This window comes from Episyrphus balteatus, chromosome 3 (assembly GCF_945859705.1).
Source record: "Episyrphus balteatus chromosome 3, idEpiBalt1.1, whole genome shotgun sequence".
NCBI lineage: Eukaryota > Metazoa > Arthropoda > Insecta > Diptera > Syrphidae > Episyrphus > Episyrphus balteatus.
This window is the reverse complement of record NC_079136.1, coordinates 114,066,121-114,210,299: the sequence shown is the minus strand read 5'-3', so window position 1 is coordinate 114,210,299 and position 144,179 is coordinate 114,066,121. Positions and strand designations below refer to the sequence as shown.

Genomic DNA, 144,179 nt, shown 5'->3' with positions numbered 1-144,179 from the left:
GATTGTGTAACTTGTAGAGCTTGTACACTTAATTGTGATATATCAAATGAAAGGTTATGTTATCAGAATGCGTATTAAAGTTAAATCAAATTTGTATGTGTACTAGATCAAAAGATATAACGTGTGTAGAAAAAGAACATCTTTTTACGGTTATCTCAGAATTTTGAATATGAAATTAATTGTACATTTATAGTTTATTGAATAAACCTATCTACAGTACAAAATTCATTTATCTATCTATTAAAACAAAAAAGTTATAACAAGTTGAATGTTCGTGTCGCATTTTCGTTTCATCTTGTTTCAAATCACTACGATACTAAAGAAGTTTTCTCTTCAAAATATATTTGAAGTTAGTACATGGACTCAGATCTCTGGCGACATATTCCATCACACTAACCATTGCTCCACGGGTGAACTAGTGACTTCGACGTCAAAAGTTCCAAAAAAATCGCATTCTTGACTTTTGAATATTCAAGCATTAATTTCAAAAACGTGACGATCGAAATCAGCGAAAGAAAATTAAGGTTTCAGACCAGTGTTACAGTAGTAATAACTTTATACTTTTTTCGTTATCTTAAAAAAAAGACTTCTTGCCATAGTGTAGCTTTTTGTAGACACTTATTCATTTTAGCCTTGCACAGAGTATGGCTTGGTTCACTTGGCTTGGTTGACTTGAGCCCTTCATATTTATATGTAAAGTATTTCTATCGCAATTCGCGCAAGTAAAAATTATTTAATTTTTAATTTAAGCTTTTGTAAAATTTTCTTTTTAATATCTTACAGTGAAATTGCTGGTGTCGATATCCATGGGGTATTATTATTTTATATGTCCCATTTTGTACCATGTTCCAGTAAAACAACCCCATGCTCAACCAAAAAGTTAGATCTGTGTTGCTCCCTAAAACTGATGTTTCATACAATGATTTCTACACCAATGTGTCACAAATAGGTCTCATTTTAAATATCAAAAATCGTTATATGGTACATTGAAGGTGTACAAAATAAATATACATACAAAAATAACACTGGTTTACAAGGGTTTTGTTGCCGAAACAAAAATATACTTTTGTGAAGGTTTTCGGTGTGCTGAACTCGAATTCGAAGTCAGAAACAACTAATCAGCTCCCGTTTTTAAGATATTACCTTTAGAATATGCAATAAAACGTTTTTTTTTTTAATTTTTCGGACCTTATTCTTTTGTATAAGGAAAATTGTTTGAGCATATTTAGTTACGGTTTCTATAAGAACTGTTTTTCATCTTTCAATATCTTTTGTATTGCCCAAAATATCCTAAAATTAAGTAAGTGGGTTTGGCTTCATATATCATAAAGGAGATAATGACGTTATTAAATTTATAAAAATACCAAAAAACTGAGGATGTCTCGGGCAGTAAAAAAGATATCGGAAGGATTTAAACAGATTTAAAAAGGTGGAAAATAGTTCTTTAAAAAGCGTTACTAAATATGCTCAAACAATTTTTAATATATAAAAAAATAAGGTCAGAAGTACTGCATTTTTTAACGGTAATATTTCAATTTCAATGATTTTTTTGACTCCGAATTCGAGTTCATCACACCGAAAACCTTCAGAAAAGTATATTTTTGTTTCGGCAACAAAAAAAAGTTTAATTTTGTTAACCAGTGTAATTGGTTATTTTTAAAAGAAAGATTTTCATTCTGAAATACCTACATCTATATATGAACTCATTTTTCTGCTCCGTAATAAATAAGTTTCATCATCACTAACTGGAACGAACCAGTTTTCTTCGACACAAATGATAAATAAAAATTTTTAATAGTAGTTTATATCTGCTAATATATATAATTTAAAATGTCACACATTTTTTTTAAGTTCTATAACTATTTATAAATCTAACAAAGGCTAAGTTTTATATTTTAATTAACACGCCATTATATTCAGTGTGATCACAATTCGATCACAACATTAAAATTAGTAACTTGCTTACTACTTCGTATTTTGATTAAGTTGAAACAATGTGACAACCTTTTCACACTAACTTCCTAATAGATATAGTGTCATAAAATTTGACAGATCTTCAATAAATTTTTGGAAAACATTTCAATTAGATAGTGAAACCTGCTTTCAAAATAAAAATTTTCATTTGGAATTTCCATTAATTTTTCATTTCGTTTTTCTTTTTTTTTATTTTAAAAGTAAACCGAGATCCAAATTTATGAAAACTGAAATTTTTTTTTATTTTTAATTAATATTTATTATATAAATAATTCTTAATTTTTTGTTGCATTAAATTTATGTTTTTCTTATAAACTAAAATACAATTACTGAGATATTCAAATTACATTGTTTGATAAGATCACAAATGTCATCACGTGGGTTTTTTTTTTAGAAATATTTACAAGAATTTGACAGAGTAGCTTCTTGATAAACTCTAACATTGAAAGGGTATGTGTTGCATAACCATTGCTTGTTGCATCATTCGAGTTGGGGGTAAAGGTGGAGTTATAGATGGTGATAGCTGAGTTGAGGGGACGGGATACTGGGCCGGCTTAAACTGACACTTTTTCGCATGAGTTCGCATATTGCTTGACTGTGTAAAGGCTTGATTGCAGTTTGGATGTGGGCAAACGTAAGGCTTGCAACCTGTGTGGTAGTTGAGATGGGTTTTCAAATGGTGCTTTTTCGTGAAAGCCTTTGGACAAATAGGACAGTTGAAGGGTTTGATACCTATCGTAGTTAAGAAATAGTATAATAAATATGATTTGTATAAACAATAAATATTTATCATTCTTACCCGAATGTAATCGATGATGAAGTGTCATATTACTGCGATCGGCAAAAGATTTTCCACAAACTGAACATTGATAAGGTTTTTCACCACTATGCGTTCTCATATGTTGTTTGAGTAGCATTTTCCTCGAGAAACGTTTGCCACATTCTGTACATTTGTGTGGTTTAACTCCTGTATGGATACGAACGTGCATATTGAAGGCAACTCTTTGGTTGAACGATTTCGGGCAATAAGGACACTCATATTCTTTTTTATTTCTGTAAAAAAGTAAAATTAGATACTTTTAATTTTTTTTTTCACAATGATAGAATGTTAAAAAGTCAATAAAAATATTTTTGTAAGGTTTACCTATGAATTTTCATATGACTGCTAAGATATCCTTTATCATTGAAAGTTTTCCCACATTCAGGACACTCAGCTGCGAATTCCTTTGTTCCTCGGTGAACCGATAAATGGTATTTATAATTTCGCAATTGGGAGAAGCCTTTACCACAGTCAAGGCATTCATAACGTGGTGATTTGTGAGTTTTTTCATGAGACTAAAATTAATTTAAAAAAAATGATGTAGTAAATAGAATATTTTAATATTTATGCAAAATTATTATTATTTAGTTAAATTGTGAATTAGTAAAAATACATTATGTATGTGCTGTGAAAAATTTTTACCACAATGCGGTGGTTTTGTGGTTGTTTGACCATAGTCTGCTATTTACTAAGGGATAACTATTTTTGAAACAAAGTAAAATCACGTTTTTTGAATTTATGGTGGGGTAAAAAAAAACATTGCTATGATTTTTTGGGCTAATTATTATAGATTACATTAAAAAAAAGCATATGAAAACGCGTATGGCCCTTAAAACCTTTTAAAATAATCTCCGTTCTCCGACAATTGCCAAATGACAATAATATTTGAGGATACATTTTTTACACAACGAAAAGTGATACATACTATGAAAAGTGTTTTATTCTTGACCAACTTTTTGTATGGAGAATTCTTAGATTTTTAGAAGACATGCAGATTTTACTACATTTTGATTTTTAGGAAAATTTTGAGACAGGGCTTGAAAGTTAGAGTGTGAATTTTAGAGGGTCGGGAATTGGCATATGGCCAGGTCGTGAAGATAAACGAAGACTATGAAGATTGCCATTCCATTGTGGCTTTGAATAGAGTAGCAAATATCTTCCGTCTAAAGGCATCCTGACTGTGTGCAAAACCTACGGTCTAATCGAACCATGTTCATCAAACAAAACCGACACCTTGTCACTTACAGTAGTAAAGGAATCTAATTGTACATTTATAATTTATATTTTGTATAAGGCAAATCTTTTATTTTGAATATGCTAAATTACTTGTTTAACAACACCAATAAACTTTGAAATGAAGAGAGTACAGTACATAATAAGTAAAATTTCTTATAGAAAATTTGCATTGAAAAAGCCAAAACACAATCAGAGGTTTCAAATGGACTCAACGAACAAGGAACAACAATGGGGATGGAATAATGAAGCTAAAGCAGTTTTAAGTTTTAAGAAAATGAAATTCAAACCATTTCTCTTAAAATAGAAAATGACATTTGAAAATGGAATTGCTACCTATATTCAAAGGAGACTCTGAAATCCCTATCAAAAAGGAAATATCATACAACGCAACGTTCCAATGGAAGAGGAAGGTAAGCCTGTAAAAATTTCATAAATTAACTTAAATATAATGGATCATGTTTTCTGAACTCAAATCATGATGAAGGTCTGTGAATGTTTAATTTAATCACAATAAGAAATGTTCAAATGGAATGAATCCTTTCGATGTCGAAAGATAAAAAAAATATCAAAACACAAGCAGCAAAAATGATCTGTAAAACTCGTTAAAATTACACGAGTTGACTTGGTTTCTTAAAATTGTGTAATCTTATCTTACCCACTATCTGAATTTTACAAAAATCTCAAATTCTAACCGAGAACCGAGGAGAACTCTTACTAAAAACAGTATTAGAAATACAAAATAATTGATTTCAACGAAACTGGCAAAATTTGAAAAGCAACATCTTGAAATATCTTACCCCACATAGACTCCAATTAGTTGGGTTCGATATTTTGCTTTTTATATTCCCATTTTTAAAATCAAGCTATTAAAATTCCGTTTCTTATAATCCTGCTTTTTTATAATCTCGATTTTTGTTATCCCGTTTCTTATAATCCCGTTTTTTATTATCCTGATTTTTTAATGAAAACTAGTTGTTTTATTTAAAAAAAATCACGCGATAAAAAAAAACAACAATGTAGCTAGTTTTGATTGCAAAATCGAAATCATAAAAAAACTAAAACAAATTGAAAAATAAGAGATTTTTCTAAATATATTTATATTGTTAAAGATTAACCGATATAACATAGCAAAAAAAATATTACGTAAGCTTGTATTTTTTTTTAACAAAACAAAAAATAAACTAAAATCAATTAACAAAGTAATACTGTTTTCATAATTTATTTAGTTCAACTGTATACGGTAGGCTATCCGACGCAAAAAACAGTTAATCATTTTTTGTCAATAATTTCTCATGATTTTTTTTAAGCTCGTAATATTAACGTAATTTAATTTTACGGGTTTTTTGGGGTTTAACGGTATTTCAAAAAGCGCGATTATAATTGATCAGCGGGATTTTAGTAGTCGGGATTTTAAAAATCGATATTTTAGAACACAGGATTTAAAAACGTTTTTTCCATGATTTTTGTAAAACAGGATTTTAAATCGGGATTCAGACACGCTCCCTATTTTGTAATCAAAAAGATGAAATAAAATTAATTTTTAATTGTATATATTATTTAAATTTGAAAATAGGAAAATAAGCCTTTTAGCTAGTACCTATATAAACAAAAGAGCTGAGCAGCGAACTTTATTTTGTTTTTAATTCTTTTAAGTTCACTCTATTCTTCGCATCCAAATATCTTCATTTCGAGATTCTCTAATCCGTTTAGTCAATATATTTATCTAACAAACATTTCGATATCTCTAGGTGAACAACATCAATGTACCAAAGTTGATATACAAATTGATTGCTAATTGTAACTGATTAATACAAAAAAAACTGTCCCCATAATTTTTTATCGGCAAAAAAAAAAACCAACAAAGTTTTTCAATCATGAGAATAAAATATCATAAATCCTCATTTTACATGCCTGACTTTGAATCATTCCATAAAAAGGAGTAATACACAGAAAATAAAAAAGTTTATTTTTCCGTCGGGTTTAATTAAAATAAGAAATAAGAATCTCTTCTTATTAAAACTTACCTGCAACGTTTCCGCACAACCAAAAACTTTTTCACAGATCGTACATTTAAAACTCATTTCATCTTCAACATCCTTGCCACATCCTTGATTGTCCATCCCTTTCACTGATGACAATATTCCCACAACATTATTTGCAGCATTAACAATCCCCACTTGACTTTTCACACTGACCGAATTAACTAACAAATTTTCAACAAAGTCTTGGGAATTCACAAACTGAGCTGCCGCAGCAGCTCCAAACCAAACATTTGCCATTGATCTATCCTTTGGATACAAAGGATGATATTTTGGGGAATTCAAATTCTTATAAAACATATCACAATCATTACAATTTTGTACACTACTTGTCGTTGTCGTTGTTGCACTGAAGTATTTACAAACACGCGGACGAATAACTTCACCACTGCAGCAGCCAGGATGAGGGCGAGAATGAGACGTTGCAAAATTCAATGCATGATTCACATAAGGATTTATCATGTTGTTTGGAAAATATGAAATTCTTTCGAAGCCATTGGGTGGGAATTTTATAAAATCCTGCGAACTACCGGTTTTTGAAAGATCCAAAATATCCATCGATGATGATGTTGTGATATCCTTTTTGATGGAGCCCTTTGATTCACCTTCACCCAAAATTCGACTAATGCTAAAATCTGTTATTCGTTTATATTCCGTGGGCGTATCCAAATTTTGCACCCTCTGCAAAATGACATGTTTCAAACCCATTCTCACGTCTGTCATATTGATCGATCTCGTGCACAACCGAAATTTCCAACCGAGCTCCGAGAGTTTTTCACTAAAGAAGGCGGTGTAGCGTGGTGATCTCTAATCCACCTGTCTCGATGGAAGTCAGAATCTTAAATGATTGCTGTTGACATGGACACCAGCGAGTAGTGTCGTCGGTGGTTGGTTTGGTCGCCCATCACAGCCACACTCAACAGATCATTCTCACCGTTCGGACTGTCATAAAAAAAAAGAAAACCTTTGCTCCCGGCGTCCGTCTTTCTCTTCATCTCAGCCAGTGGTCCAAGACTACCGTATTATGTGGAAGCTGTGTGCTCAGTGTGATTCGATCTTGTCAACAGAATACTACAGCAGCTCTACACTGATTCGGATGCTGGTACAAGTATCGTGGTGGTTGATAGGTAGGTTCACAAGACGTCAACGACATTGGAGGATGGAGGAAGAAGGTTTTATTGCTCTGTTATCACGGATACCTCACACAGGTGCGGTAAATGGACGGACATAAGCAATGGTCAGTTAAGACTCAAGAGTGACCAGGTTTGAGTGTATTATCTGAGCGACCGACGACAACACGATGAGGTGCGTATAACTGCGAATGTGCGAGAGCATATACACACCAACACATTCTCATTTCTCATTCCAAGTTGCATTAGTGGCTTTAGCTTTATTTCTTATAGGTTGGTGGCTGGAAATTCTGTTTTGTGGATTAACGAAGTAAGAACTAAAAGATTGAATTCTGGTAGTCCAAGGGGAGGGCTGCGGTAATTAATGAGGGCAATAAAAATCTCTCGTCGTTTAAAATAAACAAAATCATTATTTGTACTTGGGAGTTTTGCTTTGATGCAGTTAAATGAATAAAAATGTAGGGATGCATTTTTAAAAGGATTTAACATGTTAGATTTATATCCTTTTTTTATGAGATTGTGGTTGATAGTTGGTATGGGTTATGGGATAGTGTGAGTTTTGTGGGAAATGTAATTATGAAATATTATAGTTTATGTGACAACATTTATTTAATTACATAGGTAGTTATCTTGCTTTTTCCGTCTCGGGATTTTTTTTTGGTTGATAAGATAGATAACAATTATGATTTTGGATTTAAAGAAAACTAGTCAAGAATATACATTTTTTATCAAGTTCTCAGCCATAAAGAATTTTAAAGACTTCCGTACTCTTTTATTTTTTTGTGATGTTGTTCGGGAGAAGTACCAAATATTGGTAATTTATAATTACTTTTCTGTGTTTAATTTTTCGAAAAAGAAGAAAATTGTAAACAAAATTCTCAAAAAAGGTCACAGTCTGTGAAATGTTGAATGGGAGTGTACGTACTCCCCATTTTAAAATAGACCTAAATTCTTTAACCTTTGAAAACATTAAACAACTAACAATTTATTAAGGTCTGTAAGAAATCCAAGCACTTGTGAATTCCTAAATATTCTCAATGAGTCTAGGATGTTTAAAACCTAGCTTTGTATTTTTCGGCACTTGGAAAGAAACAGTGATGACATATTGTCACTTGTTATCCAGTTTATCATATTGAAGAAGCAATAGCTATTTTCTTGAATTATAAAAATGATGTTCTTGAAGTTCACAAACAAAGACTTTAAATATATTCATATTGAACAGATTTGCTATTTTATGTACAAAATTCTACTTGCATCAGCAGGATATGAAAATGGTTATGGAGAGGACAGTAAGGCAATGTTGTTTATTTTTGATAGTCTAAGTTTAGGTCTAAGAATTAGGTCAGCATGCAAGGTGTGCTTGATTACTTATTTTTCCCAATATTTACATCAATAGTAATGGAAGATGAGAAAATATTAATTAACACTAAGAGTGTATTTTTGAGATTTCTGGTCACACCCACCCACCCAAACCAGAAATACATCTTTTCAAATTCCGAACACCATATGTTTCGGGTTCTTAAGGTCGTGTTTTGAGTTGTTCAGAACCCAAAACACGACGTTTAGAACCCCAAACCCGAAGTTCAGAATCCGAAACATATGGTGTTCGGAACCCGAAAAGATGCATTTCTGGTTTGGGTGGGTCCAGAACTCTCAAAAATACACTACTACCACTTAAAAACAAAAGTTAAGAAAAACATTTTTTTAAATTCAAAAATGTTTTTTTTTTTTCTTAACTTTCTATAATTTTACCTAAATTACTTAAATGTTTCTGTACAAAAAATTTCGCTGAAATCAGCTATATCGTTTAGAAGAAATTCAGAAAAAAAAAAGAATATTTGGTAGGTACCGTTAATAACGGCCCAAAAATATATTTTTATTGCAAATATACTACCTAATTTGCTACATTACACATAAAATTTTAATCAAAATCTTTTAATCAGTGGAACTGTTTTTGAAAAAATAAACTTTTTTACTCCCGTTATACATATGACAGGTATCGTTAGATTCATCCAAGATCCAAAATTGTTAACTAAAAAAATTTGAAGAAAATCGATTCAGGGAATTCGGCTTTAGATCGATGTACATTGTCTGTATGACAGATAGACAGAATTGCGTGATCCATTTCTTTTTGGTATTCGTTATCATCTTAATGTCATATTTGATTGTTATCTCGAGTTCGATTATACGAACGATTATAGCCGCTTCCTAATCTCGCTAAAAGCAAATGGACATTTAAAATCTGTGCCCAAATGAAAAACCTGGCAATATGATTTTTGTAAGCATTTTTGGGAAGAACAACTTGTTTCAAATTACTCTTGGGAAGTGCCAATAATATTGTATAGAAATAAAAATACCAATCCTTCCTTACCTTAAAGGCTTGCCACGCCTAATTCTTAACCTTTTTGACAAAATAATTTTTGTGTGTTCTTTTTTAATAACGATAAAGAATCTTCGAAAAAGGATCCAAATCTGTGTATTCTAATAAGATTTAATTTCCCTAATGACAAACAAAAGAGTTTATGTACAAACTTTGGTTATTAAAACTTGAGTTAATTAAGCTGAAAACAATCAAGCATTTTGTCAGTAAGCTTTATTTATTAAGCTATAATTGTTTATAAAATTTCTGCTAATTTGAAGGGTGCCTTTCCATAAGAACAAGATTGATCTAGAAGTAAAAAGAGCAGGAAGCAGGGGATTTTTCGGATGGATCTTAGAGATATCCATGCTTTTTAAATTAAAACTAAAAACAGTTTTCTTATTTCGTTTGGTTTTATGTGTGTCGAAGATATATGTATATAAAAAAATTGAAGAAGATTTTATAAGAAAAATCATGCATTCGAAAACTACGAAATTGCTCTTCATCTAAAACACTTAGGTAAATACTGTTAAATTTTTTTTTTTGTATAAACGCATTCAATATTTATCAGGACATGTTTTAGTTTATATTTCTCAAAACTAAGGAATAAACTTCAGCTCTAACTTGTACAATCCTTAACTTAAGAATCAGTTTGCAATCACAATCGCATAGCATCGGTAGCAGTCTCAAATAACGAGACCAATAAATAATCCATAACCACTGGACATATTCTGGTGGTAACCAACATTTGCGCGGATTTGTCGCAGTTGTCCACCATCAGCGCTCACAATTTTTCCTTATGAGTCCATCTGAGTTGACAATTTATAACCAAAAATACCTGAAGACAGCATCATACGGTGTTCCGTGGTGAGTGGTGATGCTGCGCAAACGCATAGACCGCCCGCTTTGGTTCACAAAAACGATCTGTTTGACTCGAAGTGAAACATGCCTCGCCACATATAAAAAATACCCCAAACACACAAAAAGAGTGTGGTGCATTTTAGAGGAAGCCTCTCAAATTTAAAGAGGCACAAGATTAACCTTTGATTTGGATTTTAATTGCTTTATAAACTGCCAGCAATTAATATTCTCCTCCTAAGTTATCTGGAAAATTTAATCATTTTACTGATGGGCCTCTGTGAGCTCTAACTTATAATATGAAGTCAGTCGCGCATCTTTGGTTTTTGGTTTATGTGTAGATGCTATGCAGAGATATTGGCAGGCTATAAGTTTGGTAGGCTTTTTGGTAGGTTTTTTTTTCGTTCTTCATTTATGTTAAATGTGTGTTGTAGATGTAATTCGCGGAACACTCTTTCCATAGAAATCCACTGGTTTAATCATGTGAATAATGATTATTGGTGCGTTAATGGTTTGTTTTACATATTCTTCACAGATGCCGCTAAAGCTTCCAGCAGAGCAAGGCAGAGAAAACGCCATTTAGTTTGTGTACCAAACAAAAGAGGCGATTTTAAAATCAATTCCATTTCTAGAGTTTTTCGGTCTTTCGATGGCTACCATGCCAGAGCCCATCAAAGAGTTGATGATTCTAATCTGCCATTCGTATTTTATTTCACACTCTTAATTGCATGGCTAGGGTGGCCGGAATCAATCATTTTCAGAGGCTGAGCTGTATTAGGGGGCATACAAGGAGGTAACCAGTCTTATCGTTTAATCGCAAAAGTTTAACTTCATTTTATTTCTGGTTGATTTTTCTTCAACTTTTTGTTGTTTTTCTGAATAGAAGTTGAATTTTAGTGAACAAGATACAAAAATACGAGTGTATCTGGGGAATACCTATTAAAATTAACACACAAAGTTAAAAGTTTTCTTTTTTTGATTTTTTAGTGCGGTTTTCTGTGTGTTTAATTCGAGATTTTATGCAAATTTTCATGATTTACACAGATCAGAAAAGAGCGGGTGCGGGACCTTGTGGCAGAATTTAATTACTTTTTTTCTGGCATAAAGTAGATATGGGTATATATGAGCGGCCAAACAAAGGGAGTCAATATTCATTTGTTTTTGAAGCTACCGATTTTGAATGTCTGCTTTGGAATGCTATCCATCAGCATGAGAGGTGAATGGTATATTAGATCGTGTTTCAGTTTTATTTGATTTTATTTTGTTTTAATGATGTTGCAGGAGGTTTGTTTTTTTTTTAGGTAATCATAAAATGGCGACTGAAATTGATTTTTTATGCTCTTGACATGCAAATTTTTTTGTTTTAATGTATACACTTTTCTAAGAAGCAAAAAAGCTTTTAAAAAGTAACTGCGTTTAAGTAGTTAAAAATTTTGACACAAATGGCACATGAATAATGTACAAATTGAAGATAATTACTTTAAAGAATAAAAACTTGAAGACATTTATAAGAATTTTCGCTAAAGATGTTTTCATGAAAAAATTATCTGATCCATTTATTCAACTTTGAACTATTCTTAACTAAAATTAAATATATAAGAAGTTCTTTTTGGATTGAAATTTGTTTTATAGAATATAATGTGAATTAAATGGCATTATTTTCTACAGCCAAAAATACATTTTGCAAATTATTTAAAATTTTAATTATAATTTTTAATTTTATTTTGCTAGTGAGCAAAAGAAAAGAAATTGTTATGAATTTTTGTCATTTTTGCACTGATGGGTTAAAAAAAATACCCAAATAATTTCTCTCCATCTATTTTTTAGATTTATTTAACGTTTCCTGCTCCAATGAAAAAGAACCATTATCGTTTAAGACGAAAATAAAAAAGAATTTTAAACTGGCATTTTTCTGAATAACTGGCATTATGTTGTAAAACATTTAATTTTGTTCGATAGGAGGTCTGTTTTTAGCATTCCACGTTTACCCACCTCATTCATATACTGAGCAGAAATCCTGAGCGGCAACTTCTAGAGTCCTACAAATGCAAAATTTCCATGAGTATGCCACTTAAACACTGGGGAACTAGGTTCGATTCCTATCCTGCCCATAATCTCGTAAAGGTCCTAACTACAAAATTTTTGATTTTTTTTTTTACATATTTGGAGTTAGGGCATTGTCTCTGATTTATTCTCATTCATGTTTTTAGCCTAGGTCTTTACATAAGTCCGAAAATTCGAAATATTAAAAAAAAAAAATTTCATTTTTATATGCAAATTGCAGTATTGGATTTAGTGTTTCCCTCCATAACTCAGAAGTATGAAAAATGTAGTTAGGGCCTTTACGAGATCATGGGCAGTATCGGTGGCAATTTTTTTTTTTTTTTAATTCCCAATAAAATAAAGTTGGTATTCTATTTTGTAGTAAATATAAATCAACACCTAAGGCGAAATTTTCAAAAAAGTGCAATGATCGTTTTCGAAAATTGTTTTTTAATTTTTTTTTTCAAAAATTTCCTGTCAACAAATTGCACTTCATTTTTTGTATCAAACTCAATGAAACAAAATCTTCACATATAAACTTTACAAATAAAAAGATAAACAATATTCCAATATTCATTAATAATCAAGCTGTACCTTACGCCAATACGGCCAAATACCTTGGAATGACTTTGGATGCAAAGCTAAAGTGGAAAGAGCACATCAAAAAGAAAAGAGAAGAACTAAACTTGAAATATAGAAAAATGTACTGGTTACTTGGTAACAACTCTGATTTATCAACCCAAAACAAAATAATGCTGTATAATCAAGTACTAAAGCCTGTTTGGACCTATGGTATCCAATTATGGGGCTGTACAAAGAAAACAAATACCGAAATCATCCAAAAATTCCAAAACAAAGTCCTTCGTGGAATAGTTAATGCACCTTGGTACATAAGAAATAGCGATCTACATCGTGACCTACAAATAGAAACGGTTACAGAAGTTGTGAAAAAATACGCTGTATCGCATAATCAGAGACTGCAAAGTCGTACCAATTCTGAAATGGTGTCCGTCTTGAATACAAGAAACCATGTTCGGAGATTAAGAAGAACCAAGCCTCATGAGCTTATGGTCTAAAAAAAACATGGGAAAGTATTAAAAGTTTAAACTTCCCCCAAAGTGATTTTACAAAGTTAAGAAAGAAAAATCTGATGTCGATCTCTCAAGATTGGTCCTGATAAAGAGGTGGTTTTAGTGGTTAAGAGTCCCACACTACTTGGTGTCGAATACTGCCAAGTGTCTTTTGAAGATTTCCTCCCGTCAAAAAAAAAAAAAAAAAAAAAAAAAAAAAAAATTTTTGTATGTTGAATTTTCTTGATACTCTCTGCTTCAATACTTCTGAAGGTCTGAAAGGGTACAAAACTTAAATAATATGGAAAAATTACCTAATAAAAAAGTCGGATTTCTCAATTGAACACACCAACTTTTAAGGTAACTTGCCGAAACATCGTAGTGTTTTTTTTTTACACTACGATGTAAAATTTTTTAGTACCTACTTAGTTAGGCAAAAAAGTAATATTTGTTTTAAAACTGATGCAGCTGAGTTCAAATTTGTGAGTGCATTTGGAAGCAGTGTTATTCAAGGTTCCGTTCCGTAAAAATGAGAAAAATTAAGATTTATAGTCACGGCACATGAAAAACCGTCACAGGGTGACCATTTTTTTGATTTTTTTTCGAATCCCATAACTCACAAAATATATGGCTGCGATTTTTGTTATTATTTTTCTGATAACTGTCACCACTTACTCTACCTACCGTTTTCGTTTCGACGTTGATTTTTGGGACACGCTGTATATTACAAGTCAAACAGTGGAAAAAGATAAAATAAAAATTAAAATATGTACAAACACTAGCTTTTTTGAAAACTCAATTTTAAAGTTAAAAAGAAAAAATAGAATGCACGACTGGGGTCGCACGTACTTGCTCTTATGCTTAAAGTAACTCTATTATTAAAGCTTTTATTCAAGAAAATTAGGAAAAATTTTAAATTTGGTATTTTCAGAAAATTTCATAAGTAGTGCAAAAAAATAAAATCTGTTTTTATAATTAGGTAATGAAATACCTTTTTAAATGATCTTTTACAAAAAACCAAAGTATGCCATTTTATTACTTGTATAAAAAGGTATTTTTAGAAAAAATTTTCGAAAATCGTTAGAGCCGTTTTTTTTAAGTAATTTTTTATATATCAAACATTTCTAACATAAAAAAAAAACCTGGTATGCCATTTTGAAGAATTGATTAATTTACACATAAAAACGAAATTTAAAAATTTTTCACCAACCCGTTTTCAAAAAATTGATTTAAAAAAAAAAAAAATTGAAATAATTTTTAAAAATCCAAAAATGCGGTTTTTGAAAATTTTCTAAAATTGTAAAATTACTTTTACCTAAACACTTTTGTATAAAAATTTTACTTGAAATCCGGTTAATTTTGTAAGAGATATTCAGAAACCAAAAAAAAAAAACGTTCTATGACAGGTACCGTTAATAACGGTACAAAAAATATTTTTTTTATTTCAAAAGTTGGCTCTTATGTGTAATACTACACACAAAAATTTTAATCAAAATCTTTAGAGCTGTTTTCGAGTTATTTAGTATAAATTAAAAAAAATTGTATGGGAGGTACACTTTCTAAGCAAGATATAAAAAAAAAACAAAAAAAAACCAACTTTCAAAATTCTATAAAAATCATCTGTGCCAACTTTGAAGAAAATCTATCACCCGTTTAGGCTGTGGAAATGTGTAAAGATGGACGTACAGACGCACAGACGCACGGACGGAATTGCGAGACCCACTTTTTTGGAATTCTCCATCATCGTAATGTTGGTTTTGATTAAAACCTAAATTTTTTTTTCGACACGAAACCAATACTTGCCCTATAGTCTATAGAGCAAGTAAAAAAACGATCATAGTATAAGTCTAAGAAGAATCATAAAATTATATTATTATTATATTATATTATTTTTAAACATGAAAAAAATTACTGACTTTATCAAAGCAAATCTCTCTAGCTCAGTTCAATGCAAAATTATGCAATTGAGTTTTTCGATTTGTGTTAAGAAATAAGGCTTTTCAATCTTTTGAGTTTGTTTTGTTCTTTAAACCTTTTGTTTTTTTCATACAATTTGAAGTCAAAGAAGTGGTGTTTCAAAAAGCATTAAACTAAACAATTAAAAATTAAATATTTTATTTTTTTTTTTTGTTTTAATTTTCGATCCAAATAATTACAAAGCATATCTGTGTAATCTGTTGATTTAATAAATTCAATTTTTTATCTTGAGAGAGGTATTTGAAAATATCGTCATTTGATCTGAACTGTTGTTTGCCAGTAACGGTCAGTTAATAATTATTAACTGACCGTTACTGGCGTTTGAGTCGAATAAATAGCAATATAAACTAGAAAAATGACTTTAAACCGGGCAAAATGCTTAAAATTATTGAAAAAAATTCCGAACAAAATTTTGTTCGAAGTCGTACCGATAAATCGAAAAACTAATGATGCCAATCGATTTCTCAGGTCCGCAATAGGGGGGAACATCAGTCAACAGCGCACTTGTCTCAAAATTTTTTTTGAAAAAACTTGCACAGTGTAATTAGATTCTATTGAATTAAGATCGTTAAATTTTATTCTATTAAAAAAAGTAAAGTTCGCTGGTTTCTTAGAACTTTTTACTCAAGAAGTTAAAAAAAAAAAAATTGAAACAAAACCAAAGATTTATCTATCATCCTGCAACTTTCGAATTTGCATTAAAACCTTTAAATTAAAAATCAATTTGTAGAAATAAGATAAATTGAAAATTATATTATATAAATCCATTAGGCAAATTAACCATAGTATCTTCAATCTCTGCAAAATTTGCACAAAGTAATAAATAGAAATATAAGTCTTCCGGGTAGTCAATATAATATATATGAAATCTTACTAATAAATCAAATAATTCGAAGATGATATTAACCAAGGACATCTTTGCATTCATACCATGCATTTGAATTCACTTTTAATTAAACAACATCATTCAAGGTTATCAGACCATTAAGGAGTGCAAAAGTATATCTATACGTGGCTACATCAAGCCTTATGTCAAGGTTTAAAAAAATTAAATTAATTAATTACCATCTTTTACTCTAACAAACCTGATAAATATCGACTCTGACAACTACTAACAAAAACTCAACACCAGAAGCTCAAAGTGATTTTTATGACTTTTGCCTACCCCCAAGTGAATACTCTGATTTCCGGTTTCAAATGAACCATCCACCATGTTCCATTATGATATTTATACATGTATCCATATTATCTGCTAATGCGTTCTTCCAAGACAGTAGCAGATTGTTCAATTAAAAGCATTCATTAATTTCAACTTCCACATAGCCTTTCGATAATAATCAGTAACAACATTCCTATATTTGTCCTTTATTCCAACCTGAAGAAACTTTGACATTTAACAAAACTCCCCATCATCATCTAAATAATCCCTCATGGCACAGACCAGAACTTGGTCATCACTTTGAGTGATTAATCTCCTGTTATGATGTTCGTTCCTTTGACATATAAACGAGCAAAAGATATCCTCAGATGCTTTTCAACCTTATAAAGCTCAAATCCTTTGTTGCTTAGTTTTAATTGGCTATTTAAATGGACATCATTAAGTTAAAACAGGATAGATAGTCTTTTCAAGATGCTGACGAGAGAATCATAAACGCCATTATTTAGTTGACAATTTAAAATGTCAAAATATCCAACAAAATCACTTGTCAGGTTGGTCATTGTGCCTGATGTTGTCACTGTTGTTATGGCTATTTATTATGTTTTCTTTTTGCTGTAGTCTTGTTGCCTAACCAACGACTGGACAACGCAGGTGAATAAACATTTTAAATGACTTTTTAACGTGTCGTGTGTTTTGTGAAATTTTCACCTCTCGAACTGAGCAAAGTAGATATGACACAGCAGCATCATTTGAGAAATGAGAGAATGAAATCTTCAAATTAACAAACGAGGTTAACTAACTTTGGTGGTAGATGGTTGGTTGTAACAAATTGGGCTTCTATGGAGAGCAAAATGTGTTGCGACCTTAAACAATAGTGTAACGCGGGGATAGTTCTGTTTTGGAGTTCGCCTTGTATAATGTGTAAGTGTAGAAACTTTTTATTCGCTGAAATTGAGATTTTGTAAGATTTGTTCTGCTGGGTTAATTGTTTTTTCTTTTTTTTTTTGCGAAAACGTTACCTTAGAGATTTATTTGGATACTGTAATTTTTAGAAGTCTCGGTGGAAATAAATGGCATCTGTTATTTTTGACTTGGCAGTGTGTTCACAGTTTCCGGTGAAATGAGGAATAATATTTCATTTTATCAACTGGAATTTTATAGATAACCTTAATGTTTTATGGAGAAATTTTGTATCTTTATTCTTTATTTAATGAATATAAAATAATTAACATTCTTCGTACGGTATTTTCCTGCGATGAAGTTTCAAATTTTAAAAATTCAGCTTTGAAGAGTTATCGATTTTTTTTAAGTAACTGTATATTGAAATGCAGTATCGGCACAACACATGAAACTGATCATAAAATTACACGGTGTAACACTCAAAATATACGCGGGCGGAGACCTATCAGGTTTTGTAGAGCTAGTCGCACTGAATACGAAACGGTATTTGAAAATCCCCTAACACCCCCAAAATCTGGAGTTACGGGCAAAAAACGGTTTTTTGGACCTTCACCCATTGAAAAAATTCTAGCTTCGACAATTTTTTACCCATTTTCGATTTTTTTACAGTTTCTGATAGAAGATAAATATACCTTTTTAACAATGTATAAAACATGTAACTCGGTTAAACCACTTAGAATTTATAAGATGTCAAAGTTCAAAAATTCAATTTTTTTTGTCATTTGCCCAACTTCGGCATCAATTTAAAGTATATGTTTTCAAGACAACATGCTATTTAAAAAATATATTCTAAAACTATATCTATTTCCCAATTGATCGAGGTATTTTTTATGAAAATCACTTCAAAATTGGCTTAGAAAAAAAAATTTTTCGATTTCAACCCAGATACAGAAATTGGAACTTTTAGGTATAGAACAAAAATGTTGTTTCGGCACGTAGTAGGATAAGTTGTGCGCCAGGATTTGATGAAGGTTTTTTGTAGAAGAGCTCAATACAAACATTTTTTTTCTTTGGAAGGGGGGTCTATCTCCCCCTGTTTAGGTGGGAGGGGCATTTTTCTAAAAAAAAATTATCAAAATAAAAAAAAATTATTAAAAAACAACGGCAACACTTACAGTAATAAATGATACCATTTCCAAAAGGCAAAATTGTGCATTTGATTCTAATTTTTAAATCAATATAATATTCCCAATAGTTTTTGAAATAAGAGATTTCAAAGTTAAAAATAGGGGAAAATTTTTTTTTTTTAAACTCATTTTATATTATTTTTGTCCAGACTGTGAATTTTAGTAAATAAATTACTTAAACAGAAAACTGCCTCAATTGATTCCTTATCGAACCGTGAAAACTATATGTTTCTATGTCTTCTAGTTTTTGAGAAAATTGAAAAATAAAAACAAATAAAAACAAAAAATATTTTGAAAAAAGAAAAATCTGATAAAATAATTTTTCAATTTTCTCAAAAACTAGAAGACATAGAAACATATAGTTTTCACGGTTCGATAAGGAATTAATTGAGGCAGTTTTCTGTTTAAGTAATTTATTAACTAAAATTCACAGTCTGGACAAAAATAGTATAAAATGAGTTTTAAAAAAAATATTTTCCCCTATTTTTAACTTTGAAATCTCTTATTTCAAAAACTATTGGGAATATTATATTGATTTAAAAATTAGAATCAAATGCACAATTTTGCCTTTTGGAAATGGTATCATTTATTACTGTAAGTGTTGCCGTTGTTTTTTAATAATTTTTTTTTATTTTGATAATTTTTTTTTAGAAAAATGCCCCTCCCACCTAAACGGGGGGAGATAGACCCCCCTCTTAAAGAAAAAAAATGTTTGTATTGAGCTCCTCTACAAAAACCCTTCATCAAATCCTGGCGCCCAACTTATCCTACTACGTGCCGAAACAACATTTTTGTTCTATACCTAAAAGTTCCAATTTCTGTATCTGGGTTGAAATCGAAAAATTTTTTTTTCTAAGCCAATTTTGAAGTGATTTTCATAAAAAATACCTCGATCAATTGGGAAATAGATATAGTTTTAGAATATATTTTTTAAATAGCATGTTGTCTTGAAAACATATACTTTAAATTGATGCCGAAGTTGGGCAAATGACAAAAAAAATTGAATTTTTGAACTTTGACATCTTATAAATTCTAAGTGGTTTAACCGAGTTACATGTTTTATACATTGTTAAAAAGGTATATTTATCTTTTATCAGAAACTGTAAAAAAATCGAAAATGGGTAAAAAATTGTCGAAGCTAGAATTTTTTCAATGGGTGAAGGTCCAAAAAACCGTTTTTTGCCCGTAACTCCAGATTTTGGGGGTGTTAGGGGATTTTCAAATACCGTTTCGTATTCAGTGCGACTAGCTCTACAAAACCTGATAGGTCTCCGCCCGCGTATATTTTAAAACCTCATTTTTGTAACACCGTGTTATAGAAAACAAAAATCAGAGTACATTAAGTTATTGACCTAAATGTTTTTCAAAAATTAATTAAGTTTCTAAAAATGAACTTCTCAAAGTCATATAGTAATGCACAAATTTCAAATGGATTTATACCATTTTATTATTCTGAAAGCCTCATAACTTGGTACGAGTTATCGAATATTGCCTTGATCACAAAGAATACACTTTTGTCAATTTCCTTGATTTCCAAGGCGCATTAACAATAACTTCAGTAACTCTGCAATCACAACCGTGGGGTGTGAAACTTGATTTCATGTTAGGTAATTTATATCAACTGCTTTAGAAAGTTCCATTAACTGTTATTAGAAAGCTGCAAACATTCGTAAATAAATGTCCTCGGAACATCTTCAGGGTTTTCGTATATCCAACGAGGAGATAGTGTCAGAAAACTTTTGAATCTATTATAAGAAGACGTTAGTGGCAGTGAATTGGACATGGACACACGTTTCAGGCAATACAGTTCACTAAAGAAGGCAGAAGAACCGGAAAAAGTGGCAGAACAACATGGTTAGAGTTGGAGAGAGATGAAGTACATAATACATCAGAAAAGCATCTACAAACTATATTAATTGAGCTCATGCAAACAGCACAAATAGGCAGATAAAAGTAAACTGGGCGAAAACCCCCACAAAACTAAATTTTTTCTCTTTAAAAAAGTATAGAAACTTCTACAAATATAAAACTTCCTATCTTCAACGGTGTTGCATTTTAATTTCAACATTTGACGGAGCTAAATATTTGGGTCTAAATTTAGATACAAATCTGAGTTTGGAACCAAATATAAAAGAAAGAGTTAGCAAGGCCATTTAACTTTAACTCACCAGCAATAGACAAGCAATAACCCCACAAGTGACATAGCAAAAGCTAGTTTCGAGAAAATTTCACACCAAACCCGTCTTAAGATCCTGGTGTCCGTCCATACATGAAGTTTAATCAACCATCTAATGGATTCTGCCGCCCAACTTGGTACCTATTGTTGTCACTGAATGTACCCATAAACAGAGAAAAATAGTGGGTTGGATACCAGTTAAAAACTAACAGATTGCCTTATTGAACTGTTTTATAAAGAAAAATTATTAAAATCAACAATTAATAAGGTTTTTCCATAGAGATTTCTTATAATTTTCATGGAGAAAATCTTCTTAAAATTTTAGCAAAAATTTTATATTTTTCCAATTTGGCACGAGAACAAAAATTGTGACCAATATTTCTATAGTCAGTTGGTTCAGGTGGTAAGGTCAAGGTCTGCGACTAGCGAGTTGAAGTCTTAAGTTGGATCCCCGGCATGCTTTTTTTTTCGTTGCAAAATTCTACAAGTGTACAAGAGAAAACAATAAGGAAAATCCGATTGTTTTAATAAGATACCATAACCATAGAGAAATCTTATTGCTTTTGTTCTATTTTATGTGTTCAATTTTTCTCTGTGTAGGTACCTACTGCGAGTGATACAGTTGCCTGATCATGTCAGAACCACAGTACACATAATAAGGTAATATATTCCGAACGTTGTCAAAATTTGTTTGTCAAAAATGGGCACCAATCTGTCAGATCAGCCTTTAATTTTTATATTTCAATCGCAGTAAACAGGAAATTTGTTTTTGTTTTAGTTTATAAAATGTCATTTAAAAATATTATAAATTGAAAAATAACAAATTTTCTTCGTGTTTCATCGCGGAAAATGGTAAATAATTGTTTAAAAATTAGTGGTATGCGTGGTTTATCTGTTTTTGTGCGTTTTTCGTCGGTATTTTAAACAATTAAGAATTCGGTAGCTGACATTGGTCGCCAAAGTGTCATGTTTTGACAATCTGGTGACCACTGTCAGTTCGGAATATATTACCTTTTTATTGTCGTTTTCGATTGGCCGTCCGGAAGCGTCCGGAACCATTCAGAAGCCTTCTGAATGTGTTTTATTCGCACAAAAATGACAGACAGAAGGCTTCTCAGAAGAGAAATTCTCTTCTCGATTTAAAATCAGAAGCACTAATACATGAACACAAAAATGTCAACAAAAAAAGACTCAATCATTCTTTTTTTGTTGTCTTTCAAAAATTTATTATTTAATGAAATTAAAATTAATTAGAAAATTAAAATGGGTACCTTATTGCAATGGAATATTTTTTTAACCATTTTCTTCTTCATCGTCGTCTTTAGATTTATAATTTTCCATAATTTTTTTGGTTGGAAGAAAAAAAAATTTATTTGACATTTTTGAAATTTCACAAACACAAGCAACAAAAACAGAATTGAGTGGAAGCGATTCAAACTGTTTTATTGGATTTCAGAATGAGTGAATTCTTGAGTGAAACCAATCGAAAACGACATATGTGTACTGTGTGTCAGAACAGTAGCTATATGTTACTCAAATCAACTAATAACTTCTGTAGTAAAATTTGGCAATACATATATTTTATTTGTTATACGAAAAAAAAAGGATTAAGAAAATCTTTTTTTATTTTTCACGTGAGAAGGTATTTTTTCAAGTTATATTGGAAAATGTGTAGTACCGAAACACGCTGTGAATAAATCCAATACTTGTGAAATTCCATGTAACAGTTGGTAGGATAACCAAGCGCCAAAAGATTTTATTAATTTTTAAATCTTTTCTTCTACAAAAACTGTATTGGGTATGAACTTCTCATAACCGACTTAGTTTTCGAGTAATGCCGATAAGATGGAAAAGTAACCAGTGGTGTGACCAAGCGAAGCAATGTCACACCCAAAGTCCCCAAAAACTTTTCTGTATCCTTTCTTAAATTACCTTCTATCCAAAACTTTTTAAAAGGCATTCTCATCTCAACCTCATCCATATCAATACATGGACTACGTTTAACGTTTAATTGTGAAATAACATTTCCATAGAATATTAATAAAAAATTAGACAGCCATTAAAAAAAAAAAAAACTGTCAACTGTCAGCAATTTCCACGAAACAACTAGCAGTCTTATATATTAATTACAATAATTTCCTCGCACAAGTCCACCGCAGTGCACTAAAGTGTGGTGTCCATCCATATAATTGTGCCTGTAATTACCTCTGTGACGGTGCATTTTTGAAACTCCCATTCCAATGGGTCCAACAAACTGGTCATAGCACCACAGCCTCTCTACATTATATCGGTTTCTTACGAATTGTACATCATAACAATGTCCTCTCTGTCTAACTCTTGAAATTATTATTTCATATTCCTTTTAACAAAAACAATAAAACAAACACGACAGAAGTTGCAGTTCGGGTATGTCATTGGAGATTTAATTATCACCCCATTACGAGGACTATTAGTTGGATCAAGAAACCTTTTTTTTTGTTGTTTTAATGCCCTTCTCCTTCAACTGGTCTCTCTTATGGTTGTTTGGTCGGTTAGTTGGTTGTAGACTAGGAATTTCATAGAAAAAGTAGGAATTTGAGAAACATACATCTAATCACCTGCGGAGATCTTAAAGATCTCCACCTCTTCTTTAAGAGCTCATTAGAGGATCTATTAGGCGGCTTTAAGATGTCAGTTTTAACCAGTTATAGTGACAATAAAATGTGAAAATGTCCCTTTGTAGTTTTTGATTGACGTGAAAATGCAAGAAGTTTACCTTAAAACAATTGCAAATATTTTGAAAATTTATCATAATGCGAAGAAAAGATAGTTAAATGTTTTGTTTTTTTTTCTGTTAAATATTTTTCTTCTTTTTTTGTTTGTTTTTCAATGAAAAGTAAAAGAGACTGGAAGCACATTGCCTTTCTTACGAAGTAAATTGTTTGTGCTAAAGAAGTACATTTCAAAATTTTTGAGTTAAAAAACAGATACTAATTATAACTACTTATAGTTAAATTGTTCCTATTATAAGATAATATTAAAAAACTGTCCCCACAACACCCTGTCGGTTCATGGACTTATGCTGATCGATTTTATTGCAATCAAAAATATTTTTGTAGCTAGATACGATGCATTGTGGCGATTAAACTAACCACAACCTTGAGAATTGGAAAATATGGGAGTACTTTTGATTTCGGTAAGAACAACTTTTTGGTCTGGATCCCGAATAAGCCCGCAGACATAACATCAACTGAAGTATCCAAACCTGATCAAGTATTCGGCAAACCTACGAAAATGCTTAAAAATATTAATTTTTTAAGCCAAAGTGTATAATATTTAATAGAGTTCTTCTTCTTCTTCCTTTTTCTCGGCGCTGTTATGATCTCGATGTCGAGGTCATAACACGTTACTGCTTCACACTAGTGATCCGCCTGTGGGGTTCGCCGGGTTGACCTCAGAAATCGGCGGCAAGCCTCCCGGTTTTGTATTGTTCCGTTTCTGAGGCCAACTGAATGCTGGTGTTTTTGCATTTGCTTGTACCAGGAGTTTTTAGGCCTACCTTTCTTTTTATTTCGTGTTGGAACGTTATATGATATTGCTTTTTTGACGGGGTTCTCAGGATCTCTCCTTTGAACATGGAAATACCAACTGAGTCGGTCGTGTTCAATTTTTTGGGAGATGGTATTTTTAACATGAAGGCTTCCTCGGATCTTTGTACTTCTAATTCTATCAAGCTTTGTTACTCCTGCTGTCATGCGAAGCATCTTCATCTCAGCTGCCGTTAACTTACTCTCATACTTTTTGTACATTGTCCAACATTGTGAACCGTATGTGAGTGCTGGACGCACAACTGCGGTGTAGAGCCTTCCTTTCAGCTTAGGGGGCATTTTTCGATCACAGAAGATAGCAGAATTTTCCCGCCACTTCATCCACCCTACGCTTACGCGATGATTGATATCGTCATCACAAGTACCTTCGTTATTTATCATAGACCCCAGATATTTAAACTTTTCACACTTGGGAAGCACTACACCATTCAAATAAATGTCAGGAATAGGCCTGTGTGGATCAGAAAATGGGCAGCATAGGTATTCTGTCTTTTTCGCGCTTATGCGGTACCCATTACCTTCTAGAACATCCACCCATACATCAAGTGCTCGTTGCAGGGATATCGGGTCTTCACTTATGATGTCTCCATCGTCAGCAAAGAATAACTGATGCACTTTTGGGTCCGTCACTTTGCCTTCGAGCAGGTAATCAAGAACGGTAATAAAGAGCAGAGGACTCAAGACGCTTCCCTGGTGTACACCTACTGTGATTTCGAATTCTTCGGTGACTCCAGCTGCACATCTTACTTTAGTAACTGCTCCATCATACATGTCCATAATTATCCGCACATAGGTTTCCGGAACTCCTCGTTGTCTGAGGGTCACCCATATCAGATCTCGTGGTTGTCGATCGAATGCTTTTTCAAAATCAACCAATACCACATGCAAATCCTCCAAGGAATCTCGATGTTTTTCCATAATGATTCTGATACTCTGGATTGCATCTGTGGTTGATTTACCCGCAACAAACCCGCACTGGTCATCAGATAGCCTTATTATTTTTCGCAGTCGGCTACCCAAGACTCGCTCAACGATCTTCATGGTGTGTGACATCAGCTTAATCGAACGGTAATTATCACAGCTTCGAGTATCACCCTTTCCTTTGTATATTGGAAGAAGGTAACTTTCCCTCCATTGATTAGGCATTCGATCACCTCGTATAAACTTTGGAAACAAGAACCATGAGCCATCTAGACCCGATGTCTCCCATCTTTTTCCAAAACTCTGAGGGTATTTCGTCTGGCCCAACAGCTTTTCCCTTTTTGGAGTATTTTACAGCCTCACTAACTTCTTCGACTGTGACATCGGATACTTCACTTAAGTTAGGTGAAGCTATTGGAAAGTGTAGCCTTGGAAATTGTTCATTTAGAAGTTCGTCACAATACTGTCGCCACCTGTGGAGGATTTCTTCGTTTTCCACAAGTAGTTGGCCTTGAGCATTGTTAATAAACTTTGGCGAACAGATCTCCTGAGCATTTCTTCTTCTTTGAGCGGCTATTTTGAAGATGGTTGCGCCCTTATTCACTTTTTGTCGTAGCTCTTGAATAGCACCAGCAGTCGAGGAAGAAATTTCATCTAGCTCCCGATACAGGTCTTCCGTATTCTTGGCTTGAATTTGGGCACATATCTTCTTCGCTTCTTTCTTGCAGTTTCTGTATTCCACTTCGAGGCGTGACTTTTGCTCTGTATTATTAGAGGGGCACTTCGACCAAGCTTTGAAAGCCATTTTCTTTTTACTTACAACTGCTTTAGCTTCATCATTCCACCACCATGTTTCTTTGCCTTGTTGGTTGTGTCCTTTTGAAACCCCTAACAGTGTTTTGGCTTTTTCTATGCAAGTTCGCTGTAGGAGGTCGCACATACTTTGTGCTGTACTCTCTTCATTTCGAAATATATTGGTGTTGTTATACAGATAGTTTTGCATATTCGAAATAAAAGCTTCGCCTTTTTCCTTATCCAGATTATACCATTTGATCTTCCCAAAAGTCTTTGTCTTTTTGTTGTCGTTCACTGTCTCCATAAAAAATTCTGTCAGTAGGAGACGGTGTTGGTGGGCGATCGCTTCTCCCAGTATCACTTTACAATCCTTGACCCGAGGTTTCATGAAACTAGATACCAAATGGTAATCAATCTGAGTCTCATTTCCACCACTGCTGTAAGTGACCAGGTGTCGGCTTTGCTTGATGAACATGGTATTAAGTACGATAAGACCATATGTTTTGCACGAGCTCAATATGTCTTCACCAGGAGAGTTAAAGGCTTAAAATATACATCAGGTGTTTTTTTTTAGCATTTGGGTAGAGTTGTCTTGAACTTGCTTGTATTTAAGAGGTGGCACCCGAAATTTTTAAAATAGAAGAGTATCTCACCTAAAATGTATGTTGTATGTTTTTCCTTTAACTCTATAAAATACCATACATTTTGGCTGAAAAATTAGTATTTTTAGTAAGTTTTAACATTTGCGTAGGGTTTGCCGAGGACTTGCTCGTATTTTATACGTGGTAAATTTTTTTAGATGAAAGAGAGTGTCCAGCTTAAGGTTTCTGTTTAGTTTAGATTTATTCAGTCGTATTTATAAACCCATCATAGATAGTACATAACACTATGCACTCTTTATAATGCCTTTAAACAGAAATTTCATATTTATAAAACTTATGCAACGTTGCATAGAGGTTGCATAAGTTAAACGCGTTTTTCTGTTGTTTAGAGCCTGAATAAGAATATTTTTGTTCTTAAATGTCATTTCAACATCACATCATTGAAATGAATTCGTATTAGAATTTTTGTCCGCAGTACACTTATTTGTGTTTTTTATTAATTTTTCTATTGTCACGCGTCACGCCTTTTGTTTTTTCTTATACAATGATGAACATGAAGCTATATAAAAGTGAACAGAGAGAACAGTAAAATATTCTTTGCTCTTAAAAATGTTGCTGCTTTTATAAGCAAAACTGCTCTCTGTTCCTTGTTATTCACTGTTCTTCTCCAGAAAATGTTCTCGGCTCCAGTGTTGCCAGGACCGGCTATTTATAGCCAAACCGGCTCCTTCAAGTTTTCTCCGGCTCCTTCAAATTCTGATTTCCGATTTATCAAAATATGGCTCCTTAAGTTTTCAATTTGGCGATTTTTGGTTCCTTCAATATTTAAAACTTTTATAATAAAAGAACTTGATTATTATATGATCACGAATTAAAAGTCTTCGAAGTAGAACTAAACTTCTTCGAAGTATGTAGAATCTGGCGTCTTGCTGAAAAGCACAATTGTGAATGTACCTACTTCCATTTTTATTCATATATGAGGCGTTCAGAATTATAATGGGGCAAGTCCACTTCTCTTTAGGTTGGATGTTTTAAGGTCTTAAAAATTAAGGGTTTCGTTTTATGTCAAATAAAATAAAAGAAAGACATTTTGGAGATACATACTATATGGAGCTATCGATCTGTGAAACATTTATTTCAAAAGTTCCTTTAGTTTCTGAGAAAAAGCTTCTCAAAGTTCAGAATAATGCACGATAATGGACCTGACCCATTATTATTCTGAACGCCTCATATTTTGTTTCCACTTTTCCACAATCTATATTTGTTTTCTTATTTATTACTAAATAAAAATTAAAGAATCTAACTTGAAGTCTGATAAATTTAATACAGAGTATTATTTCTTTTTTAAATTTTTGTTTATATTATCATACATATATCTAAGTTAATTTGAAGTTGGAAAAAAAATGATGAAAAAAACAAAAAAAATGGTACAAAATGCATTATTTTGAGTTTTGATGAAAAATTTTTGAAATTGGCGATTTTTGGCTCCAAGACTTCTAAAATTCGGCTCCTTGCCTCTAAAATTCTCTGGCAACACTGCTCGGCTACTTAAAATTTCACTGCTTTCTTATAAGAATTCTGTACTTCATATCTTATGATTTGATTTACGGTGAAAAAAGCAAAGATGTATAGAAAAGTTTACCATAATAATAACGAAACAGTTATAACCAATTTGAAATACTACCGTTTCAGTGCAGACATTCAAGGAGTTATTTATTATTTATAAAATCGAAAATGGTCAGATTCTTGTTATTTATTTTGTAATCTATATTTTTAATCATACATATTTTAAAATTAAGGTCAATTCTTAATGTACCCATAAGCTCTGAATATATGAGATTAACATTGCTTTGTTTTACCATACGAATGCACCGTTTTCCCTAACTCACAGTCTTAGTAAAAGTTTTTTTTTTAACAAAGCACACTTCTGTTTCTCAAAATCAAACATTTTTATTGCTTTTAGTGTTTTATGACTTCCATCAATGTAACACGTTTCTCAAAAAACTATGATTCATATCGTAAATTGACAATCTGATTTGTGGGTGTGACTTTCTGACCAAGAAGTTAAAATTTAAATTTAAACACCATGCAGCGTTTTTCATTATGTATACAAGTAGATCTTCGGCGAGCCTTCAATAAAATATTATTGAAAGTTATTTCCAATGACTTTTGGTAACAATTTACTACCGCATTAATAAAACACAATCACCAAAACCATAGAATACTGTCAAAGTTCAACAAAAAAGTGTTGTAAAACTCACTTCACTCAGCAGGTGCTAATTGTATAACAATGAAGAACCAAATACTTTTTGTTCACACGAAAGCGATACCAGAGCCACCAGTCGTTGTTGGGTTGTTGTTTACCACTTAACAATTCCATCGATCGACCTATTTAATCAAAGCGTTACATTCCAGCCGCTCTGGTGACGCGGTGCGGCGGCGGCGGCGGCGGCGGCGTACGCGTACACATTACAAAGCAGCATGTTCCTTTGAATCGATGATGGTGTAAATAAAATCGAATCGTGCACACAGCTACCGTGGTCATCGTCATCAGGAATTCCCTGATTGCTTCCTCTTCCCGTGGGATGTAAACAATTAGCAGTGCGACTTCGAAGAAGATTTCTGTTCTGTTTCGACGATCGTTTAGTGCAGAGTGCAATATTGTGTGGGGCTTCGCTGTAAAGACAAAAAGGAACTTGTTTTAGAGGAAGCGTGCAACACCGCTTAGGGATGTGGTTGATGCCGGTGGCGCAGAGTCGGGCGGCGCGCACGGTAGTTGGCTGTGGTCAGTGTGGTCACGTGCGAGGCGCAATGTTTATTATACGGCGCGCAGCTTGCTGCGTTGTCGGCCTTCTTCTGTCAATTAGTTACGATTTGTAACTGTTCGATGGTTAATTGGGAATATTTATGGTCACGTCGCATTGTTTGTGGATATAACAAGCGGGGATGTTTTACAGCATCAAGGATGCGCCCCATGATGCTTTAAACGAAAAGATTGGTATTTTCATGTTTATTCTTTTTATATACCAACAACACTAATGACTGATGATAATTATTATTGTTGCACTTGATCATTCATTATAGTTCTGGCTGTGTTATGTGAGACTTGTGAACACGGTAGGATGCCTTGCAATTATTTTAATCAAAATGCTTAATGGAACTGTGAGAAAATTCCACTTTCTTAAGAATTGGGTGTGTGGTAAACACTTAAAGGAGATCGCTTGAAAAAAAAAACATGTCATAATGAATCTTAATCGTAACAAGATATTCAGTTATTAATATAAAAACATATTAAAGAAATGAAATTAGTCTTTAGAACTTTTATTACTGAATAGGTGGTTTAGTTTACCTACTTGATTTATTTCATCTTGAATAACAATACCTTCGCATGTTGGCCTTTGTTGATATTTATCAATATTTTCTTAATCTGAGTTAGTGCACCGCAAAAAAAAAAAAACAATATCAATTTAACATTTTTTAAATATCAAATTAACATTTTTTAAATATCAGCAAAAAATGCTCTATAAAATGTGTTTTATGATAATTAAAATATCAAAACAATATTTTTATTATTAGGGTGATATTTAAATTTCACATTTTTGATTTTTTTTTGATATTTTATTATTTAATTTATCATATCAATTTTTCATTTGTTTCTCATTCCAAATTCTTGAAAAATATTAAATAAAAAACTCTTAGGCCCAATTTATTCACACTCCATTAGATTTAAAATGTCCATTAAAAACGGGAAATTTTAAAATTTGTATGTGATTTGACAGATTTATTATTTTTAATTTGGTCTTTAAATATAATGGAGAGTGAATAAATTGGGCCTTAATGTTTACTTATTTAAAGGCGATTTGTGATTTTTCGAAGTAAAATGTATGATTTACTGAGAAAATTTAATCGGCAATAAGATTTTACTTTACATGGTTTGGGGGAAAATAACGAAACAATTATATCAACACTTTTTTATAAAGAGGATTCACTTTCAGTATTGTTTTATTTCATTTTAAAGAAAATACTTAAAATAATAAAAATAATAAAAAAGAAAAAAAGAAAGAAATCTTATTATAATAAACTGAACGTAAAATCTACTCAAAATTGATATTTTAATTGTCAAAGTGAAATTTTAATAATTATCCACCTAATATTAAAAAATGTCAAAATTAATGATAATAATATCAAAATTGATATTTTAATTGTTGAACGACTTTTGTCACTCAAAAATGTTAATTTGATAGCTGATGTTATCAATTTTTTTTTGCTAATGAATATCTAATAGAAACAAATATCCTGCTTTGCTATATGAAATAACTTAAATTTAAATACGATGATTAAATGTCATTTGAGTAATTGCGAAGAATATACAGTAGAAAAAAATAAACAAAAGAGCTGAGCCGCAAACTTGTTTTGCATCTTAAATTCATTTTGTTTTTATGTATTTAATTGTACCTATTTTAGTTTATTAACTATGATCACTGACGCGTTTTGACTCAAATTTAGTCAATAGTTTTGTGTAATCCTCTAAAGCAGGGCAAATTGAATATTTTTGGGATCAATATTAACGTTAATTGTCATAGGTATGACAGAAATGTAAAAAGATTTTTTTTTTCAAAATGATATTAGCGATTAACGAAATTGTAGGTACTATCGTAAAAGTAGTAAATTTGAAAAAAATAATATTTTTTTAACCGTTATTAACGGTTGCAGCAATAGAACCGTTTTCTTAATTTCTGAATTTCTCGTAAAGGCTAAGTCGATTTTAATATATAGCTATTTTTTTTGTGAATTTTTTTCGTGACTTAAACTAAAAAAATAAATAAATAAAACAAAGGTCAAAGTGCATATATCGAATATCAGTCTTTTGGGAACTACCAGAACAAGGTGGTACCGAAATACATTAAGGTTTCAAGGCGAAATGGGTCGTTATTATGTATGATCTATTTTCTGTATTTGCATTATAAAAATTCTGAATTAATATCAATAAAATACCATGATGACTTTGCTATATAAAAATATTATTTTTACCTTTATTAGCGGTGCTTGCTATAGAACTATTTTCTATAAAAAATTTAAAATATTTTCAAAGAACACTTTTTTTTTGTTTTTTGAAAAATGAATGTTTTGATTTTTTTTTTAATTTTAATTTGTATATAATTATATTTTAAATAGCACGCTTTTGAAAAATGTTAGAAATTTTTGTAAATAAAAAATGTTCGAAAAAAATCGTTTTCATAATTTTCTTTTTTCTTAAAAACTTTAATATTAGAGCTACTTTTAACAGCAAGCAAGTGACTGTCCTTATATGATTTTTGGAACCAAACTTGAAAAATATGTCCGCTGTGTGTCACACGAACGGGAAAATATATCAAAAATGTGTTTCATAGGTAAAAATAGACTTTTTATGAAAAAAAAAAAAATTGGTAGCACTCATTATATTTTACAGAAAATTAAGTGCACTATAAGCTAAGTATAGTCGCAGTGGGACGTGAGACATATAAATAATGCCATTTTCCTGAAAAAATACACTTACTTTGCAGAGTGTTAACGTTTTTTTAAGTGTAAAATAAATGAAATTGAAACATATGTATTATAGTCCAAGATCCCAGGGCCGCCAGACATTACTTATTTTCTCAAGAAAAAAATGTATGGAATTACGTAGTGCTAGGACATACTATTAGTGTATGGATACTGGCTATCTTGTGCCGACGGCCATTTTACCACTAACAGGTGCTAAAGGTACGAAAAATACGTAGTTACTTTTCTTATTTTCTCAAGGCTGATTTTTATATATGATACTCAGGGAACTAATACATTAATTTTTGTAAGCTGCCAGACCCGTCGGATGGGCCTAACACCTTGCCAGACACGCATTTTAGTATTCGGGAAAGTTAGATTTTGTTATATGGAGGTCTGGGAAAAAATGTATAACACATTTTGACTTCAGGACTCGAAAGAGTATCAAGACACAAGTCGAAAACCACATTTTGAACAATCGCATCTAGAGTCATTTGGCCGCCATTTTGTTTTTTTAATAAAAATTTCAATTTTTCACATAACTCATGTATTTTTGAATTTACAGGAAAAAAATGTATCGCAAACTTGAAGATAATTTAATTTACTACAATATATGTTAAATTACTTTTTTCGATTATACCTTCGGTTTAAGAGTTAGGGTGGTTTTTTTTTGAAACCATATTTTCGTCATATCTCTTTTATTTGAGCTTTTTTTAAAATTAACTTAAAGTAAAAGTTGTAGATCTTTTTATTACCTTCAATTATTACATTAACGATTTTTGGATTTGACAGTCCGTTTTTGATCTGTAGGAAAAAAACTTCAAAAAGGTTGCAATTTTTTAATATAGGAAAAATGTTCTAGTACAGAGTAATTTGCATTAGATGTAACAACAACCTAGGCGTGTAGGTTGCACTCAGACAAGAACAAAATCGTATAACTAACACTGCCAGACCCTTTCCGGCAGCCATTTTTTTTGCCAGACACCTTAAAGCTTTGAAAAAAATAGTTTAACTTTACTTATTTTTTCAAGCTTAATTTTTATATATGATACTCAGGGAACTAATTCAATAAATGTTTGTAAGCTGCCAGACCATCGGATGGGCCTGACACCTTGCCAGACACGCACAAATGCTCGCTATGTGTATCAGCGCCAGCGCAGCGTGAGCATGTTTGTAAAGGAGTTTTATAACAAAGCTTCGTTAGATTTGTTATTAATAATCTAATGGGTCTTCCGTAGTATTGAAGCAAAATGTTTATTCTTAATAATACCAATAATTACCACATTATTAAAAATATATACCTACCTACCTTTAAACTCAAAGCTCATAATGATATTGATGAACAAATCGTTGTTAAGTTAAAAAGTGTTTTTCACTAGATATATTTGGGAAATTTATGTTTAAATAGTATTTAAAGAAAATGGTACTTCATTTGCGTTTTGTTATTTGTAAAAATAGAAATTCGTCAGTAGAAAATTTCAAATTATTTTTGTTTTAAATATCATTGGTGTCATCATCGATCCAAGCTTGGTATTGAATATCTTCATCATCATCATCCTCAGCATTTTTAGTATCTTCTTCATTAGATTATTAATAAACTATTTTTTTTCAAAGCTTTAAGGTGTCTGGCAAAAAAAATGGCTGCCGGAATGGGTCTGGCAGTGTTAGTTATACGATTTTGTTCTTGTCTGAGTGCAACCTACACGCCTAGGTTGTTGTTACATCTAATGCAAATTACCCTGTACTAGAACATTTTTCCTATATTAAAAAATTGCAACCTTTTTGAAGTTTTTTTCCTACAGATCAAAAACGGACTGTCAAATCCAAAAATCGTTAATGTAATAATTGAAGGTAATAAAAAGATCTACAACTTTTACTTTAAGTTAATTTTAAAAAAAGCTCAAATAAAAGAGATATGACGAAAATATGGTTTCAAAAAAAAACCACCCTAACTCTTAAACCGAAGGTATAATCGAAAAAAGTAATTTAACATATATTGTAGTAAATTAAATTATCTTCAAGTTTGCGATACATTTTTTTCCTGTAGATTCAAAAATACATGAGTTATGTGAAAAATTGAAATTTTTATTAAAAAAACAAAATGGCGGCCAAATGACTCTAGATGCGATTGTTCAAAATGTGGTTTTCGACTCGTGTCTTGATACTCTTTCGAGTCCTGAAGTCAAAATGTGTTATACATTTTTTCCCAGACCTCCATATAACAAAATCTAACTTTCCCGAATACTAAAATGCGTGTCTGGCAAGGTGTTAGGCCCATCCGACGGGTCTGGCAGCTTACAAAAATTAATGTATTAGTTCCCTGAGTATCATATATAAAAATCAGCCTTGAGAAAATAAGAAAAGTAACTACGTATTTTTCGTACCTTTAGCACCTGTTAGTGGTAAAATGGCCGTCGGCACAAGATAGCCAGTATCCATACACTAATAGTATGTCCTAGCACTACGTAATTCCATACATTTTTTTCTTGAAAAAATAAGTAATGTCTGGCGGCCCTGGGATCTTGCTCTATTACAACATTTTTTTATAAAACATGTTGCCCTTAGATTGAATTAACGAAGTAACTCGATTTTTTTTTAAATGACTCGACAGAAACATTTTTGAATTTATATATTTCAAATCTTTTCGTTCAATGTGTTAAATTCAAATTTACAAAATTTCTGAAAGTAAAAATAGAAAAAATAATATTTTCTAAGTGCCAATTTTTCAATAGTCAGATAAACCTTTGTTAGAGCTTATTCCTAGGAATAATTTTTTTTATATTGACATTTATTCTTCTGATGTTTAACTAACGACTGAAAAATAAGGTCCTTATTTAAAAAAAATTGTTATCCAAAAAAAATAAAAAAAATATAAAAACGATATCTTGACAAAAAAAAATATTTTTTCCCGTCAAAATAAATAATTTGCAAAGATGTTCTAAGCAAAATATCTTAAAAATTGTATATACTTACAATTCTCTTTCATTATACATTTCTATCTATGTTTATTTATACCAATTTTCAAATTTATGCTAACAACATATCAAATTCCATCTGAAATTTCAATCCTAGTAATGACCAAGTCTAATTACTTTGATTTCGAAATAGTCTAAATCTACAACATTAACCTATAGTACGAACCCACTATATAAAAAAATATACATCCCAACGTAATTCAAAACATTTAAACTCAAAGAAACACAACATTTCATTAGATATTTAACCTCAATAAAATTATATAAAAAATAAATTACACATAGCTACGTACGTTTCTGTTTCATTCTCCTAAAAAAAAACCTCCTAAATCTACAACAAGTATCGAATTTAACAGTTTTATTTTTCATGTATTTTGTAACACCAATGTGTGCAAGCTTCTGTTTATCTTTATTTTTTTATAAGAGGCAATTCCAATTTACTAACACCTATAAAATAAACGGACCAAAGAGTGCACACCATATAGTATAAACGATCTATACGATCTAAACTGACGGATGATGTGATCCATTAAAAAAGCCCACAAAATGAATTTAATCTTTAAGCTTTGTTTTGTTTGAGTCGTGATGTTGTTGTGGTCGACGATTAAAATGGAATGTTCCATTAAAATAACATTTATTTCCAAGAATCAGAGATCAACTTCGATGATTAGTATCGTTTTACATTGTTAGTTTTACAAGTTAAAAACACATTTTCACTGTGAATTCTAAAAACGAAAATATTATTAAGATTGACCCTCAGAATTGGGAGGAGCTTAGAGCAAGAATAATATAATCCAAACGAGTGGTGGTGCATTTATTTGGCCAATCAAATGCTTCACCAACTAAGTTAAAGATACCTTTTTTCTTGTTTTATTTATCTGCAGCACAATCTAAGCGAATTACCACATCGTAGCACCTTAACGTTGCTGCTGCTCTTTGTGCAAACTAGCACCAACCAAAAACTCGTGTGTCTACCTCTCCAGCTGGAGAATGAAAACGAACAAAAAAAAAAAAAAAAACGAAAACTTCAAAAAGGCCAAAACTAATTAAAAATCTTTATGCGCATATTTCATTTGGCTTTAATGTTTGAGTAAGTACCAAACCATAAAAAACTTTTTTTTTGTTTAAAGAAACGAACAAAAATAAAAATACCGCATTGCGCAGTGTGCAAGTGGAAGTTTGAGGTTATCTTGGTTTACCGATCTTAAGTTGATGTTAGAAAAGTTGTAGAACATTATCTTTGACGAAGGAATGGGGACCATCAGGTGGATATGAATATTTGTATGTGAAAAGCGAGAGAGAATACTCCAGGCTCCTCACACGTATGCTAATTAGCAGATTATAATAGTAAAGATACGTGGATAAAAGGCGGATGAGTTCGTGAAAATGACCTGTGACCTAGTCCAAAACACCTGACGATCTTTCCGTTGTGCAAATGAAACTTATTCTTTTTTTTTCTTTAATTTAAGTTTTATATCTTTTGTTGAGTAGAAAACGGTTGCAGCAGGTGAATTTGAGATGAATCACGTATGTATATGGTTTGAGAAATTTCGTTTTACTTCATGCTTTGAAAAGTAGTTCTTGTGGTCTAAATTAATTTTATTCCCGGAATTAAAGTTGAATTCGAATTAAGGTTGAGGAAAACTCCATTATTTTAAATGAAAAGTTCTTGCATCAACTCTTTTGTTTAAGAAATTCTAATGAGTTTTGGATTTTCAATTATCGTTTTTTTGGGTAGAATGATTCAACGCAGTAAACATTATTTCATTATACCTAATCTTTCGTGTTCGGTGCTACCACTTTATTCCTATAATTTTGAAAAATTCAAGACTATTTTTTTTTTATCAAACAAGAACGATGAGTTCTTATGAAGACGATTCTAAGTTAAATCTCCTTCATGATTATTATTAGGCATAAAAAACAGTTTGCCTTTACTTTAATGGAAACAGCATAAGTTGAGTTCAAACCAAATTCTATACTTATCAGTGAACATATTAGTGAAGTTCTCAAGCGTATTTTGATTGAAAAAATTATGGTCGAGCTTGTCCGAGGGATTTCAATTAAAATCTGGCCCTTTGGCCAGAATGTTTCTGGGTAAAGACTTTTTCTCTGGATATGAGCTTTATTTTAAAGATGATTTCGGAGTTTTCAAAATTCAAAAAAATTTGAATTTTTAAAAAAGATTGAAAAGAAATTATGTAATTTGTTCATACTTAAATTATCAAAAATAATACTTTTACTGATGAGTTTTATGGCTCCAAAAAAATGAAAAATAGATTAACTTACAAATTTTAATAGTTTACAACAAATTTATGATGAATTACCTACTTGGATGAAACACCGCGTTATTTGGATGAAATCGGGAATTGTTCCTCCAAAATACAATTTCGCTTCTATAAATTCACGGACTGATAAAAGTAAAGTGAAGAATTGCTCTTTTAAGATTTAGACATAAATTATAAAGTCGGGATATAATAATGCCATTTATAGTGAAAGGGAATTATTTGAAATACATACATATTTCATTCGTAGTATTAAGAAACCAAAATAATTCTTTCAGATGGTATGGTTTGCTTTCGTACAGAGGTTAATAATTTTTGGAAGATTTAATGTTAATGTATTTGCATTGTTTGTTTTAACTAAGAATGTACTTGAACCATGAAATGACCTCTTTATTTACATCAGAATAATTAAACAGACCCCAGAAATTATTACACACATAATTACTCAAAATTCCATACAACCTCTGCATTAATCACCTGTCAATTACCTCAATCATACGGTTATTGCACTTTTGTGTAATCCATAAAATGCCACACAAGAACATTAAATTGCACTGTGCTGAGGCTCTTATTCTAGAAAATTTACATGAATCACAATTCGCAGATAAAATCGCGCATAAAAATACAAAAAATCACAACAAACAAGCTCGCAAAAACATCGTCAGAACGAGCACTTTGTTAACTAGTTTACAAAAGTCTCTCTCGCAAAGAAATGCCTTTTAATCGTAACTGTATTAAAATTTTCAAGTAAGATTGCCATCTTATCATTACTCATCCCAATCATCATCAAATCCCCAGCGTTGTTGACTTGTTGTCCACTGGCGCAATGTCGGATATGGTCAGTTCTCTCAGTTTTATCCAGAAGCAGCAGAATATGGCGGGAGAGTCTCCTTTCCGGAGACTTTGGTTGTGTTGTGTGACATATGACAAATTGCATTAAAAATTTATTGCACATTTGATGCAGCAGCTCAGAATCGTCGTCGAGTCGTTTTAATTTATTTTACTTTAATTACTGTTGCGTATATTATGGATATGGAGATGTTGTAAAATAGAGAGTATGCAATACTTTAAGTAGTGCAATGGACTTTGAGATAATATATTCCATGCCAAGTAGTTGATAAAGTAAGTGTTGACACTTTATTTATAAACAGAAATTGAGTTTTTAATCATGGTGTATTATATATTATTATATTTTTTTTTATTACTTGATCGTTCATGATCTTCTGTGTGCTGCAGACATAAAACGTTAACAGGAACTAAAATTGTTCTATCAAATCTATAGGGTGGCGCAAAATTAATGACAGTGTAAATGTGAAATAATTTTTGCATGTGGTCTGGACCATGGTCTTATAACGTTACACTGTACCTGTTTTTCGATTATTACACAAAAAACAGCAATGCCCCTTGAGATTTTTAAATATTCCTGGGGCCTATTCTCGTCGGGGCCTATTATTTACCGTCCCATGGGACATCACGGATAAAATTTAGGTATTTTTGATTTATTCGTGGCACAAACAATATTTCCCAATATTAAATGATGCTTTACTAGGTTTTTAGGGTCGTCGATTTAGTAAATGTAGCTGATGTAGTTGATGTAGCTTGTCGAGAATTAGCCCCCTGCTGGTAGGTCTCATAAAGTCTAACTATGTATTAGAAAAAATTAATTTCTTTATAAAGAACTTCAAAGCGGCTGATACCATTACATTTTTTGGAAGCAGATTTTTAGGTTGCTGAATATATTTTCAAAACTCTGCTTAAATATGTGTCTTATAGTTATCTTATAACGTTACAGAAAAAAAATCTTATTCTTCGTAAGAGGACAAATTTAATTTTATTTTTAAGAAGCAAAGCTAACGGTACCTGCCATATAACAAAAATAGCAAAGTTTTTTTGTTTTTTTTTTTTTCAAAAAAGGGCTCCATTAATTTTGATTAAAATTTGTATTGAGTAATGCTACTAACAGGAAGCAATATTCCAAATAAAATAAATACCATTTTCTTATATCTAAAAATTCTGGTAAACGATTGAGTCAATTTCAACGAAAATTTGTCTACAAAAGCGTTAAGTAATCGTAATAATAAAACTTTTCAAATTTTTTCAAAAAAAACATATTTTTGGATTTTAAAAAATACCTATATTGTAATTTTTGTTTAAATCAATTTTTTGAAAGATGGTTGCTGATTTTTTTTTTCAAAACATCGTTTTTAAGTGTTTATTAATATTGTTGTAAATATTACATAATAATTTTTTTTTTTTTTTAAGTTAGAAAGTTTGTATGTTCGTTTGTATGTATAAATAATATTATTAAAAAAAAGTCGGTTTTAACGGTTTTCAATTTCGTGGTCGTTTCAAAAGTCTATTTAAGAAATTATAAACACAGATTTTATATTTCCTTACATTACCTTTTTTTGAAATTCCTTAAAACAAAATTCAAATTTTCCCTAACTTTTTTTCGCTCCCTTTATTCCCTGATTCGTTTATATGTGACTTCTTACTTATTTCAGTCTTTTCAAAGTTGCCTACGTGTAAATAGAATTTTAAATGTGAGTAAACTTCACATTTATTGGTTTCAGCAGAAAATATCTTATAACGTAACACATTCTTTAATGTTGTTTTAAGGAAATAGTTGCACGATTTTTATTTTATAGTTTTATTAATTAAAACTTTCACATCATAAGAACCTAACAAAAATTTTTTTTCGAATTTCAAATCGTAATAGCGCAAAAAAGTTGCGAATGGTGAAGACTAATAAGGGTTTAAGGTTTGAAAAAAAATTTTAAAAAATGGTATTTTTACAAAAAAAAATTGTTTCACCCTAACATATTTTTTTTTGAACATAATAGCTTTAGAAAACTTTTATATGAGCTAAATATTAAGAAGAAAAAAATTGGATCAAATTGGTTAAGGACTTCCGGTGGTGCATGTGTTTTGTCAAAAAATGGCAAAAATCATATTTATATAAACTATTTGTAAAATTATTATTTTTACCATATAAGAATTAAAAATGAAGTTCACACAATCAGTGAAGTCATGAAGTCGCTGAAAATGCCAAAGTGATAAACCGCACTTCTAACTTTTTTGTGCTATTTTTGGATTTTTTGTTTATAAAGCTCAATTTTTGACATCTTCCCTATTTATTTTCATAAATTTTGGCTTTATATGTGCCCTTGATTATGAATGTGGACTAAGTCACTTTTTGCATTGTTTAAAGAAAAACTTACATAATAATTTTCTTATAACGACTTAATTATATTTCTTTTATGAAATCACTAGAGGAGCAATAAAGAATTTTATTTACTGCAATTTCGCTTTCAAATAAACTTTACACCTGAAATAATAATTATTTTAAGGCTAGATTTGAGGCCATTTTTAGGAGTGACTTAGTCCACTTTCATAATTAAGGGCACATATAATTCCCAACTATTTTTTAAAGTAGATACTAAGAAAAATGAAAAAATGAAAAAAACTTAAAAAAAAAAACAAAAATAAAGCACAAAAAAAGGTCAAAAGTGCGGTTTACTACTTTGGCACTTTTTTCACTTTGTTTTAAAATTTTTGAATTTTTTTTCATTGAATATGAACGGTTGTACCTAATTCAAAAGTCGAACATCTGTTATGCCGAATTCCTTTCACTGGAAAAATCGAATTTTCGGCGATCTTGAAGCGAATTTTTTCTGAAAATCATGTTCCATAGAAAAAAAATTCGCCTCAAACGAAGAAGAATTCGAATTTTTTTTAATCCCTCTTTTTTGAGAGATTTACACGGATTTGCACACATACTTGGAACATTTGACATTTCTCAAACGTCAAGCAGAAAGTTTTCTTCGTGTTGTTTGTTTATTTGAGAACACCAACTTAAAATAAAGAGTAAATTATGATCGATAGGGAAGTTCGAACATTTGTCCTTGTCTTCTCTTTCTTTTTACAGTTACCATTTTGACGTTTTAAACTCGGCGAAAATCAAAACAAACCAGCAAAAACAAGCCAACAAAACAAAAAAAGCAAAAAATACAGCATAGAAATATATTTTAAATTTCGTAATTTTTTCGATTTTTAGACACTAGATTAAATTATAGTAGAATGTTATTACCAAAAAAAACATTTGAAATCGATTTGTATGATATTTTTTGAAATCGATTTGTATGATATTTTTTTTATTTTCTTTTGTTCGTTTGGTACTGACAGATGAGCGAAATTCCGAATCATCGTCTTTTTTTTGCGGAAAAATATGAAATAAATAAAAAAACAATGTGCGATCAAAATATATTTTTTCCTGGCATATTTTTTGTGAAAAAAGTCAAATTACTGTGACTTTTCTTCCCGTGATTGTCTTCAACAAACTTGTATCTCTGTAAAACTTCAGCATACGGCCAAAATAATTAACCTTCTACTTCATCTTCACTCAGATCTTAATAATAACTGTTATTTCCGTTTGATTCTGATTAAAATAAATTTATATTGCTGAAGAAAATAAACAAAATTATTGATCAAAGGAATCTCTGGTTTTATTTTGCAGAAATTGTTTTGGTTTCAGCTTGACGTTCGTGTAAAAATTGTTGTCAAATGACACACATACAATAGCAAAAAGAATTCGGTCTGTTTTCATGTTCCTTTTTAACACCAAAAATTCGATTTTTTTGAGGCGATTCAAAAAATTGAAAGGAATTCGACATTAGTAATTTTCTAACATTGCTAAATGTCGTAATGTAAAGTACCTACAACATAAATTAATTAATAAGGAAAGATTGTGAATAGAATAGTTTCTTGAAAAGATATTACATATAAGCATCTATCAAACTTCCAAGTTGCTAGAATCAACACTTTGTTTCAGTTTATCAGTTGTTTTTATAAAACCAAATTATAATGAAGAAAAAACTCCCGTTTAAAGTTTGAAAATTTTTAGAATTTATTTGTATTTATTAAATTTCTTTGTATTCTTTTCATTTAACACAAAAACATATTTTGAAGATAAAAAGACGTAAAATGTTCCATCTTCGTTTTAATTTTTTATCGCACTTCCATTATTTTTAATTAAATTTATATACAAAAAGAGAAAAAAAAATAATCATTTAGCAAGTAACTAGATATATATTATATAAATAAATTACAATAAAATATTAGGAAATTTATGTTTAGGTATTACAGATAAAAATTCTATAAATGGCAAGATGAATCGAAGTGTTTTGTTGTGTGTACTCGTAGTTAATGCTTATTCCATATCATAACAATGTAAGTATATAGTAGTCACTTTTAAAAGGAAGGACTCAATTTTCTTGTATTTTTTTTTTTATTTTCATATCTATTCTTTCGACACTTTAGAAAGGTTTTTTTTTGAAATTTGGACTAAGTTTTTTTATGAGAAATTAATACTTTTTTTTTTTTGTGTAACCTGTTGTAATCCGGTATGATAGTTTTTCTATGAATTTTCTTTTCTGCCCTACGAACAAATAGTTTGTTTTTTTTTTTCTAAATTTTTGCAATCTAGATCTTTGTAATGGTTTAACAATTTAGCGTTTTTTTTTTGTTTTCGTATTTTTAATGTTTTTTTTGTTTTGTTTCTTTGTTCATAAAATTAACCATTTAATTGCTTTTATTTCTCTAAATGCATTCTAAATGCTACTTTTTTACTTTTCTCTAGAAAATGTATACTTTTTCTATAAATATTAAATGAATTTTTCTCTTAATGTCAGATGTCGAAGCTTTTTTCTCTTAATTTTTTGTTTTGTATGAAGTTTGTTTTGTGCTTTTTGTGTAAAGTTTGGATGGAATTATATTTACAATGTATCTTTTAGATTTGATCGATATTTTATTTTTTTAGAATGATCCCGCTGCTGAATTGCCTTTTGGAGGTGATCTCGTTGTTGGTCTGATGTCGTCTACTTGTATAAGCTTTTCGATGGGTATGAGAGAAAGCTCACCGCCTGGTTGTGAGATTGGTGGAAGCTTTGCTAGAGCCTAAAATAGAGTTATAAGACATTAAACTATTCAGAAAAGAGAATTTTTGAAAACTGACCTTTGCATGCTCTATTGCAATATTAGCAGCTTTTTCGGCCTCTCTTTGTCGGCGCTCTTTGAGCTTAAGAGAAAATATTGCAACTGATCGGGCACTTTTGACAAGCTTTTGCTTTAAGCGGGATTTTTTAGCTGCTAGCTCTTCAGCTAAATGACATTATAAATGTATAAGTTTTTATTTTGAATGAAAGTTAAAAAATCTTTTTACCTTTCGCCTCATCATCCGTCGTATTTGAACCCTTTCCATCGGCTTTACCATTCTTCATTTGTTGTTGATTTTGGTGGTCCTTATCCTTATCCTTTTCTTTATCCTTATCTTTATCCGTTTGATGTGATGAAGATGAGGATGATGACGTCCCACTGACACTCGGCCTTGAAGACTGTGTGACAATTGGCAATGCTGATGGTGTAATTGTCGTTGTTGTTGTATTTACTGGGGTACCTCCAGCTATTGGAATTGGTTTGCTGCTGGCAACATTGCTCCATGATGGGGCAGGCTTTAAAATATCCGTTTCTGAGTTGTTTGCTAATTCCTTTTTTTTTATTTTTGATTGTTTTTGTTTGTTTTTTAATAAGTTTTAAGTGCGCGTGTATAAGGTGCAAGAGTTGCGATTTAGAAAAAAATTGTAAAGGAGAGAAAGCGGAAAAATGTATAAGTTTCGGAAAAAAGTTTTTTTTTACATAGAGGAAGAAAAAGTCACATTCTTCAAAAGGAGTAACATATTGTTTGTTTATATTGAAGGTGTTGTGCATTATATATGGTAAGTAGGAATTCTATAAGAAAAGGGAGTCACATTTCATTGTGGTACAATCCTTGGAGATTTGGTTTTATATTTATCTAGTAAAAGTGTTTGAATGTTTTGAAGAAGGAAGTTCTATGGTAAAAAAAGTAATTGTTCATACTCTTAAACTAAGATTTTATTTACAAAACGTTTTTTTTTTAAATTAAAAAAAAGTCATCTGCTCGGTGACAATAACATTTTAAGAAATAAGTCCCCCACCCCCTATACAAAAATTTCGGGATTGAGAGTAGTTATTTAATTATGATTATTTGAACATAAACGCTAGTGTTCTACTTTTTTCTTTTCGTAAACTGTCACATAAGAACTATTGTTGAACTAATTGCTTAAATTTCGTTTTAGCGAACATCTGTGATTGCTTTTTTTAAAACTTTTCTATTTAGCGGTGTGCTAAAGAGCAGTTTGTAAAGAGCAGTGATAGCAGTGAGCAGCATTTAAAATAACCTGCCATTAATAGGTAACTGCTATTAAATCACTCTTTAAACAGCAACTAAAGCTGCAAATTACTCTTTAAATATCTGCCTGATTTGAAATATGATTGAAAATAAAATTCAAAATAAAGAAAAAGTAAGTTAATGAAAAATAACTCCTTAATAAAGCCTACACTAAAACAATGAAAAGCAGTAAAATTTTAAAGAGCCGAGAACATTTTCTGAAAAAGAGCAGTGAAGCTACAAACACAGAGAGCTGTTTTGCTTACAAAAGCAGTGAAATCTTTAAGAGCACCAAACATTTTTACAACTTGTTCACCTGGTGGTTTCTTGTTTACCTTTGCAAATATGAGAAAGAACAGAGCAAATTATATTGGTTTGGATTTTTGTAAGACTGAGGACTGAGCAGTGAACAGCTTTATATGGAAAGCAAGCACAACTGTTCACTGCTCAGTGAAAGAGCGGAGTAATTAAAAACAGATATCGCAATAGCAGCCTCAGCTCTACATACTATTTAGATTTTCTAGGAAGCAACCTTTTTGCTCAAGGAAAAATTACTTATAGACCCATTAATCATTAAAGTGCCTCTTGTCTGTTTGAAAATTAACAGCCGAATTATATGGTAAATATGGTAAAAAAAAATCTGAAATTTTAATTAGGTAATGGATAGAAAAATTTCATTACCAAATTTTATTATAAAATCTAGATTTAAGGACAAAAATAATTTGTGTTCTACCGTAATCCGTAAGACTTTGCAAAAATTTTGGTGTCATCTATTTTCAATAATTATAAAAATAACAAAAATTTTCGGTTTAAGTGTTTTCTTTGATTTGGATGTTTAACCAATTTTTTTTTCGTTTATGAATTCATTATGGCATTTTTGTAATAATTTTTTTGTTTGGAAAGAGACTAAGTTAATTGTTGTTAACATATTTTCTTATTTTTTAGTTTGTTTGTTATCTTATTGAAACATTAAATTTGATGTGTTTTTTGTTTTTTGTATCAAATGAAAAATACCTTTACTGCTATGCAATCAATACTCCTATGAATATTTATTGGTTCAGTAACTTTTAAGCGTGACATCCATTCAGGGACATGAGGTTGATGCATTGCTGCTGCTTTATCCTTTATTTTTTTTTTAAATTATTTAATAAATTTTAATACTATTAAATTAATAAAAGGAAGTCAAATTTATGATTGATGGAGTGATGTAAGAATTAAGAATGTGCTGTATTATAAGTTAAAAAAATACTCTTATGCTAAATGTGACGGGATGCATGTGAAATTTTATAACTGAGACCTAATGTAATGATAAAATTTCTATTAAGGATGGAGTTAAAACATATTCATTCTTTGATATTATGGCTAATTTTGTAAAATTATTGGAACCAACAAAATAAGTGAAAAATTCGAATGTAGAATATAGCAGAACTCCTTTCTGAAAAAAAAACGATATTTCTGCTAAAAATCTATGCTCAAATTTTTCACTGACTTCGATGTAAACTAAAAGTGACGATTACTACAACAATGAAAAAAAAAACTAAGAAATAAATTCCAAATCTACAAAAGAAAATATGAAATTTTGGTTTATTTTATTTCTTACAGTTATTGGCAAATTTTGTGTGCTCTCTGCCGATGTCTTTCGAATTTTGAAGGGTGGAATTTCTTGAATTTTCGGTGGTGTCATTTGGAGATATCTCAATGGCGTTGATCTAGGACTTGGACTGCTCGAGCTCGCACATTCAGCCGAATCATTGGATTTCTTTCGAAATGGTGGAATTTCTGGAATTTGTATTGGTTTCGAGGACATTGCCAATGTACCAGCACTTCCCGATGTTGGGCTTTTGTTTTGTTTTTTTTTTGTTTTTTTTTAGGAAAAATAAAGTGTTTTGAAAATAAAGGGAAAAAAATGAATAATTTTAATGAAAACGATGGATATTTTTTTGGTTTGATTTATTAACAGGTGCCTATTATGTTTTTATTTTGTTCAAAGCGATAATGTTATTTTGTGCCAATTCAAATAATAATTTGTTTTTAAATAACAAAAATAAATAAAACATACGCATAACTACAATTCATTAACTTGGTGTTTTTTTTTTTTTTTTTGTTTGACATTCATCAGGACACAAACACAGGATGCATCTAACAGTTCATTAGGTATATTTAAACAACATCAATTCAACATTATTTTTGTTTTGTATGAATTTAATTTTAAATAAATTACCCTGAAAAAGCTTGCATTCTTTGATTTTGTATTGAGCTTAAATTTCGCACAGAATATCCTCTAAATGAAGGGATTTCCGGAATTTTTACTTTCTGCTTACAACCTTTACATGCGCTAAAATTATTATGTATATTTTGATTTTGTTTTTAATAGTTTTCGATAAAATTATATGTATAATGGATTTCTTTTTAGTTTTATTTTAAAAATTAAAAATTAAAATAAATCAAAAATTTTGAGATTTTTAAACTTTTAAAGTAATTTTGAACGAATGAAAAATGTATTTATAAAAATGTTGTGTCCTGTATAAATGACGTAAATTGGGAATGGTTATTATAGGCTAATGAAAAAAGATTTGACTTTGTGTTTTTATTATTTAATGTACCTTAACTGTTTGCAGTATATTTATAAATATTTTAACCTTGGAGTTTTTTTTTTAACTAAGATACCCTAAAAACCATTGGACTAGTCGCTTTTTCAATATTTTGAATACAAAACAAAACCACCAAACTACAATCAATCAATAAAAAAAAATATAAATTAAAACATAATTTATTTTGTGGTAAAAATGTTTTTTTTTTTAATTAAATTGCTCAAATTTAGTATTAAAATAAGCTATATTTAAAGAATTTGACCTTCAAAATAAGAACACTATTCTATTATAGACTCCTGCTCAAAATTAATGCACACTTTTTTCTTCTTTAGTTTTACCCCTGTATCTTGTTTAAAATGGCTTTGAAATTCTTTGGTGTTTTTTTTTTGTCTTTGCTTATTGTTTAGCAAGTCGAAAAAATGCTAAACTGCAACAGTATTATATCAACCAAGAAAAAGATGAATTAAATTTTTCAATTCAGGGTCTGAAAACTGATATTAAAATAATTTTTGTTTATGTATTAAGAAAAAATATTCAAAAATATGGAAGAAATAATTTTGCAATAATTTTATTCAATACTCGGTATTGTCTCCTCTTTTGAATGTGACTGTGACACCCTGGAGTCGTCTGTTCAATTCACTAATTGACTTTTGAAGGTTTTGTTGTAACACTTCTTTCACTGCAGTTTTCAGTTGATCAAGACTTCTTGTAGGATTTTATTCGCGAATGCATCTTTTCAATATTTCCTAGACATGTTCTATTGAATTCAAATCCGGATTTCTGTGTGGTCAATTCAATTCCGGCATATTGAAATATTGAAAATATTCTCAAACCATCCTAGCATGCATTATCGTGGTGCCAAATCTAAGGGTGATTGGAACGGGATGCTGTTCGAGGACATCAGTCAAGTATCTTTGGCTACTTAACGTAGGTCTAGTGTTGTAAAGCAGATTTTACTCCATGAAAATCTATGACCCTTCTCTAAAAGGTTCGCGGGTTAACAGACAGACTTCAGCAAATCTCTCCCCTTATCTTCCCCAAAAACATTTAATTCCATACCTTGGAATAAGATCACTTCTGTCTCAATTTAGAAAATAGCAATGATACTGTGGCATAAATTAATATAGTAGGACTGTACTGTAAAATAAATTGGATGTACGTTAAGTTTGAGCAGGAGTGTATTTAAAGAACCAAAATTTAAAGATCAATCTTTACTGCTTATTGATTTTACTCCAGTCAAAGCGTCGGAAAAAAGGGCCTAACCTTGCGCACAGAGGCACTGTCAGTTTTTATTTCATGGATCGATAGGGGTATATTTAAAAGGCTTAACCCCAATTTCTCACCACCTGATCATTCTTTTTAACGGAGTTATTCACAAAAATGCATTTTTTGGGATATTTAACTTCCAAGCTAATATCTTTGCTCCAGTATGTCGTAGACCAAAAAATGAACATACATTCTCTTCCTTATCTATCGTTGTATGTAATTTCATTGTATAAAAGTGAGTTACTACAAAATGGCAGCCAGTTAAAGTCAAATTTTAGTTGTTAAAAAAACCAATTGTTACCATTCTTCCGTTATTTGTCATGAAATTGAATAACCTATTAGATTCGATTAGGTGTTTAAGTGGGCTCATTGACGTGAAATTTGTTTAATAATGAATATAATTCTATAACCCGAGCAGACTTAAGGTTTTTGAAAATACTCGTATGTACAATGTACATATAAATAGTTCTAACACTGGGAAATGTTTCTACAATTTTTAATCTGTCACCAAAAAATCTATGATCAAATCTTTCAAGCCAAACCTATGGTAATAAGGAATATTAGAAAATTACCGAAATATCGACTTCCAAATACAACTACTTTTGTAGCCATACTTTTGCAAACCATTTTGAATCCATAATGGTTGTTTTATTCGGCAATGATCTTTCGATTCAATTATTTTTTCTGCAACATTTATTATCCTAAAAAGGTTAAAACCCGTTTCATATAAGCTTATTTGAAAAGTCGTCTAGCCTAGAATAAGTTCAAGAATGTTTGAAAATAAAGTTTATTTATTAGTTAGCAGTTATCTACAAAATACTTCTTCTTCTTCTTCTTTTGAAGTAAGCCATATTTTTTATATTTTTTATTCCTCCGCTAAAATGGATACCATTTTAAAATCACACAATGTCAATCTAACAATCTAACTTGCTTGCTACTGGGAGGACTACAACTAACTGCAAAATCAATTAGTTTATGATTTAAAACATTCTACAAATATCATAATTTACCAGATTTTTAACTCATTGGCTTGAACCCTACAAAATTCTATGATAAGATAAATTAAAATATTTTTCGTTTAGGTATACAACAAAAATTATGAATCTAGCCAGATTGTTAATGTAAAATTCTAAAAAAATATTGTTCTAAAACTGCAATAATGTGTTATGAAGTGTGAATTAAAAAGTCTTTTATGTATAAGTTAGTAAAAATTTTACAAAAATAAATAAAATTTGATTAAAAAAAAAACAATTTATTTAAAAAATGTAGAAAAGCTAGAAATTTATAAAATTTAAAATTAACGTTGTCAAAACCTAAAACTAGATTGTGTTATTAAAATTTTAATTAAAAAAAAGTAGTAAGTAAAAGTAAGAAAAAAAATAGCTTAGCTCTTAGAAAGCATCAAAGCTTCATTAAAAACTTGTTTTTAGAAGAAAATTTAATTTACCTAGCTCCAGCAGCAGCCAACTCTTGTTGTAAACTCAGCATTGAAATTCCACTATGAGGTGAAGTTGTTTCATGTAATGGACGAATAAGTATTGTACTTGTTTTTGTGGATAACTGTTAAAAAAAAAGGATAATAATTTTACTTAAAGTATTGAACAAAATAAGTTTTTCATTTGACAAACTCTTTTATGTATTTAGTTTGCTAAGTAACTTTTTACGTTTCTAAGAAACTTTATACTTAAAAAAAACTCTATGTAGACAACAATCCAATAATGGTACATAATTTTACCTGCGATGGTGGTGAATCCGGTGATGAGTCTCTATTTTCGAAAATATTTGCATCAGCGTCAATATTTCTATCCAAACGACCAACAAACGGAATCTCTTCAAATTGCAACAAATTACCGTGATGCAATTGATCCGGAGATTGGTAGAGAATATCCTCAGCCAACTGGCTTTCCAGTGATTGATCGTTAGTTGTTGCCGCATCCATTGGTGTCATCTGTTCTGCGTCTTGATGTGAAAGGGATGTTGTCGATGGTGGTGTTGGAGGTGTCGGTCTGGGTGTTGTACCTTTGCATTGCATTTCACGACGACAATGTTCTGCACGAGCTATTTCAGCTGCCAACCATGATGGTAGTTCGGGCAGGAGCCATGTTAGAGCTGAACGTAGGCCAAGCATTATGTGCTAGAAAAAAGGAATTCAGTTAAAGATTTTATTGACTCGACGCAATATACATAGATCTGATTGAAGCACTAGTCTGCAAAATTTATCTTTTTTTTTTCTCCTTCAAATAATTTTTTGACATTATGAAAGATTTGACTTTCCTGAATCTAAATCTGATTTGTACCATTTTTTTAAAATGATTTTTGAAAAATATGAGTAGTTTGTAGAAAATAACCCTTTTAGATTCAGTTGACCTGGTACAAAAACAAAACTAATATTCGTATTATTTGGAGGATTTATTTCTCAAAACATGATCTATCACATGACACCAAATTTATTTTTATAAATTTAAGTTTACACACATTTTTAGATTCGAATTGACAAAAACTGCAAAAATATTGAAATCCTGCAGTTTTTAGTAAATCGCACATGAACAAAAACACCTTAATTAAGGAAAATGTAAAATCTAAACGCCCGTTATATATAAAAAGTCAAATATGTAAGGAAAACTATAGTAAAATACCTACATTAAAACAAATTTATACGTGTTTTGTAATTTTATACAGGGTGTCCCACAGTCACCGCCCCAAATGAAAACCATGAATTCCTGAAGTCATTTTAAGTCGAAAAACTTAAGTGGTAATTTTCTCGTTTTCGTCCCGTTTTCGAGTTACCACGGTTTTTATGATTTTTGCTCTCTCGTCCTTTAACTGGTCTTATCTTTGCCAAACTACTTTTGATTTGAAAGATTTTTTTTACAACCAATCAAGAATTTATTACAGTTTAAGTTTGTCTCAAAACTTTTTTTTCTGCGGCCAACCGTTTCTCCACAATTTTGCATCGAACACAATTTTCTTCGTTTTTTAAGTTGTTTTTTACACTTTCATATCATTTAAGTCAAAAAAACACGTTAATGAGTATTGATTTTTTGTGCTTTTTATTAAAGCCCAGTTTATTTTCATAAAACAAATAAGTTTTATTTCATAAAAAAGGCTACTGAAAGTAATTAAAATAAATAAACAAACTGAGTGAATTAAAAAAAAATAATTTTTAAATAAAAAATTAATTTAAACGAATTAAAAACTTTTTCTGAGCTTTATCTATTTGTTCTTTTCTTAACCACAATAGCTCAGAAAAAGTTTTTAATTCGTTTAAATTAATTTTTTATTTAAAAATTATTTTTTTTTTTAAATTCACTCAGTTTGTTTATTTATTTTAATTACTTTCAGTAGCCTTTTTTATTAAATAAAACTTATTTTTTTTTATGAAAATAAACTGGGCTTTAATAAAAAGCACAAAAAATCAATACTCATTAACGTGTTTTTTTGACTTAAATGATATGAAAGTGTAAAAAACAATTAAAAAAACGAAGAAAATTGTGTTCGATGCAAAATTGTGGAGAAACGGTTGTCCGCAGAAAAAAAAGTTTTGAGACAAACTTAAACTGTAATAAATTCTTGATTGGTTGTAAAAAAAATCTTTCAAATCAAACGTATTTTGGCAAAGATAAGGCCAGTTAAAAGACAAGAGAGCAAAAATCATAAAAACCGTGGTAACTCGAAAACGGGACGAAAACGAGAAAATTACCACTTAAGTTTTTCGACTTAAAATGACCTCAGGAATCCATGGTTTTCATTTGGGGCGGTGACTGTGGGACACCCTGTATACTATTTTTCTATTTAGAAATATCTTATCTGTCATAAACCATTCGATACACTGCCTTCTAAAGTTTCAAATTTGTTTCTATACGGTTTTTGATGTGCTGAGTTCAAATCCGAAGTAAAAAAATATCTAGCACGTCAGGATTTTGAGATATATGTACGCGTTAGAGAATCACAAAATCATGTTTTTGTATCAAAAAACTACTATATCCAGGGGCGTACGTTGAGTTGTCGGGGCCCCGAGGCAAGACTAAATTTTTGGGGCCCCTTTGATATAGAAGATAAGAACAAATAAAAAAGTACGTATACGCCATCTTATTTTTTTTTTTTGGGCCCCTGATGTACATTTCATTTGTTGGTCGCTAAGATAATGCAAGTAAAAACGGGAACTGATCGAAATTTTTTGAATTCGGATTCAAAATCAGCATACTAAAATCTATTAGAAAAGTATAGGTTCTTTTGTTCTTGGGAGAAAGAAATATGAATTTTTAATGATCAGTTTCTTTATGATAAGATAAATGCCAAACCTACTTAACTTACTTAAATTAAGATATCTCGAATAAGAAAAGAGGTATTGAGAAGATTGAAACTGATTTTGAAAAAAAAAATAAGTTCTTTTATAAACCGTGACAAGTTTAGTTGAAAAAGATTACATTACGCCAAAATATTACTTCGAAAACTGCAAAAAAAAAATGGGTTTTCGAGATTTTCTAACGGGGATATCTAAAAAACGTGACGTGCTAGCCCAATTTTGACTTCGGATTCGGAATCAGCATACTAAAATCTATTAGAAAAGTATAGGTACTTTTGTTCTTGGGAGAAAGAAATATGAATTTTTAATGATCAGTTTCTTTATGGTAAGATATGCCAAACCTACTTAACTTACTTAAATTAAGATATCTCGAATAAGAAAAGAGGTATTGAGAAGATTGAAACTGATTTTGAAAAAAAAAATAAGTTCTTTTATAAACCGTGACAAGTTTAATTGAAAAAGATTACATTACGCCAAAATATTGCTTCGAAAACTGCAAAAAAAATCGGAATCAGCACACAAAAATCCTTTAGAAAAGTATAGTTTTATTACAAGGAGGATTTCCCAGTGAGATCAGAAGATAAGAACTCTTGAAAAAAAGGATTTGTTTAATAGTTTTAATATAAGCTTTAATAATAAGGATTAAAAAATATTTTTCTTAAAACCATTCAGGTACAAAAGTTAGAAGAAACAAAAATTTAGAAAAAAAAAAATAAATTCCCCTGCTCAAATATCAACGTCACAAATTCATATTTCCAAAACTCACTCACCTCTAATGTAACAATTAAAATAATTGTTTGTGTCGTTGTCAATCCGGGCCATAACCTTGACACCTGACCAGATAAGCCAATCAATGCACAATTGACAATGACTGCTGCCAAACTCAATACACTCAATGCATTCTGCCATGTCCCAATATTGGCCACTCTCTGCCCAAAGGGTCTCTGATGGACATGTGCCAGTTTAAAAGCATCCGAACGTATCTCCATTAAATTATTAACTAACGCACAAATGCCAGCCAGTGGAAAAGCGGCCGAAAACAACACCACATAACCCATCTGCACCAACATCTCCAGGTGATCGGAAAATGTTCCATCGTACTGCAAAAATATTCAAAAAGGATATAAGGTTGGGAGAGATTTTAAATTCACCATACACCACCGTCGGCATCGGGGGAGATATGCCAATTAACCCCAAAAACCTATCGCATATATAGACTCTACCTTAAACAAAGAGCTTTCGATTTCCGCTTGGCCGATGTTACGTTTTGTGGCAGATGACGACAACGACCCCATTGCCGGTAGATTGCCACCGCTAGGACTCGGGCTGGCACCTGCTCCTCCTCCCACAGCCGCCGGTGTTGTTGTGGAACCATGTCCTCCTCCTCCGTCAATAGACTCATTATTAGGACTCTTCGTTGAAGATTGTTGCTGATGCACTTGTGCATCATCGAGGATAGTACGATTGACATCCTGTGTCGGGCTGAGGGCGCCCCACATCGTAAAACTCAACCGTGCCAATTTCCATTGTTCGATGCAGTACGGCAGAGCAGATTCACGTAAATTCCCGATTATTTGGCGTGAAATCAACAGCCCGGCAAGTTGCTAAATGGATTTTCAAAGAAAAAGAAAAAAATCAGTAAGAAGCTTGATAACGATTCGTATTGTGGATATGGGAACCTCTTTAAGCTTTTCCTCATCACGGAGATAGAAAGCTATGTAAAACAGGGATAGGAACGAGTTCACAAATTGAAAAAGTGCAACCTTGGCAATGAGGTGATTCTCGTACTTTGACTGGAGGCGATAGTTTTCTACAACAAAAACAAAAAGGAAAAAAATAATAGAGAACAACACAACATGAATCCTTTCGTCGTTTCACAGGAAGTCAAGTTTTTAGAGGTTAAGGTTGTTGGGTAATAGTTTGTATATAGTAGTTACCCTTATCATTGAGCCAAACCGCCAACTTGTAATATGCTTCGTCCATTAAAGTGATGGCACCGGCAAGTAAAACTTTTGGTATCACACTTAGACAGCAAAGGACACTTTCCTCGGGTAACTTTTCATCCCACCAATCCTGTTGAATAAAACAAAATAGTTTATCATGGGTAAGATTTGTTTTTATCTCATTTTATAGAAAAAAAAATATATATATAGAAGTCATGGTGAAAAATGAATGCCCTCTCAACTGTCTCCTTGCAAGAGGATATTTTTGTTGTTGTTGTTTTTTGTTGTAATTAAACTTTGTGACATTGAACGAGGTTTTTGCGCAAATGAGTGAGGCTTTTAATTTAAAAGTTATATTGTGCGTGTTTTTCTTTCTTAACACAGTGAAAGCAGCAAAAATAAATAAAATTGAATTCGTGATATTTAATTAAACCTTTTAATCTGCTTTGGGTTGGTAGTGGTAAAGTAGTGTGTTTTATATGGATTCAAATTTTGGCTGAGAAGTTTTAATCTCTGGGTTGGAATTATTTTTTCATTAAATAAAGAAAAAAAAAAAAACGACAAAATGAGGACAGTGTACATAGTTTTGGGTTAATTTTGTATTGGATTTTTTTTTTGTGAGTAAGGTCCTTTCGAGTGCTATTGTGCGTTCATCCTTTGGGATTTCTATAATTATAATAATTATTTACCATTCCAATGAATTATATTTGTTATGTTTTGATATTGTAACACAAATTTAGTTATACCTAATTGAGGCAGCAAAATACCGAAAATACCAAGAATTAATTCATTATTAAGGCTCCCGAGGTTCCTTTAATAATATAATGAAGGCATTTCAGTCCATAGGAGAAGATTAAGGATTATATTTGTGTTGAGAAGACCTTGGATTCTTAATTATTTAGTTAAATGGAAGTAGATTAAATTGAAAACGGTATGCGTTTATTATGGGTTCATAGGTGAAGGTCATGCAAAACTGTCTTTATGATATGAATTCGAGGAGACAATAAATAAACTCTTTTATGTTTATCAAACTGATTGTATGTTTTTTTTTGGGGAACAAAAATAGGCAGTTTTGTAAAAAAAAAGGTTTCTAAATAATTTGTGAATTTTACAAAACTTTAATTGTCGAAATAGGTACACAAAGTCTTTAGGAAATCCGTTGCTCGATAATACCATTATTAAAAAAGAATCAGCTCCGGCCGTTTAAACTTTTCTTTATAAAATAAAAGAAATTGGGTACCAATTATAATCTCAAGAAAAGTGCACCTTAATTTTCATATTCAATATAAATAAATTAAAAAGTTCTTGGCAACACTGTTTATATGCTAAGAACCAATAAAAAGACTAATTTTCCACCGAAACTGTTTTTTTTTTTTGCATTTAAACCGAATTGCCGAGTATTTGGGTTCATGACGTTCGTCGGTCTGTGCGTCGGTGTATCTATACGTCACGACGCGTCGTCAATTCCATCTGTGCATGAAGCTGCAGACTAAACGGGGGACGGATTTTCTTGAAATTTGGTACAGATGTTTTCGAAATTTCTAATGTTAACAATTTCGATTAAATTTGGTGTACATATTGATCTAAGCTATTCTAATCAAACTGCGTCTTTAGTTTTTCTCAAAAAATGCGGATAGTGGAAATATGGCGTTGACGTTTTTTAGAAAATTTACATTTTTATTATTTACGCATATCTCGTTTAAATATGGACCGCTTTTATTCAAACCATACACACAGATATTTCTTATCATTTTAAACTATTTTTCAAACTTTCAAAAAAAAAAAAAAAATATGAACAAAAGATTAAAAAATTTTTTTTTTCAATTTTTTTTTTTTAATTATTATTTTCTGATTTCTAACGTAGTTGTTAATTCCAATTGCAAGCTAATATTTATGACTTTTTACTATAAGAGCAAGTACGTGCGATTTTAAAGATTTAAAAATCGTATTTAAAGAATCGTAGGTATATAAAATTTAATATGTAATTAAGTCTTTAACTCTTTAAAAAATCATAATCGAAATCAAAATTTTTCAAATTATTTTAGTATTTTTGTTTACTTTGTGAGCTTTTGTTATAGTGGAGTAACTAAAGCTCAAAAATTGGCAATATTAGGGAACCCGGCCGAACAGCTTAGATTTTGATGATCTTTTTTTTCAAACGTCGGTAATTAAAAATACTTTAAAGTCTATAGATTAAAAATTGCCGGTGTTGCCGTTTTGATTTTTTAAATTTTATTGAAGATTTTTGTGAACAAAAAAATTTTTTTTTCAAAAATTTTTCTTAAATTTCATAAATTAATTGATGCCAAAAGATTGTCTAGGAAATTCAAGGAAAAAAAATATATGGGAGTGAGGGACAATCTTTAATCGTTCAAGCGATAGATGCAATTTTCTTATTAATTGACTTCAAACACAAAAAAAAATATTTGAACACAACGGCAACACCTACAATATTTAAATGTACATTTTTAAAAAGCTAGAAGCTTAGTCATATTTGTAAAATTAAAATTAAGTTAATTGAATTAAGGACTTTTGAAAGAATGGTAACTCAACTCAGATTCTTGAAAAAAAAAATTATTGAAAAAATTTTAACATGTGGTTTTTAAAACTTTTTCGTAATATAAAATGCATTTTTTTTCAATTTTTTTTGGCCACATTTATTATGATTTGAAATTATAAAAGGAAATGTCAATATGTATTACGGTTTATGAAAAAAATTAAAAAGTTTTTCATTTTCGAAGAACTTTTTTGAATAGAAGTTTTGGAAAAAAATTTAACTTATTTTTTTTTTCAAAGTTCAACTTTTAAATATAAAATTATTTTTTATTAATTTAATAACCCTTACTGTTGAAAGCTAAATAGCAAAAATTTAAAGTTCTTATTTACCAAAGTCTTTGGGAAAATCAATTATTTCAATGCAAAAATTCAGTTTTTATCAAAAAAACCCATTGAAATTGAAGTAATTTTTAATTTTTTTTAAACTGTAATACATATTACCTTTTCCTCTTCGGAATTCAACTGATAATATTTATGGCCAAAAATTTTTTTAAAATAAATTCATATTTTATTAGAAAAAGTTTGGAAAAAAGTCATTTAAAATATTTTTTTTTTAACATTTTTTTTAAATTCTGAGTTTGAGGACCATTTTTTCAAAAACTCTTCATTAAATTTAGTGGATTTAAATTTAAGAGATAAGAATGAGCTTCTGGCTTTTTAAAAATATATTTTAAAATATTGTAGGTGTTGCCGTTGTTTTCAAAATATTTTTTTTGTGTTTGAAGTGAGAATGTGAGAAAATTGCATTTATCGCTTAAACGATGGAAGATTGTCCCTTACTCCTTTATACTTTTTTTCCTTAAATTACCTAGAGAATGTTTTGCTATCATTTGTTTTATGAAATTTAAGCAAAAAAATGGTTTTGTTCAAAAAAAATTTAATTTTAATTTTAAAAAACAATACGGCAACATCGGCAATTTTTAATCTATAGACTTTAAAGTATTTTTAATTACCTACGTTTGAAAAAACAAATCGTCAAAATCGGCCGGGTTCCCTAATAATTTGCTTTAGTTACTCTACTATTAGGCATTTATTTACATTATATTTCCTAACTCAAGCAAATTAAAATGCTAAAACGAGTATAAAATGATGTAGCCACTTTTTTATTTTAAAGGGTTGCCATGTTTAAGTTCCTATTTTGAATTGGGCAATATTATCTTTATCACTATCATCAGTATTAACTTATCTACGTTTAACCTTAAATTAAAAAAAAAATGTTTCAATAAAAATTACGATGTGAAAATTGCACTCAGGGACTTTACTCAATTTACTGTTTATATTACATCTTATTTCAGATTTGACTCAGTCTTGTGCGTTTTATACGATCAAACATCGTAAATTTTTATGCTTCATTTTTATGAAATCGCTTCAATATTGTTTCCGGTGCGATGATTTATTTAAAAAATTGAAGTTTGAAAATTGGAACATTTTCTAAATTTGCACATGTCTTATGCACTTAAAGGAGTGCACGAAAAAATCGTTTTGAATTTTTTTATACAATGCTTACACAGTTAAAACAACTGGAAATTTCGTTGTTTTCATGATATTGAGGGTTATTTTTTAATGACTAAAATTTTTTTTTAAAACATAATTTAAAACTAATTTTTGCGGGCATTTTAGTCCTTAAGAAATGTGCAAATTTTTTAAATGTTCCATAAGCTTTTAAAGTTTTTGCCAAATTTTTAAGTAAAAAACTTCAAAGCCAGCAGTAAATTTATCTATATTTTATATAGCAACATTGAAAATTAATTCGGCATGGGTTAGGCTTGAAACTTTGGAAATATTTTTTTTAATTAATTTAGAAACTTTTGAGTACGTATACATTTTAAAATTCAGCCGTGTTCAAAACAAGGGACACTTTAGTATGTATTATAAAAAGCTACAAACCGTCAAGTTTCTTTGAAAAATTGAATGAGCTTCCATAATACCGATACTAACTTTAAAACCATTCGGAGTATCAAGCTGAAGAATTAAAATCAGTTTATAAACCTTAAACCATTGGAACTTGAGTTTTATTTTTTCCCCACATAGGTATTGTTAATCCTGCTTGAAAAAAAGCAAAAGATTTCATCTACTTGTTCTCCCATACATCCTACATCCTTAAATTGCGTACATGATATGTACATAATTCAAAGGAATATATTCTCGGTAAAACCAATTATTTCACTCTCCAATATTCTTGAATAACGAAGCCCACCTCATGGGGATAACAAAAATAAAATTCTTCTTATCGGCTTTACGTAAATCAGTTCTCCTTTGCATTTCAAATCATCATAACTGTCAATTCAAGAATAGAATTATTTCTTTTGAATCAAGTGACTTATATTTAAGAATCACTCCAAAAAAATGGCACGTGAAAGAAAACATAAAACAAAAGAACGAGAAATTCCTTTGCAGGTTCACGGTGTCGTATACGTAATGTAAAAATATAATGAAACTATAGAAAATGGCATCTAATTAAAATACATTTCCCCTGATAGACCGCTCGACTAATATTCATTCAACTGAAGTGCATGATTTAATTTTCCTTCCTAACATTAACCTCGTTTGACCTTTTTTTTATTAGATTCTTAGGAGGTAAACTATTTCAACCTTTGCCATATTCATGGTGACCAACATAATAAATAAAAATTTATTATGTCTAACTTAATTTACTTATTATAAATAGAACATTCAAGTTATTTCTACAGCATTAATATGTAGAATATGACATCATTCACGTAATACTTACATATATGGTTGAAAATGTCATTTAAACATTTTGAACATCTATGAAATAAATATTAAAAATATTTTTATATATTTACATAGTTATATTTTGAAGGGTAAAGTTAGATGTACATTAGTGTGGTCCACGTTATAAGGCAAAAAAATAAACCATATAATTCATTAGTTCCCCACGCATTATTTTGCTACAGACATCAATACCAACACATGCTGAAAGTCTTAGCCCTCAAAAGTAAAAGGAAGAGGGCTCTCATCAGCTTTGGAATATTAGACTTTGTTACCTTACCCTTAATATCTGATCATATTGTATTAGGACTTGGCTTGAGGTTGGAATTTGGCTTAAACATGATAAGCACGCATGTTCCCGACAACCATGTAAATGATTTTCATGTTTCTTTGGTTTTGAGTCACTAGCTCGTATTTCATTGATTAATTCTGTTTTGTTAACTTTAAGCAAAAAATACTTACAGACGAATTTAAATGAACAAAAATTATTATCTGTGAAAATATCACTTAACTATTGGTTTTTTATGAAAAACTTTAGGTACCACATCATAACTTAATCCACTTGATAAATCAAAACAAGAGTTAATTACTAGGCATGAGGACCCAGCTATAACAGCAAAAACTTTGAGCCTGTTGAGCGCCCACTTACACTTCACCTAAAAAGCTGAAATTTCACGTGTGTAATACAAAACACATATGCAACCAATTTTTGAGTGGGGAACAACGGAAATGTAAAAACCAAAAAATTGGACCACCCTAATGTACATATATAATTTCAAGAATCTGGTAACATTCATTTTTAAGTAAACCCCTAGTGTTAGGAAGAAAAAACGATATCCTCCCTTTTTTCTTATGCTTAACTATAGTCAACATAACTATTATATGATAATAGTATAGTACCCCGCCATTAAATAATAAAGTCTGACTTGTAGCACTTTCGTCGCGATGAAACAATTAAAACAACAGTGGGGTGGAATAGGATATAAACTAGAATTAAGTAGTTAAGAACTTTTGTTTAAATGTAGTTTAACAAAAAAAAAAAAAACAAACAATATTTTTAGATACTAAATAATAGTTCGTTTTTATTTTGTTACGTATAGATTTCAGAGCGCAGAATTATTCAAAAATTGCTATAGATATACATATTATGTTGAGACATACATTTTTCAAAGTATAAGTATACTTAAGCGTATTTTTAATCATAAATATTAATATTAGTTGTGTTTAATAGTTAAAGCTGCGTTTTAATGAAATAAAAGATTTTGAGATGGTTAAAATCGTTTTTACTTGCGATTTAGGTAATATAGGGCAAGTTTAGGATTCGTAAAAAAAATCGAACTCGAGATAACAATTTTACGTGACATTACGATGATGGAGAATGCCAAAAAAGTGGGTCCGGCAATTCTGTCTGTCTGTCTGTGTGTCTGTCTCTATCTGGAGCTGGAGCCTAAACGAGTGAAGTGATTTTCTTCAAACTTGGCAGTTTTTTTTATGACCAAAACTAACGTCACCTGCCATAAAACGGAAATACAAAAGTTAATTTTTTTCAAAAACGGCTCTAACGATACTAATTTTTGTGTGTAGAATTACTCATAAAAGCCAACTTTTAAAATAAAAAAAATATTTTTTGTCCCGTTAAAATCGGTACCTGCCATAGAACGGTTTTTTTGGTTTCTAAATATCTCATACAAGACTCACCCGATCTCAAAGAAATTTTTTATACAAAAGCATTTAAGTAAAAATAATATTAAAATTAAAGAAAATTTTCAAAAAACACATTTTTGGATTTTTAAAAAATATTTCAAAATTTTTTTTCGAAAAATCAATTTTTTGAAAATGGGTTCAAGAAAAATTTTGAAATTTCGTTTTTTTGTGTAAATTAATTATTTCTTCAAAATGACATACCAAATTTTTTTTTGAAAAATGTTAGAAAATTTTTATATATAAAAAATTGTTTTTTTAAAACATGACTCCAACGATTTTCGAATTTTTTTTTCTAAAAATACCTTTTTATACAATATTAATTATAAAAACAGATTTTATTTTTTTGCACTACTTATGAAATTTCTTCAAAATATCAAATTTTAAATTTCTTGAATAAAACGCTTGAACATTAGAGTTACTTTAAGCACAAGAGCAAGTACGTGCGACCCCAGCAATTTGCAATTTATTTTTTTTAGTATTTAAAACAAAAAAAATATCGGTGCTCAATTTTTAATAAATTTTTAGTTAACACTGTTCAAAGAAACACCAAAAAAATATAGGTACTATTTCCCATTTTCAAGAGAAAAAAATTTTAACCAAAAAATGTTGGTTTTGAAAATTTTAGTTTTTGTTTTTTGTCAACATCAAAACGACAAAATGTCTACTTTCTAAATAGGAGGACAGATGCTGTTTGAAAACGGTAAAGATGATTTTTATTGAATACTGAAAGTATACTATAACATTTTTGAAGTATTGCAATTTTATCGAAAGTGGTTCAAACGATTTTTTGTTTTTTGTTTTAGAAATCATTTTGACAGTATGAAATCAATTTTTTTAACTTCTGACTTTCTGCCAGAGCAATATTTGAATTTCCACTTGACTTTTGCTTTTATTTTAGGAATAATTGCATTTAAAGCCATTGCGTTCCCAATATTGTAATTTATTATTTTATTTTTATTTTTTATTTTAGCAAATTGTACCAAATTATTGAATTTATAAATAATCTGAAGTTATGATTGAGTTAATGTGTGAAAATTCTACCCTCATTTTGTAATCTGGAAGTCAGAAATGATCTGAGACTGGCTGGGCATTATTCAAAAACTTGAGTTTTATTCTTAAATGACTCTATGTTAAAGAATTTTAAAAATGAATTTCTTAGCACAAGATCAATGTTTATTTGACAGTTGAAACGGAGCCTTAGGTTCATTTCACACGAAGCCGGAAACCGTCCAACCAGACCGATTATACGGTTGCTGGGAACACATACTTATGGGCGCTTTTACACTAACAAATTGAAAACGAATGTAAATAAACCGTTTATCAGGTTCGAATAAACGGTCCCCGGCTTCATGTGTTAAATGGACCCTTAGAATGCTTATTAGTTTAATCGAGAATTTGAGTGTGAGTCTAGGCCTCCCCATCAATACGATTTTTGTTTGCCTCAACCCAACCTTAACCTCGAACCCCGTGAATCACCCTCTAGATAGTTTTGAGAGAGTACGTGCTGTTTGTTTAACTTGGCATGACTCTTAAAAAGATCAGAAATGGCCAATAAAAGGCAACTGGTAATATTAATTGATCAAGAAAATTGTTCAATAATAATAAAAAAAAAGTACACATACACCATAGTGACCTTCTGAGTTAAACCATACAAAAATACTCATAAAAAAAATATACCTAATATGAAATGGGTCATCGATATCTGCTTATATTTATTTGGTTACCAACCCTTAAAGCACAACTGCGCGAATAAAATTAAATATTTAATTTTGCTTAAAGGACTACGGAAAGTAAACTATAAATGCCATCATATACCAGGTGGTTTTTAGAACAAAATTTTGTAAAACAAAAAAATATTTCCCACGGCAACGTGTCGCAGCTCAGCCAGCACAACAAATTGTAATCGAAAAAAAATTTCACGTTGGTGAAAACAAAAACACAAAAACTGTGTCACATATCCCCGAGGTATTTTTAAGCAAAATTCCAAAACAAAATTTCCACAAAAAAATTTCCTTTTGTTAATGAAGATAGAATACTCGTTCACTCTGCCTGGTGGTGAAATAGAAACCTGGCAGTTGCCACAATGACAGAGCAATGAATGCATTTAGTATTTCATTCATTTATAATGAGGACACTTTGCAGTGTTGTTTTCATATTCCAGCTATAACGATGATGATGATGATGCGAGCTGCATTAAGCTTCAAATACTGCTTTGGGACATTTTTGCTGGAATTTTGTGGCATACCGCACACACCAAAACCCGACACCGACATCGACACCCAACAGCTGGTTTCGGCTGCATTTGTGTGTTATTTTACTGAAAAACAAAATGGCAAACATACATAGAAATTCCTATTTCCTGACATTTTTGTATATTTAGCATATAGCGAAAGCGAGCAAGGAGGTTTGTTTTGTTTTCAAGAAAAGAATACAACCGAACTTTTGAATGTCAATGGCACCTGAGGCAGTATTTAAATAATACTCGTATTTTGTATGCAAAAAAATATAAACATTTAAAATGTGTGTATATGCAAAAGAATCAAGGATATGGAATAAGGACGTTGAGGATGATGATGATGGTGATGTTGGTGAAGATGGCAGTGGGAATGTGGGTTAAGTAAATAGCAGCATTTAAAAATTTAAATTTAATAGGATATTTTGTCTGCATTAAAAATTAGGAGGCAAATTGGATTAATAAATAAATGGTTTATGTTAATTTAAGGAGGTATAAGGACACATTCAAATAATTGAAGTTGATGTTTATGATTTTATTATAAATATCATTACAGCTTTCGCATAATATTTTGTCTTCATCATTGATGTACCATCTGCTGCTTATTACGTCGCCTTCCAATTGGCTTTTTTAATATTAAAAAAATTGTTTTGTCAACAAATGTTTCAGAGCTTGGGAATTTTTTAAAAGCAGAGTGAGGTATATAAGTAAACTTTTTTGGGACAATTTGTTCTGCGATTTAATTTCTATTTTTAACAAAAATTAAGGGGACCTGAAATGTCGACTTAAAATATAGAATTTTACTAAATTCCTTGGTGCAATTAACCACATGAGCATATTAACCTTTCAAAAATCAATACCTATTAAATTTTATATTAAATCTGATTAATTCAAAACTAATTTAAATTAAGGATAACTGTGTAGGTATATATTATATGTATATATGTATGGACCATGTACCTGCGTTTTGTTCTTTCTTGTTTCATTCCGTTAAACTGACTTAATCAACCATCAAGGGATGATGAAATATTGCGAAAGAATTTAATGTCAATTAAAAATATTTTCCACGGTTATTCTGTACGTTTTAAAACTTAAGTTACAGAAGTCTCTCCGGAGAACGCTTAGCAAAAAATGTTAGGTAAATTAAATTGATACATCAACTTATGCTACACAGTCTAGCTCCTCACACCGAGGAAATTATGAGGCCAACTTTGGGGTTGGTTTTCTTTCATCGTGATGTCATGTTTGCCGAGTTTGCTTGCATATTTAATAGGAAATACACAATTTGTCATTTTCGAAAACACCTACAATTAGGAAATGACTAAAGTGTTTTTATTTGATTAATTCAGTTTAATTTTTTTATTGGAATTAATGAACAATAATAATTGTGTGTTTCCTAATCATTTTTGTCAAATTCATAGTCCGAGAAGTCTCTCAAAATACATTATAATATACTTTCTTATCAAAGTCCAAACAAAAAACTATAAAAGTGGCAAAAATAAAGTGTAAGAATGCCATTCAAAAGACAAAGGAATTTATAAAAACAAATTGAAAAATGTTGATTTTAAACAAAACTGTTTTTAAGAGGTATTGGGCACACTTTGAGTTCCTTGAAGTATTCCATTTTTTTTTTTTCAGAAAGTTAACAACAGACTTCGTAAACATTAAATGTTCGACTTATACATTTTAATTTTATTTTAAATAACAGCAATGGGTCTTTGATAAATAAACATTTCGTTTTCAACCATAAAGTATTCGAGGATTCCTTGTAGTACCAATATAATGAACTAAGCAAGTGTTGAAAAGAAAAATCTTCGATTAAATGGAGAACCTCCAAGGTTTTATTTACAAAAATGTTTTTTTCTTTTTTTTGTTCATTATTCTGTGTGGAATAAAGCTCAGGCAATACAATCCACACTTAATATATATGGTTTCCTTAAGTGGTTTTTGGTAAATTTATTGAAAAGAAACACGACACTTTCTATTGACCTATATAGATCTGAATGAATTATCGATTTTCAATTGAATTCAATTAAAACAGAAATACAATGTATATTAAATTATATTTAAGGTTTCTATTGAAATATTTTCTTGCTATTTGCGGGCCTTTTTTACATTTGAAAAGTTCAAGAGGTTCCTTGTTAGGCTTTTTCCCTGAAATAAATTTAGTTTAAGTAAGTTGACTTGAAGTATTGTACTGAAAATCGTATCGTACTTGCATGGGCCCGAATTAAAGGGAACTCAAAAAGCAGGTTTAAGAATTAAAGTTGCTGCGGTTTCATTAGTGTTAGTCAAAAATTCGAGCACAATGAGGAGCTTTATCAAAATGCAAAAATTTTTTTTTCATAACGAACAAAAATAATAAAAAATTATTAAAATTATTTTTATTTTCAGTGGAGCGATTGAATATAATTCAATTTTACGTCAGATCTAACTGATCAGCCCACTGTCGAATCTGGGCGAAACGCTTTATAAATTTGGAGTAGAGGTCACTTGAACTTTAAAATTGAAAATTTTTTCTCTGTCGTTCACATCTTATCGGTTTAAGAACATATTCTGCTACCGATAAAACTTACTTTGACTCAGAGTAGCTTCATTATAGGCCACGTAAGCTTTCATAATACGTCGGCGTAGTTATTTTGTTTTTTTTTACGCAATTTTAGGAATGGAACAGTTTTAAGTATTGAAAAACAAGAGAACCAGACCAGCCAGAGGTTATGTTGAACTGCCGAGACTTTCAGCGCAAAATAATTTTTTTTTCTCTTAATCAAGTGAGACATCAAAAGAAAGGTCTTGTTAAACTCTATTCACAAGTGAATACCAAAAATTTCGTTAAGATCTGATTGCTGAGTTATTTGCATCCAAATAAATTTTTTTCTTATATTTGGAGGCAATATGCAGATATCTGAGCACAAAAGTCTCGAAACATGTTTTGATTTTCAGATATAAGTTTACATCTGGGTAAAAAAAATTACCAATGCTGATCGATATTGAAAAATTGTATTTTTTTGGAAAAAAGTAAAAAAAAAATATTTTTTTTATTTTAAGTTAAAAATTGGTTGAAAGTTGTGGTAGTTGTACTTATTCTGAAAAAATATCAAAACAATAATTTCTGGGGTCACTTCCAAGTAAATTTCGTCAACAGGTACCTAGTACACAGTCTTTTTATTTGCACATTTTGCTTATTATTTATTACTAGCTGACCCGGCGGATTTCGTTCCGCCTTTTCTAGTATTTATTTCCAATTTTTGTCATCTCCCCAAAGCCTGAATAATTCAATCTTGTCGATGCGAAATTCGAAATGAGATAATTTGCGTAATTATTTCATTTGGGCTCTAGACTATTAAACAGCTTATATCTTGAGTTCTATTGATCGCACCGTTAAGATTGATATCTTCAAGCTGAGGATAAATGACATAACTTAAATGCTTATATTCAGAAAGTGAATTTGTGTTAATTTAGTCTTATCACCTTGATTAGAAAACTCGCGTTATTTAACACCCCGAAAACGATATCAAAACGCGATTTAAAGCTGCCAAACTTTTGAATTCGTTAATAAAGCCCATAAGGCTATAAAACTGCATACTCACATTTCTGTTATACATATACATGCTCTTTTTTTTTCGAAAAAAAAAATATTTTGTATGTTTTATAAAGACAAGTAAAACTTAAATAAAATATTTGCTCTTCAAAAAAAAAATGAAAAAAAAATCAAGATAACCTACAAAACCTAAAAATTTAACTGTTACTATAGCTACCTCTTGCGCTTAAGATAGCGAATTGAAATTTCACAACATTAAATAGATAAGTGGAATAAATTTAGCGGGTGGCCCGACCGAAAATCGAAAAAAGTATTTTTTTTTTGACCACACTAATGGGTATGGTTGCTGTATGTATTTGCAATCAAAATATTTTTTTTTCTTTTTCTTATATACATTCGAAAGCAGATACTTTCGGATCAAGAGTTCGAAGCAAGTTTTGGTTTACAGATATGAGTTCATAATAAACATTTAGGTAAAAAATACAAATCTATTTTTTTAAGATTTTCGAGAAAAAAACAACCTTGCCTAGAAATGAATGCATTTCCATCGAGTCAAACATCAAAAGAAAGGCCTCTTTAAGCTCTATTCATAACTGGAAACCAAAAGCTTCTTCAACTTTTAGTTGCTGATTTATTTGCATTATTTATTAATTTATTTATGTATTTATTTATATATTTATTTATTTTTTTTTTAATTTTTGAATTATTTTTTACAAAATAACTATTCCATGATTTTAAATATTTTTCTTATTTTTTTTTTTGTATGCACAGGAAATCAAATCGGAGATCAAAACCAATTAAAAAGATGTTAAGTTATTGACCTTTAAAGGAGTTCCCTTAAAAGTTTCACTCATTTTTATTTTAAAAATAAAAGCACTAATTGAATCTAAAATTCATATTGCTCTCTAACATTTAGAAACCAGTAACATAACTACTACTTCTGTGTATAACAAAAAGCTGTAAAGCGAAAAACTAACATAAGAAAGTTATAAAATTTTATAAGAAAAAAATTAATTATAAATTTAAAATAATTTCAATAAAAAAATTTAAAACAAAAACCTTTTGCATGGTGTTCATGCAATGAACGAGTCCAGTTTCAGAGAATATATTTTGATCCATCCATTCCTAAAAAGATAGGAGAAAATATTTTTTTGTTGTCTTGTGTGTTTTTTTTTTTTTCTTTCTTTTTTTTGTTCTTCACTATTGTGTGTAGGCAAATTAAATTTTTGCAATTAAAAAAATAAACAAAAACAAAATTAATAAATACTAAATTGTTGTAAGCAGACTACAAATTCAAAAACAAATACAAAAGAGTTACCAAAACAAAAAACGAATGCATGCCAATTAAAAAAGGACTAAATACAATATAAGCTTACATGCAAATCCTTGGAACAAATTAACAATTTTTATCACACAGCTTAGAGGTGATGAGCGCATAGCACGCAAGCAGAATAATATATTTTGAGCACATAATTAACTTGCAACAAAAAAACACGAACAAAAAAATAAACAAACTTCATTTAAGCTCTTCATCAAATTCACACGCTTCTGGAGATGGATATTAATGTATTATGATATCTTTTCTGTTGTAGTTATTATTGCTGGACTGGCTCACCTGAAATCGTAGCATGAGAAACATTACAACGAAGACCAATAGTAAGCAGAGAGCGATGATAGGAAAACTGACTAGATACCGGAAGGCACGTCGCTTCCACGCTGGAGCTTCTTTAGGTTCCAAACGTCCAGTTACATTGCTTTCCACCAAAGGACCCTGTAAAATGACAATGAATACGCAACTTTCCATGAATAAATTTGTTGGTTTTTATATTTTACTTTGTATAATGGCCTTGGAGGTTCCAAGAGCTCTGGCGGCGTTGATAATGTTCCCCAACGAAATGCTAACTCAACTGAATATCGCTTCCAAGCTTCCAAATATAATGAAGCCCAGGCAACGTTGAATAACGAGAATAGGACATGTCCCATGTCCTGAGCGGTTTGACCTTTGCCCCATAAAATAGCATAAAGGATGGAACCAAAAACTGCAGGTACTCCTAGAGCACACGTGTAATGGCCAAGCCAGGCAAAATATAGTGCCACCTTGACGCCAAAATATTCAGCAATGTCATCTGAAAATTCGCACAGTTATGACAGAAATAAAAAATAATTTTTTTTTCAAGGAATTTTACCTAAAGGCTGTGGAGCAAATATTTGCTTCACCCAACTCGATTGTAGATTTGTTAAAGCACTTGTCTCATGCAGTGGAAAAACTTGAGTTATCAAACCCAATTCTTGCCAGGCAGCAACTGGAAAATAATTAAGAATTTTAAAATGAAATTCGGTCTGAATGGTTGTCCTTTCGGGGCCAATTTCGTATCGGTTTGATCTCAACAATAAATTTTCGGTTCGGCCTAGATTCGGTTTCATTTCCATGTCAATTAAGTCTCAGTTCGGTTTCTATTAGGTTTCAGTTCAATATCGGTTTGTCTCAATTATTAAGTTTGCTTATCTTATTACCACCGGGCTTAACTGGACAAAAAAACGTCTCGGGGCTTAACAAGAAAAATTGGCAGCACTGCATGGTGAATGTTCTGAAATCAACTGACATCTGACACAAACAAAATGTAGAGTTCTCATATTTTTCGCTTTTGGGTTTTCTTTTGCATAATGTTTTTGAAAAGAAAAGTTTAACTAATAATAATTAAACTAATTACTAATAGTTGAAAAATAATTGGGCAGGTTCAGAAACGTTAGGGACTAAATATTTAGGTAATTTCTCGGTCTCTGATTGGTCAGCTGTCAAAAAAAAATCCTTCCAATTTAGGTAATTTTATTGGAAAGCTGACTGGAAATTTAGGCAACAAAATTTTCCCTAAAAATTCAGGAATGTTTTTTTTGTCAACATGACAGCAGATTGTTTTTAATTAAAGAATTAATTTACCAAAATTGAATTTATTTGTGTGAAAAACAACTAAAAAGTGCATTATCGGTTATAATTAATTTAATTTATTCATTACAGTTAAGTGAAATTTGGTGTTTTACCAATGCGACCGGTAAAATTCTTAAATAAATTTTGAAATTTGTCAATAGCATCGCATCCAAACTAATTTAGTCAATTTACTCAAATCTCCGTTCAGAAAATGACGTTTCCTAAATATCTAGTCCCTAATATTTCCTGAACGTGCCCATTGTCATTCCAAATTTCAATTTTGATGTTTTTAAACAAATTCTAAACAATGTAGGAACAAATTAATTTGGTAGCACAGATTTAAATCTGTTCAAGATGTTGTTGCAATTGAAATGTAAATTTCTTAGCCTCGACTGCGTTTTTTTTGTCCAGTTTAGTCCAGTCGTAATAAAAACACACATATTATTCTGTAGATTCAGTTTAGGTTCAGTCTTGGTTTGTTCGTTGTTCAGTTTCGGTTTTGTCTCGATTTTGTGACGATTCCATCTTGGTTTGTTCTCAATTTAATTTAAATTCGGATTCGGTTTCGGTTACCATCCGTCAAGATTTAAATTCTGTCTTGGTTTTTCTATATTCAGTCTCTATTCCCATACAAGCGACGACATGTTTTAATTTCGTCTTGGTTTTTTCTAGGTTCAGTTTTGTTTCAGTTTCCATTTGGTTAATATTTGATCAATGTTCAATCAGTGCTGTGTTGGTTCGGTTTCAGTTCAGTTTTGGTTAAGTTTCGGATTGGTTTTGATAAAGTCTCAGTTAAGAACCGATTCCATTCCGGTTTGATCTCAATTCGATTAAAGGTTCGTTTTGGTTCCTACCAAGCACGTTCTTACTTCTGTCTTGATTTTTCTAGGTTTGGGCTTAATTCGGTCTCAGTTCGATTGAATTTCGGTTTGATCTCGGTTTCATCTTACAATTAGTTAAATTTCATTTTGTCCTCTATTTAGTTTCAGTTTGGCAACTGTGAGCTCTAGGTTCATTTCAGTCATAATTTTCTTTGGGTTCGGTATTGGTTCTGTTTCGGTTTCCTCTCAGTTTTTATTTTTACGTTAAGTTCTGGTTAAATTTGGTTCTGTCTTCAAAAGCTCTTGATTTGGTTTCAGTTCGTAAAAGCTCAGTGTCAATTCGTTCGCTTATCAAGGTTGTATTCATTTTTGGTTTGACTTCGGTATTAGGTTCAATTAAGGTTTAGTTTTGGTTAAGTTTTGGTTCGGTTTTAGTTTGGTTTGTTCGGTTTGTTCTTCGTTCTTAATTTTAATCAAGGTTTGATTTGCTTCTAATTTCGTACTCGTTCTCAACACTTTCAACTCAAATCTGACCTATTAGTTCGCATTGCACAACCAACTTACCTATACTTTGTCCCTCTTCAACAGCTGCTCTGCCATGCAGCGCATCCAAATCACTTTGTCCAGCTCTTAATCCCTGCAAAACTTGCAGCACCAGCCATTGGCGTTCTTGTGAAGTAAATAACGATGCGCTCCCATCTTCACATTTAATTTGTAAAAAACAATGTGATTCGCGTGTTGTAAATTCTTTTAAGGCACCTCCTAGATCAGTTCGCAAACGTTTTGGTAGGCGGGCTTCTTCGGCGGCTTTATAAAGGCTGTCATTTTGTCAAAAAACAAACAAAATAAATCAAACAAACACAATGAAATCTCATAAATATTAAAAAAAAAAAAAACAAATTTTCTTATTCAAAAAACACCACACTCACATATTTGTCGGAGCGCTTATATAAAACGCATTACGTTTTGTACTCTCGTGTGCTTTTACTTGTGCTACCAAACCTAAACCGGAAGGTGGCTGTGATCGAATACGTGCCAGCAGCCATCGGAGTGCCTCATCGGGAGCATCTTCTGTGAGCGCCCACCCACCAAAAATAAAAATAAAATGAAATCACGTAAAAGTAAATTAAAAATTAATTAAGGTTGAAAACGTAGAAAAAAAAACACATTGCACACTTTGAAACTTAAGTTAAATTACCTGGAAACTCAATTACAACATCACATTGGGTTGGAATTTTATTTAACCATAATCTACGTGGTGTCATTAAGTGTCCAGCATAAGGAACCTTGCGACGCAACTGGCGGGATGCTGCAATCAAAATGAAAATAATAAATTGTATTAGTGAATGGTTTTTTTTTTTAAATTAAAGACGATTTTCAAACCAAATGCTGATTTGAAAAATTATTTCGGAAGACAATTTATTTTGATTTGGACAAAGAATTTTAAGTAAGTGTCCACATATTTTATTAAGTTTTGTTTTATTTCAAAAAATGATTAGTTTTTAATTTGAAATCAAACATTTTAGCCATATTTTTGGTCGAATTTTAATTTAAGTTAAGTTAATCAATTTTCTTCCTCCTGTTATATAGGTTTAAAGTATTTTTAAACCAATTATACAAATAGACAATTTCGGGAAATGTTAAAAAGTGTCTGCAACTTCGAATGTGAACATGATTTAAATATTTAATGAGCAATAAAGTTTTCATTTACAAGTTGTTTAAAATTTAAGCAATTTAGAATCTTATAAAAATTGAGGGAAAGAGAGATCTTTAATGGTTTGAATTTGGGTAATTCCATGAGAGCATTTTGATATATTTTTGTATGTTTTTCGCTCTTAGTTATTTACCTACTCACTTAATTAAGTATTTTTATACATTTACACTAATTATATTAATTTGTTGCATTTTTACTTGCAATAAAGGGCAAGTTTAGGACTCGAAAAAAAAAATCGAACTCGAGATAACAATTTTATATGACTTTACGATGATGGAGAATTAAAAAAAAAAGTGGGTCCGGCAATTCTGTCTGTCTGTCTGTACCTCGAGCCACAGCCTAAACTAATGGAACGTTTTTCTTCAAACTTCGTAGTTAACAGTTTTGAGTGATTCCCTAGAGGGCATATGATATTTTTTTTTAGGACCAAAACTAGCGGTACCTGTCATATAACGGAAATAAAAATGTTAATAACGGCTTTAACGATTTTAATTAAAATTTGTGTGTGTAGTGTAACACATAAAAGCTTCTTTTAAAAATAAAAAAATATTTGCTTGTAATTTTATTAGCGGTACCTGCCATAAATCCGATATTTTGATTTATGAATTTCTCGTAAACGACGAAGCAGATTTCGACCAAAATTTTCATTTCATTTTTCGATTTTAAAAATATTTCAATTTTTTTTTTTTGAAAAACCAATTAAAAAAAAAACCTGAATAATGAATTTTATCGAAATTTTGTTTTTATATTATGTTAAATAATATTTTCTTAAAAATGGCATACAAACTTTTTTTTGAAAAATTTTAGAAAATTTTTAGGTATACCTATTGTACATATACATATAAAAAATTATTTTCAGAGGGAAATTTTTAAATTTCCACCGGAAATAATTTCTAATCCCACAATGTAATCAAATCCAACATAATCACATCTAATTACAATCTTCGATCAAAAAGATTAAAATAAAACCATACCCTACTTGCATTTCATTTTATTTCATGGTCTACATTTGGTTTAACGGTTCTAACGATTTTCGAAATCTTTTTTTCTAAAAATTCCTTTTTATGCATGAAATGAAATGGCATACTTGGTTTTGTGAAAAAGATCATTTAAAACCGTGTTTAATTATAATTATAGAAACTGATTTAATTTTTTTTACAGTGTTAATGAAATTCCTTAAAAATATAAAATTTTCCCTAATTTTCTTCAGGAAAAAAGCTTTAACATGCTTTTACCATAAGAGAAATTACGTGCGACACCAATCGTGCATTTTATTTTTAATATTAAATGTATTCTAACTATTGAGATGTCTGAGAGTATCTCAAATAAGATGTACTGAAGAAATGGCTATTCAAAAACCATTCCACTGTTTTTTATCAATTTTAAATCCTACTCAGTCTTTGTCATTATAAAAAATCTTTCTGTCTCTTCGAGTATTTGATCCCGGGCCAGGAGACAGTGTATGTCCATTCATAAAATGATAAAAAAACGCCTTGCGTCTCAAATCTCAAAAAAGCTTTGTTGTGCCTAAGTGCCCACATGAATTTCAGCAAAAAGAAACTTCAAAAAAAAAAAAAAAAAATAAAGAAGTTGTATTTATTGTAAGTCTCTGTAAACAAAATTTAAAAAGACCATCAGGATGTTTTTTTTTTCTAAAATCCATTATACGTGCTTGCCATTAACAACTCCCACATTCTTCTTTTTCTTCATTTTTCTTCAAAAAAAAAAAAACACACACACAGACAAATTGAAAATCAGCTATTTCTATTCAACCGAAAATGAAAGGACATCCTACAGTGCGCACCAATAAATTGCTCATAAAATTAAATTAGTTTTTGGCCTCAAAATCTATTGAAAACAAATTAAAACGTCCCCTATAATGTTTTCCCACAATAAATGTCTAATACACCGACCGACCAACAACCTAAATCATAAATACACTTCAAAAGCAAAAGTCCTTTTTAAATTTCTATACTCATCCAATTTCAATTCCATTCACAAAATTTGTCAACTTTTCAGAAATTTCTTATCCTTGGACAAAATACAAGAGGAGGGCAATCAAATCCTCCCACACATTTTCTATACCTACCCCATTTAAGAAAAAGATGAATTTCAAGAAAGCTCAAAAGTGATTCCCATCCATCCTCCAAAAGTACTTTAATCCTTCCGTCTAAAATTGTACCATGAACATCCGTTTGCCGGTGAATGGTACGATGGTGATGCTATGTGTCGGTGTGCTCTGTGACATTCGGCCCAGGATAAGACGAAGACGAAGAGAAGAACATCTTACCGCATAAAATGAACATCTTAAACTAAAGTTTCCTTAAAAACGGAAAGCCATTAAATGTCATATATTCTCTCTATCAGATTATATTTCAAAAAAGGATTTTGATGCTTTTTCAAGGATTTGTTTGAAATCTGTGATGAAATCCATTTAATGATGATTTAGCTCATGTATATAAGTGCGTGCTGAAGAAGACTCCATCTCATCAAATGGAATCTTTTTTGATTTTGATTGAGATGAAGATTAATCATTAAAATGGTTAATCTGTGTGAAACACTTTTTGACATTCGATAACATCTTTTTTGTGACACCAAAACAAACATTGTCTGTTTTTAATGTCAGGAAAAGGGTTGTTAAAGATTCTCAAGGTACTTTGTCTGTCAACCCCAACCTCAACCTCATTCAATGCCACTATAAAGCTCTATTCAAGATTAATTGATGGCACAATGAAGAGGCTCTCTACTTTTCACTTTCACGTTGTTATCCTTGTTAAATGAGTCAACTATATGGCAACAGCAAAACATGTGTGTGAATACAGCAACAGAAGTAACTGAGGAAAAGGATATCCTCTTGCTAATTATGAGTTGTTTTTTTTTTTTCCATTGCAATGGACGATGCAAGAGTGCTTTTATCCATAGAGGCTAAAGGTATGTCAGAGTGCGCTTTGTAAAATCACTCACCAAATAGCGATGAAAAATTAAAAAGAAACATCCACTTGACCCGTTGACATAATGTCACCGCCAGGCTATACTAAAGTGTGTGGGTTAAATACAAAAAAAAAAAAAAAAACAAACAAAGATAGGACAAAAAGCAAAAGTTTGAAGGAGGACCTTTGTGTGTGTGTGAATTTTTAAACAAAGTGTGTTTTATTTAAAAGCATGGAACCGGTCTTTTTTTAAGCTTCCAGTTTTTCTTTTTTTTTTGTGTAAAGAAAATGTCCTTGAACAACACAAACACCCGGAGCTCTTCCGTTAAACGCTCGAAGGATAATTAGTCAACAATGAGAAAAATGGTAAAATAAAATAAAAAAAAGAATGAATTTTATGTCTTATAGTTTCTTTGTTTTATCTTTTTTCATTCCAAGAATATTAGGAAAAACGATAGAATGAGTGATGAAAAATCCTTGAAAAACACTTAAAATGTGAAACGATGGTGATGGATTTTTTGTTAGGTATTTTTTTTGTGGGTTGCGATATATACTTACTAAACACTTATCTCTTTTTATAAATATTTTTTTTTTATTTTTACTTTTTTCAAGTGTTTTGAGAATTTCTTTTTTTTTGAAGCATTTTTGAAGAATTCTTCGGTGGTTTGAAAATGGTTTTTTTAAGAGACAAACGAAGGAAGAGTAAAAGAAAAAGATTGTAGGTATAGTATTTTGAAAAAGTTCTTGAAAATATAGATACACTTGGGGGTATTTTAGAAATAACTTGCTGATGTAGAAAGATCGGTGACCGACAGAAGCGTAGGATGAATAAATAAAGGAGTCCTTAGGTATCTTTTGGTAGACTTTGTTTTTTTTTTTTTAATTTTTTGTGTGTTTTGGGAGGCATGAAATGAAATTTATCTTTAGCAATGACGATGTGTTTTATTTGATCTGCGATTAAGTATAAGTTTGGTGAAATGTATTTTGTTTTTTTCTTTATTTTTGCGAAGAATTTTAAATAGATAAAAGGTTACGACTTTTGACAGTATGAAGGTCAGTGAAAAGTAACTCTTTAATTTCTACCAGCATTGGGTGGTCTATGAATTTTATCGAAAAAGGGTTGTGCTCTGTCAGTATGGTTTTATTGGACCACACTTGACATAATTTAATAAATCAATTTTTGACCCTTTTCTTTTTATTTTTAAATTTTGGTCAATGGTTTGGTTGACTTATGGAACGGGGGGAATAGAACCCCCCATCCCATACGATTTTTTTACTTGTCAAAACTGAACCTACACGTTTTAGCTTTTAATCACATTTTATGCAAATCATCTGTATTTACCTACTCAATTTTTTTTATTGATTTTTCGAACTAATATGCGTTGTAGGAAAAGGTAACTGGGACTAAAAAGCCATACATGAAGAAAATATAGTTATTCAATAGTTCTTTAGCTTTAATAACAACAATTTTTTGATAAAATTAAAAAAAAAAAGTTATGGTTAATAGGTATAAGTAAAAGGTGATCATAGCATTTTCAGAGGAAAAAGTTACTCAACATATTTTGTGGTAAATACAATTTACTATTACTTTGTCTCATAACATGCTAAATAACCAGCTGAATAACAAGCGAAAGTCGCAAAACGGTTAAAAAGAAAATGGCGGCCAAATTTGTATCCATATTTTTGTGGAAAATGGGGGGTTAAGTTTCTGTACTAATGTTCTTTCATATTTTGAGTCCCATTTGCAGTTGCGAATTATTTGTCAGACTTCCACACAACCAAATCTAATTTGACTGGACTAACACCTTTATTTAGATTAGATTCATAGAAGAATAAAATATAATTTTTTTGAGAGGCATAATGTTCAAATGGCACAGAATTTGAAGTCTAGTATCTCAAAACCCTTATGCTAGTAAAACAATTTAATTGATTTATTTTTTATTAATTTCCCCCTCTTTCTTTTACTCGTGGCTATCTTAATGTCGAGGAGACCATAATTCTCCCACGTATCTGCTTGAAATTAGTGATATGCCTATGGCTATCACTTTGTTGACCTCAGGAAGCCTCCTGGTTTTGTTTTATCTATTTTTGAGGACAAGGAGTTTTTATTGTTTGGTTTCTAAAAGGAATTCTGGATTCCAAAATTCAAAAATTTCTGTTGTATTAATGGAAGATAGGTTGCGAGAAAAGCAAGAATGTCTCGTTATTACTCGATAGAAAAAATTTATGTATAAGACCCGTCTAGGTAATTCTCCGGGCAAGAATTCCAAAAAAAAACGTCTTTTGGAGCTTATCCCTTTCGTACGTTATTTGTTATCAGAATGTATGAATTTTTGTTAATTTTTTAAGTCAATCCTCATCTTCATAATAAGTTTAAGTAAATGAGACAAATAAAAAATTTAAGATACTTCGACAGAAACCTTAAAAATTGAGTAGTATGAACCAAAAAGACCTACTTTTTTTCTTGCTTAGGTAGGTACTTTAGGGCAAGTTAAGGATTCGTAAAAAAAAAACCAACTCGAGATAACAATATTACATGAGTAATGAGATTACGATGACGGAGAATGCCAAAAAGTTCGTCCGGCAATTCTGTCTGTCTGTCCGTTTGTCTGTCTGTCTGTATGTACCTCGAGCTACAGACTAAACAACTGGAGCGATTGCCTAGATGACAAATTGAATTTTTATTTTAGGACCAAAACTGAAAGTTAATTTATTTTAAAAACGACTTTGAATAAAATTTTTTAGTTTAGTGTTACAAATAAGAGCCTCTTTCTGAATGAAAAAAAATGTTTGAACCGTTATTAACGGTAGGTACCTGTGATAGAACGGTTTTTTCATTTATGAATTTCCAGTAAACGTCAAAGCAACCAAACATTTTATAAAGAAACTTTAAAATTGACGTTACACACAAATTTTATAAAATTTTCAAAATACACATTTTTGGATTTTTAAAAAAATATTTCGAATTTTTTTTTTTTTTTTTTTGAAAAATCAATTTTTTGAAAATAGTTTTGATGAATTTTATTGAAACTTCGTTTTTATATGTTGAATAAGAGCCCAGTCGTTCATTTTGTTACTGTACCTACTGTATTATGTATTTATTTTTAAAAATTACTCACGTTAGAATTTAACGAATTGAAATAAAAACTAATTTGTATTTCTCACTTCTTTAATACGGACTCCAAAAATAAATTATGAATTTCATTTTGCCATATTTTTCTTATCCACTTGATGAAAATAAAAATGAATTTTCTTTGGATTTTATTATAATTTTTTTTTATTCATACATATTTCTTGTTTCTTTTTTTTTTCAATTTCAATCCCAATGTGAATATATAAAAAAAAATTCTAATTTCCTCAATATTTGAGATAAAATGTATAGAGACTATATTTGATAATTCAAAACGTGTTCACACTATCCAGCAAAAGGATATATACATAGTTTTACTGAGTTGTCCTTGCCTTTCGTCCACAACGACAAACAAACATATAGATATACCAAACCAACAAGCACCAATTCTCCAATACTCGTATAATCAGATCAATAACATAAAAATGATACTAAAAATGTGCATTTCAAATTCAAATAAAGAAAAAAGTAATAAAATGCCAATCATCAAAGCATCGGTAGAGAGTATGAAACGGATCAAACAAAATAAGGAACGAGGACAACCAGAGGATGATTTTCAACGTTTCCAAACAATTGAAAAAAAAAAATGAAAATAAAAGAATCGATTTAAATGAGTTTTCTCCAGTATCCCAGTATCCACTTAATTTAGAAAAAAATAGAAAGAGATAATGCAGGTATACTCGTATTCTCACTTCTGACAATGAGAATAGAATTGAAATGAAAATATCACACTTCAGTCAGTCAGCAAGTTCAGAAGAAGTATCATATCATATCGTTTGGGTAGGTTAGGTACACGGAGAAAAAAAGAGCACCTTAAAATGAGATGATGCTCACCTTAAATCCCACCCTCTTAAGTCTTAAAACAATCCAGAATCCACTTAAATTCTGTTACTTTTAAGGAGAACTTCATTTCATTTCAATGTGAATTTTCATCTTTAAAAAACCGACAAAAATTTAAAAATTATAATCAGACTTTGCTTTAGTTGCATTTTATCATACTTAATTATAGGTTGATGGTAAAGCACTCGCCTAATGACGCAATAGTTTTAGGTTCTATCCCCAGTTCCCGATAGCTTTTTTTTTTTATTAAAATGTTTCTATATAAAAAATAAGATGATTTTCGGCTTAAATTAAATTCCTTTTAAATTTGGGCATTCAAGAAATTAAGAATTCGTTTTCGCTTAATTTAAGACGAAAGTCATGTTGGCAAAAAAACCATGCAGAAATCCGATTTATTTAATGTGGAAATCCGCTTGTTTTAAGCTGGCTTTTTTTCTCCGTGTAGATATATCCTCTCTGTGCTTCTATCCCTGAAGATGATTGGGATTTCTAAAGATTTTCTTCTTAACATTGCCAGTTACTAAGCTGCTGCATATGCTAATAGAGTCTGGTGGGAAGTGTTGCAAGTGAATATACCAACTTCAAATAGGTATCAAATGACAAAAAATGGTGGAAAAGTTTTTCCGTTGAAAAAAAAATCGTTCTAAGAACAGATATTTTTAGGAACTAAGTGTATTAAATGGAAAATCAGGTTTGATACATTTTGTATACTAATTTGACTGAGATGACCTTTCACCTAAACACGAAAAATTTTCAATGATAGCCATAATCGTTTTGTTTTTCAACTATATTAAAAATGCAAATCAAACGTTAACTTCTGGACTATATTAACGAACTTTTAATGCACCAATCTCAATATAAAATAATTTCATAGTTTCATCTTTCATTCGCATTACACTTCAGATTTCACAAATGAAAGTACATAATAAAAAAGTCTATGATGATGTAGTGTTGATTTATCAGACAACCGACGCAGACATAAGCACTTGACATTTCTGCCAAAGCACTCCCACGACAGAGTGTTGTGAAAAAAAATTTAAACAAAACTTTGAGTGAGTAAAACAATGTAATCAGAGATTTTTTTTCTCAAATGAATTCTTTGGATTACTACTTTTGGACTTTTATTTTTAAGGACGTGCTTTGTGTTCAAATTGCCGAAAAGTTTTTTGGTAGTTGTCAAATCTCTTTTATTGTTTGTATATTTTAATATCTGTAGTTCTAAATTTTTTTCTGTATTTATGGACATTTTATGTCTTAAAGGACTTGTGATAACAAAAAAGGAATGAAAAAATTATGAAATTTTTAAAGCTCATTCGAAGTCAATTTCAGTTTTAAAAAAATCTTTGTGTCGAAAGTTTCATCCACTTTTAATAAATATTACATGTTTAAATCAAGTTCCCATTCGAATTTTATTCGCAAAAATATTAAAAATTTCTGCGTCAATTTTTATTGTTTAATAAAATTCTCATTCGACATATTTAACAAATCTAAATTAACAAAATGGAAGTAGATGAAGAAGATTTCGAAGCTCCCTCATCGAGCAGCAAAGGCGAAAAGAATCGATTCGAAGTCATAAAATGGAACCCTGTAGTTATCTGGGCATGGGACATTGTTGTGGACAATTGTGCAATCTGTCGCAACCACATCATGGATCTTTGTATTGAGTGTCAAGCAAACCAGGCATCGGCTATCAGCGAAGAGTGCACTGTTGCCTGGGGAGTATGCAATCATGCTTTTCATTTCCACTGCATCTCCAGGTGGCTGAAGGCGCGACAGGTATGCCCTTTGGATAACAAAGAATGGGATTTCCAGAAATATGGTCATTAAGATGGTAATACGACGTACGTCATCGCTTATTAAAATAACAACAAAAATAAATTTAAAAAAAATAAATTTAAAAAAAAATTCTTGGATTTATTTGGGGATCTAGGGATTTTATAAATAAATATTGATTTAAGTTAAATCAAAGAAAATTTAAAAATTAAAAAAAACAATTCACAAAATGTTTGGATATTTGCTCTTATTTAGAATTTTTTTTAAATTATTCTTGGTTTATCTTAAATTTCCTGAACCAATCTATTGAGTAACATCTATAATAGGTACCACGTTAAATTTCCTTAAAAAAAAAAACCATCAAATATAAAAATGGTGAACGATTAAATTTCGCCCTGATTTATTTTTAACCACTTTTGATAACGTTGACGGAAAAAATCGGTGTGACTACGAAGGGTTAATTAATGAAGCATTTAAATGTGGTTCTAGGTTATTTTGTATCTAACACGTAAAATTTTACACATCGTGTTCATTTGTCTAGCGATAGAAATTTTATATTACCCTTTTAAATGTTTCTATAGAAAAAAGATTACGTATACGTCACAGTGAACGAAATTCATTGATTGTCACTTTTGTTTTATCGGTAACTGTGTACGTACTACAGTCAAATGTTTTACATCAGTAGAATCAAACAATTGGATTTATTAACATATTTAACACAGTCACAAAAAAAGTTCAAATCGTGACCGCCTCATAATTTATTCATGGTCAAAAGCCGAAAATTTTGATTTTTCGCATACAACTTTTAAACGGTAAAGGCAAATAAACATTGATCACACAATTCTCTATAAAAAATTTTTTTGACACTTTTCTTCCTCCGAATTATCATTTAGAAGCGATAATTTTTTATTATTTGTTTACATATATTATAGGCCATAAGTCGTCAATGTAACTGAAAATATTTTAAAAGTGAAATTTTAACATAATCTAATTTTTTATTAAAAAGAAAAAAACTATCTTAAATCATTTTTTTCTTGTGAGATTTCTTTTAAAACATAAATTAAAAATACGAAACATTTTTTGAAGAATTTGTAAAAATAATGATTTTTTTTAATCAATGATATACCTAACAAAATCATGTTGACGATTTTTTGTAGAATATCAAATACTATACAAATTATGTTAAAATCTTCTCAATTAAATTTTTCTTTTAAGAGTTTCATGGGCAAACCTTCATTTTAAAAACATAATTATATAATTTTTTTTTAACTTGCGATATTTTGAAATTAATAGATTTTTTGCAGGCAATATTTAAATCTATAACATTAGCATTAAATACTTTTCGATAACTTCGTTAAAAGCAAAAAACAGTTTTTTTTATGTCAGTTTAGAAAATCAGAATGTGTACAAATTGTGCATCGACAAATTTTTATTAAAATTTATGACGGAGCTAAACGCAAAAAGCTGATATTTTCTTTTGCTGAATGAATTGTTAATTTTTAATTTTTTTAAATATTTTATCGATTAACAAGAACTAATTTTTGATATCTAAGAATTTACTTATGTGACTTCAAATACATAACATATCAGGACCAGAAAAGACTTTTTAATGCTTCCAACACAAAACAAAATCCTCCCGTAATTCAATAATTTTATTATAAAAACAACGGATCATGTTTGACGTTTCAATTTATCCATCCGATATACTCCAGTCAAAGCGTCGGAAAAAAGGGCCTCACCTTGCGATGAGAGGCACTGTCTGTTTTTATTTCATGGATCGATGGGAGTATATTTAAAAGGCTTAAACCCAATTTCTCACCACCTGATCATTCTTTTTAGCGGAGTTATTCACAAAAATGCATTTTTTGGGATATTTTACTTCTAAGCTAATATCTTTGCTCCAGATTATCGTAGACCAAAAAATAAACATACATTCTCTTCCTTATAATATTTTCTATCGTTGTATGTAATTTCATTGTATTTGAGTGAGTAAATATAAAATGGCAGCCATTTAAAGTCAAATTCCTGTTGTTAAAAAACACATTTTTGTCATTATTTCGAAAAAAGCTCATATCATGATTGACATTTTTCTAACCTATTTTGTAGCCCTGTTCATGTCCTGCATTTTACAGAAAAAATGAGCTCTTTATCACCAAAGATGGCCGAGCTATTGATAAATGAACGCATGCAAAACCGGTGCGAAAACACCCAAAAATATCGTTTTTTGGGAATAACTCGACTTCAGAATGTCCTGCGGCAAAAAATAAAGCAATGAATTGTTCGTTACAACATTTTCTATCAATTTAGTGCACAATCTTTTTGTTGAAACAAATAAAAAATAAGTAATATTAAGTCAAAGTCGTTTTTTTGTTTAGCAAACTCTTGCCTTATTATTTTGCAAACGGTGCGAGTATTGGCTAAGAAAATAAAATATTATTGTAGTCCTTCAAATTATCTACAATTTAAAAAAAAAATTAGCTCTCTACGACCCACACGAGCCGAGTAATTAATTTTTTAAAAAAGGTCCAAATGACCAACGAAAAAACATAAGACAAATTCTCTTATAACAAGAAACAATGAAAACAACCCCTCTCACTGAGAACTAGTATTCGAATCATAAACAAGGGAAATTTTTTTGAATTTTCGTACGGATTAATGCTTTCTTAAAATTATAACAGCTCGGCTCCCGTTTAGGCAATAAATGCAATTTTCTCACAAATTGACTTCAAACACAAAAAAAAATATTTTGAACACAACGGCCAGCACCTACAATATTTGCAACACGTTTTTAAAAAGCCAGAATCTCATTTGTACATATTGCATTTATCGCCTAAGCTATGGAAGATTGTCCTTTACTCTCATATAGTTGTTTCCTTTAATTGCCTAGCCAATCTTTTGGCATTAGTAAATATATGAAATTTAAACAAAATTTTTGAAAACAAAAATTTTTTGTTCACAAAAATCTTCAATTAAATTTAATCGCGTTTTTGGGTTCGTCTGTCGGGTGTTTGGGCGCGGATAAAACGTCTGTCATGGGTATTTTTAAAATCATGGAGTCAAGGGCTACAGGAAGAGACTAATTTCAAATGGTGACCTCAATTCCTTGGATTTTTATTTCGCGAAAAAAATCGCGATTTAGGACTCGTCTGTTGGGAGTTTGGGCGCAGGTAAAACGTCTGTCATGGGTTTTTTTGCAATCAGGGAGTCAAGGACAACGGGATGTGATTAATTTCAAGTGGTGACCTCAAGTCCTTGGTTTTTTATTTCGCGAAAGAGATCGCGATTTAGGACTCGTCTGTTGGGGGTTTGGGCGCAGCTAAAACGTCTGTCATGGGTATTTTTGTAATCAGAGAGTCAAGACCAACAGAATGAGACTAATTTCAAGTGGTTATCCCAAGCCCTTGCGTTCGCGTAAAAGATCGCGTTTTCGGGTTCGTCTGTCGGGTGTTTGGGCGCGGATAAAATGTCTGTCATGGGTATTTTTGCAATCAGGGAGTCAAGGGCTACAGGATCCAATTGTTTGTAGGTGGTTACCCTAATCCCTAAAAACGCGAAAAAATGCGTGTTTTTGGGCTCGTCTGTCGGGTGTTTGGGCGCGGTTAAAACGTCTGTCATGGGTATTTTTGTAATCAGGGCGACACGAGGGCGTCAGGTTCCAATTGTTTTTAGGTGGTTACCCCAATCCCTAAAAACGCGTAAAAAAACGCGTTTTCGGACCCGTCTGTCGGGTGTTTGGGCGCGGTTAAAACGTCTGTCATGGGTGTTTTTGTAATCAGGGCGACGAGGGCGTCAGGTTCCAATTGTTTCCAGGTGGTTACTCTTACTAAATCAATTTTCAGAAAAAATGTACTTTTGATGCACTTTTTCTCAGCAAAGGCGCAGACACATGCTGGCAGACGTTCGTTTTCGTCATCACCATGGCTGGGACTTATTCTAATTTTAATATGAATCGGTTACCTCTCACGCAAAAAATCTGCTCCCGGCTCTCGGTCTAATACTTCAACAAATTGATCTAATTTTTTGGTGAGTACTCTAAGAAAAAAGAAAAAGTTTATTTAACTTCAGAGCAATTTGTCAGTTAACCAAAATAAAGCAATTTATATTTTGAAAACGAACCAACGAATGACAGGCAGGATGTTCAATTTTTTAAATTAGCTTATAAATCATTGGTTTAATGGCTTTTGGCTACTTAGCTGTGACTATTTGCTACCAAGGATCACACAATCGAAAACAAAAGTAGGGAAGGAAGAATTCTTTTATTTATTTTTTTTTTTGTAATTTTTTGTTTTCTTTGTATGCCTTTCTTTTATTTGACAGAAAGCAAATGAAAGAAATTCTGCGCAGTTCCATGTCATCTTTTATAAGAAACACTTGTTCCATTGCAATTTTTCTATTGTATCTATGTGTACCTACAAATAAAATGGCGCCACCATTGTGTTAATTTTTTTCTGAATGATTGGGAGAGGGGAGGAAGCAAGCTAGAATATGGATGTGAACTTCCAGAAGGACATAACGAGAAACTATAAAAAAAAAGGAAAACTACCATGGCTCCTTTTCAGAATATGAGATACAACAATAACAGAAAATGATAGCAGACAATGAGTCGGGTTCCCCATTCAATGATGATTGCAATTGTGCAAGCATTTGAATGCGGACTTCAGTGTCGGATTAACAAACATTGATTGCCAAGGGACTTTTTTGATTCGATTGGTTCTTATACTTCTTTGTTCCATTATTAAGTGGGTCGTTTTTTATACACAGATGTTTGAATGCGGACTTGATAGAATAGGAAAAATTAACTTTTTTGATGAAACGCTGTAAATTTCGACATTTAACACATAAACAAAACTTCTCAGTGATGGAAATGTTGATACTCGTAAAGAATTTTGATTTTCTGATAATGACCAAATCGATTATATTGCAATCAAATACTTAGATAAAAAGACAAACTTCTTATACTCATACAAAAATTTGTCATTAAAATCTTAGTTTTTTAATACATTTTAAAGGTTATAAACGAAAAATATGATAAAGTAAAAGTGAATAAATGCATCAAGAGTTTTGTCTCAAATATTTCTTTGGTCGAATGATTGTTCTAGTGCTTTATTTTTGTTCACATTTTTTGTTATATTCTAGATGCATTTATTCACTTTTACTTTATCATATTTTTCGTTTACAACCATTAAACCATTATTGAGAAACTTAAAAAAAATTGTATGTTTAGATTTTAACAACAAAATTATTTAAATAATTTTTAATTTTGCTATAATATACACAAAATGCCCCTTGATTTAGTAAAAAAAAAAAAAAAATCCCCAATTTTTTAACTTTTTTTTCTTTGATTTTAGGTTAGAATTTTAGTCAAAAATAATTTTTAAAATTTGTTAACCATCTTAATTTGATAGAAAATTTTATTTGCTATGAAAAGTGTCTTTGAACCATTTCAAAATTAGGCTTGGTTTTCGAGTTAAATCAAAAAAACTGAAAACCGACCAGTGTTGCCGTTTTCTCAGAAATGCACCAATGGATTTAGTACCACTTTTAGCTGAAGTATTCTTTTATGCCAAGGAATCATAATCAGCAATAAAAACTCTTGAACGAATTTGTTCTATTCCATTGTCTATTCAATAGACTAATAAATAGCTGTTTTTTTCCTCGTGATCCTGATCAGATCATTGTTTTATTAGCTTTACAACAAAAGCAGGATGTGTTTTGTTATTGTTTCACTAATAAATAAATGATCTGATCCGGATCACGAGGAAAATAAAACACAGCTAATAATTGATATTCCCGAAAACGTTTATAATTTAAAAAAAATAGCTTGTATGAATACAAGAAGTTTTTTCATTTTATCTAATTTGTTGAACTCATACATTTCCAGAACGCATTTCTTAGGAATAATTAATTTATATTGCAATCGATTTATATTCCAGCACCCTAAATGTGCGTACCTGCAGATCAGATAACAAATGCAAATATCTTTCCAAAAGAAGAAAACGAAAAATTTAATCCGAAAATGAGACTTTAAAAGGCTTTACTGAAAACTGTCTCTAAGACTTATAGAAACCCCATGACTGAAATATAACCAGGAAAACACTGGAGAGAATATTTAAGTTGCCTTAAGCGACAGTTTATTGTCGAAAAGTTCAATATTTCACATTCATTCAAAAATTTACAACAAACCGAGTTTTTGAAGTTTAAACTTTGTCAGTTAACCATTCCTCATGGATTAAGTGATAATATCGACTAAAAGAAATTAATAGAACCAAAGGAAGAAGAAGAAAAAAATGTGTTTAATATAAAAAAGTACGCATACGCCAGAGTGAGCGTTTAAATTAAAAATCTTCAAACTAAGGAAAAGTTATATTTCGTTGATCAAATGATGTAACAACTTGATTTTTATAAATTAATAAATCATTAATTACATCTTAAACTGCGAGCCTGCTATTTGGAGTGAAATTTTGCATCCATAGCAATTAAAATCCATAAAATAATATTCTGAAAAGTGTTTTTCGAGGGGGTAAGCGAACTGTGTGGGATAGATAGCAAAAATCAGAAAATTGTGAAATTCAGAAAAAAATGTTTCATATATCGATTTGGGTCAAAATTTAGTCGGATCAAAATTTTGCTCTGAAAATTCTGTCTTACAGTTCGAAAGTGTTCTTTTTTCATAATTCTGTTAAAAAATGTAAATTTTAAAAAGTGCATTGTTTTTAAATTTTTTAAAATCTTTGTTTTTATTCTTCTTCTTCTTCTTCTTCTTCTTCTTCTTCTTCTTCTTCCTTTTTCTCGGCGCTGTTATGATCTCGATGTCGAGGGGATCATAACCTTCCAACGTTACTGCTTCACACTAGTGATCCGCCTGTGGGGTTCGCCGGGTTGACCTCAGAAATCGGCGGCAAGCCTCCCGGTTTTGTATTGTTCCGTTTCTGAGGCCAACTGAATGCTGGTGTTTTTGCATTTGCTTGTACCAAGAGTTTTTAGGCCTACCTTTATTTTTATTTCGTGTTGGAACGTTATATGATATTGCTTTTTTGACGGGGTTCTCAGGATCTCTCCTTTGAACATGGCAATACCAACTGAGTCGGTCGTGTTCAATTTTTTGGGAGATGGTATTTTTAACATGAAGGCTTCCTCGGATCTTTGTACTTCTAATTCTATCAAGCTTTGTTACTCCTGCTGTCATGCGAAGCATCTTCATCTCAGCTGCCGTTAACTTACTCTCATACTTTTTGTACATTGTCCAACATTGTGAACCGTATGTGAGTGCTGGACGCACAACTGCGGTGTAGAGCCTTCCTTTCAGCTTAGGGGGCATTTTTCGATCACAGAAGATAGCAGAATTTTCCCGCCACTTCATCCACCCTACGCTTACGCGATGATTGATATCGTCATCACAAGTACCTTTGTTATTTATCATAGACCCCAGATATTTAAACTTTTCACACTTGGGAAGCACTACACCATTCAAATAAATGTCAGGAATAGGCCTGTGTGGATCAGAAAATGGGCAGCATAGGTATTCTGTCTTTTTCGTGCTTATGCGGTACCCACTACCTTCTAGAACATCCACCCATACATCAAGTGCTCGTTGCAGGGATATCGGGTCTTCACTTATGATGGCTCCATCGTCAGCAAAGAATAACTGATGCACTTTTGGGTCCGTCACTTTGCCTTCGAGCAGGTAATCAAGGACGGTAATAAAGAGCAGAGGACTCAAGACGCTTCCCTGGTGTACACCTACTGTAATTTCGAATTCTTCGGTGACTCCAGCTGCACATCTTACTTTAGTAACTGCTCCATCATACATGTCCATAATTATCCGCACATAGGTTTCCGGAACTCCTCGTTGTCTGAGGGCCACCCATATCAGATCTCGTGGTTGTCGATCGAATGCTTTTTCAAAATCAACCAATACCACATGCAAATCCTCCAAGGAATCTCGATGTTTTTCCATAATGATTCTGATACTCTGGATTGCATCTGTGGTTGATTTACCCGCAACAAACCCGCACTGGTCATCAGATAGCCTTATTATTTTTCGCAGTCGGCTACCCAAGACTCGCTCAACGATCTTCATGGTGTGTGACATCAGCTTAATCGAACGGTAATTATCACAGCTTCGAGTATCACCCTTCCCTTTGTATATTGGAAGAAGATAACTTTCCCTCCATTGATTAGGCATTCGATCACCTCGTATAAGCTTGGAAACAAGAACCATGAGCCATCTAGACCCGATGTCTCCCATCTTTTTCCAAAACTCTGAGGGTATTTCGTCTGGCCCAACAGCTTTTCCCTTTTTGGAGTATTTTTTTTTTTTTTTTGTTTTTATTGTTTGCAGAAATTTGTAAGTCATCGTCTTTCTTATTTAAGCTATCATAAAATTATTCACTTTATTTAAATAAAAGTAATTGTTTTTTAAATTTTATCTTCTTTTTCTGTTTTATAATCGTTCATAAAAAACATCTCATAGGGAAACTGTTTTAATCAATCGATTTTAATTCCTTTATTGCCGATCTTTTTAAATAAAATATTACGCATACGCCACAGTGATCATTTAAATTCAAACTTTAAATATGTATAAAGTAATTCTTTCGATTTTTAACTTTTAATACAGTCAAATAAGGAGAAAAAGGGGTAAACCTCCGAATGCTAATAGAATAGAATAGACGATGATATTACAAATATGATTCATGATTTCAAGGTATTTTTAATGCTGATTCCAAAAAATCAAGCCAATTTGACGTCTCTGAAAAAAGTTATATCTGTTTTTCAACTGTCAACCCATATTATTATAACAGTTGCTAACTGTTGTAATAATCCGCCAATCAGATTGGCTGGATTTCAAATTTTTTGGAATCAGCATTAAAAAATACCTTGAAATCATGTATCATACGTGTATATAATACCATGGCCTAATTTTGCTAATTTTGAAAATCTCCATTTCGCTCTTTGACCTTTAAAATCGCGACTTGAGGACATGAGATTTTTCTAGACTTTTGAGGTATGTTATAGAATGCCAAAACGAAGGTATTGAGGAATAACAAATTCTATTAGCATTCATTCCGAGGTTAAACCCTTATTTGACTGGATTATTTGTTAATTAACTATTTGAACCCGAATGCTTGAATATAATTTGCTTGCGGTGTTGAATTTCATTCGTGCTCTAACGTCAGTCGTCTCATGGATATCTGAGAAGTTATAATCTGTCTCAAGGATATTAAGAAATCAATATATCTCATTTTTTTTAAACTGATAAATTTAAGAGCGTTATATGTCAACTCAGTACTTACTTGAATGCCGACTATCTACTTCCACTCTAGTGGTTCTAGGGGTGTTTTTTGTTTTTGCAGCTGAATTAGGATATACCTTACCTACATTACATTTTCTGAGGCCCTCACTTTGAATCATAATCCACTACTGAATATATATTAGACTCCTATTTCAAGGTATGTACATAATACATATGTACATTAGGGTGTGTCACTTTTGGATGGCCGAAAAAAAGTACCCTAATTTTGCAATGTAATAGTGGTCAATATTTTTATTAGGGTCTTAGGTTTAATACATAATATGTAAAAAAAAAAATATAATATCGTTCATCTTTGGCTCGCTCAAAGCGGTTGAAGATGTTAGGAAAAAAACGATTCTTCTTCGCATATTTCGCAGCTTCTTTACTAAGTGTTCAATTCCAACAAATATAAGCTTAAAAGTTTTTTCTTATAAAGATATACATATGTATATTTAACCCTCTGTAGGCACACCTCTTTTTTGCGAATTTGGTTTATACTTTTTCATATCGCTAGTACTTTTTTCGGTCTCACTATTTTATAGAGAATCATGTATGAAATTGATGTAGAATTTTCCGATGAATTCGAATATTGTATTCACAATTCCAAAAAATGCATTTTAACCTTTATAAAGACACTTTTTTGTGGCCACTTTCTATTTTTGTCCTGCCAAATTTGCACCCGTGTGCCGACAGAGGGTTAATATATTTGTTTTTGTATTCAAACGGCGCAATAAAAAAAAAAAATATATACTTCAAAAATCTCTAAAAATTTAAATTTCTTCGATTTCTTCTTATATTTTGAGCGAGCCAAAGATATAAATTTAAATGAAAATTGTAAACGCAGGATTTATTTTTGATAAGTAATGCAACTTTTAAAAGCTATTACATTTGAAAATTCCATACTTTAGCATTTTGACACACCCTAATGTACATACGCACAAGCTATTATTATTCATTAAATTCCAATGAATCCACTTGTTCAACAAAAAAAAAATTGGATTTTTTTTTTGCCATGAATGATTTGCCTTGTTGTGTTCTACTGTTGTAGGAAGGTATATTGATTGTTCTATGAAAATGTCAAATGTCATTCATTACATGTAATTGGCAGGCAATAATATTGTGGTTGATTCCATCAACTGAACATCACAAATTGAAAAGGACCCGAACTCACGCGAGTATTGCTTGAGGTTTATGAGATTTTTATTCTGTTTTGGCGTGGTTATTATAATTGGTTAACCCTGGTTTTGGGTTCAAATGTGAAACACCAATTAATTGGCAACTTGTTGAAAATTATTAAAAAAAAAAATGAAACTTTTGAATGCGTGAATGTATTTCTATCGATAGTGACACTTGTTCAACAAGTTGTAGTTTTATGAGTCAGAATTATATTTTGTCATTTTTTGGTACAAATTCAGTAGAGTAATGTCTGTCTAATGACGTATCCTTAAGATTTATCTATTTGCGTTATAAAAGCGTTACTTTTTTAATTTGAAATTAATAAGTTTGTTTATTTTGTCTTAATAAAACTCAAAACAGAAAGAAAAAAACCAAAAAAAGGTCAATTACCTAATTTACACTAATAGACAAACCTCTTTAATAAAAAGAGTATTCTAAACTTAATCCCCAACTTCGTCCTAATTAGGTATGATATTCTACTTAATTAGGTGATAAAATTTAAAATTCCAATTTTCTAAGAAGCTAAAAAAATACACTTTCAAAACACTCCCCGAAGCGATTAGGATGACACTCTTTTAATTCCGCCCGAATTGATTTAAATTTCTAACTTGCAAGCCTCTAGCCCTGTTCCCAATTTCATGTCCCTTAAGGTAAGGGTGATAAACATTTTCAAAATATGCTCTTCATTGTTAAAATAAAAAAAGCCCATCTTCTTTACACTTTTTCCTTGATTGTGAACATCATCATCATCATCAGCGTAATGATACAGCTTTCATTTTGTTCCATATTTTTCATGCAATTGTTGTCTCTTGAGTAATAATAAGGATGTTGGTGGGTTGTGCTTGCAGTGCCTTCCGTCGCCATCGTCCTTCTCAGGTTGAAAATGTATCTTATTTTTTTATTTAAAGAAGATAAAAAAAAACGTGGACAACATTTTCCACTTGTGAACTCTCAAGTGGTTGAATAATATAACCTTTCGTTTCGTTGGCACATTCCGGTGAGGCTTTTGTGTAAAATGTATGTCCTCACAGGATGTTCATCCCTTCCATTTTGTTGGGAGATATTTGATTTTATTTATTATTTTTTTTTTCGTTTCATTTCTCTCGTTTCTCATACTCAATTCAGTTTTGATAGCTTCAGCAGAGGTTCCATATAACGAATAAGGAAGCTACGTAATTTATAAGCATACAAAAATATATGTACGTCCTTTGAAGGTATTTATGTATATCTATAGCACTAGGTATTTTGCAATGTGTTGTTCATATTCTTTCTTGTTACGTCAACAAAAACTAAATTGTAATGATTCTACTTATTAGATCATTTAGGTTCCATTCATGTACCGTAGTATATGTGTGTGTCTGTGGGTATGCCTAACTCATACATTGAAGATAGGTAGAAAATTTATTACAAAGGATATAAATAATGATTGTTTATTTATGGAAATATCTTTGAGGTCGTATACAAAGGTAGATAATGTGCTTTTATGTTGTTACAAATTTGAGTTCATTATTTTATTTATTTTTAATTATAAGAAGATGTATTGCACTCAAAGGAATATGAGTAGAATGTTAAGTGTGTCTGCTCTTTTAGTGACATTGTTTATTACACCAAGGAACGTAGACAAACAATTTAATGGCAATAAAAGGTGTGTGGTTTCAAAATCTTATGAACGTTCTTTGGAATTTTTCGGTGCCTGCATAAATACCTATAAATATTTTTTTTTTAACAAAAATTATATTGAACAAAATAAATAGAAAAAGGGTGTATAATCTCTTTAAATTTTAATTTCTTATTGAGTTTTGAAATATGTAAATTGAAATTTTTTTACCAAAGATTTTAAAGTAAAATGAAGTATAAAAATAAACAGTTTGTGCAAGGGAATATTTCGTAATACTTACTAAATTGTTTGAAAATTAAATTTTGTTTTGTTAAACAGTGTATTGAAATGTAAAAATCTGTAATTTTTCTTAAAAATCACAGAAGCCAAAAACTTAGTTCAATCAAAACTTCGGCAGATACCTACGTGTCAAGTTATTTTATTTTTGTTCTCTTATAAAATATGCAAATTACTTAAAATACCTTCATTGTTGATTTTTGGTGAATTATTTTTCAAACATCGAATTTCACTTTTAAACGTCCATATCTCGAGTTGCAGATTTTTTACAAGTTTTGTTTGTATGTGTGACTTTCATGTACATTTCATATACCTTCATATACATACTAACAATATCTATTGGTTGCAATATGAATCTTGTTTCTATCACTTTTGGTGATTTCTAAAAATCCTGAACATTCAAATTTTGAAATTTAATTTTCTGTGACATAATATTTTTTTAACACTTCTAAGACATACCATATAAGCCGGGTGGAGTAGTCGAAAGTACTCAAAAAATGAACTTTAAAGCGTGGCATCCCTACCCTATGCCTTGACAGTATGTCGCTAGGCAACGAATGTGCAAATTGTTTCTTTAGACACTACCTTGAATAAAAAAAAAATTAAAAACACATCGGTTGTAAGGCAGGTATGTATCATTACAACGGTTAAAAAATATCGCCCCTAGATTTTGATTAATTGAAGCGATTGCCATTTATTTTTTGAAAATCGGTCACAATGGAAAGTCCAAAATTTTTTGAATAAATTTTTGGTGTTTTTTGCGATTTTTGGCCAAACATTTTTTGTTAAGATAAATAAAAAAAAACTAAAAAATATCGCCCCTAGATTTTGATTCATCGAAGCGATTCCCATTTATTTTTTGAAAATGGGGGGTCCATTATTGCAGTGGTGACGAAAGTCCAAAAATGTTTAATTTAATTTGTTGGTGTTTTTTTGCGTTGTTTGGCCATTACTTTTTTGTAAAGATAAATAGAAAAAAAAAAACAAAAAATATCGCCCCTAGATTTTGATTTAACGAAGCGATTGCCGTTTAATCTTTTAAAATCAGACGAGTTTTGCGACTTTGGTGGCTGTCCAAACCATGGCTTTTCATTTATTTTACTTTTTTTCTATAACCATGAGTGATTGATAACCTGGGGTGCAACCCATGCTAGGTACGCCACTGATTTGAACAGAGCAACAAGGTGGCATTACTTTGTCCTAGACCTAGAGAAGTTTTACCTGATTTCTTGAAATGAATAATTTTTGAGGAATAGTCAAGATATTACAAATGGTGTAGTAAAACGTTGCTACTGGTAGCTTTGAGCCCATTTTTACCTCTCTCCCTAAACAGACTCCTTCATTTAATAAACTGCAAGTAGGAGCCAATCTCACATGTTCACAGCTATGTTAAAACCTGTGAGACAGGATTGCTACAATTTGGCTCTTCTGATGCCACGTTTTTATCCATCAGCTTTGTTGATCGAGTTTCAGTGTCTTGCTGCAAAAAGATTTCTTAGGGTTAAAAAGGACTGATTTGAGATTCAATCGAACATATCTACCTATACAAAGTTTTGTAAGATGCAGCTTCTTCTCAACACCTAACAAAAACAAGATCTACTGTTTCATAAAACTATTTTTTCCATATAGACCAGTGCCGATGCCTTCAAAAACATTCAAAAGTACAAAAAAATCATAGTAGAATGAAACCCATTGGAAAAGGAGGTGAATATGATGAAAATTAAAGGAAAAATAAATTACGGGCGAGCAGAGTTTGGGAAGTGGGTGGGTTGAGTTTTTAATGGTAAAAAATGGTATATCTGGATATCCGGCAAAACTACAAATCCTATAGAAAAAAGTTGTATGGCAAAGTTGTAGGTAATAAAAAGATCTACAACTTTTGTATCAACAATTTTTTCACATAACCTCAAAATCTATGTGAAAAATTCAAAAAACCGAGTTTTTGGTTTTTTATTTTTATCTTTTTGAAAAACAAAAATTTTTCTACGAAATTTGGTGAAAACATACCTTATTATGTCCCAAATACACTGTAATTTATTTGATTTAAAATATTAATTTGCTTACTTTATTTTGACTTAATACCAAAAAAACACCCTAATTTTCAATCGAAAATTCACGTGTCAAAATATCAGCTTTTTTCAAAAACTCGGTGGGCATTTCGTTCGTAAAAATGTCTATTTTCTGATGGTGTAAAAAAAATTTACATGAGTATACTATAGAACATGTTCTCCTAAAATTCAAAAAATGAAAAAAGCTTGAATTCGAAAAAAATTTGTTATCATTGTTTACAATTTTGGCCTATTTATTCAAATTTACACTTTAATTACTCAAAAAACGTAAGATTTATCAATGTTACATGAAATCTTACGTTTTTTGAGTAATTAAAATATTATATATCCACACACATAATAAGACACAAAATTAAAGGCTCAGATAAAGATATATCTGTAGTTACACTCCATGCTAAATGAATCCTTGAAAACAAAGTTTAAATATCAATCACCAATGTTTTTCTGTATATATACATAAACAGTGTCCTATCAACATTGTCAAAATATTTTTTTTACCCCGATATTTTATTAACCTTTCAACTTCAGGGTAAACATAATAAATAAAAATATCATAAATTACACCTCATACATTGGAATGATTTTCGCATAAATCTCTTCGATTTATTTATTTGGCCTTTTCAAATACAAAAAAAAAAAAAAATGGCAAATAAATTTGGCATACCGCAAACTTAAATCGATGTTAACATCAACAACAAACTTAAAACGAAAACACCCAATCAACCAACATCCGAATACTTTTAATATATTTTTTTTGTTCCCTTTTAAATTAAGTATTGATTTTTATTTTTCATACCTGAAACTGAAAACAAGCTCTTTTTAAGGGCCTATAGAATACAAAATATACATACTTTTAGGCCCTCTGCAATTTATGTGAGTCTTAGTAAATTTATTTTTCCTGCAATCGCATGTAAGTGGAGATTCGGTTTTAGGTTTTGAGCAAAACTTCATCTATAGGTATAGTTGCAAAAACACAATTACTATACCAGCCTACACCATCAACCATCCGCTTTTCATCTTGAAACTTTTTAAAGTCCTGGGGAGACGGAGTTATTATTCCAAACAAAAGAAAAATTGGACTTTTGCCAATATGGATAAATTGAAGGTATCTTGCCATGTATACAAACAAAAATAAATCATTTTCTTTTAAAGAATATAAAAATTTCCCATTCCAGAGAGGTAATGGTATCCTAAACTCCTGTCGCATCATTATCAGAAAACGATGAGTTTTACTCTGATGCGCAATAAACTATACTTATACCTTCCTCTATATACCTTTACCTGCCTACTTATGGGAATAAAGCATTTAAAGTCGATACATACAGGGTGATTTGCTGAATGTTTAAAATTTCTAGATTTTTGTCCAAACTTGAAGATATTTACAAAAAATTAAATAAATAATTGGAGGCTCTGCACCGAAAACTAGAATATTAGACTAAAACTGCTCCTAGAATATCATAATGACTTCAGCGTCTAACAGCTATTTAGTCACTGTTAGATGCTCTCTGAACACTGAATGTCCAGAAATCATTCAAGAGTACACAAGTAAGAAGTTAGAAGAATTCTAAATTAGATAAGCTCATGAACTTCCTAGCAAAGCTAGAAATTTACCAGTCGATATAGAACCTCAACACCGAAGGCACCCTTTTTTAGCTTGACACTCGATTAACCATTATTCACAAATTTTTCACGTAATATGTCAAATTAACATCAATGTGGCGACCTTTCGATAAGAGAGATTTTGTAATTGTGAGATTTCGATAAAAAAAATATTTCATAATGCGAAATTTTAAGATGCGAGATTTTAAGAACGAGATTTTAAAATGCGCCCATATTTTCATACATCAGTAAGCCATTCATTGTACACCAAGTCCAATTCATTAAAAAAAAACTTGGCAAGGTAAATAACATAACACCAGATAGTGTGCATGGACATGATGGAGTTTGAGAAAATGAATAAGGGTACGGCCACGTCCTGAGCGGCTGAGCGTCTGAGCGTCAATCCTGAGCGTCAAATCTAAATTAGAACGTATGAAAATTTATGGGGGTAGCCATATACAACATGAGCGGCTGACCGTCAATTCTGAGCGTCTGAGCGACGTCGCTCAGCCGTTATGTAAAAAAAAAATCATCACTGGAAAAACAGTTGAGTGTAAATGTTAAATATTTTCGCCAAGATCACATTTCAGTTCAATTTCAAACTGTTTCCATGTGCAATGTGCATGTTCATACGTTAAGTTAACTTGATAGCGGGTGTGGAGTTGATAGGTTTAGGTGTGACTTGGCTATTTAACAATCCTGTCAAGATCTGTGTTCAATGAACTTGTCATACGCAACCATTCCAGTTCCGAATTGGAAGTTTAGGATTAAGTCGTCGAAAACAATAAGTATATTGAAAGTTTAAGACAAGAGATCATTCATTAAATAAATCTAAGACAAAATGCAAACCTGGGAACAACCTTAATCCAATTTCAGACTATCCAAAGCTTGTACTGAAAGATCAGTAAGTAATTCCTATTCGAATACAAAGTCCTGACCTGATCTGGCACCCATGAAATGAAACTCATAAGTCATAACCTTGTTTGCATCATGGAAATACAATTTTTTTCTGATTGAAAGAATCTAAGCCACATATTATTTCGACAGCCTCTCGCACAACTTTCTGCTAATGAGAACGTTTTTGTAAACTGTTCAAAAAACAATTATGACTTCAAAACGGCAATATAACTGCCTCGTCTATCTACCTACTGCTAATAATAATAATCGTTTATGAGGTTCTATAAATATTTGCAACTTTAGATGGATGACTTTTAAACCAATTTCTATACAATTTTTGTGTTTGCTTACCGCTTTTTTTTTATAAATTACCTCTTTCCAAGTGTCTTTTTTTTAAATATTCTGAATCACCCTGTACAAAGTATATGTTAGACATATTGTTACATATTATCTACATTTTTACATGAAATAAAAAAATATTCTTATCGAAAATGAAAAATCTCTACAGATATGATAGAAAAAAAAATTCAGCCCACGAATGATGATGATGATGATTGATTGAAATTTTACAGTTCTTGATTTCTTTTTTTTTTTTTTTGCTGAAGGTAAATATTTGCAAACGAGGTCTTTAATAAAAAAAAAAAAATATTTACAAAAAATATTAAATTGAAAGCGAAATTTGTTTAGGTTGAAGCTTAGTAAGTATTTTCGTCATTTATTAAAATTTTCACGAATCAACTGAATATAAGGATATAAATCCTCGAGGTTAATCTGCTGTCAGTTATGATTTTATTTTTTTTAAAAGGATTTTTTTTTTGTTGGATCAATGAGAAAGGGAAAGCTAAAAATAACTAAATACCAATGACGAATTTGATTGCCTTTTAAATGTTTTTGGTTAAATAAATTGTTTGTGAAGGCAGTAACACATGTAGCATTAATAAAGGTATGATGAAAGGAAGACACCATTTTTTTAGTAACATAATTAGACTTTTATATATATTAGATAAAAAATAAAGTATAAATCATTCAGTTCATCATGAAAACCACCCTTTAGCATTAAAAAAAAATATACCTCCCAACACTATAAAACTGAATACGCAATCAAACAGTCAATAAAAACAACAGGTCTGGAATCAATATTTTTTTGGTCTTAATAATATATAGTCCCCGTGAAATAGCAATAACTCCAGCCTAACACACACAAGTTGTTTTTGTTCATTCAAAACCTTCAATGTAAATTGATTATGATTACACAGGCAGCATCACTGAAATATGTAGGTAAAACCCATACAAAGCCCTCTTCTAAAAAATATTTTATCCGACAGCAATACAGGCTTTTCAGGAACAGGGGCATGCTAGTATTACTGAGAGTGCGGCTATTTTTAGCATTGCTGTTTAGAAAAATGTTTAGAAAATACGCCCAAATTTTATTGATATTCCTCAAGGCAGTGGCGTAGTGTTGTTTTTTGCCGCCCCTTATTTTTTTTTCTGGTGAAAATAGATTTTCACCAGAGTTACACAAATTCATATGAACAGCAGCCGCAAAAATAACCATTCTATGAAATAATTATAGCTCATAGATTAATGCTTTATTCATACATTCATTGACTAATCCTGTGCTGATTGATGGAAAAAAACACCTCTTTTCCAAAAACTATACCCGCAAGGGCCGTATTCAATATTACCGATCATTTCCAGAAAGTCAAAAACTCAACGTTAATTCATTTTCATTGTTAACGATTTATTTATTAAAATTCTTTATAAAAACAAGATTAAATTTTGTTTTGTAATTCAGTTTTTTTTTTTTTGGACCGTATAATTTTTTTAGTTCATTTTTATGAATCAATATTTAAAGAACAGAATTAGGCAAAGGCATATTAAATTATTTTTGTATACAGTGATGTTGATATTTCAAATTTTGCCGCCCCCTTACAAAGTGCTATGCACCCCTTATTTTTAGTCTTTATTATATATCTCGACTTATATTCATCTTTGGTAAAATTTGGGTATACAAAAACGTAGACAATTAAATTTCGCGTCTTTTATGTTATATTTTCCATATTCTGAATATTTTGAAAGTGACAAGCCAAAAAAATAAAAAAAAAAAAAAAAAAAAAGAAAGTTTTTTTCAGCACTTTTTATCAAAATTATGAAAAAACCTTCCGAGAAAAGATTGTTCCCCTTAAAATTCTCTACAACTCTGCTATACAACTTTTTTTTGTATCGCTCTAAATACAAAAATCATTCATATTTTTTTGTTACTTTTATTCTAGGTCAAAAGTTAGTGCTTTTTTTTGTGAGTGTTTTTTTATAAAGTGAATTTCCTGTTGTTTTTTTTTTGTATTTGAAGAGTTTTTTTGCCTTAAAATATAAAGTTATTAACTTTATTTAAGGCATATTTTGTTTTTTAATTAAAAAAGTTTCAATTAAGCAAGTTTCTTTTTTATTTTCGCAGTATTTTTTCCTATCAGGTAAGAAAATAAAAAGTTCCCCCAACTTCCGCCATTCAGCTATAAATTGTTTTTAATTACATAAATTTTGTCACTGTGGCGTATGCGTAACTTTTTATATTGAAATAACTTATTGGTTAATACAAATTGTAAAAAATTGTAAGATATGGTAAGTAATTTTTGTATTTATTAGTTATACTTTTTAAGAACCTTCTTCATTTAAAAATACCAACAAATAATTTTGATCACCTTTGTTTGTAAAAACACAATTTAACTGGATTCTGTATACCTACACCGAAAAAAAAATTTGATAATAACAGCTATCAAATTAACATTTTTTAGTGACAAAAGTCGTCCAACAATTAAAATATCAATTTTGATATTTTATCATATCATTTTGACATTTTTTAATTTCAGATGGGACAGAGAAAATTTCACTTTGACAATTAAAATATCATTTTGACATTTTTTTAAGTTAAAGTGGATAGTGAAAATTTCACTTTGACAATTAAAATATCAATGATGACTAGATTTTACTTTTTTGTTTGTTATAATGAAACCTATTTCTTTCCTTTTCCTTTTTATTATTTTTATTATTTTAAGAATTTTCTTTCTTTTTTCAAAACATTACTGAAATGGAATATTCTTTACAAAATAATTCTGATATTATTTTTTCTATTATAGGTGATATAATTGTTTTGTTATTTTCTCCCAAACTATGTGAAGTAAAATCTTAGTGCCGATCAAATTTTCTCAGTAAATCATACATTTTACTTCGAAAAAACACAAAGCGCCTTTAAATTAGTACACATTAAGAATTTTGTATTTAATATTTTTCAATAATTTGGAATGAGAAATTGATATGAAAAAATGATAATAAAATACCAAAAAAAATTTCCAAAATGTGACATTTAAATATCATCCTGATAATAAAAATGTTGTTTTAACATTTTAAATATCATAAAACACATTTTATAGAGCATTTTTGGCTGATATTTAAAAAATGTTAATTTGATATTTAAAAAATGTTAAATTGATATTGGTTTTTTTTTCGGTGTACTATTTTGTGTTCGTTGGTGTTTTTGTTTTACTATGCATTTATATACGTACAGAAGATTAGTTTTTCTTCAAAATGCAACCAACTTCGTTATGTTTCCTTGTTGACCTCAACATGATAAAAAAGTGTGACTTCAAAAAGCATTATAAGGGGAGCAACAGCAATCATTATCCCTATTTTTTCTGCCTTACACTTAACTAAAAATGCATCTCTCGCACGCTACAGAAGAAGTAATCCTGGTTTTTTTTTTGTAGGTATGCCATCTTCACTCATAAAAAAACAAAAGCCCTTTGAAAAATGTATCTTTACTTTGTTTGTTTGATGTGTAATGAGCTTAAGTCCTTAAGTTACAGAATAAAAACAGGGCCAAGTCAAGGACTCGTCCTTTTTACTTTGGTTAAAACTTGCTGCGGTTTATTTAACAAACAGATGGAGGCAGCAGGCGGTATCTATAGAGTGAATCATGCAGGAAGTCAAATGAAATTAAATGGAAGTCCTTGCATTTTTCACAGGACGATTTCAGGCACAAATGGTTGCGAGTTTGTTGGTGGAAAATGCATGTCACGGACCGATAACGATGCCTGCTAAGGACATTCTCGTCCTGTTCCCACGAACGTGTTTCGTTTTCTATTATGTTTTCTTTACTTTTATTTTTGTATCTTCTAGAAGAAGGCAACAGACCCTTACACTTTTAATTAGAAAAGCAAGTACATCCCAGGATCGCTGAACGTGAATGAGAAGTGATAAGGACGAAAAAGAGCGAAACGTTTGTTGCTTCTGCAATATTGTATTTAAAAAGGTTTTTCTGTGTGTTCTTATTTTCTAGCAAACTGTGTCATGTGGTTAAGGATGACTTCTTTTTGTTTTGTTTTATTTATTGTCTTGTGTTTGGTATAGAAGTGAAGGATTGTGATGTAAGCAAATAGGCCGTAGGGTAATTAAAATGTCTTGAATGTTATTTTGTATTCTGCTTTTTTTTAACAAAAAAAAAACCTTTGAGTGGAAATGTGCATTTGCCGAATAATGAGCTTCTTAAAAGAGGATTTCTTGTTTTTATAAATCAGGTTGAAAGTGGAAATGACCTTGACCAACAGTTGGTTAACAACACAGAATTGCACAACAATAAAAGAGCAAAACTTTATTTTGATATTTAAGAAGGCCTTGTTGTTTACGTATTGATTTTTAGATAACAAGCTTTATAGTTTTCAAATAATCTAAGTTTCTGTAGCCTTGCCCTTGACCATAACATCTAAGCAATTATTCATCGTTTGCATCTTCTTAAAGGCATATGCAAATGAGTTCAAAATATTGAACAAAAGAGAACCTTATTGGTTTTCGTTTCTTCATGTAGGTATAGATACATAAAATATCTATACATAACATATACACATATATTATCTAGGAAGTACAATTGAAACCAATTCGTCTTTATCTTTGTTTGTCAGGAAAATTTGAAAAGCATATTTTAGAAAAACAAACAAATAATATTGATTGATTACCCTAAAGACTTGCACCTTGGTCCATTTTCAAATTCCCTTACTTTTATTTTTTCTTTTTTGTGGAGTTTTGGCAAACATTATAGGTTTAATGTCGGACGACTTAAATCGCAGGAGTTCGTCAGATACCTATTCCATCGAGCCTTGATTAACCTCTTAAGAAGTGCTACGCCCACGCCCACCACACATTGGTACAATTTGTATGGGAGAGCGGAAAAAAATCCGTAATATGTAAACTATGTAACGGAATTTAATAAAATTTTGCACACATGTTACGACTGCATCAATCATTTCGACAAAATTTTGGTAAAAAAAATAAACTGAGAAAAAATTATTGACATTTTTCGAACTCAAAGATTTTTTAAAATAACGAAACACCTTTTTGAGGTGTTTTCTCCAAACTATATGTAGGTATGCCATTTTATATCTTGTATAGCAAACAATTTTTAGAATTGTTTTTCGAAAATTATAGAAACCGGTTTTTGTTTTTTGAGAATTCTTTGTTTTTTAACAAAAATTTTCAAAGATTTTCTTAATCCAAATTTAGTCCATGAAAAAATTTGCAACATCACCCAGATCAAAAGCGTGTTTTTTAAATCGGATTCAGTGAAACAAATTTGTACACTGCTTTCAATATCGGATCAGGACGGATACAGTTCTTTCGAAAATAATAATTAGTTGTTAGTTTTCTAAAAATAGTACCTTACCTTTAGACGTAGCTTAATGGAGCTAAAACTGTAGCTCCTGGGAATGAACATTAAAATTATAATTCTAGCTCACTCACTCCTAACCCAACAAAAAGACCAAAATTTTTTTTTTATTTTAAAAGCTCAATAGAATGAAATTACATAGTACATTTCAAAACTTAAAGAGAGGGTAACTAACTAACGCGGACAAAATTAATTTTTGGTTTTTCTTCATCGACATACCATGTCTTGCTTGTAATAAATACTGGAATTAACTATTTTAACTGTTAATTTCAATGGAAACTTTTTCTTCCAAAACCAATTTTTGATCAAACAAAAAGTATCAAGAATGGACCCAAATGGTTTGTTAAAACGCTTATAAATAAGGTTTTATTAATGGTATCACCAAGATAAAGGTCTTAAAATTTAGGAAAAATTATAAGGGATCAGGTTTTGTAATTCAAGAAGTTGAATCTTTAAAAAAAACTTTAAATATGGATGCATGAAACAAGGTAAGCATTTTAGGAAACCTAAAACGTTTAAAAGGGGCAAATGTGTCGAAGTTGCACTTAGTTGCCATTTTTTTTTACAGATTCCATTAGATATGAGTTAAACCTTTAGGAAACATTTAATTTTATCACATAATATTGTGCAATAGTATAACTTATCTCCTTACCAACACAGAAAGAAAATTTTTTTTACGTTTAATTTATATTTAGATTCAACATATAACTTTTTTATCTATAAAGTAATATAACATTTAGGTACAACATCTAGTAGACAGTTTCGTATTTCTTTATCAATATTCCATAACAACTTTTTTCTATATCCACTTCAAAAAAAAGTACTTAAGCACTGTCGATAAATTATAAAAAAATTTAAATTTTATCTTTGGGCTGAAAACTCTGAGCTCCAGAGCGTTTGGATCAGTTTAAAATTTCGTGTTTTGTCCACCAAAATTGACTAAATACCCTTATATGGAGCGCTCCATCTCGTATATTTCTTGATATAAAAATCCTTAGGTAATTTTGGGAAAATATAGAACAGTTCCATATCTATGAAAAAATAAATGAAACTAATCCATACTCCAAATTTCGTTTTTACTGGTTATTTCCTCAAAATAACCACTGTGCGCCACCGCGCCACTGCTAAATATTATTTTTCTTAATTTCGCAATCAGATAACTTGCAACCAAAGTCTCCAAACAAGTTTTGGTTTGCAACAGATAAAAGTTGACAGTGAACACACCTATGCATTTAGGTTAAAAAAGTTACAATTTTTTTTTTCAGATTTTCGAGAAGAATTGAAGGGGTACAATTGCGGAAAAGAATGCATTTTAAAGAATCTCCTCTAAATTCATTGAGTGATACATCAAAAAGAAATTTCTCTTTAAGCTCTATTCACAACTGAAAACAAAAAGTTTCTTTGAGGTCTGGTTGCTAAGTTTAAAAAAAAAATTCCTCCAAATTCATCGAGTGAGACATTAAAAGAAATATGTCTTTAAGCTCTATTCATAACTGAAAACCAAAAGATTCTTGCATCCAACATTTTTGTCTTACATTCGGAGATAAATGCGGACCCAAAGTTCGAAAGTGTAAAAAAACTTTAAATTGCGAAGAGTCATTTTCCAAAATAAATTAATAGTAAAAATTTGCTATTTAATAATAAACTAAATGAAAATGTCCAAAACAACATTTTCTACATATAGTAAATTTATGAGTCATTTCAATTTCGATTTAATATTTAAACACAAACTTACTCGTTAAAAAATTTGAGCATGTGCTTTACCCTTAACCAAAAAGCCTTAAAACCAATTTTATGTAAATACAAAATTTCGCTAAAGATTTTTTACTTACAATAAAATGTTTATGTTGATTTTTCCACAAAAACTCAAGAAATCTGAATAAAATTGAGAATTCAAATAAAAAGAAACCCTGAGTTCTTAAACAGAAAACCGAGCTATAAGTGGACTTTTAGGATTTTGCCCCTTAATTTTTTTTTTACGATTTACGCTTAAAATGTTGTTTGAGAATTTATAATGTAAGTTCCTTTATCTTTTTATACTCACATTATGTTAAAGTTAGAATCAGAACACTCCTCAATAAATAAATTTCTAATTCAACCTTTGACAGGATGTCACTTACTCTTGCATGACTCACCGAATCTGAATGTATTGGTTTATTCTTAGAATGTGTTTTAATTAAAGGGTTTTTGCAATTTATTATTTTATAAGTAAGACGTTCTTCACTCACATCCATCACCTTATACGTACACTTTATACTATGATTCCCTTACCTCATCAAAATGAAGAAGAAACACTCTCCTTTTAACGTCACTCGAGTCTGATAAGAGAAGTCTCACTTTGATGCTATTAATCTTTATCCTTTTGCCACCATCTACCAGACTCGAATACCATCACATCACCTTCACAAAATTGCCAGTTAATGGTGAGGAGGAATAAAAGAAAAACAAATCGAGGTGTGAAAGTATCTCCGTAGAATCCCCATCGAACTTGAGAATTGTAAATAGATAGTTACACCTTTTTTTATCGAGCTCCAAAATGCAAAAAAAAAAAGAAAAAAAAAAAACTTCAAACGGATGGACGTTTAACGAGAACGAAAAGGTCAAGTGTAAATATTTCGGATTAGGATAAAAGGATCGATTTCGATACTCGCAGTTAAAGGAAACACAAAACGACCCGAAATATTAGGTATCCATGGCAATGTGTATCGTTAAATTTCGTCACGATTTTTTTCCGCTGTAATATAGATATGAGGACCAAGGTAGGGTGAATAATCCTTCTTTTTTTTTTGTGAGAGAGAGAGTACTCAGGATCAGGACGAGTCAGGATGAAGCTTTATGTGTGTCAGTCGATAAAAGAGAATGGAATGATGACAAAAAATTATATTTGAAGCTTTTTTTTTTTCCTTTGGATTTACGTGGATAGGATATTTGAGATGATAAATAAATTGATGAAGATTTTTATTTATCGGTTGGGTGTCGAATTTAATATATTTATTGACTCTCCTGATTGCTGTGGTAATACAACAAATTTTCGGAGTAATTTTTTTTTTTTTTATTATTCCAAATTTATTGGCAGATATTTTAGGAAGCTAATAAAAATCTATGTAAAAGGAACATCAAATGGTTACTTAGGTAGATCTTCTGTCTTTTTAATAATTCTTATAATTTGATGAAGGTAATTTTGAACACTTATAGATACAATTTATTCCAATGAAGAAGAATTCAAAACCTTTGATTTCAAAGAAAAATTAGCATGAAAGAAATAATATAGATTCAAGAAATAGGTATCCTTTCTACAAATTTAACAAATAGATAATCGAAAACGCGATGGCAGCTACCATGGACCTATTTTTCTAATTCACAATTGAAAAATTCAAATTTGAAAATAAATTACGACATAATTCTCAATTTTCAATCAAATCACTTGTCAATTTCTTCTTCATTTTTGTGATAAAAAAAATCAGGAAAGTTAGTAAAAAAACAGGCATTTTGTGGAACGAAATACAGGACGGCTGAATTTTTCAAATCTGAAAGAGGGGTATTAGAAAAGCTTAAGTCCTGGTTTTCGGGACGCCACCCCCCTGGCGAAATCCGCCATTTTGGAAAACGCGAACCGCTCTATATCTCCAAAACTATGGGTCCTATAGAAATGGTTGTCAGACCAAAGTTCTTGGAAATTTAATTGTCTTTTTCTTTGTGATACATTATTTTTGTCAGCGGGCAATAGTTTTGAGGTTATGTTGTTTTAATTTTTTTTCTTCGGTTTTTTAAGATTATATCATTACCAGTATTAGTTACATCATTTTTTTAAACAGTAAAAGTTATAGACCATCAAATTTCCAATAATTTGGTATATTTTTGAAAGTGATGAGATGTATGAGTCGAAAGTTATTGATCTGAAAACAATAGTCTAAGAACAGGAAAGTTAGTAAAGAGACAGACATTTTGTGGAACGAAATATAGAACGGCTGATTTTTTCAAATCTGAAAGAAGGGTATTAAAAAAACTTAAGTCCTGGTTTTCGGGACGCCAACTCCCTGGCTAAATCCGCCATTTTGGAAAACGCGAATTGGTCTTTATCTCCCAAACTATTGGCTTGATTGAATAAGTTACTTAACCCAAATTGTAGGTAATATAAATATCTTTTATATATTTTAACAGTTTTTGGATTGGATTTGAATGGATATTTTTCAGTTACACCAAGCGCTTCAATAATTAACTTTTTTTCCAGTCCAATATTTTCTAGCAAAGCATCAATTGACGTTTATGATAAAATAGTGTTAAGGTAAAATAGTGTCATTTCATAACTGAATTGAAAAAAAAACCAGTACGGCAAGTAATTTCAGACTTCAAGAGCTTGTTAAAAAAAAAGTGAGTATTCTGAATACTTCTGAAAAGACATCGAAGAGTTAGTTAGTCTCCCTCCACTTCGAGAGCGTTGTTTAAAACAACAATTTTAAACTTTTTAAAATTTTCCAGAAATATGTATATCAAATTTTATGAATTTGAGTTCCAGTAAGCCCAAAAATCATATTGGTTTCTTTATAGCAGCTCTAGTTTTTGAAATATTTAATTTTTCAAATTTGGGGGCATGTTCATACTTATTATTAAGTTTTCCTTATTTTGAGCATATATTAAAATTTTCTAGAAAAATTTATATTAAACTTAATGTATTTGGGGTAAAAATCACAATAATTTCTTTCTAGAAACTCTATTCTACTAAATATTTACGTTTTTCACATTTTGGGGGTAATTTCATCCTTATTTTAAAGATATGCTTATTTCAACTGTTTGTTAACATTTTCCAGAAGAAACCTTATTGTCGGTGAAACCAGAAAAGTGTGTAACTCCATTTTAGAAAATTTTATAGGAGAGCAAAAAACAAAATCGTTTTGAAGGCATTTGTATGAGTTTTCATTTTCTAATTTGCTAATAAAATAAAAACTATGAACTTTAAGGGGATTCTGAGTTTAATGAACGGTAGATATTAGGTTTGTCTAACAGATGGCATTCAAATCTATATTTCAGAAAATTTGGAGTTACACACTTTTCTGGTTTCAGCGACGTTATGTATTTGGGTTCGGTGAGCCTAAAAACTACACTGGTTTCTTTCTAGGAGCTTTAATTTCGGAGATATTGGCCATAATTTCATACTATTTTTTTAGATTTTCTAATTACATGCGTTTTTAAAGCTTTACTGGAAAAATTTATTTCGAATTTAATGTATTTCGGTTCAGTAAGTAAAATAAAAATACAAAAACAAATTTAAAAAAAAATTAACAAAAACAAATTTGTATGGCTTTTTATGTATGATGTATGAATATATGATTTAAAAACTAGAGCTGCTAGAAAAAAAAGTAATGTTGAAATAATTCAAAGAGTAATGTTGTTTTTTGTTGCGTTTTTCTCGTTTCCATTTTTTTTATTGAACACACGGTATGTATTATTTTAACTCTTTGTTTTTACTTCATTTAAATCCATTAAAAACGAATTTTTTTTATTTTTTTTATACATTTTTTAAAGGAAACTGAAAGGGATTAACCCATTTCCGTCTAACGTTGCGTTTTCGCAACGTCATGTTTTATATTTCATAAATTATATGTCATAAATTAATTCTAAATGTTTTTGATTCTGATGATGAGGCAAAACGGTCCTTGAAATATATACCTAGATTGATTATATAAAAATAAAAAATTGAGTTTTTAATGGATTTAAAGAAGTAAAACAAAAATGTAAAATAATAATTATAAAAAAAAACGGATAAAAAAGTATCAAAATAGCAGGAAATCACCTCCAACTATAATATACCGTTATCATAGTTCCGAAACCATAGCCGTCAGCTTTAGGCAGTAGAAAGTTGTAAAGATTCCCTTTTTAGTGTAGATATAGTAAATATTTTGAAAACAAAGCAAATTACTAAAAACACAAATATTTTGCAAAACAAAAGCACACATTAGTTTTAGTTTTATTCTCAACCACAGCGCACCCAGGGGCGTACACTCCCTTGGGGCAAGCGGGGCGGTGCCCCGGGGCCCCCACTGGAGACAATGCAGAGAAGGAAACTGTTAGCATAAATCGAGTTACGAAGTAACCAGGGAGACAAATTATGTCATTCAGTGTAATGTATAATGCACTGGTAGCAATACAATATATGTATATTGATTTAAAAAAAAGGTTACCCCCGGGGCCCCAAAAAAAATAAACTGCTTTTTTAAAAGAAAAATTATAATTTTATACTAGGGCCCCAAAAAATATTACTTAAAAAATCTTTGCCACCACAAATAATACATTAGGGGTCCCAAAAACCAAAAAATATTATTTAAGGATCCTCAAAAGTGGTTCAAAACAATCAAATGGAAAATAAAATATAAATTCAGGGGCCCCAACATAAATACATCAGGGCCCAAAATAAAAACATTACGTTATTGGTGGCATTCCGAATATTACTTCAGAACAGAGGCCCCAATACCTATTAATTCTTGGCTCCAAAAAAGTTATATTATATTTAAGGGGCCTCTAAGTACTTAATTTTGAGGCTCTAAAAATAATTTTTCAGAGGCCCCAAAATAAAAAAAAAATTATGTCTGATGATGGAAAATAAAATATGTATTTTTACTTCAGAACAAAGGCCCCAAGAACTATCAATTCTTAGCTAAAAAAATTTTATTTTAGGGGTCTCTAAATATTTAATTTTGGGGGCCCCTAGTACAAGTGTTTACTACTTTTATGAGAGACATTTTAAGTAAGTATAGCAAAGTGTATTACGAATATATTAAAACATTAAAATAAACCTAAAAATAAATAAGCCATACAAAAAAAAAAACGTATGGCGTATACGTAATTTTTTTTTGTAACTAAGGGGCCCCCAAATATCAAAGGGGCCCCAAAATTTAGTCTTACCCCGGGGCCCCGGCGACTCAACGTACGCCACTGAGCGCACCTATACATTATTAAACCGGGGAGGGGCTAATTAAAAGCACTCTTGTGTAGATAAATAAATAAACTGTATCCCCCTCGTCATTAAAACAGTAAAATTCGAATCTAAAATAGCTCAATAAGTTTATAGATTTGTTTTTCTTAGGTAGTACAATTTTTTTCAGTGTAGCTTGTTAAAAAAAAATTGTATTGGGTAGGTGAAGATTTTTGGGGATATGAAGATTAGATAGTGAACAAAATTTTTTTTTCGATTTTTTTTTTTTGTGAATTTTAATAAGTTAAGCTCGTATTGAAAATTCAAAAATAGAATTTAAGCTTCAATATTTGAATTAGTCTAGTCAATTTATTCAAATTATTAAATGAAACCGCATTTTTTGTGGGGCAATACTTTTTATATGGAATGTGTTCGGGTGTATGTCCTCATCATAAAAAAAAAACAATTTTTTTGGATGATAGGAGGTCAGGAGCAGCCGTTATTTTGGAAAATATTATTATTAATTTTTACTAAAAATGACCAAAGAAATACTACTTATAAACTATAAAGACATTTTTTCATCTAAGTTCATATCTTAATTTACTAATCGCATTTCAGAATTAAAAACAAATCAGAGCAAACAGAAAGAGATGCAAGTGCAACGACAAAATTAAAGCAATATGCGGCGTAGTATTTTTTTAAAAAATTAAGCGAACTCCATGTTGTTTTAATAGGTATGAAATTATAAAGGGATTTCAAACAGTCACGATTTGGATTTTTGTTTTTATTTGCAGTGGACATTTTTAAATAGCGTGACAGAAATCAAACATTCAATTATAGTGAACAAAAATTGGATTAGTTAAACATTTTATATCTGCAACCAAAGCACTTAATAATAATAACCCCTGATCAAATTATAACCATGTGTTCTTTTAATGTATTAATATAAAGCTATATGTCAAAATATTTTTTTAAAAAATAACACAATAATGTCGAAATATATGCAATTTGCTCCATCAACCAAAGCAAATAAACAAATATGTATAAATGCATTTGATGCCTATATGTTGCCATTATTTCACTTTGAATATTAAAATTGATAGCTCCACAATTATTATTCATTTTCATTCAAAGTTCATTAAGAAGTTTTTCATTCATGACCACACGCACCAACAGACACGTTCACTATGCATATATAGTCGTGTTTACAATGTTCTCTAACAGCCAACATTCATTTTCATGAAAAGATTTTCATATAATTTCAACAATTTTCATATATATGTACTAGATTCAAACATGCAGTTCTAATTATTAAATTTTATATCTATCGGGTAATAGTAGATACTTATGGCTGGCCTCTTACCCCGTATATCGTATCCTGTCGTGTCGAACTCATTTTTATCTATTTTACTCTCTCTCGACAGATATTAGATTAGAAGAGCTCTATACGGCATTAAAAGCTAAGTGCAAATATGTTTGATAAACCTAATAGTCCTTTTACTAGTGGACGATGTAGAGAGTTCTATATCCTTGATCTTGATAGTTATATCTTGGTAGAATATTCAATGTTTTAGTTCTCCAGTTCACTAAAACACTTTATATCGTTTGAAATGCAATTGGGAGAATATTCATATTTGTATGAGGCTAGGTACCTATAGCCAGTGGCATCTTTAGGCATGGGCCCGGTAGGGGTAGGCTGCAATCTTTGGGGCCCCCTGAACTGTGGTACAGTCATGGTACAGCCTAGTCAAACCGTTCTGTATTGGAAAAATAAACAATTTCAATGATGTATGATTTTCACTTGTTTCTACAAAACGAAAAGAGCCTCCAAATCCTTAGAAGCCCAAGGCCTCCAAATGCCTAAGGACGCCTCTGGGTATAGGTATGATCTAATCCAAACTATAGAATTCGATAGGAACATTATACAGACTGGCAATGAGAAATATTCCTGATAGCCTTACTTTCTATATACAGATATGTATTTGTATGTGTATGTAGCTTGTATGGATCCTGTTTCCTCTTATAGTAGGTGGTAAATTGACTACAAATGACCAAACCATTTGTATAAAATTCCTCGCTCCGGATATGGGAGTGTGATAAAAATGGTGAAAGCTTCGTATAGAAAAATCAATCGACCGATGCCGCGCCTTTTCAAAATGAATTATTAATGTTGGCAGAAAATTGCACGCGCCTGAATGCATCGAAATAAATAAAACTAGAAAACTTGTCTGAACTTATACTATACATATGTACATACAGGCTCATAATTTTGTTTCATTGTTTATTATAAGTGAAGGACTTTTGTGTGTATGAAGTAATAGGTCTTTTTTTAGAAACCCTTGTGAGACTGAATGTTTATTATTGTTTGTTATATTACCTATCTTTGCCTCCATATTAAAGAAAAAAAATAGACAAATTTATATCCTTTTCGTATGAGTTTAATGACCGGTAGTGGTTGTATCGTTTAAGTTTTTTCCTTGCAAATTTCATCTACCGCGAGCACATCTTAGAATAAATTTCACTTGGAAAATTTATTCTCAATACCAAAAAATTAAACTTTCCCAATTTTTTAGTAATGCAAACATCCCCATTGAATTTTCATCTGTGATATAACCCCTATTACCGGTTAGCAGGGGCAAACGCAGAAAAAAATTCGACCCCCTCGTCCTGCGTTCACCTCTGCCGGTTAGATATTGATTCCCTATAATAGGACGGCTCTGCAAATTAACTCCCCCGCAATAAAATAACCCATAAAAAAATAAATAAAATAACATCAAATCTCGGGGAATTACAAATATCATTCCAAAATTACCTCATATTAAATTATCGGCCTTTACGAGGTATACGTCGGAACCAAAAATTTGTCCGATTTCATACGAATCGAAGAGCTTTTACCTATCGGAAGCACCCCTCGAAGAATAATTCGTATAATGATATTCCACTCCGACGGATAACTCGCTAGCAGCGTTGTGCAAATGTGCCCAATTGGGCCATTTGGCCCAAGAATTTATATTTTGACCCCGTGCTCAGGGCCAACAGCAAATGGCCCCATTTAATGAAATTCTTTACTTAATACATGCATTTTTACAAAATAAATTAGTTGAATTAACAACTTGATGATTTTTTAAGTAGTTATCGACTAAAGATCGATTGTCAAAATATTTTGCGAATGCATTCACTGAAGAGAAAGGACGACAAATGATATTTCTTTTCCTTTATCTTTATATTTAGTTTAAACCTGATTGATAAAGGCTTCTGAAGTATTCAGTATTTTTATTTCATTGGGAAAAAGACTAAAATGATTTATAAAAGTTTATGGCCAAAAAAAAAAAACAAAAATATTTAATAAAATCCAAAATAAATTAGATATATTAGATTTTTAAGAACCAATTTTTCTGGCCTTGTTCGGTAGTTCGGAAGCCCCGGTTGTTCGATCTTCATTAAAAAAAATTTGGGGACTTTATTTATAAAGTTATATCTAACATAGAAGAAACAGTTTGGATCAAATAACTTATTCGGTCAAACCAATACATTGCGGAATTCGCCATTTGGTGATGAAATGATCCAAAGACCAGGGCTTAAGTTTTTCTATTACCTTCTTTTTATTAGACTATTATTATTTAGTGACCCTTTTTTCAACCGTTTTGAGTTTCCCAACGGCAACACTGCTTATTTGTATCTATAGACTATAGTACCTACTTATGTATATCTTTAGTTTGTGTTTAACTTATCAGAAAAAATAATTAAATAAACAAAATATACCTAGTTTATGTGTTTTGGTATGTGTTTAAAAAAAAAAATTTTACATGAAAAATGAAATGGCCCCTAAAATGTTGAAATGGCCCCGAAAATGGCCCCTTATATTTATTTTCCAGGAACAACGCTGCTCGCTAGGGCCGTCTATCGGCGGAACCATAATACATACTATCAAATTATGTATGTAAAGAAATTAAAAAATGTAGGTACCTACTCGAAAAAAATGGGTAGATTTTCCTAAAATTTTAATATTTTTTTTTTCAATATCCATTAAATTTATCTTTGATATAAAAGATAAAATTTAAAAAAAATGCATATTTAACAAAAAAAAAACAATTTTTATGAGACCTGTTCAATAAACTTTCTGAAAAATTTAGTCTTATCTTTGATAACCAAAGTATTTTTGTTTGCCCAGGATATTAAAAGCTATTGCGAGTTTAACCTGAAGGGAATTAACATATTCGACTAAACTTTTTTTTGTTTTTCACCAAAATTATAGTGAGAAAAGAGCTGATTTCCTTAAGAAAACTTTAAAAATATGAACAGTTTTCCGAACGTGAACAGCTTTTCGCCCGGACCTTATAATAAGGAAAAAGTGAAATTCAATTTATTCTCGTGGAATCTTGTTCACCTAAAACGCACGATAGGTCTGATTGGTTCTTAAATTATAATTCCAAAAGTCACTATGGGAAGTTTGGTTCAATGGACTCATAAAATGATATAAAATACCAATTAAAAAGAAAGCCCCTTAATTTGAAATAACTGCCCCAAATTCAGAAATTTTCCTTGTTGTTTTGAATAATGGAAAAGTTACGGCTCCAACGATTTAGATTAAAATGTTTCTGTGTTGCAGAAAAACTTCTATTTTTGAAATAAAAGAATCTATTTTGAATCGGTTTAAACTGTGGCCTTTATTGCGAGTGTCGTTCAACTTTCTTAATAATAAAATCGATGAAATCGATAACGTCGGTGAAACCAGAAAAGTGTGTAACTCCATTTTAGCAAATTTTATAGGAGAGCAAAAAAACAAAATCGTTTTGAAGGCATTTCTATGAGTTTTCATTTTCTAATTTGCTAATAAAATAAAAACTATGAATTTTAAGGGGATTCTGAGTTTAAGGAACGGTAGATATTTGGTTTGTCTAACAGATGGCATTCAAATCTAATTTTCAGAAAATTTGGAGTTACACACTTTTCTGGTTTCACCGACGATAAGTATCTATTTAAGTATTGTGTATCTCTTTCGACAAAGATATTTGCTATTGTGAACTTTATTCCCTTATTGCGAGTGTCAAATCAAGTTCATAGTTCAAAATGGCAAATTTTTTTGTGGAATGAGAAACACAATACCAAAACAGATATTAATCGATTCAATCGACTTTTATCGCATCGAAAGTTGAACGACACTCGCAATAAGGGCCATTAACTCGATTTGAGTCGATAGCAAAAGCGTTAAAGTATTCGATATTCGCAATACATATTTAAACAAAATTTAAAAAAAAAAACTTTTTGAACAAGCTTTCTAAAGATGAAACTCTAAAATTGAAATAAAATTTTGGGAATTGTTGCAACTAAAAACTGCTTTAAAGTAAGGTTTTCAAAATAAAAAAAAAATACTAACTAATTCTAGGGTTATAACTTTCTAAAATAACAGCTTTCACTATGGACCATTATTTTTGGCCACTCTGTAGGTATTTATGCATAATGTTATTTTTAGAAAGTGTTTAGAAACTTTTTAATGTTTTCTGGGTATAGTAAATAAATAAGAAGCTAGGAGAATTGTGACTTGTCACCTTAATTGCAAGTGTGAAACATTATTTTAAAAACTTCTAATTAGAAAACCCGGTCACAAAAAAACATTCGTTACAAGTACTAGTCAAGCATAGCAAGAAGTGTACCTACCTACGAAGTAAAAAACAACCAACGAAACAAAAACCCTTATAAAGTAATCAACATTCTTTCTAATATTCTTCGCCTTTTTCACTCGACAAACTCCTGCATTAACGTTTACCTCCACTTTTCTTTACAATTTATTTTATAACAAAGACGTCGCCATAGGTTGGTTTGGTTGTTAGCCAGTAAATTGCTCCTCCATCAATGTTGTAGGTAATCTTCTTTACTTACACGCCATGAGGTGCATGAGGTAATACAAGCACACATTGTAGCACCTGCTAATTGTTTTGTTTTTTACCCGCAATGATGATTCCAACAAAAATTAAAAAAAAAAAACAACCCCCACCATACTCAATACATGAAGTAATGGTAATCGATACAGTATCCACCCCATCGCCCCTCAAATGGCGCTTTGTTTATTTTTCTTGTGACATTTATAAATATTTGAAAACCAAATGAATCTCTCAAGCTAGATATAGAGCTTCTCATTATTATGTGTCGCGACAGTGATTACATTTATTATTTTTTTTTCTTTCAGTTGTTGTGAAAAAAATATTACAACTCAGGGAGTTGTCACCAGTCCCCCTACTACGAAAGAATACAAAAAAAGAACACGTTTTTCACCAAAAACCAACCTCCTTCCACCCCTTAGCTGAGAGAAAATTTCATTGCATAACTTTTTCGCACTTCCTCTCTCGCGCTCCAATTCTCTTTCGAGATTCTCTTTGTTTCCTACAAAATTTAATGCATTTTGTTAATAAATTTATTCACCGTTTTTGACATACAAACCCCCATTCCCACATTTAGCCCTTATTACAGTTTTTTGCTTTTTTTTTTTATTTTTTTGTTTGCGACACTCACCGTTTTCAATTGTCTCCTTGGCACATGATATTATTTTCCCCTTGCGCCTACGGAGATTCGATTCAAAATTGTTTGTGTCGTCTGTGAAATCCTCCAAACCGGCATCTGATTCATGGACATCTTCCGAAGATTGTCTTTCCGAGGATATATCACCTGCACCCCCATGAATCAAGTTTTCGGAACTTTTATTCATTTTTATATTTTATTTTTTTAAATTTTTTCTAATTCCAATTTGGTTACACTTAACACATTTTTACTGTGACGTTATGGAACAACAACAACAAATGAAACAAGGACTAACACTTATATGGAAATAGGGATAACGATACGAATTTGCTATGATCTCTTTTTTTGGGGTTTTTTTTTTTATCTTCGTGCGAGGCAGAGGCTATTATGTAAAAGGGGCTCCTGCACTGACTGCAAAATGGGACATTCCTTTTTTATATTTTTTAGATTTGTGTCGTTTTTATCACACTTTCGATTATTTTTATCCTTTTTACTATTTATAGTATTATCCTTAAATTTTATTTGATTCTATAAAAAAAGAAAAATTTTTCTTAGAGAAAATTATTTTCTAGGCGAAAAAAAAATGCGTGTTAAGGTTCGCTGTGTTTGTATTATTTTTTCCTTGTATCCCTGCAGGATATTTTTCTTTCTTGCTCAAAAAGTTAGAAGAGTTAAATGGAAAACAACAAACATTTCTTTGTTCTTTTGGTGAAAGAAAATCCTAAACAATGCACTTGATTTTTTTTTTATAGAGGCTCGATTTGAAGGCGGGGATGATAGAGGATTTAAGAAGGATACAAATAGATAGTAATACTAAAAGCACTGAGACCGACGACAAAAATTGAACGATGTTAACATTTCGAATGATGAAGTCAGACTGACATTTCTTCTTTTGTATTTTTTTCCTTGCGAGAGTTATGAGAATTTAGTGAGTTTATTGATTTGTTTCGTATTTATCAACCTTCATTCAACCCCCATACAAAAAGGGGGTGAATTCAACGAAAGTTTATTGTTGAACCTGCAGCAAAAATAGAAAATGGTTTGTGTATTGGATAGCGGTTTAATTCAAATCCAATTTTAAAAATATGAAACTTCAATAGAATAAGTCATAAATGACAATCCAATATATAAATTGGTTCTAGGTGAAAATTCACAGCTTTATGCATTTGTTTATGAGAAGAAAAATCAAGTTCACTATAGAGAAACGAGAATCGAATTGCGAAAAGAAAAACATAACTCCTACTTTGAACTAATAATTATTTCATAGGGTAAATTCACAAACGTCAAATTTTTTGGTAGTGTTTACGCATCACTGCTTTTTTGCGATGCTGATCGTTGCTCAGCTGATGACGATGCGATGCTGATCGACAAAAAGTTTTACGTTTAAAAACAATTTTTGCTTAATGATGGAAATGTACTAATAAAAACTCTTTGTTATAATTAAAATCTGGAGCCTCACATTTTATCTCCTCCAGAACATTCCTCCACAATACTGACTTCGATTATCTACATCCAATAAATTCACCTTCATATATTAATTTGCTTTCTATTAGTTGTTTAATTTGTGTGCTGGTAAAATATTCCCTAAATTTCTTCAAATTTATTCATTTATAAACAATTTAGAATTTGATTAAATACTTTTCATTGTCCTTTTCCTTCATTTTTACTCCAAATCGCGTCGGCATCACCAAGTTATCAAGAAAATTCTTGATGCTTTTTTGTTTGATATTTGCGCATCAGTTTATCCAAATTTGCAATAATGAACGATTGACTTTTAAGTGATGCTATTTATTTGCGTTTATGAATGTGCTACAGGAATGATCGCGAATCATCTCTGCAGTGATGCGTTTGTGAATTTACACATACATACGAGTATTATGCTTCGAGGTCGCTTCCGATTGGTAAAAACTCTACAAAACTCTCGCTAGGGCCGAATATCTATCTCATAATACAGGGGTGGAATCCGCTAAGGTGATAGTTGATTGTCACCTTTTTGATTGTCACTTTGACCATCACCTATTCTTTGCTCTGAGTAAAGTGATCACCATAACCCTAGAAGTGCAGACATTTTGATGAGTATTCGACTCACACGCTGGATCCCTACCGGTGTGCCCATTTTTTTTTTTTTATTTCTTAATAAATATTCTATATTTTGTCTTCACAAGAAACCATATTTTTCTCAACGAACTAAAATTTTTATATTAGTATAGAATACAATGGGCACGTTCAAACACCTATCGGATAGGCGGCTATCTGGGATACCCGTATCTGGAATATCTTTTTGAACGAAGAGCTATCCACATAGATTGCCCAAGCAGCTACTAAAAAAATATGTAAATATTGAGAAGAGGAAACCGTTTCTTTTGAACAAATTACATTTTTTTTTATTGTTGAATAGTACTTGCACAATCGCTTTGATTTTATTTCTTGCAAATTTGTATTTATTTTTAAGCTGAATAATCGCCCGAAATCAAAATAAAAAAAGCTAAATGTTTATCAGCTGATCACTCGGATACCTGAGGTATACCAGAAATTCTCGGATACCTTCAGATTATTTTTTGACAGAAAATGGTTCGTTTCCTTGCTAATTTTTAACATTGTTTACAACAACAAAAAGCTATCCGATAGCTTTATGTTAACTCTTTGAACGTGCCCAATGTAGTTCGCCGTTGAGGATTTCAATAAAAATAGAAAGTAAAAGTGACACCGAAATAGCTGTCACCCACAAACCATAAGAAAAAGGTTTATCGTCACTTTGATAATCACCTTAGGTGGAGCAAAAGTATTTATTGTGATGACTGATGATCAACAATTACCTTAGCCGATCCCACCCCAGTTCTATCGCCAATTCTATGGGAACTTTTTCTTATTTTCTTATCGCGAATCTCACACGAACTTTTTTCCCATCGAAAGAATCTTATTCAAAGGCTTTAATAATTTTCGAAATTAATTTGGGATTAACAACAAACTGCCAGCGCGCACAAATAGGGTGAGATGGCCGATTGGTAAAGGAGATGGATTGCACACATGGGTTCGAATCCTTTTGTCGTCAAATAGTCTTTTTTTATTTTGCAATCCAAAATAATTTTTTTTATCATTTGTATGTATTTGATTCCAAAGATTTTACGGTTACGTCAATCTATGAATACAAGCAAACAACTTTTTCCCCAACAACTTACTTGGAGAAACTTTTACATTCAAATTAGGAAAAAAATCCATGGAAAAAAAAATCCAGATAGATTTTTTGTGGGAAGAAATGTTTTTTAAGTTAAGCCTGGTACGCTGCTCGCGCTAAATTTTAGCTCCCATACAAATTATCGAAAATTTTGAGCCGAGATAAAATGGATCCCATACAAGTTATCGATAACTTGTATGGGAATTTTATCTCAGCTAAAATTTAGCGCGAGCAGCGTACCAGGCTTTATTCGCGATAGCAATGTTCCCAAAGTGGGAAAAAAAGCTCCGGGGAATTTTTGTTCGCCATAGGGCTGATTATCAAAACAGTTCAACAATTTGTTAATAAACCTTTCTTAAAGATTCAATTCTTTTTTCCAAAAACTCAGTAAAATCACAACAAGTTTTGTTGAGTCTAAAACGATTATTGTTTTACGTATTCGCTCCTTAACGATAAAGAGTATCGTTTTACGTACTAAGTTCCCTGAAATTCGGTACTATGTTTCTTTTGGGAATGGTGTTTTTTTAGGGGAAAAGCAAAAATGATATCTAAGCCAGCAAAAATATTTCGGAACCAATTATCTTCATAATTGAAACACAGAGATTAACACTTTACATGTAATTATGTTTTATTGTTATAATAGCTTCATCAGTTTCACAGATGAATATTTCTTGTCAATTTTTAATTAGAATTCTATCCAAGTTATTAAAAAAGAAAAACTTAATAGTATTTATAAGGAAAAAAAAACGCGTACAAATCGAAAGTTTGTACTTTCACTAACTAGAGTTAAAAATAATGAAGGAAAATCAAAAACAATAGCTTCAAGCTACTTAATTAATGAATTAAAATAAAAAGAAAAACAATACCAATTTCAATTTTTTTTTACACAAAAGTTTAGAAAAAAAAAATTGCTATTAGTAGTACGAGGAGTACGAGTACGATTACCCGAAGTAAGCGATTATTTTTTTGTATAGTATCTAGGCCCAATCTTCTTCTTCTTCCAATGCAGCTGGGGCACCACCACCGTCATTGTTGCCGAAGTTATCATTTCCCTAAAAAAAAAAAAAAAAATAAGAAAAAAACTACAAACAAATTTGAGATAAGTTTTTTTTACCTTATTACGGAAATCTCGGCCACCAAACTTGTTGCCAAAGTTTCCACCTCCGCCGCCACCACCGCCAGCATTCAATAAGAATTCGGGCACCTCATGTTCTGCCAACTTAAGGATCTTCACAAGATCTCCTGCCAGAGCACTGTCCGATTCGGGATCAAAGAAGCTAGTCGCTTTGCCATCGTTACCCACACGCCCGGTTCGGCCAATCCGATGAACATATTCATCGATACTCTTTGGCAGATCATAGTTTATAACATGAGATACGTTTTTGATGTCTAAAACAAGAAATTAATTAGTAGTTTTATACTTATTTGATGCTAATGTCAACTAAATCTTACCAAGTCCTCTAGCTGCTACGGAAGTAGCAATCAATACTTTCATTTTGCCAGTCTTGAAATCCCGTAGGGCCATTTCACGCTGGCTCTGCAAACGGTCGCCATGAATGGAAGTCGTTGGGAACTCGGTTTCTGATAGAAGCGATGCTAAGAAATCAGCTCCACGCTTCGTCTCCACAAAGACAATGGTACCCTCTGGATCTTCGTTTAATATTTCCTTTAAAAAAAAGTCATAAATAATTTATTAAATTTAGATTTATAGCCACGCTCAAAAAATTAAGTAAAATTTAAATTCAAAATTGAATAAAATGTTTGGTTCAATCCAAGGTTTTAATTGATATGATAACACACGGTAAACAAATTATATGCTGCCGATACTCGATTGTGTAGACCGCACTTTATTGTATCAAGTTTCTTGCTGGGATTCAAGTCACTGAAGACACAGCACTATGAAAGAAACAAAATATACTTTTCTGAATGTTTTTGGGTTGCTGAACTCGAATCCGCAATCAGAAAAATTCTATTAGCCTCCGTCCTTGAAATATAACCGTTATAAAAAAAACTGCATTTTATAACGGTAATATTTTAAGAACGAAGGCTAATAGAATTTTTCTGATTGCGGATTCGAGTTCAGCAACCAAAAAACCTTCAGAAAAATATATTTTGGTTCTAGCCCGATCAATCTAGACATTTTATCAAAGTTAATTTAAGTACAAGATTTTTTGATGCAGTTAGGTTCCTTTGATGGAGGAGAATATAAAACCACAGTTTTACACCAAAATTTGATATGGCGTATCCCCGAAAATGACCCCTGACCCCTAGGTAGTACGGAAAAAGTGATTTCACGATTTTTTGATGCAGTTAGGTTCCTTTGATGGAGGAGAATATAAAACCACAGTTTTACACCAAAATTTGATATGGCGTATCCCCGAAAATGACCCCTGACCCCTAGGTAGTACGGAAAAAGTGATTTCACGATTTTTTGATGCAGTTAGGTTCCTTTGATAGAGGAGAATATGAAATCACAGTTTTACACCAAAATTTGATATTGCGAGTTCCCGAAAATGACCTCTGACCCTAGGAAGTTCGAAAAAAGTGATTTCAGTCGAAGGCTTTCATAAGACCTGTTTCAAGAGGTTCTTGTAAGTATGCAATGTTTTCATCTCTCAAGTATGCAATGTTTTTCACCAATAAGTATGCAAAGCTTTTATCCTGCAGATATGCAATGTTTGTAACGCTTTAGAAAAAAACATTGCATTTTTATGTGAGGCTTCAATTAGCTCCCTTTTTTCCACTCATCTTTAATATTCGAGTATGGTCTACTGGTAAGGTGCTGGCTAGGTATGCAGAGGTACGTGGGATCGATTCCTGGCTGGCCCATCACTGAAATCACTTTTTCGAACTTCCTAAGGTTCAGAGGTCATTTTCGGGGATACGCCATATCAAATTTTGGTGTAAAACTGTGATTTCATATTCTCCTCCATCAAAGGAACCTAACTGCATCAAAAAATCGTGTACTTCCATTAACTTTGATAAAATTTCTGTTAAATTCGACTGAAATCACTTTTTCGAACTTCCTAGGGTTCAGAGGTCATTTTCGGTTATACGCCATATCAAATTTTGGTGTAAAACTGTGATTTCATATTCTCCTCCATCAAAGGAACCTAACTGCATCAAAAAATCGTGTACTTCCATTAACTTTGATAAAATTTCTGTTAAATTCGACTGAAATCACTTTTTCGAACTTCCTAGGGTTTAGAGGTCATTTTCGGGGATACGCCATATCAAATTTTGGTGTAAAACTGTGGTTTCATATTCTACTCCATCAAAGGAACCTAACTGCATCAAAAAATCTTGTACTTAAATTAACTTTGATATATAGTGAAATTTCGTCTAGGATGATCTTGTGACAAAAAAGGTTTAATTTGGTTGGCCAGTGCTGTTTCTGAGTCAAAGACCGCTATTTAAATTTTAAATATCTCGGGCAGCAGAAGAGATATCGGAAAGATTTTAACATTTTTTGAAAGAATAAAATCAGTTCTTATAGGCACTGTTACAAATTTATTCATAATGAATTACCCCACATAAACACATATCCTCGAAAACAGCCAAAATGACGTTATTTGACATATTGTAACGGTAATATTTCAAAAACGGAGGCCAATCAAAAATTTGTGGCTTCAGATTCGAGTTCAGCACATCTAAAACTACTAGAAAAGTATATTTTGGTTCTTGTGGCAAAAACCTTGTTGACCAGTGTTATTTGTATACTTTGTTATTTCAGTAGAGTTGTTGATAAATGATAATACCTTAAAAAAAAAAATTAACTAAATTACTTTTTTTCTTCTTCTTCTTCTTCTTAATATCAGCCAGACCACGGGCAATATTCTTTTTAGGTGCGAGAATTTAATCAAATTTACAGTGAGTTTTCACTGCAAAATATATAAATGTTGGTAATCATCAACTACAAATTTTGCGTATAAGAAGGGTACAACAGCATCTTACTGATGAGCCCAACTGTTGTGCCTGGGCGAAACGCATTATTTTGGACTACAGGTCAAAAACAAAACATTAAATTACTTTTATGCAAATTCATTTGTGTTTTGTGAATTCTGGAATCTATATTAAGCAATAAAACCATTAAATGATAAAAAATGCCAAATTTACTCAAATACTAAAATATCAAAGTCGATTTTTGACAAAATCGTTTTTCGAAAGTAGCACAGAACTGCGATTGATGCATTTTCATGTTTGATATTCCGCACAATTAATTGTTGTATAGTGAACTATATATGTGCAAAATTTCAAGTCTGTGACTTTAAAAACATAAAAGTTATGGATTTTTGATCTACAAATGATCTACATTCTACGTATGTATGTTCATGTTAGCAACAAACAAACGAAAAATCTTTCTTTTAGGATTAAATATCACTGTTGCATTGATAGAAAACATTTTGAGGTAGTCAAGAAGTTCACCTACCTCGGATTAAATATCAACTTTACAAATGAAAGGGTAATGTAGATTCACGAAGAATTATTGGAAAACCAACATATTGGGGCACATTCATAGGGCCATATTCATAAAGATTTACTAAAGTTAAAACTTCTAAGTCCATTGTTTAAGCTAAATAAGTTAAATAAACTTGGCTGCTATTCACAGACGTTTTCTTTGCTATGTTTAACTAAACTTGGTTTATTGAAAAAATCTATTACAATTATACTTCAAATAATGACATTTGACATCATAAGACCTGTTCCAGTGGAGGTGGTAGTTTACTACTAATAGATGTTTTGGTTAATCTAGTACTATCATCTACTCATGCTCTTCTTCCCGAGTAGATGCGATTTGTATTGATTTCGTTGAAAGTGCGTTCCATTGAAAATCTCTAGTAAACTACTAGTAGTACTTTGCCACTTCCCAAAGGAACAGGGCTAATATTGCTGCTGCACTTAAATAATTGAAAAAAAAGTTAACTATTAGCGTTTTCGTTTGGTCGTCCGGGACTGTCCGGAATTCCTCCGAAAGATTCTTAAACTGTTCGTTTGGCACTCAATGACAGTTCTAATTCTGAAAAGAAGAGAAAATCGATTCCGAATTTTGAGGCAAAATCAAAACGAGAATCACGCACACATGTTTACACTTTAGACGTCAATGCAATGAAATGTCATTGTTTTTAGGTAGTTTATTTTTCAATTTTGAGATTTAAACTTTAAATTATATTTAAACAAAGTGAAGATTACTATTATTGAGGAATATATGTACAGTCAAATATATGTGCCCTTAATTATGAAAGTGGACTAAGTCACTCCTAAAAATGCCATCAAATCTAGCCTAAAAATAATTATTATTTAAAGGGTAAAGTTTATTTGAAAGCGAAATTGCAGTAAATACACTTCTTTATTGCTCCTCTAGTGATTTCATAATTATGTAAGTTTTTCTTTGAACAATGGAAAAAGTGACTTAGTCCACTTTCATAATCATGGGCACATATATTTGTACAAACGTGTGTCCCAAACCCAACAAGAATCTAATCACAAACACAAAGAAACCCAAACTTCAGAATCAAAAAACCGAATTGAAATCTGTTTGTTTGGCATTCCGGATCGGACAGTCCCGGACTGTTCTACGAATTACCAAACGAAAACGCTATATCGTCGCTGTAGTTCTAATACCTCGTAACCTAGAAAAGTCATTTTTCAGGAGAGGCAAAAAACCAAGTATGAAATGTATGAGAATTAATACAAATGATCTGGTTTTGATTAAGCGAGGCTCTGAAAATATCGATGTTAGGGAAAAAGGGTTTTTTCTATTACATCCGGATTTTTATCAACAATATTATTGCATCATTAGTCCAAAATCGCCTTTTTCTGGGTTACGAGGTATTAGAACTACAGCGGCGATATGTCACTCTGGTAGAACATTTATTAGGTTAATATCTTCAGATGGTGAACACTGGTGTTGTGATTTTGCCACATTTTCAATTAATGTTTCGAAAATCCTAAGTCAAAATCATCAAAATCTTATTGTTTTGAAATATCCATCGAGATTTTATTTCAAGAGAATTAAATTGATTTAAAATAATATCATTTTTTGGCTTTTTATTACTATTAATATTAATATTGAGCATAATGTTTTGCAAACTATTCAGGTGCTAGAGCTGGTTAATTACAGTTTTGATCCAATGTATTAGGCCAAGTCCATAGTAGCAGAAGTATCCCCAAAACATAATATTAAACCTTCTATATTCTCTTGAATATTCTCTGGACTGATGAGAGAAAATTGGTTCTTTATGGTGATTTAGGGCCTCGGCAATTTGTGTAACGACTATGGAAAACGAAACTCAAAACTAGATACATTAAAAAAACTAATTAACTAGGAGGGTCCAGTATAATGTTTTGGGGATACTTCTGCTACTATGGACTTGGCCTAATACATTGGATCAAAACTGTAATTTACCTGCTCTGGCACCTGAATAGTTTGCAAAACATTATGCTGCTATTACTTCGACAGCAAATGAAGCTTAAATGGGTCCTCCAAGAGGATAATAACCCAAAACACATCAGTAGAGCAGCCAGACAATGGTTTCAAGATACTAAAATTGGGGTCATAAAGTGACCTGCTCAGTCTTTCAGACCTCAATCCCTTCTAGAAACTTTGGGGGATATAAAAGGAGATGTGTCTAAAGCCAAAACTTAAAATAACGGGAGTTATTAACCGTTGCTGAGCAGGTTTGGTGATCTATAACTCCGCAATGATCTCAGGGACTTTAAGACTTCATGAAAGGTCGTTGCGAAGCGGTAATTAAAAGTAACGGTCATGGGAGCAAATACTACCTTTTCTCTAATAAAATACCGTTTAATTGAACTTTGTTCGTCCTTGTTTTACTTAAATTTAAAAGAAAAAGAAAATCACTGCTATTATTTTGCTCGCTTTAATTTGAGGCTTATTTTGTCTTTGGATTATTTTTAAGCTTAATAGAAATAAATTAAATTACATTTGTACTAAAATTTAAATTTTAATGAAACTTAAGAAGTTTTACTTAAAAAAATTTCCAAAATCAAAGCTTTTAATGTTTAATGCTTTATTGAAAATATTTTTCAAATCGCTGCTATTTTTTTGCTCGCAGCTGTAAAAATGACTACTAGTAGTTACGAAAACCAAAAATCTTCCCTGAAATAATTTGCTGTGCATCTCATAGAGCTTAAACACGATACCTTTACAAATACAACCACTATTGTTGTAAATCGAAATTTAAAAACGTCAAAATCCCTTATAGTCTAAGAGCCAGGAGCAGATTTCTTGCGTGAGAGGTAAGCGATTCATATGAATGTCAGAGGTAGTGTGGGTCATGGTGATGACGAATACCTTGTTATCAGTGAGTATGTGGCGTTGGTTATCTATAAATTTTAAGTGGTTACCCTCACTAAATCGATTTTCAGAAAAATGGTACTTTTGATGCGCTTTTTCTCGACAACGCCCCAAATAAATGCAGGCAGACTAAGGTATTCGTCATCACCATGACCCACACTACCTCTGACATTTATATGAATCGGTTACCTCTCACGCAAGAAATCTGCTCCCGGCTCTCGGTCTATTAGTTTAGTTCAATTTTAAGTGATTAAAATAAAATAGCCTTTAGTCTTATAATTCAACATTAGCTATGAAGAAAACACACAACTGACAACTGATAAGAACAATAAGTGCAAATACTCCTATGTGTAGATAAAATAACAATTCGTTTCAATTAAACTCACCAGCAACTTCGCTCTCTTTTGGAACTTTGAAACTTCATAAATCTTCTGCTTCACATCGGCGCAAGCTCCACCAACTACACCAACAGCAACGAAAATGTAATTATTCAAAAATTGACCAGCCAATCGTTGAATTTCTTCGGGGAATGTTGCTGAAAACATCAATGTTTGACGTTCCTCCATTGGACGGATAGTTGGATGGTTCATAATCTTTTCAACGGATTCCATGAAACCCATATCTAGCATGCGATCAGCTTCATCCAGGACGATATAACGTGTGTCTTCAAATGTTATGAAACCCTTGTCGACGAAATCAAGCAGACGACCGGGAGTAGCAATGAGAATGTGGCAACCTTTCTGTAAAAATTAGATAAGAACACAAATTTCGGAGTAGATTAGAAAACATTTCAAGAATTAAAAAACAAAATGAAAAAACTAACCGCAATATTCTCGCCTTGGTGCTTAGATGATGTGCCACCATATACATTGCTTAACTTCAGATATGATCCTAGGGCAAACTTTCTGGCTTCGCTGAAAATCTAAGTAGGAAATTAGAAGTAGATTAAAATATTACATCATTTTGACAATGTTTTATCTTTATTACCTGAATACTCAATTCCCTAGTTGGTGAGACAATCAAGGCTTGAGGTTTTCCGATAGAGAGATCTGAACTATCAGATAAAAGTCCATGGATAATTGGCAAGAGGAAAGCAGCCTAAAATAGAACAAAATTTATTATCAAAATGAATTCCCAAATTGAACATCACAAACTTACTGTTTTTCCAGAACCAGTCTGGGCACAAGCCATGAGATCACGTTTATCCAGGACAACAGGAATCGAGGTCTTCTGAATCGGAGTGGGCACATTGTAGCCAGATTTCTTGACGTTTTCCAAAACCAGCCCTCTAAGACCGGATTCTTCAAAGGAAGTGAATGCTGCTGGAGGATTTTCACCAGAAACCTTTTTTAAAAAAGAAAAAAAAAATGCAATTCATCATCTGTAGTAATTAAACATCTGCAACAGTCTTTCATTACCTTCACTGGAATTTTTTCATATTTGGCAAAATTTATTCCAGTCGAGATGCCTTGATTAAACATCTCATCTTCATTGTCTGTTGGCTCTGGGGGGATATAGAATTCTCGAGGTTTCTGTGGCTCACCTCCTTCCTCTCCATTTTCATTCTCGCCTTTGTTGTTGTTGAAGGAAGAATTGAAATCATCACCATTTCTTCCGCCTCGTCCGCCCCGGCCACCACCACGGCCGCGTCCTCGACCACGTCCACCTCCCCGGCGATCATCACCACCACCATAATCTGAAAAGCAGACTTATTCTTAAAAGAATCTCTCTATAAACCACGTGTTTGCTACTTACCATCGCCTCCTCCATAGCCGCCACCACCACCATAGCCGCCCTCATCGTTATCGCCATTTTCGCGTCTTCCTCCTCCGTCACCGTTGTACCGGCCACCACCACCTCCTCTACCTCGAGCTAATACGAGAGAATATAGAAAATAATTAACATGCTTGAGCGATTAAATGACAAATTTCTTACCGCCTCCGCGACCACGTCCTCGTCCTCTGCCTCGGCCACCACCATCACCGTAGCCACCACCACCGCCATCTTCCTGGTCGTCGCCGTTGGAATAGGCATCTGGTTTCCAGCCTCCTCCAGATTCTTCCTGATCGTTATTCTTGTAGCTTCCGCCACCTCCACCAAAAGCCTTGCCAGAACTCTCCTAAGCAACAAGTCAATTTTTAAAATCTAGCTAATCTCATCTTAAAAAGTATTAATGCAAAGGATTCCAACCAAAATCCATATGCGCCGTCCGAAAACTTACCTGCTCTACGTCGTCCCACTCGTCAGCCATTCCTACGGAAGAATAAAACATTTTTTTTTTTCGTGTCAGCAACTGGAGCTTGGAATTTTTAATTCAATACAATCAAAAAAAGCATAAAAACACAACAAAAGTTTGCGTTGTATTTAAGTTTCCCAGCAGAAGCCCGATCGCAGCAATCTCAAATACCACCACACATATTATTACAACAATCCCAGTACATAAAAAAAGGGAAACACGAGATCTGGGCTTAGTATTTAGCCGGGAAATGTGGTTGCTGCTGCTCGCTCTTTGAACGGGACAGGGGGAAGTTTGTTTTTTTCTTTTCGTTTGGTTAGTTTGTATACATAATTTTGCTAATGTCGAGTGATATTGTTGACAGCGAATTTCTTGTTGCTGGGTAAACGTCAAGTTTTTTTTTTGCGACATGCGCCATGATATTCGGAGTGATGTCCGAAAGACAGTGTGTTCAGTTCAAGATTCAACAAACAAAATAGGAATTTGATTTTTTTTTTTTGAAAAACAGAACGTTGGTGTTCAAAAAATCGGTTAAAAGTGAATTACAAACATAATTTCGAAAAAAAAAAACATATTCATTTCATTAAAAGTTGAAGAAATTAAATGAAGAAGCATTGAGTTTATATTTAAAAGAATTAATTAACTTACAAGTTTGAGAAATAAACTCAAATGTACATTGTTTTCTAGTTGCACCTAGAAATTTGGCAAATGTACGTGATAAAATAAAAAATGATATAAATTTATATAAATGATATAAATTTATATGATTAGGTACATAAAAAATAATAATATTTAAAAAAAAGTTAGTAAAAATGCCAAAAAAAAAAAAATTATTTTCGATTTTCACAATCAAGGAAAAAGTCCTTCTCAAATATGTAGGTAAAACTTGAAATTTTTTGCGTTAATGGTGGATTTTCAAATATTTAGTAAAAACTAATAGAAATTTTATCTGAAAATTAAATGCAAGAACCTCTTTCCCACAAAACTTTCATAACTACGAGTGGATAGAGCGATTATAAAGAAATGCAAATGTGGGCCTAATAAATTATCTCGCATAATTATGACTGAAGTTAACAAAAAATTCAGTGAAGAATAATAATGACCCCAAACATGCATCAAAAGTAGTAAAGGGGTAAATTCACAAACGTCAAATTTTTTGGTAGTGATTATGCATCACTGTTTTTTTGCGATGCTGATCGTTGCTTTACGTTTAAAAACAATTTTTGCTTAATGATGGACTTGATACTAATAAAAACTCTTTCTTGTAATTAAAATCTGGAGCCACACATTTTAACTCTCAAAGAACTTTCCTCCACAATACTGAGATTCGATTTTCTGCCTGCAATAAATTAGCCTTCATAATTTAATTTGGTTTAGTTTGTGGGCTGGTAAAATATTCCCTGAAATTCATCAAATTAATTAATTTGGAACTTGATTAAATACTTTTCGTTGTCCTTTTCCGCCTTTTTTACTCCAACTCTCGTCGGCATCAACAACTTATCAAGAAAATTCTTGATGCTTTTTTTTATTTGCGCATCAGTTTATCAAATTTTGCAATAATGAACAATAGACATTTTAAGTGATGCTTATTACACTGTGCAAGTCGAAATTCTTGACAGGCGCGCGAATAACTGTTTCGCCCTATTTCGGACCCGAGAAATCCATTGGCATCATTTGTTTTTCGATTTATCGGTACGACTTCGAACAAAATTTTTTATGAAAGTTTTTTCAATTATTTTGAGAGTTTCCCACTGTTTTTAGTCATTTTTCAACCAAAAACAATATTTATATTGCTAATAATTCTGCTCAAACGTTATTTGCTACCAGTAGAAAGACATTATAAACAATTTTGAACAATTTATTTGAAAATTTAGTGATTTTTTTGAAAAAAATTAAAAAAATCGAAATATTTTACATTGTTAATCCTTTTTTCGCTGTTTTTGTTCTCTTTTGCACAAATACATGGCATGTTTTCCATTAAAAATTAATTTAACTGTTAATTTAGCGTTGGTTAAACTTCGACAGTCTATCGATAGCATCGATAACAAAAAAATATCGAGTATATCGATACTTCACAAAACTATCGATAGTTTCAATACTTCCAAATTATTTTACCACAAGGCTACCGATATTATCGATAGCTTTGAAATTAATTAAACACAATTTGAACTACAAGTTGAGTTTTCGTTTGACATTGGATAAAAACAACGAATTAACATAGTGTTTGGTAGATATCGATAGTTTCCATTATCGATTGTATCGATAGTTTTGAGAAAAAACTATCGATAATATCGGTAATCTTGTGGTAAAGTAATTTGGAAGTATTGAAACTATCGATAGTTTTGTGAAGTATCGATATACTCGATATTTTTTGGTTATCGATGCTATCGATAGACTGTCGAAGTTTAACCAACACAAAATTAACAGTTAAATTAATTTTTAATGGAAAACATTCAATGTATTTGTGCAAAAGAGAACAAAAACAGCGAAAAAACGATTAACAATGTAAAAATTTTCGATTTTTTTAAATTGTTTCAAAAAATAACACTAAATTTTCAAATAAATTGTTCAAAATTGTTTATAATGTCTTTCTACTGGTAGCAAATAACGTTTGAGCAGAATTATTAACAATATAAATATTGTTTTTGGATGAAAAATGACTAAAAAAAACGGAAAATTCTCAAAATAATTGAAAATCTTTCAAAAAAAATTTTGTTCGAAGCCGTACCGATAAATCGAAAAACTAATGACGCCAATCGATTTCTCGGGTCCGAAATAGGGCGAAACAGTTAATCGCGCACCTGTCTCAAAAAAATTTTTCAAAAAACTTGCACAGTGTTATTTGCGTTTATGAACGTGCTACTGGAATAATCGCAAATCATCTCTGCAGTGATGCGTTTGTGAATTTACACTTGGTTTTCGGACGAAAAAATGACGTTTGCACCTGGCCAGCTCAAAAACACGATCTTAACTCCATAGGAAAAAATTTAAAAATTCGATCGATCTTTGCGCCAGAATTAAAGAAGCTGGTGCCCTACTTCAGAAAGTAGATGTTAGTTGATGGTTAACCAAAAGAGGTGCCAAGCAATGTTGAAAAACCGTGGTCAACTAACAAAGTACTAATTTGGTAATACTTAATGTATTGGAAATTGTAAGATATTGGTTTGCTAAGATTTTTTTTACGATTTTAGGATGTGTACTATTTCCTTGTCCATAACAAATAAAGATGTCCAAAAATTATAAATTTTAAAAAATTGAATTGAAATGCAATAGTTTCCATTTATGTACCTACCTACAGCTGCGAGCAAAAAAATAGCAGCGATTTGAAAAATATCTTATAACTTTAAACGAGCTAAAATTGTTTATATATATGTATATATATATATAAATATATATAAAATTGGGATCTCGGAAACGGCTCTAACGATTTCGATGAAATTTTCAGGGTTTGTTCATCTAAGCGAGTAAAAAGTTTTGGAAGTATTTTTGGAAAAATCCGCCCACTGCCACGCCCACTTTTTTAACATATAAGTTTTTGTCGGGAACGGCTCTAACGATTTCGATGAAATTTTCAGGGTTTGTTTATATAAGCGAGTTAAAAGTTTTGGAATTTTTTTTTGAAAAATCCGCCCACTGCCACGCCCACTTTTTTAACATATAAGTTTTTTCGGAAACGGCTCTAACGATTTCGATGAAATTTTCAGGGTTTGTTTGTATAAGCGATTAAAAAGTTTTGGAAGTTTTTTTTTGAAAAATCCGCCCACTGCCACGCCCACTTTTTTAACATATAAGTTTTTTTCGGAAACGGCTCTAACGATTTCGATGAAATTTTCAGGGTTTGTTTATCTAAGAAAGTAAAAAGTTTTGGAAGTTTTTTTTTGGAAAAATCCGCCCACTGCCAAGCCCACTTTTTAAACATAGAATTTTTTTTTTGGTAACAAATTAAAAGATTTCGATGAAATTTTGAGGGTTTTATCCTCTAGGTAAATACAACATTTTGGAAGTATTTTCTCTTATATTTGTTTTTTTTTTTTTAGCGGAGACAGATTCAACGATTTCAATAAATTTTTGAGGGATGGTTCCATGTGTTACGCATTGTTCTTTTTCTTTTTGTTACAATAACTAAACAAAATTTTTTAGATCATGACTTTTTTGATCATGCATTGAAACTTTTAAGTAATTTGTTGATTTGGTATCACTAATTATCTTTGTTTTACTTTTTTTTTCGTTTTAATGCGACTATTGTTAACGTATAAGAATAAAATAACTCACAAAAAGCAACACCGTTGACCTAATGTCAATCTTATAATATACAGGGTGTCCCAAAGGTAATGGATCAAACGAAATATGCTAATTGGTGAACTTAAGGGCTCTCAGAATTTGGTAACTTGTTCATCCCAAATCCTTACGGTTTTCGATTTAATGCAATTCTTGAGAAATTTCGAAAAATCCCTACAAAAAGATATCTCATTGCTGTAAGCATTTTCGATAATGCAGATTCCTGTAACCCTTCTCTTCATTGCTGATCGTATATTCAAACTTAAATAAACTGGATTATAAAGTGGGAATGTGGTGTTTTGTAACCCGCGAAAACTGCAAACTCAAACCCACTCCAAAAAATTGCTGTTTACATTTGAATTTTTTCACTGAAAGTTATAACATTTAAGGATACCGAGCAAAGCTCGGTCACCCAGGTACTTTTAAATAAAGCATTAAACATTAAAAGAGCTTTGATTTTGGAAATTTTTTTAGGTAAAACTCCTTAAGTTTCATTAAAATTTAAATTTTAGGAAAAATGGAATTTAATTTATTTCTATTAAGCTAAGAAATAATCCAAAAACAAAATAAGCCTCAAATTTAAGCGAGCAAAATAATAGCAGTGATTTTCTTTTTCTATTAAATTTAAATAAAACAAGGGCGAAAAAAGTTCAATTAAACGGTATTTTATCAGAGAAAAGGTAGTACTCGCTCCCATGACCGTTATTTTTAACTACCGCTTCGCAACGACCTTCCATGAAGTCCTAAAGTCCATGAGATCTTTGAGGTGCTATAGATCACCAAACCTGCTCAACAACGGTTCATAGCTCCCGTTATTTTAAGTTTTGGCTTAAGACACATCTCCTTTTTTATCCCTCCAAAGTTTCTAGAAGGGATTGAGGTCGGAAAGACTGAGCAGGTTACTTAATGACCTCAATCTTAGTATCTTGAAACCATTGCCTGGCTGCTCTGCTAGTGTTTTTTGGGTTATTATCTTGTTGGAAGACCCATTTAAGCTTCATGTGGTGTCGGAGTAATAGCAGCATAATGTTTTGCAAACTATTCAGGTGCCAGAGCTGTATAATTATACTTTTGATACAAGATATAAGGCCAAGTCCAAGTAGAAACTTAAGGAGTTTTACCTAAAAAAATTTCCAAAATCAAAGCTCTTTTAATGTTTAATGCTTTATTGAAAATATTTTTCAAATCGCTGCTATTTTTTTGCTCGCCACTGTATAAATTTTATGAATCCTCATAAGCTAATTCATGTTCTGAAAAATTATAACATTTAAGTGCATTGTGTCCCAAATAAATTCAATTTTTGTAAGAAAAATCAGAATTGTTTTATTCCTTTGTCCATAGTTGTATGTAGTAGTTTCCATAATCTTTTAAGTCGAAAATACAAAAACTAGATTTATGCAGCTAGCTACACTCAAAAGTAGATGTTTCTCAAAAAATTGTTGTTTTAAACAAATCCTGTTTCTTAATTGTCTCGTAGCTCAAAACTCAATTTTATGGCTTACGCCACTATTGTTCTCATAGTCTCATATAATGAGACTTGTCCTCCGCCCTAAGGCCCATTTCACACATAGCCGGGAACCGGGTCAACGGCCCGGTGTGTCTAGCCGGTTGCTGGACACACGTTCTTATGAGCGCCTTCACACGCATACATTGAAAACATATGAAGAAAAACCGGGCCGGTTAGCCATCGCCGACTATGTGTGAAATGGTACTAAGTGTAAATATTACAACCCAAAGAAGGTACCTATACTTTCAAAAAAATGAAACAAGGATTTTTTAAGCATTTTTTGCTTAGAAATGGTAATTTTTATGATTTTAGGAATGTCGGTTATTTCTGTTTTCCACAAGAAAATATTTACGATTGGTAATCTCTTCAAGTTAACTTTTTTAATTGAATTGACATTGATTGATGAAATTGATTTTAATTACATATCGTCCCGTTTCTGCTTGAACCTCGTAAGTACATTTTTTTAAAAGATTTAATTTTCTGTTAAACATTGTTCTAAAACTTACAGAAATAATAGTTATAAAGGTTTAAGTGTAGAAACAACTCAATCAATATGTCTTAAACATAACTTGATTTCCTTTTGTTCAATTCATATTTCTAATTTCAAGAAAAATTTATATTTCTTTTAAGAACTGAACAAAATTTGCTTTGTAGATACGTGGTTCACGCAGAAACGGGACGATATATATTTTATGTATCCTCATCAGCTAATTCATGTAATGAAGTAAAAATTATAGTATGTAATCATAGGTACATCCCAAAATATTCAATTTTTGTAAAAAAAAAAAAAAAATCAAAACTGTGCATAGCTGTATGTTTAAAGAATGGTGGATAACTGTTTTTTTTTTTTTTTTTTGGAGAAAAAAACGCCGATATAAGAGTACCTATTTCTTGTCAAGTCATTTACATTTTTTTACAAGAACGGTTTGTGTATTGCATCAAAAAGAAGAAGAAATTTCAAATAATTAATCTATTTCATTGTCGATAAATTTCCAGAATATCATTCATTTTTTTTTATTTGATTTGATTTAATAGGTTTATTCATTTTAAAAAGAAAAAATTAATTTTTGTTGTATTAACAGTTAAAAAATAACAAGTTGGCGAAAGGAGCCCTCTGATGATGTTCGAAACTCAAGCGAAGCAAATTAAAATCATCCATTGAAATTGAGGAACCCTGCTGACGTTGAATCTGCAGTACTAACCGTCAACACAGTTAAATTGGTTTTAAAACCTCAATTGGTTCAAGAAAATTTTTCGTTTAAGAACACAATTGCACATTCAGAATAGGGCTGATAATCTAATTAAAATTTTAACTGCGAAAGCCCCACTAAAATTTTTAAAACCAAGATGAACGAGATCTACACCCCCTTTCAGTATTCGATTCATGTGAATGGAAAGATTTCCTTCCTTTGCCACGTCAAACTGGCTTTAAAAAAACTCACTTTCGAAAACAAAGCGTTGCATACGTCTGTTTTAAAAATTCTAAAGAAACAAAAATTGTTTAAGTTGAATTTTAGCCCGCATTTAAACGCTTCTTATTTTAGACTTTGATGTGAATCGAATAGCAAAGTAGCTATTTTAAATTACTGATTTCTGAAGCCGGATTTAAACTAGGTACCTACCACTGTACAAGTAAAATCAACCAGAACATTCGAAAAGGATTGAAATCATTTTTCTTTTTTGTAGGTACAGTACCTATTCAAAATACAATACCATTTTTTCCGTAAGCTCACAAAAAATATTTCGAAATGGGGGATCCAGGAGGGGCTGCAGAAACTTATGTGTGGATATTTATGGAGGTGGAGCGGATACATATAGCTAAAGGTGACTGAAGCGTCGGATAAAACGGAGGGCAACAGCTCTCGCAACCGCACTTGACGGATGAAAACTTGTCAAAAAGTCAAAAAGTCAAAAAAAAAAAAAAAAAAAAAGAACAACAAAAACATAGGATTTGACATTAGCTTTCTCCAATTATAGTTCTGGTTTAAGATAAGGTTAGATCTGTATGCAATCCTCCCTGTTTTAAGTGAATATAACGGACCCCATGGTTGATCATTTTTATTCTTCGCTGATCATGGAGCGATGAGGCGTAAAGCTTCAGTCAATATTTGGATAGTTCGCACCTAAGAGCAGTTAAAATATCTGGGATAAAAAGCAAAGCTTTGGTTTTGCAACGACATCAATCGAATAAAAGCAAGGTGGATAAAGGGGCGGAAAAAATCTTTTTGACTTTTAACTGAAAGAAAGACTCCACCTTTATTGTGCGCACAACACTCACATGCAATTCGCAATCTTGGACAATGTACAGAAGGGGCGACTTTCCATTAAGGGCGCACACCTAGAGTTCTGTTTTTTGGGTCTGCTTAGGGTCTCAATAGAATACCTTTAAAATATTAAGGTTAAGAAGCACCCCTTAGTATGATTTAAAAATAAATATTTAAATTTTTCATACAAAATGGACCTACATATGCAAATGACGACCACGAAGAATTTGAAGTTTGAGGTGTATAAAAGTGAGATAGGTATGGGGGGGGGGGGGGGGGGCATGCTGCCCCCCTGCATGGGCTCACTATAATATTTGAGATGGGGACAAGTTTGGGTATGTAAAAAGAACTGTTCAAAAAAAAATTGTTCTTCGCGGTCGTCATTTACATGCATATTGTATGAAAAAATGAACTTAAAATATAAATACACGTTTCCTAACATTTGTTGTTTTTTTTACTTTTTAGTGGAGTAAAATTAGATTTATACCTCGGAATCCAGGGAAAGTCGATGAATCTTTAAAACTAGTATAGGGCTGCATTAATAAAAGGTCAAATAAGAAAGGGCAATTCCATGGTAACTCACGTTACATTCACAAAAATTTCCAACACATAAATTATTTTTTTTTTTTTTTTCAATTTTAATGTAAATGGATACGAAATTACTATCCATGAATGGAGCATAACTATTACTTTCATAATTAACTAAAAAAATTGTCTTTATTTTTAACATTTGCTTGGGAAAAATAAAAGTTTGATGGTAACTCACGTTACAAAAATCGGACACGAATTTTAAGAGTCTGACAGTATCAAGTTTTTATGTGAAATTAAGAATCTCAATTTGTTTTCAATGGAGATTCCATACATAAAAAATTACAAGCTTTTAATATGAGTGACAAAACCAAACATTTTTTCAATATTTCGAGGAAAAATTTTAAAATATTTAGGTAACTCACGTTACATTATTTTGGTAACTCATGTTACCTGCGATTTGTGGTTCCAAAAGTAAAGAAAAGATGCATTTTCACTCAAGTTTTTTTTAATCGAATAGTGTGTAACGAAGCTTGCTTAAATGTTAACTTATTTAAGCACTCACGGGGGGATATTATGCTATAAAAATGCTTTAAGATTATTAAACTCCCTGAATTTTATGTCTATCCATAAGGGAATACAACAAAGAATCTTTTCTTGCAACTTGCATAAAGAGTTGCCGTTTGTAAATAGTAATTTGCTAATAAAAAAAGTAACAAAAGACTGCATAATTTGTTCAAAATTCGTGTCCACTTTTTCATGGAATTACCCGAAAGTTAAAAAAAATTCACCGCTCTCGATTGCAACAATTTTTAAGGACCGCTTACTGTCATTCCGTATGAAAGCGTTCAATCGGAATTACTGTCTCATTTTAGATTTTGCTCAAACTTTGTAGGGATGTTCTATAGGACTGTAAGGAAGCAAATCCATGATGATTTAATTTTAAGTTGCGTGGTTTCCCCGCTACCCGCATTTGAACCCTGTTTTGTTGAATTCAAATTGTAATATTTTGAGATCTAACTGCAACTTTGGAAACTTTTATACTTTTTTGAAAACTACAATAACAGGGCAACTTTTTAAAATAATAAACCATCCGCACACCGTACAATTTTTTTTTGCGGTGTTGATCTCAAATAAAAGTTAGAAATTGATTTGTTTATAAAACTTGAAACTGTTAGTTAATTTGCAGCGAAATGGCGTATGGAACAAAAAATATTTTGATTAAATTATTGTTCCTAATTATTTGGTAATTTTTTTGTAAAGAATTTGAAAAAACAAAAATCAATAGTGGGCGCAGGAAGCAAAATACTGTTGCAAAGTAGGGATTTTTCGAAATTTCACAAGAATTGCATTAAATCGAAAACCGTAAGGATTTGGGATAAACAAGTTACCAAATTCTGAGAGCCCTTAAGTAGGCCTATCAGCATATTAAGTTTGATCCATTACTTTTGGGACACCCTGTATAATAGCCAAGGTTCTGGAGCCAGTCAAAAACCATGAAAAATCAGCAAAATTACCAGTTTTTCAAAAATTGTTTTTTTTTTTTAGGGATAATTAATACGTAATTTTTTAATATTTATCCAAAAATTACTATTCTTAGCCCTGATTTTTCAATCGTCAGCTAGACTATCAGAAGAATAAAAGTCAATATAAAAAAACTTTTATTCCTAGGAATGAGCTCTATCTGAGGTTTATCTGACTATTGAAAAATTGGCCCTTAAGCTATTAAATGCCGTTTCAAACAAAAAGATATCTTTAATAGACGCAAAACTATAGTAACGTGAAAATGACGTTCTGCTAAAGTTCAAATGCGGTTAGCGGGGAAACCACGCAACTTAAAATTAAATCATCATGGATTTGCTTCCTTACACAGTCCTAGAGAACATCCCTACAAAGTTTGAGCAAAATCTAAAATGAAACAGCAATTCCGATTGAACGCTTTCATACGGAATGACAGTAAACGGTCCTTAAAAATTGTTGTAATCGAGAGCGGTGAAATTTTTTTTTTTAACTTTATTATTTGACCTTTTATTAATGCAGATCTATATATTAGTTTTACAGATTCATCGACTTTCCCTGAATTCCAAGATTTTACCAATTTTGTGCATAATTTGACTCGACTATTTTATTTATTTTTAATCTTTCAAATAAAAGTATTCACGTATTAAAAGTTGAGCCATCTAATGATCAATAGCGAAGCTTTGTTTTTGCAACGATATCAATCGAGTACACGCAAGATTTTTGTATATAAAATCTATAGTACTATCATGAAGTGAAATTTTTTAGTTTGTTCGTTACCTGAGTGGTCGCGAGGGCGCTTAGATCGAATTCAATAATGGAAGTAAAGAGATGAGATATACTTTTCTGTTTGAAATTTGACATATTTTTTAGTTCGTTCGTTAGCTTACTATTTTGGTGGCGCTGTTTTTTTTTTTTTTCATGATAGTAGGTACTATAGATTTTATATACAAAGCATGCAAGGTGGATAAAGGGGCGGAACAAATCTTTTTGGCTCTTAACTGAAAGAAAGACTCTACCTTGGACAATACACAATGGGAACAGTAACAACAAAGCTTGTTAAAATTAGAAGTGCAAAAAATGGCACCTTATAGAAAATAAAGCACGCCAGAAAAGTCTTAATTGTACAATGAGTTTTCCATTGTAATCATGTAAAAAAGGTTGTTTAGATCTCAAATAAAGCAAGTCAAACCAAGGATAAATAATTTAAAAACGAGGTACAGACGAAGCACCCATTTCCTATTGTAAGACACCAAAGTGTCCAAGGACAGACCCATTCCATAATTAAATTAAATTTCATTTGAATTTCAAGAAATTAAAAAAAAAAAAACAAAATGAGCAACGAAATAACTTTTCAAAAAAGGGCAGTCTTATTTCTTCACAAATCTTTTGGTAAAATGAATTTTATCTGAGTTCTCAGACATCAAGAAAAGAATTCATTAACATTATTATTTCTATGCTATTTTATTACAATTTCTAGAAAGAATATTGAAACTGTTTAGGATTGTAAAATCAATCTGGAAGAAACCCAGACCGTTACCGTTATTCAAATCAAATACAAGCCGCGTTAAAAAAAATTCATTGAGACAGGGGTTGATGGCGTGCCGTTGCTATGAGCGTGTATGTATGTATACAGCAAAAATAACGGAACACGGTATTTCAATAAAAAAAAAACACATTACAAAACAAAATACACTCAAAAATAATTTCAATTCATTAAGATATAAGAAAAAAATATATTATATTATTGTACTTACCAAATTATATATAAGATGAAGTTATTGAATTCGTCAAAAAAATTAGCACAATCAAATAAATTTTTCCACACTTGGGTAAGGTATTTCAACAAATTGAATTGAAAAATACTTTATCCAAAAAGATAAAAAGGTTATAACTTAAAAGATTATTAAAAATTACAAGATTGCACCAAACGGAAAAAAGTTAAAAATGGAATTTTGATTCTAATTTTATTTTTTATAAAATTAGCGAGCACACGTTTTCGTCCTATCTGATGCAGATGTGAAAATCGAATGAAGAAAAATGAAGTTTTTTAATGGCGGCCACAAAAAAGTAACGGTGAAAACAGGGTTGGTTTGGAGGCAAGAAGCAAGATGCCGCCAACGATGAAACAAAAAATGGGAAATTAGGGCTAGTTCCGAAACTCATAAGTATCCTAAAAGTATGCAATAAAATTATTTAACATAAGGCGTGGCTTACACTGAATGTGTTTGTTGGTCTTTGCTGCTGCAGTTGAGATCGATGTATTAAAGGGGTTAAAGCACTTATCTCAATAAAACACTATTACCTCGTTTGTATGGTGATTTCAATCCGAATTGAATCAGGATTTAGGTCTATATATACCTGAATCGAATTGAATCCGGATTTGTCGATCCGATCCGACTCGGGGAGCTGAATCGAATCGAAAATATGCATATATACCTAACGAATTGAATACTCGAGATATAAGGTGTGTTTTTTATTACCACCGGTCTTAACTGGACAAAAAAAAAACGCAGTCGGGGCGAAACAATTTACATGTTAAATACAACAACACTTTAGCCCCTTGGGCTTAGTTGTTTAGCCTGGAGAATTCTCTGGGCTTAACTTTTTCAACAGATTTAAATCTGTGCTACCAAATTAACTTGTTCGTAAATTGTTTAGAATTTGTTAAAAAACATCAATACTGATGTTTGGAATGACAATTATTATTTTAAATATTTATTTAATAGTTAGTTAAACTTTATTTTTTCAAAAACACACAAGAAACCCCAAAAGCGAAAAATATGACAACTTTATATTTATTTGTGTCAGCTGATTTCGGAACATTTAGCATGTAGTGCTGCCAATTTTTCTCGCTAAGCCCCGAGGCGTTTTTTTTTAACCAGTTAAGCCCGGTGGTAATAAAAAACACACCTATAATTTATTACCCCATTTGTATGACTGATTTAAAGATCGAATTGAAACTGAATCGAAATTTCGATCCAGGTATATGGAAGTACCAGATCGAGGAATCGAATTGAAATAGAATTGAAAACACAATTTTTCTTTTAAATATATTTACAGTAAATAGAAAAATCTAACCAAAAACAAAGTGCAAGTAAAACTAGATATCATTAGACATATACATACAGTGAATTTGCAAATAAGAAGACAATTACACACAATTTCCACCATAAATTATATCTCGAGTATTCAATTCGTTAGGTATATATGCATATTTTCGATTCGATTCAGCTCTCCGAGTCGGATCGCGGATCGACTAATCTGGATTCAATTCGATTCAGGTATATAGACCTAAATCCTGATTCAATTCGGATTCAAATCGCCATACAAACGGGGTATATGGTGGAAATTGTGTGTGATTGTCTTAAGGCTTAACTACATTTACCACTTTTTGAAAAAGTACAAAAGTGAAAATATTTTTTT

General features: G+C 31.1%; 4 protein-coding genes and 1 long non-coding RNA gene across 9 annotated transcripts; 2 read left to right on the top strand and 3 right to left on the bottom strand.

The window, feature by feature from the left end:
• Positions 1-2,265: 2,265 nt before the first annotated feature.
• Positions 2,266-6,792, bottom strand: LOC129915197 (zinc finger protein 300). Its single transcript, XM_055994674.1, has 4 exons — positions 6,055-6,792; positions 3,119-3,309; positions 2,774-3,027; positions 2,266-2,706 (listed from the first exon to the last, which is right to left on the bottom strand). The coding sequence occupies exons 1-4, from the start codon at positions 6,790-6,792 to the stop codon at positions 2,411-2,413; spliced, it is 1,479 nt and encodes a 492-aa protein (XP_055850649.1). The 3' UTR covers positions 2,266-2,410.
• A 35,999-nt stretch (positions 6,793-42,791) lies between these two features.
• LOC129913809 (anoctamin-8) lies at positions 42,792-118,818 on the bottom strand. Of its 5 annotated transcripts, none has more exons than XM_055992673.1 (19): positions 117,924-118,818; positions 72,675-72,785; positions 72,406-72,547; positions 72,041-72,294; positions 69,916-70,032; positions 69,563-69,855; positions 69,345-69,500; positions 54,957-55,092; positions 54,699-54,829; positions 54,243-54,623; positions 53,790-54,119; positions 50,449-50,847; positions 50,161-50,273; positions 47,078-47,191; positions 46,457-46,694; positions 45,871-45,978; positions 43,831-44,155; positions 43,624-43,769; positions 42,792-43,565 (listed from the first exon to the last, which is right to left on the bottom strand). In XM_055992673.1, exons 1-19 carry the CDS (start codon positions 118,114-118,116, stop codon positions 43,425-43,427), a joined length of 3,828 nt encoding a protein of 1,275 aa, XP_055848648.1. In that variant the 5' UTR covers positions 118,117-118,818; the 3' UTR covers positions 42,792-43,424. The 5 variants fall into 5 exon arrangements, with proteins under 5 accessions (XP_055848648.1, XP_055848649.1, XP_055848650.1 ...); XM_055992674.1 differs by having other exon boundaries at positions 43,831-44,119; XM_055992675.1 differs by lacking the exon at positions 45,871-45,978.
• On the top strand, positions 76,259-77,492 carry LOC129913816 (uncharacterized). Its single transcript, XR_008772096.1, has 2 exons — positions 76,259-76,486; positions 76,559-77,492. It is a non-coding gene; the product is annotated as an uncharacterized LOC129913816 (long non-coding RNA).
• Positions 81,548-81,968, top strand: LOC129913814 (RING-box protein 1A-like). The gene has a single exon (XM_055992690.1). The coding sequence runs from the start codon at positions 81,591-81,593 to the stop codon at positions 81,915-81,917; it is 327 nt and encodes a 108-aa protein (XP_055848665.1). The 5' UTR covers positions 81,548-81,590; the 3' UTR covers positions 81,918-81,968.
• Positions 118,819-121,707: 2,889 nt separating the features above from the next.
• On the bottom strand, positions 121,708-142,792 carry LOC129914050 (ATP-dependent RNA helicase vasa-like). The gene is made up of 12 exons (XM_055993091.1): positions 142,511-142,792; positions 130,644-130,675; positions 130,358-130,541; positions 130,178-130,294; positions 129,841-130,118; positions 129,581-129,766; positions 129,410-129,520; positions 129,246-129,344; positions 128,809-129,162; positions 122,557-122,770; positions 122,219-122,493; positions 121,708-122,156 (listed from the first exon to the last, which is right to left on the bottom strand). The coding sequence occupies exons 2-12, from the start codon at positions 130,671-130,673 to the stop codon at positions 122,082-122,084; spliced, it is 1,923 nt and encodes a 640-aa protein (XP_055849066.1). The 5' UTR covers positions 130,674-130,675; positions 142,511-142,792; the 3' UTR covers positions 121,708-122,081.
• Positions 142,793-144,179: the final 1,387 nt, after the last annotated feature.

Bases quoted from the DNA above. Each gene is read 5' to 3' on its own strand.
- LOC129915197 (XM_055994674.1), bottom strand. From the start codon at position 6,792: ATGACAGACGTGAGAATGGGTTTGAAACATGTCATTTTGCAGAGGGTG. The intron at 3,028-3,118 runs GTAAACCTTACA...ACTTTTTTACAG, and splicing joins AGTCATATGAAAATTCATAG to AAATAAAAAAGAATATGAGT. The intron at 2,707-2,773 runs GTAAGAATGATA...TAACTACGATAG, and splicing joins TCATCATCGATTACATTCGG to GTATCAAACCCTTCAACTGT.
- LOC129913814 (XM_055992690.1), top strand. From the start codon at position 81,591: ATGGAAGTAGATGAAGAAGATTTCGAAGCTCCCTCATCGAGCAGCAAA.
- LOC129913809 (XM_055992673.1), bottom strand. From the start codon at position 118,116: ATGAATAAAAGTTCCGAAAACTTGATTCATGGGGGTGCAGGTGATATA. The intron at 50,274-50,448 runs GTAAAATTATGT...TTTTTTTAACAG, and splicing joins CGGATTCACCACCATCGCAG to TTATCCACAAAAACAAGTAC. The intron at 44,156-45,870 runs GTATTTTTCATT...ATAAAAAAAAAG, and splicing joins TTGATTGCATAGCAGTAAAG to GAATTAGCAAACAACTCAGA.
- LOC129914050 (XM_055993091.1), bottom strand. From the start codon at position 130,673: ATGGCTGACGAGTGGGACGACGTAGAGCAG. The intron at 129,163-129,245 runs GTTAGTTTTTTC...TAATTTTTACAG, and splicing joins ACCAAGGCGAGAATATTGCG to AAAGGTTGCCACATTCTCAT. The intron at 122,157-122,218 runs GTAAAAAAAACT...TTTTTTTTTTAG, and splicing joins GCCGAGATTTCCGTAATAAG to GGAAATGATAACTTCGGCAA.